Consider the following 121,896-nt stretch of genomic DNA (forward strand, 5'->3'; position numbering starts at 1 on the left):
AGTGACCCCAAACTTTTGAACAGTAGTGTATATATTCTTATTCCATTCCTTTACTTAGATTTGTATGTATTAGGTAGATGTTGTGGAATTGTTAGATTACATGTTAGATATTGCTGCACTAGAACCACTAGCATTTTGCTACACTCGCAATAACATCTGCTGACCATGTGTGTGATCAATAACATTTGATTTGAATGTGACTGAAGGTTATGACCTCCACGGCTATTCCCTCCCCTGACGTGCTAACCCTCCATCAGTTTTTCCGTGACGTTACAGTTACTCCTCTTCGTTATGTAAACTGGCACAAGTCATATAAGCTTTTTCTTGGCACGCAATGAACTACAGATCTAAAGGGTTAATGATATCAAAGTTATGTTTCATTATTTTTGCTGCAGCATCTAAAACATACTTTTTGCCTCTAGTCAAATTCAATCTCTGGCAGATTCCGGGTTCTGTGAAATGACAGGGAATCAACACATATACATGATAAGTCCTGCCCACCTGCTCCTCTCATAGGGTATCTGAGACATCTATCATGATGGCAATAGAACACAGACCAAACCTCCCTGTGTCTAGGGTTTGCTCTCACCACCATAGCCAGTCACAACTAAGCTGACAAGTGTATGCAGATAGGCAATCAGGGTGGCTTTAGCCTCGTGGTAAAGTGCACAAAGGGCATTCTATAGGCCAGTAAGCTGTGACAGGTCCACATAGCAACTGGACCACAAACAATTGGAGCATGATGGTTTCAGGGAGAAGGGGCGCTCCCACAGACAGACAGACAGACAGACAGACAGACAGACAGACAGACAGACAGACAGACAGACAGACAGACAGACAGACAGACAGACAGACAGACAGACAGACAGACAGACAGACAGACAGACAGACAGACAGAGATCTGTAGCTGCTCTGTCATGTAATGACCAAAACAGATACAGTCTCTTAGGCTTTGTGTTGAAATCAATGACATGCAATTTGCTATGGTGACACACACAATGCACAAGACACGGGGCAAATACCTAAAAGCACACAGACCTCCGTCTCAAAACCGGAATGGAACTAAACACTTTTCAGTGGTACTTAATTTTTCTGAAAAACATCTTTGTTTGTGGACTCCAGCTTTGAGCCAGAGATCATTTGTACGCACGAGAAATAACTATATATAAGAGTTAGGGACAACAAAATAATAGAGGCACAACAAAGGGAACTCGAATAAACACTTGCTGAAGATGGTAGACGGAACAGAAAGGAAAAACAGATCACATAAGATAAAATCAGTCAGCTCTTGAGTGGAAATACAATAGTTCTAGGGGTGGGGGTACAGTGTGCCTTCAATCATTTTTCAACTCGAACTAGCTAGCTAACATTAGCTAGCTAGCCAACTCATTTAAACTCAGACAATGATAGCTAACTAACCCAGATTTGCAAGATAGCTAGCTAGCTAGCTAGCTGGGATTAAGGGGCTTTGTTTTCTAACCCCAAACAACATACCAGTTCTCATAAGTTTATCATGTATTTCCTAGGGCAAAAACAATTGAAGGATGGTACTTGTCTACTACACATATAGCTATGGCAGCAAATAGCAAAACGTGTCCACAATATACAGCAGGCTGCATAGTAACGGTGTCAGAGTCACCGGCCTGAATCTATTAGTTACAGTCCCTTTATTACCATATAGAATTACTTCCAAACTAGAGAAAGTTATTTCTCTTGCTATTATGTTTGAGTAATTACATTTTATTTAATTCACAGCCTATGTGCAAAACCTGGTTTATTTGTTGTTCAGCAGCATCGTGGGAACCACCCTACCGTATCAGGAGCTGTTACAGAAGGCGGAGGCAGTGGCCAGACACCAGTCCCGCTTCAGAGTAAAGGAGGACACTTTGACAAGATCAGCTGTTGCCAACTTGATTAAAGGCAAAAATACTACCACTTTTCTATCCTGGAATTCACCTAACCATCATAGATAATGACATAATCAGTGCTATGTGTGTTTGTATGCATGTGTCTATGTTTTAAGGAGGTGCCCTTCCACAGTCCCTTGTAAATTAGGTGTGTATTGTATGTACTGATGTGTGTATGTGTGCGACTGGTGGATTCTGCTGGGTGAGAATGTGATATAGGGAAATGGAAATGTAAGACAAGTTGCTGACGGGGAAACCATTAAGTTGAAACTGTAGCAGAAGGAAACTCCACACGATTCAAGGCATGAATGTTGCATCTTACCTAAGGAAACCAATAGCGGGTGTTAATGTAACAAAAATGCCTAGAAGTTCAAGAGATTACATGTTACCCCAGGAAACCTATTGCGGGTGGTAACTGTAATAAAGTCTATATTTTACCCCAGGATACCCATTGTGGGCGGTAACTGTAGATGACAAGGTAGCTTTATTCACGTCAGGGGAATTTAGTGAAACAAGGTAGCTTTATTCACGTCAGGGGAATTTAGTGAAACAAGGGAGCTTTATTTACGTCAGGGGAATTTAGTGAAACAAGGTAGCTTTATTTACGTCAGGGGAATTTAGTGAAACAAGGTAGCTTTATTCACATCAGGTGAATTTAATGAAACAAGGTAGCTTCATTCACATCAGGGGAATTTAGTGAAACAAGGTAGCTTTATTCACGTCAGGGGTGTTTAACGAGCAAGGTTGCTGCATTCAAATCAGGGGAACATAGCAGGGGTGAAACTTAGGTTCAACTCCATATGATATGTGGCTCTGTTCACGCCAGGGGAACTGAGCAGGAGTTAACAACTTCGGTGAAACTCCACATGATTTCATGTGTTGCACTTGCATTTAGTAGAGTCTATGAATCACATAATTATGCATAGTATTGGCGTCAAACGGAAGAATCAAGGACACAGATGGTTCCTGATGGTGTGAGATTATCTCTGGTGCTTACAGAACTGGTGCTGTGAGATTAGGATATCAGGATTCAAGGTTGCAATGAGATTAGGATATCAGGATTCAAGGTTGCAATGAGATTAGGATATCAGGATTCAAGGTTGCTATGTGATTAGGATACCAGGACTTGCTTAGACAAAGCCATTGTAACAGTACAGCAAAGAATGCAATATACGGGAAGATTAATGGCTGCAGTATTGCCTTTATAATGAGTACATGATGCATGGAATTCTAAGGCATGAATGTATGAACGTGTGTCTTCTTATTTTAAAATGTGTACTTCTGGCTTTGTGCTGTAATTGTCTATTAATGTTATGTATTTTGCTTTGTGTGGTGCTTTAGCTAATGAGAATCCTAATAAAACTCAAAATCATGACCAATATCTGTGATGAGAGGGGCCTGGAGCTGATCTACGCTGCCATGCCCATCAGGCGCTGGTAAACACCTCAGAAAGGACTAAAGGTGATTAGTAATAAGACAGCACAAGTGTTTAGTAATATCAGAATCCCATTTATTCGCCAAATACATTTGCATGTACAGGAATTTGACTCTGAAATTGTGCTGCCACAATAAAACAATGTAAAGATTGACAAATAGAATATACAGACAAAATAATACCACCCTTTCAATACATGTGTCACTCATACACACTACCTTTTTTTGTACAGATGGAGGACAGGAGTGAGGCTTTGGTCATGGAGTCCTCTGACTGAAAGACAGGTTGATACTAATATCTGAATTGGGAGAGACATTGCACTCAGCATTGAAATTATACAAGACATATATTACTTTAATCGTCTTTTGTAAAAAAAAAATAATCAAATGGTGCTATCAATAGGGGGCAGGACCCTGTGTATTCTTCAAGCATGTCAGGGAACTCCTGTTTTATACGGGAAACCATACAGGAAGGAATGACGAGTGACATGTTTGGCAAGGTAGCCCCAGCATGCACCAGACAAATTGCTGATGGGGGACAGTATCTGTATCAGCTGTGAATGACAATCGAAGATGAAACACGTGTAATATTTACACATTGCTATATTAGCAGAACACTGCTTCTACAGTATAGTGTAAAGGATGGTTTATTCTACATGGAACTGTGGCACGTAGAACTGTTACACGTACAACTTATCAAAACACTTTCTGAATATCTACATACAGTAAGTTCAGCAATATCACTCTTCTCATATTACTCTGTAGGCTACTGACCTCCTGGAGGAAGCTTTGAATTGGTCAGTGGCCTACAGAGTGGCATGAGAAGAGTGCCATCCTCCTGCATCTAAGGATGGAGTGTAATGCTCTCCAGCCCTTCTGCACCTGTCCATAACTTGTAATACACTAGAAACGTGAAGACATAACCTCACCCAGAGAGATGTGCATGTCACTAGCTGTTTCCATTAACTTGTCCAGTAATTTTTTGTCAACATTTAGAAAGTTCTACACAACTGGATTAGCTGAGCATCTTGAGATGGCAAGTCAGTCAGGAGGGGGGAAAATCCAGCTTTGAAACATTGTGCTCTCCATAGCAAAGCTAGCTTAGCTTACCTCGCTATACTCACTACTGCCCTTGTTTGTTGTGATTGAGTGGCAAAGACACACCCACATCAAACCACACCCCCAAGACAACTGTTGTTTGGCTTCAGTCATGGCCTCTAGCAAAAAAAAACGAGGCCAAATCAGGAAGTTCAGACCCCACTTTAAATGGGCTGCTTTAGCTACCTAGCATTAAGACAAAAAAAACAAGTAGGCATTAGAAAAGTAATCCATGCTTTGGTAAGGTTATTGGAAGTCAACAAAGGAAACTTCTGATAAGCAATACAGCAATACAACTTTTTGAGAAAGTTCTCACTTGAATGGAGTGAGAACTAAGCTTTAAAAACTATAAACAGTTTCCTAGTTACCAAACATGTCTGTCATGCAGCAGAGAGGAAGATAGAGGTGAAGTGAGAGTTTACTCCGCTCAAAATCAGTTCACAAAAATAAGTCCACAAAGTGAGGAATTTTTATATGGAGATCAATGAGTGTTGAATTTGGTCAACAAAAAATAGAATTGCCAATTTTCAACCTGAGCCTTATTTGATCGAATATAAGTGTTTTAATGGTAAGGTTGTTACGAATGCACTGGCATACAGTGCATTCGGAAAGTATTCAGATCCCTTGACTTTTTCCACATTTTGTTGTTACAGCCTTACTCTAAAATTGATTATTTTGTTGTTTTTTCCTTCATCAATCTACACACAATACCCCATAATGCCAAATCAAAAACAGTGGAGGGTTTGGCCAGGGTAGGCTGTCATTGAAAATAAGCATTTGTTCTTAACTGACTTGCCTAGTTAAACCACCTAGACCTGGCCACCCAGCCAAACTTAGCAATCGGGGGAGAAGGGCCTTGGTCAGGGAGGTGACCAAGAACCCTATGGGGACTCTGACAGAGCTCCAGAGTTCCTCTGTGGAGACGGGAAAACCTTCTAGAAGGACAACCATCTCTGCAGCACTCCACCAATCAGGCCTTTACGGTAGAGTGGCCAGATGGAAGCCACTGCACAGAAAAAGGCACATGACAGTCTACTTGGAGTTTGCAAAAAGCCACCTAAGACTCTTCGACCATGAGAATCAACATTCTTTGGTCTGATGAAACCAAGATTGAACTCTTTGGCCAGAATGCCAAGCGTCACATCTGGAGGAAACCTTGCACCATCCCTACGGTGAAGCATGGTTGTGGCAGCATCATGCTGCGAGGATGTTTTTCAGCGGCAGGGACTGGGAGACTAGTCAGGATCGAGGATAAGATGTACAGAGCAATGTACAGAGTGATTCTTGATGAAAACCTGTTACAGTGCTCAGGGCCTCAGACTTGGGTGAAGGTTCACCTTCCAACAGGACAGCGACCCTAAGCACACAGCCAAGACAATGCAGGAGTGGCTTCGGGACAAGTCTCTGAATGTCCTTGAGTGGCCCAGCCAGAGCCCGGACTTGAACCCGATCGAACATCTCTAGAGACCTGAAAATAGCTGTGCAGCGACGCTCCATATCAAACCTAACAGAGGTTGAGAGGATCTGCAGAGAAGAATGGGAGAACCTCCCCAAATATAGTTGTGCCAAGCTTGTAGCTTCACACCCAAGAGGACTCAAGGCTGTAATCACTGCCAAAGGTGCTTCAAAGTACTGAGTATTTCCGGGGGGGGGGGGGGGGGGGGGGGGGTTAAACATTTGCTAAAATTTCTAAAAACCTGTTTTTGCTTTGTCTTTATGGGATATTGTGTGTAGATTGATGAGGGGGAAAAACAATTGCATCCATTTTAGAATGAGGATTAAAGGCAAGGGGTCAGAATACTTTCCGAATACACTGTGTGTATGGTATACTTGTCCTGTTGATTATGCTGCGAACATGGCCTTTGCTTTGGACTTAATAACATTTTGCGAAGTGGTACCATTTTCCATTTTTATTTGAATACTCAATATAATATAAACAATACATGAAATATAGCACAATTTTGCATACATTTCCAAACACTAATATAAAGAGTTAGACAACTGCAGGGAAATGCAGGACTGTAATGCCCCATTCTCCTCTTTTAAACATTGACATGATTTATAACTCTGGCAAAAGTTGAGTTTAAATTGTTTGTATAGAACTAGCAATATTTCAGTTTTTCAATGTTTCATAACTTGAAAATAATTAAGAGGGGTGAAAAATTTTCATCTTCAGACACATCTGAATCCTCCACAAAAGATTCCCTTTAGTTCCAAAATGCAGGTCCCTCATACATCATGAATAAAGTTGGATTGTCATAGTTAAAGTTTAGGAAACAAAATAAAACCCATTGTATAGACGAAATATCTAATTCAATGAAACATACACTGTGGAACAATATCAGGTGCTGCATCACACCAATGTGAAATAAAACAAAAGCTAATTTGGATTTTAATAAAAAGATGCATTTTCATAGTGTACAAACTAAGTGATTTTTTTTACCCTAATACTGTACACAAACTGGTAAAATGACTGGTGCTGAAAAAGTCTGAGCACACACAGGACATTGAGGACACACTGTAAAAACTCACATTCTGAGGTTACATTTTACCCACAAGTCCCTGATTTTAAGTACTTCTGTCAGTTCAGTTTAAGTGGTGGAGTGATGAGTGGGATAAGGAAGCCATTCTGGCTCTGGCTCTGTTCTGGGTTGAGGAGGTGCCACTGTCCACAGGGACAGCAGATGGTCTTGAGTCTGCTCCAGGCTCTTCCCTCCCATTGGTCCCTGGTCACTTCTTGTCTTGTCCAAAGCAAAAGCTCTATAATGGCAGAAAGCCCTGCACTGCAGCTAACTAGAAAGGATGGTCAACTCCATGATTTTTCTAGCGGTGTGTTGCACTATAAAAATATACTTGTTTGTTTAAACATTGTTATTCAATGGTTAGCTGTGTGTTAAGTGTTTCGGGAATGTTTAGCATGCTTACAGTCAATATCTTTTTTATGATATAGGACACAGTACAGCTGTGTGTTGTACTGTATCATTTAGTATACATCGCCATGCACTACAGTCTAGACCAGTGTTTCACAACTCCGGTTCTTGAGTACCACCCGACAGTACATATTTTTGTTGTGGCCCCGGCCATGTACACCTGATTCTACTTGTCAAATAATCAAGGCCCTGGCAAGTTGAATCATGCGTTTTTGTCCGGGGCTACAACACAAATGTGTGCCGTTGGGGGTAGCCTACTCGAGGACCGGAGTTGGGAAACACTGGTCTAGACAACAATCAGCCCAAACACGCCACAGTATTGGGTGATTTAGGTAAGTATATCTGGCAATAGAGAGTCCATTCTGTCCATCCCCATTACTATTCACTCCGATTCACTTCACTGTGGACGGCATAGTGAACAGGAATCATGTCATTATACCAATATAAGTGATTGTGTTAAAAAAAGCATCAGGAAGCATTTCCATTACAGCTACCAAAGTGTCTCTTCAATGACATCAGTAAGGCAAGTGTTTTTTCAAGGTGAGGGTCTGTGTTCTGTTCAAGTAATGAACTCTTCTGGAAGCACTGGAGATTGACTTGAGATGTAGTTTTGCAGCAAGGTTGGCAATTGGGGCAAAAAAGCCACGTGCTGTACTAGTGTACGAGTGAAACTCATGGAGGTGAACAGGTAATGCACGTGCTACACATCACAGCAGTATCTCAAAGCCACGTCTGACACCCTACCGGTTAAATACTCAGACATCAATTATAAATGAAAACCCAATATTTTGCTTTAACTGGTACAGTGACAAGCCATATTCAGCTTTTCAGTTGAAAATGGCATGTTGGCTACAGTGGGAAATGGGGGGGAGGGGGGGCAGTTTCTGTGAATGTGCATTACATTCCAATATTAAAATCTAATTAATTACAAAGTCATACATGAATGTGGGGAAATATAATGATCATCAATTGATAATAATGATACAAATTAGTTTTGACTCTTATCAGTCTCTTTTGTTATTGTAGTTAACACTTATAAATCACAAGATAAAATGTGTGTAAACAGGAGTTTTCATACAGGTGTATGAAACAAGAGCTCCAAGGATATTCTCTTGGTATCACATCTTCTCAGGTTTGAGCTTGTTAGTAGAAAATAGTATATTGAGGATGAAATGAATATTGAGGCCTGCTCTTCGTACAGTGCAGTGATATTGGGGTCTCAGTGAACGGCCTCTCTTTTTCACTATGGGAGGGTGAATGACATATCCTTCAGCATTGGAATGTGGTCCAGGTGACAATGCCATTTTGACCAGGATAAAATCCTCCATCACTTCCCCAACGGGCAGGGTCTTTGTGCTTGTTGACAAATGTTAACACTAGCGAACAATAAAGTGTGAATTCAGAACAAAAAGGCCAACAAAAAAGAATAGTTAGATAAATATGTGTCGAATGAATAATCAAACAGGGTGAATTTATCTAAACATCTACAAATAATGCATGTGAGAGAGTCTGTACAAAAGAATAGCCTTGTCAACGAAGAAATGGTGGAGGTCTCCCATGTTTCTGATATCAAAATGGCCATGTACATGAATAAACCTGCTCTTCCTCACCCTCCTGGGCCTAAAGATGGAAAGGATGGCGATATGGTCAGGCACTGCTTAGATTTTTGGGGGGGGCAAAGCTCAATAACACTGGTGGTCTTGACGGGCTTGGTCCTACTCCTTCTTGGTCCACCTCCATTTTCTCCCTGTCGTTGCATGCGTTCCCCTCTCCCTTAGTGACGTGTTAGCCTGGACCGTGGTCCAGTACTGGTTGGATCGTAGCGGTGGTAGTGGTCAGATGGTGGTGTATATGTAGACGAAGATGACCACCAGCAGGTTGAGCACGGTCCCGATGATCCCGAGCACGGCCAGGATGCGCTCCTCTCGGTCGTCCCCAGGGTCCTCGGCGTGGGCGTGGCAGACATGTCGGCCATGGGGGACCATGTTTACCATCAGTAAGCCCCACCCCCACAGGGTGCTATGCCTACAGATGGGAGGAGAGATATGAGTGGGATACTGCCATTTACCTGTTGTAAGTCATGTTTATGCTGTACCTTATGTAGAGGCCTCCAATTCTGATGTTAAAAGACAGACAGACACACAGACATGTACAGTTGTTGACTACGTTTCATTTTAGACAAGCTGGCATTTCATATTATTCAAGGGATGAAAGATTTAACGAAGAACAAAATCAAGCATGACTTTTTTCTTATGATGACCCATATTTGGGTAACCCTTTCTATGGTTCCAGCATAACAGTGAGGTTGAGCTGGGCAGCCCAGGGTCCCTGCTCCTGTCCATTTCCATGCAACAGCCCCATGTGGTCATTCAACATGATGCCCATGTCAAACAATGTTTTATCGTCCAATTCCAGCTTCATTATGGGATGACAGTACTGTGCTACTTTGTCATCGAGGGACCATTCAAGAGGACTGAAGTAGAGAGGACAGATTGTCGTGGGTGTCTATGGAGGTCTCCTACTGATACAACATACAATGTGGGCTCCCGAGTGGCGCAGCAGTCTAAGGCACTGAATCTCAGTGCTAGAGGCGTTACTACAGACCCTGGTTTGATTACAGGCTGTATCACAACCGGTCATGACTGGGAGTCCCATAGGGTGGCGCACAATTGTCCCAGAGTCATCCTGGTTAGGGTTGGGTCGGGGTAGGCCGTCATTGTAAATAAGAATTTGTTCTTAACTGACTTGCTTAGTTAAATAAAGGTTAAATAATAAAAATAAAAACAAGAAGGGAGTCCAGGTCAGTTTGTGACAAAACAGAAACAAACTCTCTCCTGTGCTGCACAATACAGGGCCGAACAGAATAAACAATAGAGGAGCCAACAGATGTTGTAGCAGCATTGGGGGCCCCAGTGAGGCCTGGGAGACAGTAATGTCTCCCTCCCTCTGCTCTGATGTGACTTAGCCATTCAGCGGTGAAACACGATTATTTCCAACCCAATTAGGGGGAAATACATGTGGCATCTCCTCGCTCCAGGCCCCAGCCAGGGAGTCACTCACTCACACATGGCCCCGGTGAGTCCTCTCCACGCTGGCCTCTCAGAGGGGGAGGAAAAAAAGACTGTGCCCTGCCGAATGATGAGAGAGAGAATTAATAAATTAGAGAGAATGTGCGGAGGGAGAGAGAAGGAGAGAAAGGGGAGAAGGAGAGAAAGACAGGGATGAAAAAACGAGAGAGTATGATGAAAATAGATACTAGATGTGGCAGTCTCAAGCAGCGTTCTTAATAGATGCCACACTACCTCATGATGCAACAGAAACAAACAGGCTACAATGGTTTTAAAGGGTCTCCAGTGGAACATAAACATTTAATGATGCTTTTCCTGCCTATATCCAGATTTTGATTCTCAGTTCTGCACTCCACTTTGACTTTTCCAGCTTTATTGGATCTCATCATAACCTAATTTCAATTTACGTGCAAAAAAAAAAGGCCTCTCCCAAAGCCCCATGTGTAACAGTGAGTCACTGGGTGTTGATTGTGGACAGGGATCTGATGTGATGGGTGGGGATGAGTCTCGGTATGTGTTCCCTAGCCCAGCTCCAGTGTCACTGAGAAAACCCATAGCAATATGATGCCTATTTACCTGCAGTCAAGGCATTACCAACCCAACAGATATTATCTTCTACAAGCATCAACCAGTATTGAAAATAATTTTGTGTAGATGGTATCAAAATATTTTATTTAGGTATATTGGTCCTCATACAGGTTGCCGGTATACAGGTTCTTCATTTACCCACCACAGCGCATGGATTACACTAACCTATTCTATAACAACCACATTGAGGTAGATGATAGGAAATTGATGCTCTAGGGGCGAACCCCTCAACGGCCAGACACAGGGATTGACATGGCAGTCAGCCTATCAGGCGCATATCCACAATCATCATCAGTAAAAGAGCACGTATAACCCAGTTATTTTGAGTCCGTAGCAATGCTCGATCTTAGCCAGTCTGTACACAATACAGGCCGGTTCAGGAAGCAAGTATTAGTGATGGTTCATAGGATCGCTGAGATTACAAGACTTCACGCTGCAACATTAATATCATAAAGGGATCGGAGCGAGACGCCATCCATGATTAATGCACGTACATTTGCTCCTTAAAGAGCGCTAGCACAGCGGAGTTAGAGACAGAGAGAACGCTACTGGAGCTACTTCAATGGAGTCCTCATTAGAGTCAACAGAAAACTATTACAGTTAAACAGCGTTCAAATGAGAACAAAATAGCAGCGTGTGCAGCTCAGTTCAGACACTTTCTCTGCAAGAGTCTAATGGAAACCTCTTGATCATTTATAGTTCCAAAACGTCTTTAAAGACGACCCCCCCCCCCCAAATTCTCCAAGCTCAGACTCCTCCATTTCTTTATGCTTTTCTGAAGACAGTCTACTAATGGACTGTGCATCTGAGCACTTTACATCTCAAGTGTAATGGGAAAGGTTGAGATATAAAGACAAATGTAATTGTGTGTACTCATCTACAGTACCAAGTACCTCACCCCCCACCCCCCCATTTTCGCACTGGCAGGTAGAGTTGTACAGTATCGCCCTCTGTACACTGGGCTCGATAGGGAGCTAGCCATCTTTAAGATCATAAACAACTGCTGCTGGCTTCCAGCCAAACACTTTAAGCACTAAAGAGAGATTAGAGATAGGTGTTGATGAAGTGTTGGCGACATCGGACCGTTCACCTTGGGGAACCATGCAAGCACGCACACTTACACGGCAGGGAGAGAACTCCGGGTCACCGCTGCTGAGAGAGAGAGAAGAGGTCGATAACGGAATGTTCCCAGTTTCACTCAACACTAATCGCCAGTTAAATCATTAATGCTAATCACTGTCGCATAGTAGAGATCCATTCTTATATAGTTTGTTACTACTATTGTAGTGTTACTGGCAAACAGGAGGAGAGAAGTGGTACTGCACACATGATCTAGAAAAACAGTAAAACAATGCTTTGTGCAGCTTCAAGTTCTAGCTCTTGGTACCACAACGTTATATATGTAGGAGTCAGTATCCACCCAGAGGTGTAAATATTAAGGAATAATGAAAGATAGAGCAGTGTAAAAAAAAAGAGACGTATATTTAGGAGATGTCTTCAAACTGTGGTGTTTGTCTTGGAGTGACCATATTTAGGTCTTGTATTAACCTGGTCTATGCCTTCTGACATCCATAGATGCTGGAACTTGCTGCCCCATAACAGGATTAAATTAGCTCTCTCTGTCTCGCTCTCTCCAATAGAGGGATGCACACACACACACACACACACACACACACACAGCTCGTGTGGAGCCAAGTCCTTCAGAAATGGGGCAAAAATAAACCAGAAGCACAACGTACTGCCGTTGGATCAGAGTTGTGTTGTCAGGGGAATGCTGCTGGCATGGAGGTATGGTTGGTGAGCATAAGCGTGAGTAATGAGATGCCTCTCTGTTGTTCTTTCGATTGGTGTGTCACTCACTGGCAACTATCTAGGCTGAGTCTCACTTGAAATGGATGAACACTCCCAAACCGCCTCCTACCATCATGTCTGCCATTACAGCCCGGATACCTGACTAATTCTGTATTCAACGCTGTTGTTGCTATGTTGTTTAGACGACAACATTGTCTTGGCACCAACATATTGTCTTCTGACATTTTTGCAATATTCAAAAGCAGATGTTCGTTTATGAATCGCTAAATATAGAAAAGTAGCCACAATTAGATGGCTGGAAACGCTTCTCTTGTGGGACGAAACACTAAACTTTGTCAAAGAAAATCATTGTTCGATACAGCATGGTTACAGCCTTGAACACAGAGATAAAAACTGTAGAGATATGCCTAACCTCAGATTTTCTCCCCGCTCTATCTTTCATTGGTCTGTCACACATTGTCTCTGGTCTTAAAATAATCATGAGATTTGCATGTTGCACAATGCATATTTTACAGAAGAACAACAACATATCATGGGCTCATCCTTCTGGCCTGAAATGCTGACCGACCACACAGTAACACACAGTAACTTAGAAACTCAATTTTAACTCAGCCCTGACACTTTAACTGAAGAATGCCGATGAGAATAGGTAATGTTTCAATAAATGCATATCAATACGTACTGTATATCTCTAACTAATGCTCAGGGAATGAGTTAGGACAATTCCAGGGGGGTGGAAAACAGGAAGCAAAACTCATATTTATAAAATGCAAATACAATTGAAAGAGCTGCAATTCAATATATTGCCTTATTGAACGCAAGAGTATTGGATTCTCAATTTAGATAACACTGTTATGCCACCCCATATGGAACGACAGATACTGTGGCCATAATGTAATTGTTCTAGGAAGAGTGGGAAGAGTCTGGATGTCTCAGGCAAGTGAAAAAAGTACATGTACCTCTTAAAGACATAGTGTTGACCTTTCCCCAAAACTAACACTATATTAGAACCCTTACTAAAACAGCACAGACACACTCACATACACACAACAAGATGAGTCACAGAGAGTGATGGCAGAGGAACCAGACCCTTATGACGGCCCAGACATCCACATGCCTCGTTATAAGCTCCGATGGACAGGCAGCGTGGGAGGAAAGAGTGGAGCCCGGGGCCAAAGGATGACTGTCAGATCGCTTCCCATTCTTTCGCTGATCTTTCGCTTTTTCCCGCTCGGATTAGTGACTAACTGTCCTTCCGACCAGAGCATGTGGACTGACACTGAATTCAATTCCTCGCTTCCCCTTTTTCCGGTGTTATTCCCACTCCCATTCCCATTAGCTTCTCCAGTGACCTCTTTTGGGATCTCTCGTTGATGTTCAAGAGGTGGCAGGTTAATTGTGCCCTTTCCCATTTCCCTCCCTTCCTCTGCAAATTAAATTGACATTTACTGGTAACACCTAGTGGCTGGAGGGAGGGGGGGGGGGGCCGCGCAATGCATCCTCTATCTCCACCTCTCCTCCAACCAATAAAACTGAGAGATGGTGGCTTAACTGACTTCATCTAATCAAATACAAGGTGATTGTTAGTAATTGAGTGGTGTTTCAGAGAGCGATTGGAGGACAATATGTGAAAAGCACGGGGATATGTAGAGGCTCTTGAAGGAGAAAACAGACCAGAGACTGCTTCCCTGTGGCATCCAGAGGGAAGCAGACATTCTGATTGATCAATCCCTCCTCCCCTGGCTTTTCTGTGAATGAATCTGACTCGTGGGAATGCCCTGTGTAGCCACACATGTTTGGGATGAAAGCCCGTGTTGATAGTGATATATGGACATGCTTCTGAAGAACACTCTCTCTGACATAGGGACATACATCCAGGGGGCCAATTCACACCTGTCAGCCATGCAAAAACGTTCAAATTGATGAGGGAATGCAGTACTGACACCAAACAGTTACATGGGAATTTTCAAAGTGGGAAAGTTACAGACCCCCTATTTTGTACATGAATATGTCAAACAAATGTGCAACATCACATTACGATCATAATTCTTTATTTGATATTTTTCAAATGTTTCAAAAGCAAGGATATGGTTTAACAAAACAAAAAAAATTATGTCAAAAAGGAGTCCGAAGGTACAGCACAAGTGCAAGCATATGAGCATTATCCTACAGGATACGTGTGCTTACAAAACTATAGTACATTCTCTGCTTTAAGTGGAGGGCTTTTCAGCATGAAGCCATCTGACCGTATGACCTATTGAAAACACTGCCAGGACTCGCTATTGCAGATGCTGGAAATAACGTAGTGGACATTCTGGTTTTTGCCCTAGTACTACACAGCTGAATCAAATAATGAAACCTTGATGATGAGTTGGTTATTTGAATCAGCTGTGTAGTCCTAGGGCAAAAACCAAAACGTGCACCAACGGGCGACCCCAGGACCGAGTTTGGGAAACCCTGCTTTAGAGCAGGGATGGGCAACTCTAGTCCTCGGGGGCCTGACTGATGTCACACTTTGCCCCAGCTAACACACCTGACTGCAATAATCACCTAATCATGATCTTCAGTTTAGAACACAATTTGTTTAAATCAGCTACTAGGGATGGGGAAAAAGTGGGACACCACTCCGCCCCCGAAGACCGGAGTTGCCCTAAACAACAGCCTGACCTCTGACCCAGCTCACCTTCTAAACAAACACCTGTGGGAAAATATAACACAATGAAGGTGAAAGGAAGTAACCGCCACAATAATGGAGTCCCATGGGAACAACATAGTACTCTTCAACAACATGTTCAGTGACTGTTTCTCTGTTCAATAAATATTAAGAAGTTGTAGCGGATAACATCTTGCTCTCTTTTTCCTCTCATACAGTAGCACGACACAATGACACTCGTCATGCACAGACAGGCAGACGCACACACACACACACACACACATCACTGACTGTAATGTACAGTACATCAACTAATGAGTTGCATACTCACCACACATTGCACCAGGGGGGTAGCCAATATGCCCCTTCTTTTTTGCTGTTCCAGTACCCTCTCCATGTCTCCACCTTCTTGCAAAGCTCCTTCTCCACCCCCTCCCTTTCCCCCGGCACACTTCTTTCTTCCTGGTCCAGGTCTCTCGCTGTTGGTAAATAGTTCAAAATGTCCTTCTGCAACACAGATTTGTTTGCAGTTAGTCTGTGTTTCACTGAAGCAGTCCCTCTGAAACTCTGATGCTTTGAAGTATTGCTTTGGCTTCTCAAGTAGAATAAAGTCCTTAACTTAGCTTTGTGTATGGTTCGACTGTTTTTAGTTCAATCTCCAAAATCTCCAGAAGGAAGAGTCCCACCTGGTCTGATCTGAGCCTTTTCTCAGGTGTCAAGAACCTCTTTCCTTTGTTTTGTTTCCACTGTGTCGGTAATGGAACATTGATGTATGCTTTTCCAACATGTCTGTCGCTATCAATATTTGATAGGAACTCTTGCTGTTAGAGCTTGATTCCCACAGTCTTTGTCGTGAGGCTGTGGACAACGTTTTCCCTCCTCTTCATATAGTCGAAGTCCCATCTTCTGTCCCAGAGGTCTGTCTGCTCAGTGTCAGTTTTGCATCAAAGTCTTCACAAAACATAATCTGATCCTTTGCACTTGTTGTGGACCTTTAGAGAGTCTTCCCAACCCCAAAATGATGTATTATTAAATTCTATCTTTCTATTTCTCCAAATAAGATCTGCTGCTGGTTGGAGCTGTATTCAAGTAGGAGGGGTTTTCCATAGTGACAAGAAGGGCTGGGAATGTAGCCATAACACAAATCAGGCCAATGAGAATGGGACTGGATGAGAGGCGGAGTGTGAGATAAATAAAAAGAGAGACTCCCTGAAGGAGCTGCTGAACTGACAGCAAAGGAGATAGTGAAGGAGCAGGTGAAGGAGGAGATGGAGGAGGGGGGAGGAGGTTGCAGAAAAACATATGTGGGGGTGGGATGGAGGGAGACAGGTGGGTCAGGTTCCGTGTCTAGCTGTACTCTGGTCCTCTAGCACAACCAAGAATTTCCTTTGAGGACACAAAGTTGTGAGTAACAGCCACAGAATCCCAGATAGGTCTTATATCGCTCTCTCTCTCTGAGGCTGTCAAACTTACTCCATATGCTCATCCATCCATCATTCTCCCTCTCTTACACTCCCTCTCTTCTTCGGTCCTTCTCTTGACTTTCCTCGGTGTCAGCTAGTTGGCTGTCAGATACCCTGCTTCTCCTCTCACAGGGGCGGATGATGGTTTAAAGCCTGGTGGTTAACCTGTAGTGGAATCCATTTTTTTATTGCTTGTCCACGTTTTCATGATCCTCTGAAGGAGGATACACAACTTTTCTGCCCATCACTTTCAGGTTTACAGGTTTGCACCTTTTCACAATTCCACCGTCTCTCTGTTTCTCTCACTCCACATGCGTCTGTGTATCGCTGAGCAGTTCTCTTCCCCCTCCCTCTCTCACTCTCTCCACTTCGAAGCTCCTAGAACAGCTACGAACTAGCAGCATCCAAAATCCATTCATAATCCTGCTTTATAAATTACCCATGTTCCTTGTTATGCACACACTAACACACAAAAAGATACCAGCACACACACTGGGGAGACATAAATAATGGAGTGTTAGGTTACAGTAGTATATAGTATGGTTATATATCAAATACAACAAATGACACTAAATATCTGACTCAAAACAACAATTTCAGCACTACTCACACAAGGCCCTTACTACAGAACTAGTCTACGTCTCAAGCAGCAGAATCAGTGCTGGCATAATAACAGGTCCCATTTCTGGTATAGCACCAGTATGATCTGCTGTATTCTCTACAGTCCTCCAGTAGCACCGGTGCCAATGTGCCTGGGACTGTGGCCCACTGGCCCACTGGCCTCCAGCTCCATACCCACTACCCAACGCCACCATCTGGGCACTGGCACTGACAGCCAGCACACAGGCTGACAGATGGGGAAACATGCTCGCTGGAACCAAGGAGGAGGCATTTACACTTCTGCCTGTCTCTGTTCATGTTTGGGTGGATTTGTGGAGTTGGTGCCATTAGGTTGTTGAAATACAATGAATGGAACAGAACTTATTCTGCAAAGTTACCTTACATTGTTCTATATAGGTACAGCAAGTACACATACAGGCACACATACACACACAGAAAGTGGAAACATACATTATTGCATTATCAGAGATTTAAATGACATGAATGAATGCTTTGTTGCAAGGTGTGACGAATGAAAATAATTTCCTGTAGCTTAAGCTTTATTGCCGAAAAACTTTTCAATCAACACCGTAGGTGGTGAAACTTCATTTATTTTATTTTTTAAATGTTCTCCGCCAACTGGAGCAAAGCCACCAAATAATTAACTGGAACCATGGTGATGGCGAGTAGGAGAATAACCCTTCCTGTAGGCTGAATGGGCACATTATCTTTCGATTAGCAGAACACAGGGCATAGACGACACTCACTGTGACATAGAAGGGCTAGTGTAATTGGAAAGTGTGTTGGCACTGGAAAGAAACTAAGGGAGTGGGAGGTGGTTGGGGGGGGGGGGGCAGTCAGAAGGGAGGCAGTCAGTCCTTTTATAATTGTTTCCTCCTTTATTTAGGGGAAACTCCTCCATCTTTTTTTTACCTTGATCAAAATACTGATAAGAACACACACAGATGTGACAGATGTGCACACACACTCTACTCACCTCTTTCTCCCATTGCTGGATATCCTTGGGTCTGACTTAACCCATAATCAAGCAGCAGGTAGTTGCTAAGCATCTGCCTCTGTGCAGACCCCTGCTGCATCACAGCCAGCCTGCTGAAGACAATTCAGATGAGTAAAAAGTAAGAGAAAGGAACGAGGGAGGACTGGTGAGGGATGGGCTGTTATTAAGCATTCAGCGTGTTATACTTTAGATGTTTAGGAACAGACCCCCGGAGAAGTTACATAATATATGCAGGCTGTCATGGCTGTAATGTCAAGTAATGTCATATTGACGCGCACCCTACGTATGTAGGCTATTATGATGGAACATTCAAATGAAGAGTTAATGAGATCGTTGTGTTGTCCCAGGTGTACTCTCGTTCGCATATCCCTCAGAAAACAACTTGACAACAAGAATCATTCTCCTAAAGCAACACGGTCTGAGTCATGCACTCTGGTGCCTCTGAAGGTAGAGAGACAGGCAGCAGCACCCCTCTCCATGAGTGACTCTGTGGGGATGTGACGGAAGAGGAAGTACAGCTACTAAAATGTTGACGCTGTAGGGTCCTCTCTTTACAAGCATTCTACAGTGAGCTTAGAGAACCTGCAGAGGGTGGAAATCGGGAGACAAACACCCCAAACAACATTAGGGAGCTACAGTATATCAGGTCATTCCACGAATAGAGTACATTTTTGGTAGTGTAACTTGGTACTCATTCTAGGGTTTTTCTGTATTTTTACTATTTTCTACATTGTAGAATAATGGTGAAGACATCAAAACTATGAAATGACACATGGAATCATGTAGTAAACAAAAAAGTGTTAAATCAAAATATGTTTCTTCAAATAGCCACCCTTTGCCTTGATGACAGCTTTGCACACTCTTGGCATTCTCACAACCAGCTTCATGAGGTAGTCACCTGAAATGCATTTCAATTAACAGGGGTGCCTTCTTAAAAGTTAATTTGTGGAATTTCTTTCCTTCTTAATGCGTTTGAGCCAAAATCAGCCATAATTCCCCTTGTGACTGGGGGAATGGAAGCTCTTTGTGTGCAACAGGGAGGGGCAATTGAATGCAAGCTTCACCAAAAAAAACATTGTAAAAATGATTGTAAGAAAAAAAATAGTCAACAGGGTTGACATGTTATGCCTGACACGCTCTGTTTTCAACCACAAAACACCAGAGAATGGACAAAAAGAGTAGGACCAGCTCATCTGCTTTTACGCTATGATTTGACTATTATAGGTTTAATGTTCCTTCTGAAAAAGGAATAGTTTCAACATAGTAAAACAAGAGTTCAGTTCACGTAACAGGGTTGACCTTAAAACGAGGGACAGTAAATGAATCACTAATCACATTAAATAAATAATCTTCAGAAATGACTTTGTCAAAGCAAAAACATGACTACCGACTGTGCACACACTTTGTTGAATAAACGTTGTCTCCATGTCATTCCAATGAAATTATATTGAACCAACGTAGAATAGACGTTGAATTGACGTCTGTGCCCAATGGGTAAGGTTTTACAATGATGGTGAAAACGCAAATTCCCAAGAGGCAGTTTTGTTCAATTTTGACCACTTCTATTCTAAGCTGTGCACGTAGATCAAGTTCCAGCATAAATTAAATCAATAAACTAATATTTATGAAAAGCCATAGAGTAGAAAAAAAAACTTCCTGGGGTTTGTGTAGCTCGAGGCTACCACCCACATCCCAACACACACCGTGACCTGTACACAAACCATGTGCTGTATGCAAACAGACACACACAAATGCACGCCGCATACACAATCTCAAACTCACTCATGCACAATTACCATCTGCATCATTAGCCCTATCAAGCCTGTTGCACATTGGACATCTCCTCGAGCAAAATTCTGCTCAGTTCTCCCAGTTTGCGACAATAAAAATCCCTGTTTCAACAGGAAGAGGAAGGAGGGATATGCTAAACTAATTAAAGCACTCACGTGGAACAGAAGACCGAGACCATGGGAATAAAGAATAAAGCGTCTGTGCATACCAATAGTGGAGTGGGTGTGTGTACACCGTAGAGACTCATGGATCTCCATGCTACATACATTTGCTCACAGTTCAACTCACTTCATCTTCACCATAGTTCATACAGCTAGCTGGATCTGGAGTCAGAGATCGCATTGGTCCGAGACGGCCAATAAAAGTTATCGTTGTTGCAGGGGCCTTTCTTAGTCATGGGGGAAGTGAAACGTAATGTGAATGTAATTGACTTAATGGTATCATTACACAAAGAAAATGTCAACGTGCCACTGCAATGCTAATACTGATGCCTATCTTATCATATGGCCCATTAGCCTCCATCTTATCAATCAGATCAAAGGCCTGCTTTGCTCCATTGATTGTTAGCCATTTAATGATGGAGCCTGCAGCGATATAAGCTATATACAGTAGGATATCACAGGGTAATTCACTATTTCCACCACTGTCTTCATTAGCACATTTCCACGGCCCCAGGGAATGCGGCGTCTTACAGGCAGAGTACTGGGCAGGCCGGGGAAGCTTCCAGGCGTGAAACAGCCAGCGACTAAGATAACCAAGCTAGCTTTGATTGCTCAGGTTAATATCGAGAGATGGGGGGAGGGGGTGTTTGGGTGACTATTATTATAGTTGGAGTCTAAGCTAATCAGAGTTACGTTAGAGGTTTGATAATAGCATCTCTCTAATTTCCCTGGCCAGTGGTTACAGCTCTCCGGTTCCCCTAGCTAACCCTAATCAACCCCCAGGGGAGCTATTCACACCATGCATGGGATTGTGGCAACCATGAGATTAGAGGTTCTTCCTCTCTAAATTCCAAATTTAGTCCAATGTCAGTCACATCAAAAGGGAACTGGGATGTCTCTAGGCTTATATTTAGGTTTGGCTGATAAGTTTTTAAAGCTACAAAACTTGATATCCATAGTGTGCCAGGCTGAGGCCCTCCCTATCTACACTGAGTGTACAAAACATTAGGAACACCTTACTAATATTGACACCCTTTTGCCCTCAGAACAGTCTCAATTTATCGGGGCATGGACTACAAGGTGTCAAAAGTATTCCACAGGGATGCTGGCCCATGTTGATGCCAATGCTTCCCACAGTTGTGTCAAGTTGGCCGGATGTCCTTTTGGTGTTAGAGCATTCTTAGTACACATGGGAAACTGTTGAGCTTGAAAAACCCAGCAGCGTTGCAGTTCTTGACACACTGAAACCAGTGCGCCTGGCACCTACTACCATACCCCGTTCAATGGCACTTAAATATTTTGTCTTGCCCATTCAACCTCTGAATGGCACACATACACAATCCATGTCTCAGTTGTCTCAAGGCTTTAAAATCCTTCTTTAACCAGTCTCCTCCCCTTCATCTACACTGATTGAAGTGGATTTAACATGTAACATCAATAAGGGATTGGAGTTTTCACCTGGATTCACCTGGTCAGTCTGTCATGGAAAGAGTTCCTAATGTTTTGTACACTCAGTGTATTTGGACACACTCAGTGTCTAAGCATCTGAACAAGACCTAGAAGGAAACTATGAGACGCCATGTGATTGTGGGCTTGGTTGAGACGGTATCTACCCGCTCCCCAACGCGGATTTCCCCATGCTGTATAGTTTCATGGGTATTTATCTTATATTAAATTATCTCCCTGCAATAGTTATTTATCATTGTCATTTCTCTGAAGCATGGGCATTCATTTACAGCCTAATTTCACATTAAAGGAAAAATCCACTCAAAAAGTCTTTATATTTTTATTTAATTAGGCCACTGTTGATACAGTCATAAAATGTTTTGCATGTCAGCAGTCAAGTTTTCAAGATATAGCATTTTCAAGAAGCAAAGTGTCACTTGCCACGTCATCATAACGATACGTTTTGCGTCATAACGATACGTTTTGCGTTATATGATGTATTTTGCTTCATTGTGCAAAATGCAATATGTCGACTCTGCCAAAAACATACAATAGGCTAAAACAAAAACAGTTGACTCATTCACTTTACACAAGTATTTCAGATTACGGTCTCACTTGTCATTACTGGTGAAACAGCTTCTTTATCAAGCATGAACAATTATACAATCAGAAAGAATACAATCAGAAACTTGTCCTTTGCCTCAATTAGTTTGTCTATCTGTACCATTGCTGCCATCTAGTGGCTTTTTGAATATCCTTCACCTCCGCACATTTGCAAATTGTTCTCCTATTTCAAATTCCTTAGCACCAAATCAATGGTGTACATGCTAGAGCTTCAGAGTTTTTCAATACATTATGGATATAGCCTGTCTGTCTCAGTCTGAGCAAAGCTTGAACTGTTATAATCATGAACTTTCATCGTTTACCTAAAACAACATTTGGTCTGCAAATAAATGTTTCCTCATCTTCTCATTAACGCTTCCTTTTCCACTCCTTATTTATTTCAGGTAACAGAGCCAGTGAATATGCAGTACTGCCTATAGCCCTCCCCAGCTGCACAGGTGTTGGGTCCAGGAGGGACATGGAGGCATGGAATCATTGGGACAATGCTCCACCTTTTGGTGGTGGTGTTTGTGTATGTTTACACTCCAGTGCCACCAAGCATCATGGCAGAAAGAACTGAAGCCCTTAATTGCATAGATTGATTACTTATCCACATGCAAAGCACACGCACAGGTAGAGGATAGCTCGCTTCAATAGCTTATCACTGACACAGATCACCCCACATGGTCCCGTGTGGCTCAGTTGGTAGAGCATGGTGTTTGCAACGCCAGGGTTGTGGGTTCGATTCCCACAGGGGACCAGTACAGGGAAAAAAATGTATGAAATGTATGTATTCACTACTGTAAGTTGCTCTGGATAAGAGCGTCTGCTAAAATGTAAATATAAAATATATATTAAGCAGGGGTTAAGCAATATAATATTTGTGAACAATGCAAGGCATGATAGTCTGTCTACATGATGCAAATCATGAAGGTCCACTGAGAAAGAAAACATATGATGGGGTGGCAGGTAGCATAGTGGTTAAGAGCATTGGGCCAGAAACCAAAAGGTTGCAGGTTTGAGTCCCTGACCTGACTAGGTGAAAGATCTGTTGATGTGCCCTTGAGCAAAGCACGTAATGATTACATACTGTTTTACCCACTTTACATTCATATACTGTATTCTAGTCAAGGCTCATCCTATGTATGCCTAACTACTGATGTACACACATTTTCTATTCATATACTGTCCATAATGTCTATACACACACTATCATATACATATATATTTATATTCCGGACTCTGACATTGCTTGTCCTGATATTTTTTGTGTGTATTGTTTTGTATTGTTAGTTATTACTGCACTTTTGGAGGTAGAAACACGAGCATTTCGCTGCACCTACGATAACATCTGCAAAATATGTGTATGTGACCAATAACATTTTATTTTATTTAATAGTAAATTCTCCTGTAAATCGCTCTGGATACGAGAGTCAGCTAAATGACTAAAATGAATAAATCAATTGCTTATTGAATCTTATTGTAATTATTTGAGTGTGCTGTTGCAAATTGCATTATTGTCAAACGTCCTGCCTCGAGGATGCTGGTAGCCTAGATACAAGCAGACTCTTCTGTAGGCTGTAGTGGTCACCCCTCTATTTCCGTTTCTATGCACGGGTCCTACACATATCTGATTGGCTGTGCTGTTCTTATAGTTTAGAACTCCTATCCAATTGGCTCGAAGTTTTTAAACCGAACTTTAAACCAGTTAATTTTCTATTTGAAAAGGAGATCATCTAGCCTATTAATTGCATTTGCAAAAACATGCAAAACTAAGACATATGTGCTCTAATTTTATATGATTTTGTTTTGGCTCAATTATTGCATAAAATGTGTTATATTTTTTAGTATCAACATTTTATTTTTGTTTTAAACATTTCCTGGCAATTTCGTTACTCTTGGATTATTTATAGGGTCGATGTGTAACGCAGAAGAGACCTCTAAAGATGTCAAGCAGGAGATGTGCTCACTTATTCCTTCTTGGGGTGGCATTAATTTTATTTCTTACATTTTCGAAATCATCTGGGACACTAGTGAGGAATTCAGCCCATAAAGGAGTACACGAGACGCAGCGGAGAACTGCGGGCGGGTACCACCATACGACCGTTAATTATCAGGTTTATCACACTCAGTGGAGGATGCCAACGACTTCAAAACCCACATTAAAACAGAAACAGTTCCATTTTAATGGAAAGAAACACTGGAAATACGCAACTAATGTGACACTACAGTTAAACGGGTGAGTAGCCTAGTGATAAATGTGTGATTTAAAAATGGTACTACAGCCTACAACTACGGACCCGACAGTCAAAAAACAGGTGTTTTACAATAGCTACATAACGTAGCCTATAGTATACATAATCAGTCCATGTGTCAGTGTCCTTTGTCATATGACTGCTTCATGAACATTTTGATTAATACAGTAAATATTTGGGAGTTTATTATTTTGTCTAATATCGTGTCAATTATTGTCCTATGGAAAATCATACTACAGAACAGAATGCTTTGAAGTACATTTTTTTTTCTCCTGATGGGTAGCCTACTTAAAGCTATCTGTTTAAATGATCCATCAAAAAGTGGTAGACCACAATCCAATGTCAATGTTTTTACATCCCAAAAATGTACACAATGTGTGAAATTCTTCTATTTGACGTAAGAGTTATCAATGTATACGGTGACTTAACTGCACCTTCGTATCAAGTGCATGACAACAAGTGATAAATGGACCCAAAGTCAAATCACACCCGACTGGGAAATGGCACTTCATGCACAACAAACAGTTAACGGAGTTTGCCACTTTCTGAATTTTGGCCAGATTAGAGACTCAACACATTTATCATCCGGTGAAGTATTCCCCTGACCTGCAGAGGAAATGTTGATCATTAAAGCTAGGGGAGGAATTTTGATTATCCCATTGCATTGGCACATTACAGTACTTCTGGTCATGTGCATAGAACCGTGTACAAGCTCTCTAAGCAATGAATAGGATGAATCATTACTTCCCTTTTTCCAGACCGCCTAATTTGGATTATTTGAATGCCTCAAACTCATGTTTTCATTCAGTGAAAAAACATTTCACTAATTGAGGTAAATTAGTTGTGTGTACTAGTATCACCAACAGGCCATTTCTCTTTGTGGGCCACGACAGTCCCACTCTGCTCTATTTAGCCCCAATGCACAGAAGGAGCCTGAATGAATGCCCAAAATAAACACTGTCGTCGTTCCGCTCAGGGGGCTCTGGGGTGAGGGTGCAGGCTGGGCCCGAGGGGGTAAATGGGAGAACTTTCACAGTCACTGGAGGGTGGACGAGGGGAGTTTGCGTTCAGGTTAGTCACGCTAGCCGGCCACAGAGTGGCGGTTCAGCAGTTCAACCCGGGCTTAGGGGATTGAACGGAGCGACAGACCTTCCCCAGAAACTGGCATCGCTTCAAAGCCTCTTTGATGAGGATCTTTAGCAGCCCACGTCATTTAAAAGAGGGTCAAATATATTATTGATCTGCTCTAAGGGGGTGAAGTGGAGGGAAGTGGGAAGAAATTCCTGAACTCTGCTAGAACAAGAGCATGAATTGACTTGGCGGAGCTGCAGCGAGCCCATAGTGTGTGACTGTAACTAAGGCTCTCTTTGTGTGAGCCTTTTTTATTCACAGCCACAGAGCTCCTCTGAAACATCTCAGTATTACGAGGTGCTAGTACGGTACGGCAGGCTATAGTCACTAACACAGCACATGCCGCAATACAGAGGCTTCGACTCTCTCGTGTTCCAGAACATTAGTCCCGCTCCAGAGCAGAGAGACCCTAGAACTAAGGAGTCAGCATTCAGTCTGAGCCTTTTAGAATAACTCCTCGAAGATGAGAGGATAGAAAGCCCAAGTCTAAGAGTCAGGCACCTCAGAATCGGTGCTTAGTCACCGGACGAAAACGGTCAAGATAGAAAGATGGATGGCCTGTGGCAGTGTACGGGAGCAGTGTGAGTGTGCAGGCTCTTAATGGGGGGTGGCTCCTCCACCCAGACGACAGGTCCCACTTAGTTCTGTAAGCACAGGGCCTGGGGATTCTTCTACTGTGTTAGAGCAGTGTCAGCACCGCGTTAAGAGCCGACTAGAGACAAAACAGGCAGTCGTTTTCCGTAATCACCACTGCTGACAACTCCCTATTTGTCTCAGTGGTTTCTGTATTCAGCTTGTCAGGACGAGGCACAGACCACACTGAATGAACAACCCTCACCCCATCGCCAGCTGACCCCTTCGTCATGTGACCCACGCCCTATCTGTTGAATGAGGCCATGTGCAAAAGTTGACGCATCCACTAGCTGGTATCTACATTTTTAGTCATTTAGCAGACACTCTTATCCAGAGCGACTTACAGTAATGAGTGCAGACATTTACATACTGGTCCCCCATGGGAATCGAACCCACAACCCTGGCATTGCAAGCAAACTGTCAGTCAGAGATGCTATGCCTATCACAGTCCTGTTTAGGTGTTTGGGTTTGGTTAGGAAGTTGGCACATATTTTGTTGAGATCGGATGTTGCTGGTCAATTAAAAAAATCCTTCATGATGGTGTCCAAACTGAAAGAGCAGCAATTTAGCGGTGATGTTGGAGTAATTCTGGTGCAACAACGGTCTGGTAAAGTCTGTTTTGGCAGTGAAAGCTGCTGAATTAGCCTCCAACTTGGCCTGGGGTTAAAGGTTATTCCCAGTCTCCCAGACAGGCTCACCTTCCTCTGGGTCAGTTCACTGCTGGGTTTGAATAGGGGCCCTACCTCTGCTCCTTTGCAGACCCCCACTCAGTCCCTGTTGGAAGACGCTCCTGGCCCACTATATGCAAACACACAATAAAGCCAGGAAACTGTAACTAATTAGCAAATCCCACAAAAGCGGTATAAGGGGAGCTCGGTGGCGCGGGTCACGCTGAGCTGTCACTTTGAAGTGGGAGTCGTCACCCTTGCTTGTGTTGGTGTGCTAATTGCCTCTTCTCCCAGAAGCCCCCTGGATAAACAGGCGGGTGCCCCAGAAACGAGACGCTGCGGAGGACACTTAATCCAGTTTTGTTTACCCAATCTGTGAAGGAGAGTGGCCAAGCGGCTGGCCCAGAGACAGACATATGGCCAGACCAGTGTGGGAACACAATATCTGTCATCCATTGTGCACGGGATGGACAGAGGCCCTTCTCACCCAGGGCAACCACACCATGGCCCCTCATTCATATTCATAGCTCCTGTTTTAAACACCCTGAATCTATTACATCCAAAGGCAAGTGTAAAGACGAGGTATTCATTGTTTCACACTGACGCAACAGTACATTTCTGGAGGCCCAAGTAGTTTTTTATGAATATACAGGGAGTTGTGAAAATAGGGCCGTGTTTAGATCCTTTTGTGATCAAATGAAGTGATTTATTTTGTATTCATGACCTTGAACTGTTATAAAGCAGTAGTGTCTGTGATTTGAGTGTGTGGGGTTCCTGTCTTTAAGCATAATCTTAATTTATGACAGCGTAACCTATGTACTGTGATAACTGCTGCCAAGGGCGGACTTGCCATTGGCATTTCGGCAAATGCCAGATGGGCTGATCCATTTTTAGCCGAGTAGGCCTGTCTAACTTGGATTTTTTGTGCAAAGTTATTGTTATCTGGCTAATAATGGTGGCCTCAAGGAACAACATGGGCTATTGTGGTGCCCTTGAGGGGAAAAAAGGGCCCGTGTGGGGGCCTTAAGGGAAAAATTGTCCAGTGTTAGAAATGCCAGGGGCAATTATTGGTCCCAGTCCACCCCTGACTGCTGCAGGGATCTCATCCTGCTCAGATTCCTGTAGACTCAGCTATCTTTAACATGCTGTATGTCTGTCTCCCATGCTCTCTGCAGGCCTAATGTATGTGGAAACAGGTGCTGCCACGGATGGACCCTTTCACCCAAGACTCAGAAATGCACCAAACGTAAGTTTTTCATCTTTACTGACCTTTCTCCAAGCATAGCAGGACTGTCAGCCCTTCCATTATGTGTAATGTTGTCCCACATTGTTGTGGAAATATGATATAAAGATCTTGTCATACCGTATCATAGACTTGGCTATTCATGATATACCATTTTATTTTGAATTTTTTACTTTAGTTTATTTAGTAAATATTCTCTTAACTCTATTTCTTAAACTGCATTGTTGGTCAAAGGCTTCTAAGTAAGCATTTCACGGTATATGCAGCGCATGTGACAAATAAAATTTTATGCATGAATAAGTTATTTTCTTGCAAGAATCCGCCGTATACAGTAGAGATGGCTGTCCTTATACCACCATGACAGCCAGAGGTGTCATGCCCATAGGGGGCACAGGGGCACGTGCCCCTGCAGATTTTTCCTGTTAAAAATAATATATAAAAACTCTGTAATATTACTAGCCACCTAGCAATTTTATGAAGTTGGCTTTAGCAAGCCAAGACTGGAATCCTATCTCCCAACCTCACAACTAGCTACCAAGAAGCCATTTCAGGCTGTCAATCAAGTTAGAGTAGCTAGCTTGTCTATCACCATCTTAGCTTGCATGCCTGCTGGCAAGGTTGGTAGACATTAGAAAAGCAAGCAATAACTAAATATACTGACTACCATTCATTATTTTACCCAGATTTTATCAGAGAAGAAGAGAAGCATATTTTTTGTTTCTTAAAAAAAAAGAGAAAAAAAAGACATATTTCAGGCCTAGCCCCCCTCCGAACCACCCCCCAGCCATCCTCATGTACTTTGTGCCCCCTTAGATTTTTGGCCTTTATGACGCCCGTGATGACAGTCCCGATCATGGTACTTGTGAATGGTCTATTCCCAGTACTGTATATAAACGGCAATCTGTTAATAGTTGGTTTAATAAGGAGCGAGAGAGCATCAATCATGCTCTATAGGACAATGGAATGTTCTCTCCACCCAGCTGGAAGTTGTAATCACATCCATCCAACATCAGCAGAACCCAGTCCAACCTGTGTTTTCTCCCATTTCACTCAGTCAGACATCTGGAGCATGAATGATTTCATTGTATCATCATTTTCTGATTATGGTGGGGGTGTGGATGGCAAATATGAATTCCGGTCAAGACCTACACAGTTTACATATATATCTTAATTTGACCGTTTTAAACCTCAAATACACTACAATTTTCATTTCCCACTGGAAAATTATCTGCAACAACAGATTGATCAAATTAAAATAGGACACCTGTAGGCTTGCAGGGTGTAGCAAAAAGTGTCCGGTTATCGATGTGTTTCAATAGGTTATAAAAGTGAATATGTCATGTGTTGATAGTGTTGAGCACCTCTGGTCTTAGAGAGCCTGTCTTAGGCTGCATCAACACAGGCAGCCCAATTCTGATATTTGACCAATCAGATCAGCTCTGAAAAAGATCTGATGTGATTGGTCAAAAGACCAATTAGTGGGGAAAAAATAACAGAATTGGGCTGCCTGTGTAAACACAGCCATAGTGGTCTGTGATGGGGGCCAAACCTGGATTTGACCCTGGACCAGCAAGCCTTTAGCTAAACCCCTGACAGGCCTGGGCCCATATTCTTCAAGTGTCTCAGAGTAGGAGTGCTGATCTAGGATGTAGATACCCCCCTGTCCATATAATTATATTAATTATGATCTAAAAGGCAGAACTGATTCTAGATCAGCAATGTAACTCTGAGACGCTTTATGAATACAGGCCCTGCTTTGTCTACACACCATGCTGTACACGGAGAAGAGGTCAGGACCTTTGAAGAAAGGAAGAGCTCCTATTCATGTCCGTCTCCAACACATCTCTGTGGTGTTATCATTATAATTCACACCTCCATAAGCCTTGTTTATATGGATTTGAACACCTTTACTTGATCCAACCACTTGACCCAGAGGATTTAAAGGGCCAGTGGCATGTCAAAACAACCTGGCTCAGCATTTCTGCATAGCACAGCTCTGCACTCTGTCAGGAAGCCCAAACTCACTATGAATGTCACACATTCATTCATGCACGCACACACACAGGCGCAAGCACACACACGCAGGCATGCACACACACAAATATACACCCATACTTCCTTTCCCCCTCTAAGGTTTAGTACAAGATAATAGCCACACTGAGAAGAAAACTCTGAATCTAGGCCTAAATCTGCTTCCACTTCAATCAGATCAAGCGTTAACCGGTGATAGCCGACACCCACATAGCTGATGTTTTGGCATTGTCGGAGGTGGAACTGCATTGGAGCTGTCAAATCAGTGAGCAGCTGCTCTTGTGATCATTGTCATGAAACAACACCTGTCTCACTCGCGTTAGAAGTTCAGGACGAGAAAGTGTAGGCCTAGGCTATATAGAAATATTACTCTCAAATTGAAAATCATGAAACTAAATAATGAAGGTTTCTATCATCCTAATGGAGGTGTAGATACACCTCACATTCCAGTGTTCCATCTTTTAAACAAGACTGCATGGGATTTCTCTTAATGCGACTCAGTGCAGCCAATAGCAATGTCCACATTAGGTATAATGCCAGGAGCTGCTTGTGCGTTTGACAGCCCTTGCGCAGTTCCACCTCCGGCACCGCCAAAACAACCGCTCTGCGGATGTCGGCTAAAGCCGGTCTGATTGAATAGAGCCCTTAGTTAAATTCAGTCCACTGTGCACTTTGAGTCTCAATTCTGTTTGAGCACATTGTGCCAGCCTTCATGCGAAAAAAATCCATGGAGAAAAAGTGTTTCCGTGCACAACTCCTGAAACAATGTCAGTAAGCGGTGCCCATCGCTGTTGATATTCATAGAGGCAGCCAGGAGATTTGTGGTAAGCTGCTGGGTTTGGGATATGCTGTTGTTGTCTGTGGCCAATGGGCCATTACTGGAGCCCTCCAGGGGGTTCGGCCCGGGCACAATGACGCCCAGCCAGGGATCATGGGAGAAATCAAGAGCTAGGGGCCAGGGGTGGGGGCCTGGAGAAGCACGGAGCCCATAAACTTTGCATTGTGTATGCATGAATGCCCCCTCCCTGTATCCAGGACTATGGCTCTCTCCCTCCTCTCCCCTTTTCATTCCTTAGTTTATTTCAGGGGAGTGAATTCTTGACAGTTTCACCATTGGCTGTTTTCCTTGTTAAGTTACAATGCACATTAAGCTGTTTGTTCTACTGAGTTTTTATTGAGATTGTGCTGGTCAAACCAGTTATCCTCTTACGCTTGAGTTTCTGCTCAGGTCTCTTAGCCCTCTCAACCACAGTCCACTGTTCTTGTTTAATTAACATTCTCCTCCTCTCTCTCCCCTCACTTGAAGCAAGGTGCCTTCCACGCTGCCACAACGGAGCCGTGTGCAGGCAGCCCAACACATGTGAATGCAGAACGGGCTTCTACGGGGCCCGCTGTGAGTTTGCAAGCGTGACCTACGGCCTCGTAGGCCTTCCCTGGGCCTTACTGCGCCCCACCAGCCCCATGGTCAGCACCACCACCACCTCAGCACCAAGCATCACCCTCCCACCTACCACCAGCCTCTCACCAACCATCACCCTCCCACCAACCACCATCATCCCCACCACCACCACCCCAGTGCCCGCTGAGACCACAGCTGCATGGAGGACAGAGGGGACACCAGCCAGCACCACCAACCCAGAGACCAAGAAATATTACACTGTGCGCTGGCAACCTCTTACGTGAGTTTCTGACTTCTCTTTACTGTGCACTGCCTTGATTTACTGCATCACCAGCTTGTGCCATTTAGTCCCTTCTCAACTCCTTCATTTCCTCCTCCTCTCAGTTTGCTGGCTTTGAAGTGCCAGTCTCCAGTCAGAGGCCTGGGTTAGCCCAGCATGTGGGCCACAGGTGCAGAGTGTCTGTGGCGCTTAGTTTGGTCCACCTGATGCAGCGCAGGTGTTAGAATCAGGGCACCTTTCCAAATGGCACCTTTCCAAATGATTGAGAGGGTTGGCTCAGTGCCAGCCCAGGGGTTTATATAGAGTGCAGTTAAGCAATAAGGCACGAGGGGGTGTGGTATATGGCCAATATACCACGGATAAGGGCTGTTCTTATGCACGACACATCGGAGTGCCTGGATACAGCATTAGCCGTCGTATATTGGCCATATACCACAAACCCCTGAGGTGCCTTATTGCTATTATAAACTGGTTACTAAAGTAATTAGAGCAGTAAAAATAAATGTTTTGTCATAGCCATGGTATACGGTCTCATATACCACGGCTGTTAGCCAATCAGCATTCAGGGTTGGAACCACACAGTTTATAATATGAAATAGAAGTTGACAAAAATATGAAGACTCGTTTTGTGCTGTAGACCAGATCGTATTTTATTCATCATCAATATTTCATTTGGCAGCTAATTGAACCTTTAGTAAACAAATAAAAAGCCCACACTTAATCCAGTGGTGACAATATGTTGTAGCCTCAACTGATAGAGGCAACCCTTAAGTTTGCAGAAGGTGAAAGCAGCCTTCTATTACAATTAACAGGTGGAGTTACCCATGATAGTCAGCAGGTGGAACTGTTCTCCAAATAAAATCTACTGTAAATCATAGTGGAACTAATACTGTACTGCAAATGGAGCGAGCAGCTGTGTGTGTGTGTGTGTGTGTGTGTGTGTGTGTGTGCATAGTAAAGAGATGTGGTTTCTACAAGTGGTCCTAGTATTTCATTTTCAAAATCGTTAATTATGCAGACAAAGGTCAAAATGATTAATGGAAAGAGACCAAACAGCCCTTGGAGGCATGCAGGAGGATTGCCTGTGAAAGAAATACATCTTTATGCTCTGAAATGAAAAATAAAGCTTTTAGTCTCCATAAGTCTTTTGCCAAAATTAGAAAGTCATTGGTGGATGACTGCTGTTGGAAACTTTAATGTTCATCATTCATATAATAGTTCAGGGGTTCTTCAACTTTTTCAGCCTAGGACCCAAATGAAAAAAATCTGTTTTCCTGGAACCCATGCTCGTGAAAACATACCACCTTTTTTTTTAGTGGCCCCCTCTCTCGCCAGCATTTTGCAATGGGACATAGAGACAATATTGCAGTTTAAAAGCAAGTTCCGTGAAATACTACAGATTTTTCCATGGGGCAGAAAGAAATCTTTGCAGATTTAAAGCTAATTTCCTGCAATTCAAATTGTACATGTTAATATGATATGAGTGAAAGTGACTAATAAAATCTATGGCTAGACTAACTTAACATTCTAAACATTGCTAGCTGACAATGCTAATTGGAGTGACAGTCAGTGACTGACACAACCAAACGTCAGAAATTACACCTTGTGTATTCTACTATTCTAACATTCTAACTCTCAAAAGTAATTTACTCTGACATCTCGCGACCCACTTTGGGTTCATGTGCCTCGTCAGAGTCGTCTTCTAGCATTGTTGAAGTTGGTTAAAAAGACATCAATTTCCATGTTATTTCATGTATACAATACTGCAATTTTAGTTATTTCATGTGTACACCATATTGCCTTGTGTAGTGATTCAATTACTGCACTGAGACCAGTCACTTAAAGTCAGGTTTTTATATATTTGAGGAGCATTGTCTAGCTGTGTACAGGCTACAGTACCAGTCAAAAGTTGACACACCTACTCATTCCAGGGTTTCTCTTAATTTTGACTATTTTCTACATTGTAGAATAATAGTGAAGACATCAAAACTATGAAATAACACATATGGAATCATGTAGTGTTTAACAAATCAAAATATATGTTATATTTGAGATTCTTCAAAAGGAGCCACCCTTTGCCTTGATGACAGCTTTGCACACTCTTGGCATTCTCTCAACCAGCTGTTTTCCAACAGTCTTGAAGGAGTTCCCATGAATGTAGAGCATTTGTTGGCTGCTTTTCCTTCACTCTGCGGTCCAATTCATCCCAAACCAATCTCAATTTGGTTGAGGTCAGGGGATTGTGGAGGCCAGGTCACCTGATGCAGCACTCCATCACTCTCCTTCTTGGTCAAATAGCCCTTACACACAACCTGGAGGTGTGTTTTGGGTCATTGTCCTGTTGAAAATAAATGATTGTCCCACTAAGCGCAAACCAGATTGCTTCCGTCTGTGTGGCGAATCGCTGCAGAATTCTGTGGTAGCCATGCTGTTTTAGTGCGCCTTGAATTCTAAATAAATCACTGACAGTGTCACCAGCAAAGCACCATCACACCACCTCCTCCATGCTTCACAGTGGGAACCACACATGCAGAGATCATCCGTTCACCTAATCTGCATCTTTCAAAGACACGGCGATTGGAACCAAAAATCTCAAATTTGGACTCAGACTAAGGACAGATTTCCACCAGTCTAATGTCCATTGATCGTGTTTCTTGGCCCAAGCAAGTCTCTTCTTATTATTGGTGTCCTTTAGTAGTGGTTTCTTTGCAGAAATTCAACCACGAAGGCCTGATTCACGCAGTCTCCTCTGAACAGTTGATGTTGAGATGTGTCTGTTACTTGAACTCTGTGAAGCATTTATTTGGGCTGCAATCTGAGGTGCAGTTAACTCTAATGAACTTATCCTCTGCAGCAGAGGTAACTCTGGGTCTTCCTTTCCTGTGGTGGTCCTCATGAGAGTCAGTTTCATCATAGCGCTTCATGGTTTTTGCGACTGCACTTGAAGAAACTTTCAAAGTTCTTGAAATGTTCCCGCATTGACTGACCTTCGTGTCCTAAAGCAATGATAGACTGTCGTTTCTCTTTGCTTATTCGAGCTGTTCTTGCCATAATATGGACTTGGTCTTTTACCACCCCTACCTTATCACAACACAACTGATTGCCTCAAATGCATTAAGAAGGAAAGAAATTCCACAAATTAACTTTTAACAAGGCACACTTGTTAATTGAAATGCATTCCAAGTGACTACCTCATGAAGCTGGTTGAGAGAATGCCAAGAGCGTGCAAAGTTGGCATCAAGTCAAAGGGTGGCTACTTTGAAGAATCTCAAATATAAAAAACAATTTGATTTGTTTCCAACTTTTTTGCTTACTACATGATTCCATATGTTATTTCATAGTTTTAATGTATTCACTATCATTATACAATGTAGAAAATAGTAAAAAATAAACTAAATCACTTGAATGAGTAGGTGTGTCCAAACTTTTGACTGGTACTGTATGTCTCCAATTTGGACTAATGAGGAAAACAGAGTTTCCCTTTACAACCCCCAGCATCCACTGCTACTCATTCACAAAAGCAGCAAAAACACTGTCTGCAAAATAGATATCCACTGGAGGCCTGAGGCCTCCAGCTCTGTGGGAATGTGGAACGAATCACCATAATCGTTTCTGATGATGTGTATAGTGAAATTGTATTGTTTCAGTGGCGACCTCGACATAGTTTTTCTTTATACCAAGGCTGTTGACATTTACAACATAACAAATGTCTTCTTGACTACTACTTGTTTTTGTGTCTTGTATTGTCATGGCAAACCAACTTGCTGTTCCAGCCAAAGGTAGAGCATCACCACCCTATGTCACATGCATCACTACAAACAAATCAATCTTTCAAAAGATCTAAGGGAGCTTTGTTTGATTTGAGCCTTGTGTTTGTGTCTGTGTACAATGAAATCATGTCTTCTTCAGATTAAAAAACACACAGTGGAGAAGTTAAACCCAGGAGTGATTTAATGCTACTTCTTGGAAAGGACGGAGCGTCTTCTCTCGTCTTTGGTTCTGCTTCTCGTCTCATTCCTGAGTTCACATTTCACTGACCCAGCTTCCTCATCCATGTAAACAGATTGATCTCTGCAGGCCTCAACACCGCAGTATGTTGGATTTAAACTAATCACACCTCTAGGGGTGTGTCCCAAATGGCACCCTATTCCACATGTAGTGCACTACTTTTGACGGCCCCTGGTAAAAAACAGTAGTACACTACATAGGGAATAGGGTGACGTTTGGGACACAACACATGTGGGGCGTTAGTCCACTGCTTTGACTCAAACCATGGAATGGGAGCATGTTTGTGTTTACTGTGAACCAAAGCCAAAGCTGTCTGATGTACAGTATGTATGCATTAATATGGCCATTCTATAGGATGACATGCAATCTGCTAGACTGTGCTGCTGTAGGTCAGATTGATGGAATAGGTACAACCACTGACCAACCATCTCTGCTCTGTTCTCTGTCCAGTCTAAGTCAAGTTAAATGCCTCAGACCACCAGGCCGGCTCCCTGCTCCCTGTCATCACACACATGTCTGGGTTTAGTCTGGTTCTGAGACAGTTAGACATAAGCTCTATTTGTTCTTCGTGTATGACCCCAGTGCCTCTTCATAGTTTGATTTCTCCTTATCTCTATTCTCTTGGCTTTTAATCATTCTGCCCAGCAACAACACCCAGGGATCAGGATATTAGATAGAATTTTAGCGACGTGTCCAAATAGTTTCATAATGTTTTTAGGTAAAACTAATTCCCTGTCCAAAGCTTTTAAACCTCTTACGGTGCCGCGTTGCTCCAACTTGGTTTCAAGTTACTCTGAGTTGATTTAGGCAACGTTTTTGGAACACTCTTAAAGGGGTCCTACTCCAACTATTCTCATTGTTTTGTGTTCAACGATGCTAATGCTAAACTGTAACTAAGTAAATATCTTGGGCCACTGATTCACTAGATCCATGGTACTCAACAGGTATCCATAAGAAGGTAAATGCAGTATGTAATGTCGGTAAATACTCATAACACGCCCATGCAGTTCTGTACTAGTGTCTTGGCCACAGGTAGACTCTGTAAGATCACTCTGTCTGCAGGCACAGTGCACTCAGAATTCCACAGAATGACATAGGCATCTGAAACGAGGCAGAACCGCTGTCTGTCTGAAAAAACAGTGCTGTAATCTGGGAACGGCATCGCGCGGACTGAAGTCTGCCCACACAGAGTAGGCCCTGACACGACGGAGCGTTTTCAACTAGGCAGAACGGAGCTGTGTGTGTGAAAGCAGGGCGGTAATCTAGGAGTGCCATCTCGCAGTGTTGACCTGGTTGCAGTGCACTGACTTCAGCCGGGGAAGGAAGAGGGTCGATCCTAGATAAACAGCATACACACAATAGACTATTGAAACGCCAGCACATTGCAGCAGGCACAGTAGGCTGACGTCCACCTCATGGACTAGTGACACACTAAACGTCAACATGCTTTTCATCCCGTTGTTGATCTATGTGTTGAGAGATTATACTTTTTAGTTTTTTTATCTTTCAACATAATTGAACCACATCCTGTCTAGATGTAAAGCTCATTCCTAGAGGTTTTCCACAGTGGTGTGTTGCTAAGTAAACAGTGATCGCATTCAAACATAGGGATTTTGGCAGATGTCCTTATTAAGGACTATGGGAGTATCATATACAGTACTATCTTGGAGCCTGTAACAGAGAGAGGTCTGTCACCTCAATGCTGATTTCTCAAACTTACATTTACATTTGACATTTTAGTCATTTAGCAGACGCTCTTATCCAGAGCGACTTACAGTAGTGAATGCATACATTTCATACATTTTTTTCTGTGCTGGCCCCCCGTGGGAATCGAACCCACAACCCTGGTGTTGCAAACACCATGCTCTACCAACTGAGCTACAGGGAAGCTTGAATGAACTGGCCTCCCATTTGTTTGATTTTGCAGTCACCACACTCCTCACTGTAATGAAGAACACTGGCTTTATCCCTACTCCCACTATGCACCTCCACTGAATCTGTTTGATGTTGGATGTTTGTTTCAAGTTCTGTTTCCCCCCCACACAAGTTATTGTCAGTCAAGTGCAGGTCAGGACTACATGTTCAGCTGGGGAATATCAAAATGATGCTATCACCAAAACATATCCAACTTCAAGGTTCAAGTGTCTCTAAACTACTGAGAGATTCATACATGGCTAACCAAACCAGCTCCGTGCTTGCGCCATCGTGCGCATGTTGATTTTGTTTATCTCTACCAGATGCGTTCATGACACGCAGTTTTAAATACAAAACCAACTCTCAACCAACTATATTCATTTGAGCACAGGTCAAAAAACACATGAAACATCCATGGACATTTAGCTAGCTTGCTGTTGCTAGCTAATTTGTCTTGGGAGATAAACATTGGGTTGTTATTTTACCTGAAATGCATATGGTCCTTTGTAGAATTCGAACCCATTTTTAGTCACACAAAATCATGTGTTCTCAACTCCGACAATTCATCTACAGATAAAAGGGGAAACATAGTTAGTTTTCAGGTAGTTTTCTTTGATTCATCTTTCCTCATGTATTCTTCTTGTGTGAATTTGATATGGTTTTTGGTAACCAACTTTAAGGTGCATTACCGCCACCCACTGGACTGGAGTGTGGACCTCGTTCATCTCACAATCACCCACGTGCAGTTTGGATGAAATGGTTGAATAACATGTATGTGTAAACTATTTCTTAGATGTTTTTCAATACATTTTAATATTTGTAGCTACTTTTTAAGTAAATACCTGCAGTCAACTTGTGCAATATGTTAGGAGATGAAGCAGATCGCATTCTTCATTTCACCTGTCACATTATTTTACATTGAGGCTTACCGTAGTTCCCCAGATCAGTTGAGATAGCTGTGTATTTGGTTTAACTTGCTAGTTAGCTAAGTAAGTTGCTAAATTAGTAAGGAGACAGGGGATGATATAGTGTTAGCTTTCTGCCGTGTTTGAGAAGTCAAAGCTCTTTGTAGGAGTTATCTGTACAGCTGCCACTGCTATATTGTTTTCCTTTAGTTTTTTTTCTCTCCTTCTTGGCCCCTCAGTCTGCTCCTCCCCCTATTCTCTGAGCAGAGCAGGCCGGTAGACCATTGCCCTAGCGACTCCAGACTCCACACAGACACAGCTTGTACACATGCTGCTCCAGAGCCAGTGTTGTTCCTTCAAACAAGCATGCGTCAAAACTTTGTTCATTTGCACAACGTCTCTCTTTCATATTTATAAATGTCCAAATTTAACAAAAAAAGATTTGGTAGCTACTACCCATATATGTATAACTTTATGAGCTGGATTTCCTGTCTTTGCAATTCGTTTATTTTCATTTGCACTCGTAAGCATATGTAGCTAGCAGCCTCTATGGAAATTCGCTATTACTTGTGCTAATTTTGTTAGCATTCTGGCAACAGACACATTTTGTGCTTTTAGTGCCCCCTTGTGTACTAAACCGCAAATACCGTAAATCCCGGGATGTGAGAAGGACGGTATGACGATATCAAAATCTAGATACAGCCCAACACTAGTAGAGAGTGAGCCAAATATATCATTTTTTGTAATGACTAATTTGATAAAGTGCCTCTCTCAAATAACACGATTGCCCTACTTTTACACAGGCTTTCCATTACCTAAAACTATCTTTCAAACATCCATCTCCTGCTTTTGTGCAGTAAAACACTATTTAAGGTGAATGTTTAAGGTGAATGTTTTTATGTTTTTGTTATAGTCTACAGTACGTCAGACACATTGCTCTCCTGGCTCACTTGAGACTCACTCACTCAAATATGAAGTCTGAGCAGACTTTTGGGGTGTGTTAGAAAAACAACTGTAGAGAAATACAAATAAAAACATCTAGGTTGCTGGCTTACAAGGCATACTAAAATGGTATTACTGTATGATTGAGTAGAAATAAGGTGGGTGAGGTTGTGTGTGTGTGTACTCTATTGAGAGTGCCACAGGTACACTCAAATGCACTGTAAATACATGCTAGGAGGTTTACTTGGGCAATATCAAAAAAGTCCTCCAGACCCTGCTAACAAAATTGGCTAAGCTCCTGCCCCTTTTTTTCCCATGTTTTATCCATTTGCCATGGAAACCGTGAATTTCAAAACAACCCTGGGCCATGAAGACCTTAGGGCTTGAGAAAGACATGGAGTCTGGCCGATAAGTCCCCGGCCTAGTCAGTGTGTCTGCCCCAACAAGCTGATAAACTGATAACTGTGTATAAAAAAAATGGATGAACATGTCATGGGGTTTCTTTCATTTCTTGGCAGATGCTTTAGGAGAGTTGATGCTGATCAAATAAGTCTCTAATTGAATTAACTAGCTATAGTTGCTTGCATAATACACTACAATAGTGTATCTGATGTACCCCCATGTAAACAATACAGTGAGTAAATCTTTAGGCCAGGGAGTTTATCTAGCTGCCAATCTTGTGTTCTAAATTGCTGTCAGTAGTAACAGACACTCTTAGTTACCGTACTTGTTGACATTCTGTCTGTTGTCTCTCCTGCCCAGTCTGAAGGAGGCCCAGTTTGTTGACTGTCTGTAGTCGCCTCTGTCCAAACTGAAGGAGGCGCAGTCTGTTGACTGTGTGTTGTGTCTCCTGTTCAGTCTGCAGGAGGCCCAGTTACTGCTACTAAAGAAGGCATTGGCCCGTGGGGGCCGAGGCGACAAGATGACCACCATCCTGATGAAACACATCGAGACAGAGCGCAAGAAGCTCCAATCAGCCTCACCGTCAGACCTACAGGACACCCGGACCACCAGTGTCAAGAGCTTCCACACCCAGAAGGGCCAGTACACTGTCCATGTGAGCCCATCTGCGGGTGAGTACAGACAGGCTTTTCACTTAGACACCCAGCCTCTCTTACTTTGACCACACTATGTGCTGAAAACGTAGGTTGTTGTGTTAGGTTCCTGCTTGTTGTGATTAACAGGGTGTTGATATTGAATGCTTTGCTCCCAGTGGACTGGTGGTGACAAAGTAATGCGTTTAGAATGGATATCGTGTGGGTACATCCATGAACATTGCATGGAATTTGCCACAAAAACTTTCCACATCAAAAATAAAACACCCTGACTTTATTTGAATGATTTAGCCCATGTGCTAGTTGTTTACACTTTAGGAATAAGATGAGGTTATCGGTCAGACCGGTACGTACCCTCAAAACCCATTGTGACCAATTCCTGACATTGTTTTTCTTGGCCAACTGGCATAGGTACAGTAATGGCCCAGATGATGGACAATGTTTAACTAATGGGAACCCCCAAATCTCCTGCCAATATGACCTCATGGCATGTGGGAACCAATCCAATCGAAAGGGTTAAACTGGTATATTTTTTATGAGGGTGGACATAATCTCCCACAATGAGATTCCAGTCCCTTTAGCTCAGATTTTAACTCCCTAGTAGTGGAATCTAATAGGAGAAAAGGACCTGTTTGCAACTGGCATTAGTTGGCCTGCCATAATATGAAGAACCATGTTTTAGTTTATGTACTGCATGTTCTCTGGTGTGGTATTCATTTTTAGCTGCGACACATAGCTCTGACAACTTTACACTACTGATTTGTAGGGTAGTGTAATGGTTAGGCCTATCACTCAGCACTATTCAAGACATGATCTCATAGCAAAATAGCACATTAGTTGCACTTACCCAACACCACAAGCAAGAGCACTATATTTTTCTCAGCAACCTGGTTTGCCTAACAGTGTAAGGCCCATTCTAAGTATTGTACAGCTGTATCTACATACCACTGCTGTGCCCCTCTCTTTTAATATCCAAATGGTGAAAGTCACTCGAACAGAGCATGTTATCTCGCATGGAAAGAGAGAGTATGACTCTATAATGCTTGATTTTCCCCTCAAAACCCAATTTAAATATCTGCTATAAAGCTTTAATCCAAGTTTCCAAATCAGAGGAGTATGGGTCAGGTTATTTATTTTTTCAGATTTTTTTTCCCAGAAGTGAGAAAGTGCTCAACATTTTCAAGGCAATCTGTCAACATTCCACAAGGGCTGATGGTCCTAGTTTTTTGTGTCCCCTGACCTCTTTAAGTAAGCAAGCACTTGGATGTTTTTTTTTTTCCTGCAAATGTTTGTGTAAGAGGTCCTTCTCTAAATTCCTCCATCAGTTTAATCATCCCGGGAGTCAGAGAGGGCTTCCCCTCTTTTGAGTGGCAAGCATGATCATTGTAGATGAACAGTTGCTGTGGATGAATAAAGTCTTTGTTAACACAAGATAAATACTTAATTCCCCCTCCCTTTGCAATCCCCTATGGGCTAAGATTTGACAGGGCCATTGACCACTGAAGTGATCATTATACTGTCATTTACATTTTCGCACCTGTCAATCACACTTGGTAATCTCACTAAAGAAATGTTATTTTAAAACCAACAACCGTTGGCACACCCCGTTTAAGGGTCATTAACCAAAGTCTGCTATGTAATGTGGGGAGTTATTTCCAATCGTTCAATCTCTTCATAATGTTGATCTGCTGATTCGACTTGAACAAGGCTGGAGAAAAACCCTGCAAACATAAAGGCCATCATGCAGACCTATACACACTCAACCTCCATGAAGATAAACAACACACACACACACACACACACACACACACACACACACACACACACACACACACACACACACACGCACGCACGCAAGCACACACACTCTTGGTCCTTTACAGAGCCACTAGACTGATTGATAGTATTTTGGTAGCTGTTGCTTCCATGTGTGGAGGGGCAATCTGTTGTACATGGAGCAGAGCTTCCTGTTTGTAATTGGAATAATACTCCTATCTGGGGAACATGTGGTTGGGTGTGTGTGAGGAGGACTGGTCTGGACAACTGGCAGAGGGATTGAGTGCACTGAGACAGAGACCCAGGCTGCACTAAATGTCCTGCACCTGCAGGACCTAAACATAAAGGACTTGCTTCCTCCAAGGTGAAACTTCACGTTCGGATTCATATGATTTACTGGCTAACTAACAGCAATTTACTATAGCTAATAATCCCCAACCTTGGAGCATTTTTATGGCACTATTTGAAAGGTTATAAGTGAATGTGAATTGGACTACAGTTTTTATATTGACTAATATCCCTAATAAAGCACTTAAAAAGGAGGCAAAACAACCTGAACTGTGACCTCATTGACCCATACAAGAAAACATTGTGAATAACACCTGTCCTGGGCAGACACCAATACCTCCTCCTCCCCCAGCAAGACAGGAACCCACAGTCCAGACCCAGACGGCTCGTCCCAGCGGTACCATGGTCATTTACTGTGTGTCCTAGCCTACGCCAAGGCCCTCCCCCCTCTCTCTCTTTCTGGCAGTGTATCCCAACTCCCAGCCTCCTGGCCCATAATGACTCACTTCTCTGGGCTGGGCCAGGTTGAGCTACAGGTGCGGGTCAGACCAGCGGTGCAGTGCCAAAGGGCTGTTACACAAACAGAGGGGGCAGGGAGACTGCCTCCTCAGGGGGTTCAGACACTCCATATAAGGGATGACCACTGAGCAAAGTACCGGTGTACCTGTAGTTCCTTTCAAAACCCAGGAGGAGCTGTTACAGAACACAGTTCTCTCTAAGTTCTAGCTTGGTCCATTCCCATGACCTATATTAGGTCATTCTCCCTAATTTGTTGATGACCCATAAGCTTCAAGTGTGGTCTGGGGCCTTGATGAAGTTGGCTAGCGTGTGCCTCGCTCGCTGTCCTCCCATTCCTGTCTTCCAGGTTTTATACCAGTGAAACTGGAGATATTGCTGTAATGGGGCACCTGTGTTTGAGCCCAGTCCAACGCAGCTGTTTGTCTTCCAAACTGGACAAGGCATTTCTGCTCAGCTTTGCTTAGGGATTCATTATTAGTGAATATAAAGAACAAGTCATGTTTGTAAATCTAACGACCATACAGTTTTAGCTCATAACTTTACCATTACAATGAATCTCTTTGTAAATTGGTTTCTATATTTTCCATTCTTTACCATTCCTTTCCTAGCAAAATATTTGAGGTGTTTCCATCAACCTCCTTTTTCGAATCGGGTTGGGATGTTTCTGGGTTTTTTTAATCCATGAAGGACCATAAAAGGATTATTTAACACTTGTCTCCTATAGTTTTCTCATGTGTTGTCTTAGTTTAGTGAAAGTGATGTGATTTCACCCTAGTGGGCCTACAGGTCCATGTGCTTACAGCGGTAAGACTGATGTGAGCCAGTGCAACGTGGATGAAGCCTGTTTCTTTCCCCTGTTGCTCAGGAATGAGCTGGCTCGGTAAGGCAACAGGTTTATTGCACATTGTGTATGTCACGGAAGAGCCTGTGGGGCTTGTGAAATGACATCTCTAAGAATGCGTAGTGAAAGGAAAATAACTCCCCCCCCCTTCCCCACTCCCTTATGAGCAGAACGAGATAGAGAACGATGACTTCACCACCACAGTTTACAACGCCAGCGAGGACCTGAAACTCAAACCTTGCATCACCCACCCAATTCCCTCCTTGTGGTCTCTTCCTCAGATGACAGAACGGTCCATGTTATGAAACTGGAAGGGGGAGTGGGGAGTACAAGGAAAAGGGGGGGAAACAAAACAGATTACCGTTACAGCATAACGGCAGGGTACAGCGAGAGGGTCAGGGGCCGCAGTGAAGAGTTCCCAGTACATGGGGATGGATTGGATCCCTTATAAACATTGTGTTTGGAGGCTCGCCCAGAGCATTCTCGCTATACTGCTTCCAATTAAGTTGACAGGCACTCTCTCTTAAGAAAGCTTTTTTTTAAATAGCACTCACACACACGGGTACTTCCCTCCTCAAAGTTCATAATTTCTTTGGTTGGTGTGTTTAGGGAAAAAAGAAGGGAAGCGTTGGGTCTGTTTTTCTTTTTTTTTTCCTCTCTTCCTTCCCCTCCTCGTCCTGCGCCAGTTGCGAGAGTGAGAGAGAGAGAGAGATTGTGATTGAAAGAAGCGTAAGAGTAAGCGTGGAATTCCCTGGTCTTCCCCTCACATCTCTTCCTGCCGTGCGCGGCAACTCTTCTCGTGGATCTCTGTGGTGTCTCTTCTCCGTGGGATGCATCGTCAGTAAACGGACGGCACCATGCTCCAGCTCAAACCCAGACTCAGGCTCCTACCGCTGCTCTACCTCTGCTTCGTCTTCTTCCCCCTTCCAGCCAGCAACCAGACCGCCGGCCACCGAGGAGGAACGGCAGCAGGGGCAGGAAGGAGAGGAGCTGAGCGCATCAAGGTGCTCTTCACCCCGACCATCTGCAAGGTGCGCTGCACCCAGGGACGCTGCACCAACTTCTGCGAGCAGGGCAATGTGACCACCCTCTACAACAGTGAACAGGGGGGCCGGGCTGCGCTGGGACCGGGCTTCAGAGTCTGTAAGTTATCTCACTTCTTATCTCTGTTTACCATCTGTCTCTGTAAGCATGTAGTATACTGTATTCTCTCCTAGCCATAAGTAGCCAGAGGACTCAACCTGGGCTTCCATTTGCCCCACTGAGACCTCCCACTCTGGGGTCCAGACAGAATGACATTAGGGGTAAGCCACTGGGACTGATAAGCTAGAGGTGTGGTTGTAGCATCACTGTGATTTTAGGTCAGTGGTAGAGACAGGTTTGGGAGAATGGTATGGGTTAGACCTTAAATGTGGACAGTTTGGTGGGATGAGAGAGTAGCCCCTTGGCTCCGCTGGCCTCCTTTTACAGGTATTCACACCGTCTTGAGAGGCGACCATCCAGACATGTGCACATATTTACCCAGGCTCAGAGCAACTGCGTTGGGACCATGCTTACATGAGATCCACTTCAAATAGTGTGTGTGTGTGCGTGTGCGTGTGTGTATGTGTATGTGTGTGTGTGTGTGTGTGTGTGTGTGTGTGTGTGTGTGTGTGTGTGTGTGTGTGTGTGTGTGTGTGTGTGTGTGTGTGTGTGTGTGAGAGAGAGAGAGAGAGAGAGAGGGATAGACAAAAACAGAAAGATTGTCTCCCTTCCAGCACCTTGAGGAATGTATGACCAAACATCAAGGTTAATGTACTCTTTGATGGATCCATTCTACATGCCAGGGAATCTCTATCTCCTCTCAGACTGTTTGTGTGTGTAATGTGTGATCTTATGACAATGAATCATTTGTTCTTTGGATGTTCTTTCTATCTGTTGCCATATTGATAGTGTTGCCATCTGTATGGGTGAGACCGACAGAGAGCTATCCGCTATCCGGTCTCAGACCATCCATGAAACATTATTATGTGTTTTCCTTGAATATAATGGTCCATATTTCCATACATATGACACTGAACAAAAATATAAATGCAACATGCAACAACTTCAGTTACAGTTCATATGGAAATCAGTCCATTTAAATTCAATAGCCCCTAATCTATAGGTTTCACATGATTGGGAATACAGATATGCATCTGTTGGTCACAGATACCTTAAAAAAAGAGTAGGGGTGTGGATCAGAAAACCAGTCAGTATCTGGTGTGACCACCATTTGCCTCATGCCACGTGACACATCTCCTTTGCATAGAGTTGATCAGGCTGTTGATGGTGGCCTGTGGAATGTTGTCCCACTCCTCTTCAATGGCTGTGCGAAGTAGCTGGATATTGGCGGCAACTGAAACACGCTGTCGTACATGTCGATCCAGAGCATCCCAAAAATGCTCAATGGGTGACATGTCTGGTGAGTATGCAGGCCATAGAAGAACTGGGACAGTTTCAGCTTCCAGGAATTGTGTACAGATCCTTGTGACATGGGGCCTTGCATTGTCATGATGCATGGCACGACAATGGGCCTCAGGATCTTGTCACGGTATCTCTGTGCATTCAAATTTCCATCAGTAAAATGCAGTTGTGTTCGTCGTCCGTAGCTTATTCCTGCCCATAGCTGTACGGGTGGCTCGTCTCAGATGATCCCGCAGGTGAAGAAGCTGGATGAAGAGGTCCTGGGCTAGCGTGGCTACACTTGGTCTGAGGTTGGAACATACAGCCAAATTCTCTAAAACAACGTTGGAGGCGGCTTATGGTAGAGAAATAAATATTCAATTATCTGGCAACAGCTCTGGTGGAAATTCCTGCAGTCAGCATTCCAATTGCATTCTCTATCAACATTTGAGACATCTGTGGCCTTGTGTTGTGTTACAAAACTGCACAGTTTAGAGTGGTCTTTTATTGTCCCCAGCACAAGGTGCACCCGTGTAATGATCATGCTGTTTAATCAGCTTCTTGATATGCCACACCTGTCAGGTGGATGGATTATCCTGGCAGAAGAAATGCTCACTGACAGGGATGTAAACCAATTTGTGCACCAAATTTGAGAGAAATAAGCATTTTTTGTGTATGGAAAAATTCTGAGATCTTATTTCAGCTCATGATACATGGGACCAACACTTTACATGTTGTGTTTATATTTTAGTTCATTCCATGTCTGACTTTCCCTTCAAGTCATTTTGACGGAAGTTATTCAAGTGTGGCTCTAGCGACCCACATTGAGACTCTAGGCATGCTAGAGAAGACATGAGGAGAAAAGTTTGAAATGTAGACCAGCTGGATTCAGCTGATTCTCTGTTTGTTATTGCTTAGTGTCAAGAAGATGCACAAGCCAAGTCTCCTACAGTATATCACTGGTCTCAACATGCAGGTGCACAGAGGAGATATATCATGATGTCTTAAACCACATTTAGGGTTATATTCAATACAGGGTAGTAAATAGTGGTATTTTACCACCCTCCCCCTTCTCTCTCTCTCTCTCTCTCTCTCTCTCTCACCCTTACGCCTGTTATTTCTTCACCCTTCCTCTTGATCTTGTTGCCCAGCTTGTTGTAATCTTGCGGTACTCGTTTCTGTAATGCAGTCATTCGGAGTGCGACTTCTTTACACACTCGCTGCCTCCTAGACTGAGACATTAATAAGGCAGACCGACACAAGACTCCAAATCCGTCCAGGGATTAAGTGGAGATTAGCTGCATTTGTTCAGTAATAAAACTAAACTTCAGGGACCAGACCACGCTGCCTCGTGTCTGGCTAATCAGAGAGATTGTGTGTTTTTGTCTGTGTTTTGATACACCGGGCCAGAATAATTGTACTTCCTCATAGTTTCTGAACAAGCCTTAGTTTTATGTTCTGAGCCAGAGTGCATTGACCCTAGACGGGGGCCTTTTTAGATGTTTGAGAGTTGAGATGAGAGGAGTTAGTTGCATCATGTTTGGAAATGATGGAAGGACGCGACTAGGGCCGTTGCATATGAAGCTAATCACAGCCACGTGTTTCCTGTACTACCATCATGTCCATAATTTATATCCAGGCTCCATAACAACCTCTCTGGTTTATAGGGGGTGTTAAATGAATGCACAAGATGTGTTGCAATGTTTAAGACGACTGCCTTGAAGTTGAATGACCTAGATTATATAATGCGATAAAACGCTACACCCTAATTATTGCCACTAAGAACCATCTGTTTAAATGTGTAACAAATCAAATTGTATTGGTGTAGACTTTACTGTGAAATGCTTACTTGATATTTATTGGAAAGGATCATTACCTTGCACTTTCCCCACCCTGTGAAGTTAATAATAATTTATTTAATCTGTAGCCTAATAAACTGTTAAAAAGTGTGCGCTTTTGTGTGTGTCTGTGTGTGTGTGTGTGTGTGTACGGTCAATATGCATGTGTGTGTGAGCGTATGTAGTGTGTGGGTAGAATCTAGTGAGTGTGCATAGTGCCAGCGCAAGAGAGTCAGTGCAAAAAATACAATAAATAATAAAGGGGGCAGTAACCAGGTTAACGTCCAACTTTTTTATGCTAGTAAAGTACAAAAAAAATGGCACGACAGGCCTGATGGAAACATAATTTTTTCGGTAAACTTTTCAAATGTCGACAAAACAAAATACGCTAGATGGGATATTTTTGTGTAGGTAAAATGTATTATGCGAGAAATGTTTGTGGAAATGCTTTTATGTGCATATATTGATATAACAACCATCATATCGATATAACAACCATCATATCGAAGTCAACTCGGGAGTCACGCGATGACATATTGTGTGGTCCTCCCACTATGTCGGGAAAGCATGCAGTTTATTAGGCTACAGATTTAATCAATTTAATATTAACTTCACAGTGTGGTGAAAGTGCAAGGTGGTGATCCATTCCAATAAATATCAAGGGTCTTATTCTGGTGACATGATAATAATGCTTGGCTGCCGTTTGACAAATAAAAATATCTCGCTCTTTTGTTCATCATAATCTCACCATGTAGGTTATATGTGCGCTCTTGCCAACAGTGCCCAGATAGCGCTGTTGGCTAGCGCACACGTGCCAATTCCAGACTGGGCACACTCGCAATATAACGCAACATTCTTTGTGAGAAAACCATCAGTAGACTTGAAAATGCGATGGAAACCCATTTAACTTGTATTTTTATTCGGTACATGGGAATTTAACCGCAAAATGTATTTTTATGTGGACTACTTCATCACGTACAGCCTTTGGTCTGCAAAAAGTACATTTTGATGGAAACATCTCTGGTGGGAATATGTGCATATTGTTTTTATGCAGATTTGAGAATATTAGCATTAAAATCTGTCGCCAATTGGATGGAAACCTAGATAATGTAAATATTCCCGGTAGGCATTTGATTAACTGTTCAGCAGTCTTATGGCTTGTGGGTAGAAACTGTTCAGGAGCGTTTAGGTCCCAGACTTGGTGTGCCTGTACCGCTTGCCGTAACAGTCTATGACTTGTTTGGCTGGAGTCTTTGACAATTTTTAGGGACCTCCTATGACACCACCTGGTATAGAGGTCCTGGATGGCAGGGAGTTCTGCCCCGGTGATGTACTGGGCCGTACACACTACCCTCTGTAGCGCCTTGTGGTCAGATGCCGAGCAGTTGCCATACCAAGCGGTGATGCAGCCAGTCAAGATGCTCTCAATGGTGCAGCTGTAGTTCTTTTTGAGGATCTGAGGGCCGATGCCAAACCTTTTCATCATCGTGAAGGGGAAGAGACATTGTCGTGCCCTCTTCACGACTGTGTTGGTGTGTTTGGATCATGATAGGTCCTTCGTGGACTTGAAGCTCTGGACCTGCTCTACTACAGCCATGTCGATGTGACTGGGGGAGCGCCCCCCCCCCCCCCCCCCCCCCCCCCCCCCCCCCCCCCCCATTTGCTGTAGTCCACGATAAACTCCTTTGTCTTGCTGATGTTGAGGGAGAGGTTGTTGTCCTAGCATCACCCTGCCAGGCCCTTGACCTCCTCCCTATAGGCTGACTCATCGTTGTTGGTGAACAGTCAGGCCTACCACCGTTGTGTTGTCGGCAAACTTAATGATGGTGTTGGGAGTCGTGTGTACTGTAGTCATGTTTCTCAATGTAGGCCTATGTCACAGTCAATTCTGAACATTTCATTAATTCATAATAACCCAGACTTGGTAAACTTTAAAAATCTGCTAAGCCAGTTGTTTGTTTTCCTACGACCTGAGTAATGCCCGATACAGTACCTTGTATAAACAGGCTCAGGGAAAGTCCCCTCACCTTTCGTCCGCTTAGCATACGTCTGATTTATAGGCTTGTTCCTAGACCCAGTCATTCAGATGATGTCAGCTCGAAGTCAGACTTATGTACAAACAAGCCCCCCTCCCAATGCACACAGACCATGTAACTGGCCAGTCACATGTCAGGTGGGGTAGCATGAAACAGACAGACCAGTAACAATGGCTCATTATCCCCTAGCACCATGCATGTTACATTAGACACTACAGAGTGCTCAACTGTGTACTAGTGTAAAATATACTTGTTTTGTCTTGCCATACTTACAGTATACAGTGCATTCGGAAGGTATTCAGACCCCTTGACTTTTTCATCAGTTTGTTACGTTACAGACTTATTCTAAAATGGATTAAATCGTTTTTTCCCCTCATCAATCTACACACAATACCCCATAATTACAAAGCAAAAACCCGTTTTTATAAATGTTTGCAAATGTATAAAAAGAAACCAACTGAAACATCACATTTCCATAAGTATTCAGACCCTTTACTCAGTATTTTGCTGAAGCACTTTTGGCAGCGATTACAGCCTTGAGTCTTCTTGGGTATGATGCTACAAGCTTGGCACACCTGTATTTGGGGAGTTTCTCCATTCTTCTCTGCAGATCCTCTCAAGCAATGTCAAGTTGGATGGGGAGCGTTGCTGCACAGCTATTTTCAGGTCTCCAGAGATGTTTGTTTGGGTTCAAGTCTGGGCTCTGTCTGGGCCACTGATGGACATTCAGAGACTTGTCCCGATGCCACTCCTGTGTTGTCTTGGCTGTGTACTTAGGGTCGTTGTCCTGTTCGAAGGTGAACCTTCGCCCCAGTCTGAGGTCCTGAGCGCTCTGGAGCAGGTTTTCATCAAGGATCTCTCTGTACTTTGCTCCGTTCATCTTTCCCTCGATCCTGACTGGTCTCCCAGTCCCTGTTGCTGAAAAACATCCCCACAGCTTGATGCTGCCACCACCATGCTTCACAGTAGGGATGGTGCCAGGTTTCCTCCAGACGTGACACTTGGCCAAAGAGTTCAATCTTGGTAACATCAGACCAGAGAATGTTGTTTCTCATGGTCTGAGAATCCTTGGCAAACTCCAAGCGGGCTGTCATGCATTTTACTGATGAGTGGCTTCCGTCTGGCCACTCTACCATAAAGGCCTGATTGGTGGAGTGCTACAGAGATGGTTGTCCTTCTGGAAGGTTCTCCCATCTCCACAGAGGAACTCTGGAGCTCTTTCAGAGTGATCATCAGGTTTTTGGTCATCTCCCTTCGCCAGATCTGCGGCTAATGCTGTCTCGGAGCTCTACAGACAATTCCTTCGACGTCATGGCTTGGTTTTTGCTCTGACATGCACTGTCAACTGTGGGACCTTATAGAGACAGGTGTGTGCCTTTCCAAATCATGTCCAATCAATTGAATTTACCACAGGTGGACTCCAATCAAGTTGTAGAAACATCTCAAGTGTCACGGCTGTTATAAGGAGCAGACCAAGATGCAGCGTTTGTGTTCCACATATTTATTATAACCGTGAAACTGAATGCAATACATAAATAAACGTAATATATCAAAACAACAAACCGTGATGCAGAGAGGACAACACACTACTCAAAAGATAATCACCCACAAGGACATGTGGGACAAACATCAACTTAAATATGGCCTCCAATTAGAGACAACGACAACCAGCTGCCTCTAATTGAAGGTCATGCCAAACAACGACCAACATAGAAATACAAAAACTAGAACTGAACATAGACATACAAAAACAGATAAACACCCCCTGTCACGCCCTGACCACTACACCATAGAAAATAACAACTTACTATGGTCAGGACGTGACATCAAGGATGATCAATGGAAACAGGATGCACCTGAGCTAAATTTCGCGACTCATAGCAAAGGGTCTGAATACTTATGTAAATAAAGTATTTCTGTTCTTCTAAAAAACTGTTTTTGCTTTGTCATTATGGGGTATTGTGTGTAGATTGATGATGGAAAAAAAGTAATTTAATACATTTTACAATAAGACTGTAATGTAACAAAATGTTGGAAAAGTCAAGGGGTCTGAATACTTTCCGAATGCACTGTAGTGTCACTCTCTGGTCCTATTTTCTACGACCCAGTCGATGCCCTCTAGCATGGACTTGTGAAAAATGTCTGTCAGGCAGATGTGGTCAACAGAGCCCAAAATATCTCTGTAAATATCCCAGTGCATATTTGACCGTTCAAAGAGAGACCTAACTTTCCAACTATTCAAAGCGAGGTGCTATGGCAAAGTTGATCTGGGATGGTTTGGATAACTGCCGTTATGATTAGTTTTATTGTGGCAGTTGAACCTCATGATCTCATGCTGATTGCTAGTGTAACAGTGTTGCTTTCGTCTCTTTCCTCGATCCTACCTGGGCTCGAACCAGGGACCCTCTGCACACATGAACAACTGCCTCCCACGAAGCAGCATTACCCATCGCTCCACAAAAGCCGCAAAATCAGCTACTTCAAGGTCTCAGAGCGAGTGACTTCACCGATTGAAACATTATTAGTGCGCACCCCGCTAGCAAGCTAGCCATTTCACACCAGTTACAGTCACCCCCCTTTTGACCTCCTCCTTTTCCGCAGCAACCAGTGATCCGGGTCAACAGCATCAATGTAACAGTGTTGCTTCCGTCCCTCTCCTCGCCCCTACCTGGGCTCACACCATGGACCCTCTGCACACATCAACACCCTCGAAGCATCGTTACCTATCGCTCCACAAAAGCCGTGGCCCTTGCAAAGTAAGGGGAACAACTACTTCAAGGTCTCAGAGCAAGTGACGTCGCCGATTGAAACGCTATTAGCGCGCACCCCGCTAACTAGCTAGCCATTTCACACCGGTTACACTAGCTGCACTGAGGCAAACTAGATGAAACACTACAGTGAGTCTATTTGCAAGTAAGCATTTCATTGTACCGTGTACACTATGCTGTATCCTGTGCATATGATAAATCAGCTTTGATTTAATTTGATTCCAAATGCCAGCTGCTTTGTTTGAATCAAGTTGCATTGCTGGTATTAATTCTGCATTCACCTGATAATTACTCTTCAGCTTTCTGCTGTATTAATATCCTCCTCACCCATATTGAGGAGTATTCAGGGTTGTCTTGCTAAAGGTACAGGCCGGGGGTGCATGAGGACATCATGGGTTAAGCATTTCTGTGCAAGCTGTGGAAACTATGGCCAGCTGAACCTTCCTTCTCCTGCATTCCGAGGGAGCCCAAATGGCATGTGTCTTTAATTTGCCTCAAAACATCTCCCTGTACACACACACACACACACACACACACACACACACACACACACACACACACACAAACACACACACTTTTTTATTATTTCCAGGGAGGGCTAATGCTGTCAACCTTGAAGTACATACACACACACACATGCCCAGAATGTTTGAGTGATGACACCCATTTTTAAACCACCCTTTGGAGTGAAATCCTCTAAGGCCTAGCTGCAAAGCCTGGGGACACAGGAAGTGATGTCATTTAACATTTAACATTTAAGTCATTTAGCAGACGCTCTTATCCAGAGCAACTTACAAATCGGTGCATTCAGCTTATGATATCCAGTGGAACAACCACTTTACAATAGTGCATCTAAATCTTTTGGGGGGGGGTTAGAAGGATTACTTTATCCTATCCCAGGTATTCCTTAAAGAGGTGGGGTTTCAGGTGTCTCCGGATGGTGGTGATTGACTCCGCTGTCCTGGCGTCGTGAGGGAGCTTGTTCCACCATTGGGGTGCCAGAGCAGCGAACAGTTTTGACTGGGCTGAGCGGGAACTGTGCTTCCTCAGAGGTAGGGAGGCGAGCAGGCCAGAGGTGGATGAACGCAGTGCCCTTGTTTGGGTGTAGGGACTGATCAGAGCCTGAAGGTACGGAGGTGCCGTTCCCCTCACAGCTCCGTAGGCAAGCACCATGGTCTTGTAGCGGATGCGAGCTTCAACTGGAAGCCAGTGGAGAGAGCGGAGGAGCGGGGTGACGTGAGAGAACTTGGGAAGGTTGAACACCAGACGGGCTGCGGCGTTCTGGATGAGTTGTAGGGGTTTAATGGCACAGGCAGGGAGCCCAGCCAACAGCGAGTTGCAGTAATCCAGACGGGAGATGACAAGTGCCTGGACTAGGACCTGCGCCGCTTCCTGTGTGAGGCAGGGTCTGACTGGTGTCCCTCCATCATTTAGACAGGTATTGTGCCTCTAAACACCAATAAAACAGCTTCTGGTGAAAACCAAAACTCTACACGGTATGATGACCTGTTGTTCCACACTGGCCTGAGAGATGTACTCCATTACATGGATATGAGTGCAGTGAAAGACATGGGGAACTTCTCTGAGAAGAGAGGGCTAATGTTGTATGTCTCATGGAGGACCTGATGAGAACTGGGCAGCTGCTCACTGCCTCTCAACAGCTCAGCTGACATCACTGTTTTTCATGGGAGGCACCTGCACCCTTGCCTGGCTACCCATCCACATCGCTCGGGCCAAACGCCACGCCCACTAACGTTTCTTCTCCACGATGAATCTGGTTTGCTTCCTCCCCGACGACTTCTCGAATGCGAACACATTCAAACCGTTCTGATTGGTCCCAGAAACCGATGGCTTGGACCAGAGCTGGTCTACATGAATCAGCACAAACGACTTCTGGGATGGTAGGTTCAGACTCATGTATGGAGCGATTGATAGAGTAGCCAAATTAAATTCAGGATGAGTCATCAGGCAACTTTCTCTCACTCTCTCCGTCTTTCTGCCTCTCTCTTGTCCCATTCTGTCCCTCTCTCTGTCTGTCTTTCCTTTTGTCTGTTTCCCTCTCTTTTAGTCTTTTCCTTTCTCTCTCTCTGTCTCTCTCTTTCTCTCTCTCTCTCTCTCTACCTAATTTCCCCTCTCCCTGTGTCAACCCGTGTGGATGGATCCGTTGCATCTGGAGGGACACACACGTCCGACTCGGAGCAAACAATTAGGTCACCTTCTCAGTTTGCACACTGTACATGACCTCATCACCACGGCTACACCACAGCGGGGAATACACACACTGATACACTGCGTATGTTCCACACATGATTTCTCCACCGGAAACCTACTCCACACAGCGGAACGCTGCTGCTCTAGCCCCGGGGGCCGGACACAGGTTCTCTGCGATAGGAACCTAGAGAACTCCTAAGCCACTGTACTGTAAATTCCTCTTGTGAAAGGCTTTTTCCTGACAAAACCACCAACCTTTTCCCTGTTCCTCACCGTGGCCTCTGGAACAATGGGCAAGAGCATGCCAGAAACTGAGAAAAGAGACCTGTACGGTAGTTACCCCGACGCTGACACGCTCACTGGAGCCCAGAGGACTTCGTATTCAGACGGAAAATCAATTCTGTGCCCCCCCTAGGGAAAGGAAGAACACTAAAAATGATGGATCAGTGTGTACTTTGGACAGCCTTCAGCTGCCGTCGTCTTTCCAAGTTCCGGGAAGGCTCGGGGGAAAGGTGAAGGCCTATAATCAGTGTGACTGTCGGGACCTCGTACAGTCCAATAGTTGTGTTTTACAGTATCCTCTCCAAACCACTCTGATGAAAGGAAACAGGTTCAGCTGAAACCTCTTGATTGCAGGATCATTTGAGTGGTAAAATACCACAGAACACATACGCAAAGAGTGTTTAAGAGAGAGCAAGTTTATATTCTACCTAATTAAAATATGGATAGAAAGTCACACAAGTCCATCGGTAAATCCATATTTTTATTTTTCTCTCTCTCTCTATCTCTCTCTCTCTCTCTCTCTCTCTCTCTCATACTGCGTCATATATTGTTTACTCACTGTGCTGAGTTGATCATTCTGGCCCAGTGTATGATGGACAGACAGTTGGCCAGGGAGCTGCACAATGGACAGATTATAGATGCTGGAAAGATAATTCTATTCAGCTGACCACCAGGCATATCTCTCTCTGTCTCTCTCTGCCTAGCTGCAGTGCTGTTGTAAAGTAATTTCCATGGACTTGGGCATGGGCCAGGGCCAGGGCCAAGCTTTAAAATGTTATTATTATTATGAGCATTAATACAACACAGCCATGTGATATGGAAAGCATGTGCTGGTGGGCATAATGAGCAGAGGCATGGTTTTCGTCAGAGTGCTGCTTGTTGTCCATTCATTGTGGTAAAAAAAGGACACAATGTAAAGATTGTATTTGTGTGCTCTGTAACCAATCGGTGTTGTTTTGAATGGCATTGTTTACAGTGTGCCCAAACAGTTTATCAATTATCTCTGTCACAAGGACATGTGTTGGAGGTTTTCCCTTGTTGTCTTGGTTGGCTAGGTAGGCATAAAATTGTTTGACTCTGCCCTTGGTTTTGTAGTCGGATTGTATCTGAATCGTGAGTTTGTGTTGTTACATTTCAACCGCAACAGAGAGGAACTCTTGGCCCTAATGGTAACTGAACCATAGAAATCACTACAGGACTACAGGACATAAAACGAGAGGGTTATAGTTTCTTTAAGCTCCAGAGTTCTGTTTCAGTTGTTGATGTCTTGGACTCCGTGTTTCTCCCTCAATCTGGTCACAGTTAACAGAGCATTCTGTTTGTCGCTCCCTCCCTCCCTCCCTCCCTCCCTCCCTCCCTCCCTCCCTCCCTCCCTCCCTCCCTCCTCTGTTTCTCCTCTAGTCCTGTGCCCCATGTTGTGTAAAAATGGAGGGGTCTGCATCCAGAAGGACCGCTGCCTCTGCCCGCCAACCTTCACCGGCAAGTTCTGCCACATCCCCGTGGCCACGCCCTCCACCAATGACATTGAGAAGCCTCCACGCATCCCCTCGGTGCTGGCCAGTCAGCAGCTGCTGACCCAGTCGGAGTACATTCTCCCCCTGCAGAGCCAGCAGCAGAGCCACAGTCAGCCCAGCGGTGGTAAGTGTGACAAGGCCGGCCTCATTTGTGGCAGCGGTGGGATCTGAATGGTGATGAATGAAACACAAGTTGCTCTTAAATTAATACATTAGACACAAATCTTTAAAGCAGAGTCCAATGTCTCTAGTGAAGGATCCTCTCCTTTACAGTAAGACTGGGATTCATATCAAATAGAAGAAAGAAGAGCTCTTGAATGAGCACAACAGCTAATTCTCTGCATATTGAGGTGTGAATCTGACATGTTGATAAATTACATTTGACAATCATAGATAACAGCATTTTTTCAAATTTTCAAATGAACCATCATTAATTGCCTAATAATGCATTAAAAAATGATGCTTACGTCTGACATTAGTCATCTGTGGTTTTGAATGCGCAAAAATGGTCAACTAAGGTTCACACGTCTTTCCTGTAGATTAATTACATTCAAACTGCACCGTGTGTGCTGAGCTAAAGATGACAGTTATACATTACTGTTTTCCCTTGGCCAGGACTCAACACTTAAATTGTACCTCTCGGTGCCAATAGGTAATAAGCCTTGAAACACGGACAGCAATTCCTCTAGGTCTCTGAGACAATCACAAATTTCCCATTGTTTTAACATCATTACAATGCATATGAGAACACTCCGATTCGGCTACTTACGAATACTCTTACTGTCTTGCCAAATGTGAATTTTGGATGTTATGACAGCCAGATGTTTCTGACCAAATTTTATCAGTTGACATACACTCTCAGATGGTGGTGAAGTATATTTGTACAACATGAAGAAAAGCCAAACACTGACGTTTCCCTGCATGGTGGTATTGAACCCTGGAAAATGCACGTCATCATATTCGCCAATCACAACTAACTACGCAGTTGGTGAAATCTGAAGCTTTAACAGTTACACTGCAGTTAGATGACACTTGTTTTAGGATACAATATGGTTGGTAATCTTCTGCTGCCTTTAAAGATGTTATCATTAGAATGCAACCCTGAGCGCATGTGTATTTGTCCATGCTCTATAAAGCCCAACAACATCAGTGTGGCTTGTGTTGGCTCCGGGGGGTGGGGGGGGGGGGGGGGGGGGGGGACTGTTGGGGGAGGGTGAAACACAACCAAAAGTTAATGACAGTGAAATCTAAACAATATGCTGAACTCATACTAACAAAAGAAATGTCGGGGTCAGTTATGTTGACGAGCTGCTTCCAAAAGTCCACGCTCTGTTCCAGGGCTGGGAGAGTGTTTGGGAGTGGAGATCTGAGGACTTACGCAACCTCACTGAGGAGGCCTACGTTGATAGAGGGGTCTTAGACTTAGCTGGCCTGCCAATAGAGTACCACAGTATGAGTCATAATACCCATAAAGCCTAGCGGTCAAACAAGGAAATGGGTCCAATCATTTTTCCACCATTCATTTTTCCCATAGGGGATTTTAGAAACACTTAAAATAAGGGCTCTGTTTTGTGTATGCTTACCCTGGCGTGACGTTTTGATAACAGTGTAAATCTCTCTAGGACAAGGTGACTTAAATCAATTTATTCGCCTGTATCTACTCCCCAAAAATGAAATGCTAATTAGCTGCTAATCTGTCTATCATAAAGAACTACAAATGCCATGATTATCTGGACAAGACTGCCGAATCGAGGCAAAGGTAAGAATCTCTGGATTAACTATCTAATGCTAGCTACATTTAGTAATGAATAAATTGGCAACATTTCTTTAAATTGACAATTCTGTGAACTGTCTTGTGCAAGTTTTAAATTGACACAATACCTGTCAGCTAGAGGATCAGGTTTGAAAGTAAGACCCAGGTGCAGACAGTGTCAAAGTAACAAAAGTTTATTGAATCAAACACGGGCAGGCAAAGGTACAGGACGGCAGGCAGGCTCAGGTCAGGCAGAGGTCAGTAATCCAGAGTAGTGGGGCAAAGGTACAGGACGGCAGACAGGGTCAGGGCAGGCAGAGGTTGGTGATCCAGAGCAGTGGGGCAAAGGTACAGGACGGCAGGCTCAGGGTCAAGGCAGGCAGAAAAGGTCAAAACCGGGAAAACTAGAAAAACCAGGAACTTTATACAAAGACAGGAGCAAGGGAGAAAACAGGAGACAAAGGGCTGTGAGACATGGTTTAACTCTGGACACAAGAAAGGTAGGATGTATACGAAGGGTACGGGGAACAGAAGATGAACAGCAGAGGGGCTAATGATTTTGGAGATGGGAAACGGGCCGATAAACTGGGGGGAGAGTTTGTGGGATCCTGGGTGGACAGCCATACCTTCTGCCCGAGACGATTCCGGGGTCCGATACCTGGAGGTGGTCTTGAGGAGAGGTACGACGACAGCGGCGGACAAACATCTGCTCAGGGAAGAACGGGGGCTGATACCCCAGGGAACACTCAAAAGGAAATAGGCCCATGGCAGAGCAGGGAAAGGTGTTGTGGGTGTATTCGACCCACACAAGCTGTTGGCTCCAGGTGGTGGGGTTGGCGGAGACCAGGCAGCTTAGAGTAGTCTCTAGGTCCTGGTTGGCTCGCTCCGACTGGCCGTTGGACTGGGGGTGGAACCCGGAAGACAGGCTGGCCGACAACCCAATGAGGGTGCAGAATGCCTTCCAGAATTGGGAGGAGAACTGAGGACCCCGGTCGGAGACCATGTCTACTGGTAGTCCGTGGATCCGTACCATGAGCTGTGCCGTCTCTTTGTTCGAGGGTAGTTTGGGGAGAGGAATGAAGATGGTGGCTTTGGTAAATCGATCCACCACAGTCAGGATGACAGTGTTGCCATCAGACGGGGGAAGACTCATGACAAAGTCCAGAGAGATGTGAGACCGGGCACGGTGAGGGACAGGCAGAGGTTGAAGGAGACCAGCCGGAGCTTGCCGAGGAGTCCTTGTTCTGTGCACAAACAGTGCAAGCGGCGACGAATGCGGACATGTTGGGGACCATGGTAGGCCACCATCAGACCATCGAATGCGGACATGTCGGAGACCATGGTAGGCCACCAAAGCGCTGTTGCACAAAGGCCAGGGTCTGATGGGAGCCCAGGTGGCAGGCAAGCCTGGATGAGTGGGCCCACTCCAGGACCACGGACCGGACTTTGTCAGGAATGAACATCTGGTATCAAGCCCCCCCCCAGGGTTCGGCTGGGAACGCTGCGTCTCATGGACCTGCTTCCCTATTCCCAAGCTGAGTGCCGTCGACAGGCACAAAGTGGGAAGGATGGTCTCAGGTTCCGGGGTCGTAGTCTTGGGGCTATAGCGGCGGGACAGTGCATCCGGCTTGACATTCTTGGATCCCGGCCGGTGCGAGAGGGAGAAGTTGAACTGTGTGAACAGCAGGGCCCATCTTGCTTGCCTGGAGTTGAGGCGCTTGGCAGTGCGGAGATACTCCAGGTTCTTGTGGTCGGTCCACACGATGAACGGATATTCCGACCCCTCCAGCCAGTGCCTCCATTGCCATCTTCACTGCGAGAAACTCATGGTTCCCCACATCATAGTTATTTTCAGTGTCGTTGAGGCGATGGGAGAAGAAGGCACACGGATGTAGCTTGAGGTCCAGGGCAGAACACTGGGAAAGGATAGCCCCCACTCCGACATCCGAAGCATCGTCCTCCACCACGAACTGACGGGATGGATCAGGATGAACCAAGATGGGAGCTGTGGTGAAGCAATGTTTGAGGTCCCGGAACGCCCGGTCAGCAGCTGGAGATCACGTGAACGGAACCTTGGGTGAGGTGAGTGCTGACAGGGGGGAAGCCAGGGTGCTGTAACCCCAGATAAAGCGGGGATAGAAGTTGGCAAACCCCAGGAAACGTTGCAGCTGCATCCTGGAAGAAGGCTGGTGCCAATCCACCACCTTCCCAGGATCCATTTGTACACTCCCTGCAGTGATGATGTAACCCAGAAAAGGGATGGTGGAGCGATGGGACTTGCACTTCTCTGCTTTTACAAACAGCTGGTTTTCCAGGAGGCATTGGAGAACCTGTCGGCCGTGGAGCGGGAAAAGATGAGGATGTCCCCGAGGTAGACAAAGACGAACTGGTTCAACATGTCACGGAGAACATCATTGACCAGAGCCTGGAACACAGCAGGGGCGTTCGTAAGGCCAAATGGCATGAACAAATACTCGTAGTGACCGCTGGCCGTGTTGAAGGCAGTCTTCCACTTGTCCCCTTCCCCTATCCGCACCAGGTGGTAGGCGTTATGTAGATCCAGCTTGGAAAACACGGTGGCCCCTGGAGTGGCTCAAATGCTGAGGAGATGAGGGGTAGCGGTTCTTCACCGTTATGTCATTGAGACCCCGGTAGTCGATGAACGGGCAGGGTCTTGTCCTTCTTCTCCACAAAGAAGAACCCTGCGCCGGCGGGAGAAGAAGAAGGTCGGATGAATCCTACAGCTAGGGAGTCCCCATTGTAGGTTTCCATCGCCTTGGTCTCTGGTCCCGACAGAGAGTACAGTCATCCCCGGGGCGGAGCCGTGCTAGGGAAAAGGTAAATCCCGCAGTCATAAGGTTGGTGCGGCGGAAACGAAGTGGCCCGGGCCTTGTTGAACACCTCCCGGAGGTCCTGGTACTCAGCGGGAATGGCGGAGAGGTCCATAGCGACTTCCGAGCCCCCAGGAAGACATCCCGGGGCAGGTTGTGCTGACTTCAGGCAATGGGCATGGCAGAATGGGCTCCAGGCCATGATGGCACCAGTAGACCAGTTAATGAGGGGATTGTGTCGCTGAAGCCAGGAAAATCCCAATAACACAGGAATCTGAGGAGACTTAATGAGCAGAAAGTGGATAGCCTCGCTGTGGTTCCCTGACATGGGAATGGAGAGGGGCTGAGTTGGGATGCCCAGCTCGAAAGCCAGGATAGAGTCCAAAAAGCTCTCATTGGCCCCAGAGTCGATGAGGACCCGGAGCGATCTCGACTGGTTCCCCCACAGCAAGATGGCATAAAAAGGGGTATGAATAAGGGAAGAAGAAAAGTTCCCCATATGTCCCACCAGAGTACTCGCTCTTGCCGGTGAGCCTGGTTTTAGTGGACAGGTGGACACAAAATGACCATGAGTCCCGCAATACAGGCAACTCTTGGTTTTGAGCCTGTATAGACGTCCAGCTGGAGACAACCCAGCTCTACCTTGTTGCATAGGCTTAGGAAGAGGTGGATCGGCAATCTTTGGCGACTCTCGGGGGAACTTGGGTAGCCTCGGGTTCTCTCGGCAAAGTTGGGGACTTCCGAGATGCCTCGTAGGTGAGGTGGAATCCTTGAACGGGCGAGTGCAAACGAATCTCCTCTCCCTACTTCGTTCCCATAGTCGCCCATCAAGCCTGATGGTCAAGGCGATGAGGGAATCACAATCCGTCTGTAGTTCCCAGACTGCAAGCTCGTCCTTTAATTCCTCCGATACTCTGTGCAGGAACATGTCGAACAGCGCTTCTGTGTTCCAGGCACTCTCCGCTGCCAATGTGCGGAAATCCATCGCATAATCTGCAACACCTCAGGATTCCTGCCAAAGCTGGAGTAGCTTCCGGGTAGCCTCTCTGCTGGACAATGGGGCATCAAAAACCTTCTTGACCTCCACCACAAACTCCTCCAGACTGAAGCATATGGCCGGCTGTTTTTCCCATACTGCCGTAGCCCAGGCAAGAGCCCTCCCGGACATCAGCGTGATGAGGTTCGCTATCTTAGAGCGGTCCGAGGGGAAGGAGGAGTGCTGAGGCTCAATGATGAGTGCACACTGAGCGAGAAACATCCGACAGGTGCCCGGCTCTCCATCTAATCGTTCTGGAGGAGGTAAGCGAGGTTGACGGGAAACTGGGATGACCGGTAAGGTGGCGCCGCTGACAGCTGGGCTACTGAGGAGCTGTGAGATTACCATCGTGGTAGGCTGCCTCCAAGACAGCCCGTGGAATTGCCCCAGCAATGATTTCAACGCTTGGTCATGGCGTGGCATTCGGCCAAGGTCTGGAGCCCTTCCACCAGGCCAAGAAGCAACTCCTCATGCCTACCATTGGTGGCTCCTTGGGAGGAGATGGCGTTGCGAAGCTGGTCCGAGTCTGCTGGGTCAGTCATGGCCAGTTCGTACTATCAGGTTTGAAGGTAAAATCCAGGTGCAGACAGTGTCGAAGTAACAAAAGTTTATTAAATCAAACACGGGCAGGCAAAGGTACAGGACAGCAGGCAGGCTCAGGGTCAGGTCAGGCAGAGGTCGGTAATCCAGAGTAGTGGGGCAAAGGTACAGGACGGCAGACAGGCTCATGGTCAGGGCAGGCGGAGGTCGGTAATACAGAGTAGTGGGGCAAAGGTACAGGACGGCCGGCTCATGGTCAGGGCAGGCAGAAAGGTCAAAACCGGGAAAACTAGAAAACCAGGAACTATAGACAAGACAGGAGCAAGGGGAAAACCGCTGGTAGGTTTGATGAACAAAACGAACTGGCAACAGACAAACAGAGAACACAGGTATAAATACACAGGGGGTAATGGGGAAGATGGGCGACACCTGGAGGGGGGTGGAGACAATCACAAAGACAGGTGAAACAGATCAGGGTGTGACATATGATGTGCAGGAGGTTGCAGGGATATGTAGTCTTGCATGATGTCTACTTTGATGCTAATTAGCAGTTTCGAATCTGAGAGTAAATAGAGATGAATATATTGATAAAAGTCACCTTGTCTGAGAGAGATTTACACAGTTATCAAAACGTCACACCAGGGTAAGCCTACACAAAAGACAGCCCTTATGTTTCTAAAATTACCTATGGGAAAAATGAATGGTGGAAAAACGATTGGAACCATTTCCCTGTTTTACCGCTAGCTTTTATGGGTATTACGACACCTCCACTGTGGTGCTCTATTCTGTAGTGTTTATCATAAAACATCGTTGTCCATGCACACAGTGGCGGTTCTAGACCATTTCATCTGGGGGGGCTAAGCTGGGGCCAGTTGTACTGTTAGAGGGGCCAGTTACATTAGATGTTATTGTTGTCATATCGTTTTCTTCACTGCATTGCAGGCATTAGCAGGCAAAAGACCATGTTCATAATCATCATCGTTGTCACTCTCTAATAACGGATGTAAAAAAAACAATGATAGCAAAAATTTGTTATGTAAAAATCGACGAACGTGACAGGGGTCCAAAATTGTTGTTACAGGGCACTGCTCCCCCCAGGACCGCTAGTGCATGCACATCTCATAAATCCACTTGTATCAGCAATATACTGTACCTCTTTCTAGTGGCAAGTTTGCTACACTGATATTTTTTCTAGCGCAGCCAGGACTCTTACACTCTATTTCCTTGGCAACTTGTGATGCAATTTAGCATCACAACCGCAGTTTGACAACCATCAATTGTACCACCCCTAAGGGCTATTCAGCCTGTGGTGAACGTTTCCTCTCTTCGCTTGAGGAGGAGTGTATTTAGGAGGGCTGATGCCTGCTCTGTTTTCATCTCCTTGTGACTAAACGGCAAACTTTTCATGCGTGTACCTTGTGAGGTCACCTTTATTTTTTAGCGTGCAAAACAGGCGGACAAAGGACACCTCTGTTATGCTGACAGGACAAGCTGTGAGGACGAGGTCGGACATTACTGCAATACTGGGCTGTATGTCACGGCCAGACAGTGTGAAATAGTGAATTGGCAATTAAAAACATCTTGTCACAACTCAAGTGGGGTGTAGACCATCAGCGAGTAAATTCCAAATGATCTCAGAGTTAGTCTATGAACAGTTATGGGAAATCCTACAGGGGTGAGACAATAGGATTGCTTGTTAACTACAGAGAGCAGACACCTGAGACATGTTTGGATCCAAAACACTGTCTCTGATATGGTTCAATTGTCTCCGCTTTTTATAATTGATGCAGCCGTGTTGTGGAGTTCAGCAAGTGAGCCTTGTAAAATCCATAGCACGATCATAGAACAAAAGACCCATTTGCACTCTCATTGTTTTGGGGCAAATGAAAAACACAATCCAAACTGCATCTGTAAATGAAACATTATGTTGGCTGCATATCTCCAGGGCCCTCGTGTAAACAGTTGCGTAAAGCCCTGAATAGTAAACCAGGTCCTATGGGTCTGATATTACGGATAGCTAAAAGGTGAAGAGTCCAAGGTCCCGGGTCTTGATTTTAATGAGCCTTGTTTTTTGCCTTGGTATTTTTTCAACCTAGAACAAACTGTGTGCAACTGTTCCATTAGTACAAACAGATCTGGGACATTCAGTCACCCAGAGTTAACTGATTATCTCCTTGCTTTTTAGTCTGTAAATAAAGCCCAAGAAAAGGTTGAGATATGAGTGAGGGTCTGGCCTTCCGCTCAGTCTGGGCCTCTTGGCAGTGTAGTGGCTTCACCGTGGGGGAAACGTTGTGCCAACGTTTCACTCCAGTCTTTAAACGATGAGGGGCTGCCATCATGACTCACAGCAATAGCATGTTTTAGGAGAACAACCACTCAATTATCAGAGGATACCCCACACACACTCTCTTTTGATTCTTAAGATCTGCTATAGTAACAGGGCTTCATACTCGCTTCCTAACAAATGGAATGACGAAAGACCGCCATTCAATATTAACTTTGAATTGAAACCACATCAAAGACTTTGTATCATGCACCAAAGGCACCTCACATCCATGGCAGCTCCCATTCATATCCACTTCCTTAGTTAGCCGTCAGCACAAAAATGCAAAGTCAACCATTCAGCTTTTGGTAAATGTGAACCACCAGGACAGAGTTCAAGTGAGAGGTCTGTCATAGGATGACCTCTGACCCCTGGAGGCACAACGGGTCAGGTCAGGGTCAGGCTCTGTGCAGAGACTGTATGGAGTCAGCAGTGTTTGCTAACGCTAACCCCCACTAGCTAACCCCTAAACCCCATTCTCGTCTCTCCCTCCCCTCAGCGTCTGGCTCATCCATGGTCAAGGTGCGGGTGCAGCACCCCCCAGAGGCCAGCGTGAAGATCCACCAGGTGCTGAAGGTGGGGTATGGGCCAGGCACGGTTAGGGAGCAGTCAGAGACGGTCACCTGGTCAGCAGGCCTCTCGGGGGCCAGGACCAGTGTTCTGCCAGGGGAGAGGGCCGAAGCCCCACCACCCAAACCCAGAGTCCAGGCCCAGACCATCCATGGTGACTCCACCTACACAGAATCCTCCGGGTTCAAGTACTGCTTCAGGGAGGTCCGCAACGGCCAGGTGAGACTTCTCAAAATTACTTCTACTATTGATTCCTACAGATAACTGCCAAAATAAATGAAACACTTGAGTAAATGAGGGATACAAAATATACTGGAAACAGGTGCTTCCACACAGGTGTGGAATTAACATCCCATCATGCTTAGGGTCATGTATAAAAATGCTGAGTAGGCCCAGTTGCCCATTATTTTGGCTACCATGGCTAGAAGGTACATTGAAGCTGTTCTGGTGCCTCGTGGTGGCCCAACACCCTATTAAGACACTTTATGTTTGTGTTTCCTTTATTTTGGTTGCCTGTATATATGTAATATGCATTAAATGATGTAGCTAAGTCTTAAGCAAGCCAATAGAAATAGGTGGCATCTCTCATTGTGGTTGTGCCAGTTTAAATCCAATGCTCTTCCTTCTCCTATACCCCTCAGTGCAGCTCACCTCTCCCAGGACTCAGGAGTCAGGACACCTGCTGCCGAGGGATTGGACTGGCCTGGGGCATCAACGAGTGTGTCCTCTGTCCCCCTAACAAAGGTAAAAGACCCCCCTCTGGTAGTCACCGGCCTGACTTCTACAGTGTGCCCTTTCCCAGTTCTCCTTTAAAGTGAAGCTTGGCCTTTCGTCCGTATCCCTCTTCTCTTTTTTTTTCTTCTTTTTTTTTATGTAACCTTTATTTAACTAGGCAAGTACACTTGTTCTCTCCTTTCAGTCTTTCTATCACAAATGGGTTAATCCTTTTTATCCCCCCCACCTTCTGTCCAATTTGTGTACCTACCCCTCCTCTCCTCTCATCTCAAAACCAATCATTATATACCAAAACAAACGGCGAGGTCACTGCTGATTAGTAATCTCAGGTGCAACATATGCACTTATGCACTCATATGCACTCATATGCACTCATATGCACTTTGTTTTTTGTTTATGTATACATGTGTAGATTAAGTAATGTATCATAGATGACAACAATGCTATGTTTGACTATGATTGTTTTTAGTGTCTCAAAACTCAATTTGAGTGGTCCATAATACATTTTTTGTATTATTGTGTGACACTTAAATACAATTTTTAAACGGTATGTCCCATGCTACAGTATAGTGGCTACCCTACCAGCTTGTTCTTGTTCATCTCCTCTTCACTACCTTATTGACATTGACTATGGTTTTTCGAATGACAGGAGTGCTTCAGATTGGAGTGGAATTCCTTTTAGAAACCTTAAACCAGATGGCCTTGCTCTGTTGTCTGAAATTAAATAAGAACATACGTAATACAGTATCAAATTATTAACTAGTTATAAACAGTACATAAAGTTGTTGACATGTTTTACTCCAGACCTGACTAACCTGAATGGAATGTACTTTTCCCTTGGCCATATTTGTCATTAAATTGGCTTTGCCCTCTCGCCTCCTAGACCATATCAACATCATGTCAAAATGATGACTTGTTTTAGATAGCAATGCCCAGAAATCAACATGGTCTTGTTTGTATCTGTTCCTGTTAACTAACAGGGAATTCATACTATTCCACATTATTATTGCTGTTATCAGTAATGGACATATTATGTAATAGAATGACTCCACGCTTAGCCAGAGCCCGTAAGAAATACAGAACAATATGTCACCTGCTCTGTAGGGTCATTGATAAATACAAACACATGGAAGTAAATCACCAAACAAGGCTGTTTTTCTTTCTGTTCAACAACCTGGAAGATATGCATGGTTTTCCTCATTTTGATTTAGACTACGATGAAAACCTCCTCAATTGCAATTTCTCCCTCCTTGCAAACAATTCTCCAAACATTACCATAAATAAATTGTTAATACCGAACAATAGAGGCCTTGTCCAAAACTCTGGCCTGGGATCACAGTCGTTTCAAACACTAAGTACTTTCTCCTTTCCATTTCCTTTGAGGAATGTCCTTTGAATCTTTACTCTGCAACCTCAAGTTACTTCACAACTTCCCACTTGTCTCCCAAGACTGCAAAAGTCCTCCAAATAGAGCTTTGTTTGATGTGAGAGGAGAGACAGCTGGGAGGGAGATTGTTAGCAGACAGGTGACCAATATTGTGTGATTTAGGCTGCCAACAGTCCAGCAAACAATTGGGAGTAACATAGCTAGCTAGCTCGCTGGGGATGGGGTTGTTAGCCAATGTTAGATGAGAGTGTGTTTTCCACTCTAGACTGACGGTGAGTCATCATGCTCGTATGGTAAAAAAAACATTATTTGCTTTGCCTGATTTAGTTGACCCAGAGCGCTCCGGTGTATCCCATGGCTCCTGCACGCTTGGCTCTCTCTCTGTGGTGCTACACGCTGCTGGTCTTCCATGGTGGGATCAGGGACTGTACAGTACACACAGATTGACCACTAAAAGTATCTGAAATCGCATCCAGGCTCTGCAGGAGAAAGACAGTCTAGAAAAGATTGACATAGTGAATTTTGAGCCATCACTCTGGTTGTACTGTAGACACAGCTATTGGCACTACATGACTAGGTATCCCCTTTCCCTTTACAACATTAGGGCTCACACAGGGTCTCTGGAGTATTTGCTATTTAAACATCATTATGTGAATTGCCTTTTCAGGAAATGGAGTCGATGGGAGCTGTCCGGCTGGATTTGAGAGGATCAACGGCACCCAGTGTGTTGGTGAGTTCCATCAGTCCCTCTGAGTACACCTGACTATACCACTTACTGTAGAATGATGGTGGTCTTCTACAATCTTAGAAAGAATGGTTCCAAAAGGGTTCTTCGGCTGTCCCCATACCTTTTTGGTTCCAGGTGGAACTCTTTTGGGTTCCATGTAGAACCCTCTGTGGAAAGGGTTCTAAATGGAACTCAGAAGAGTTCTACCTGGAAACAAAAAGGTTATACCTCGAACCAAAAAGGGTTCGACAAAGGGTTTTCCTGTGGAGACAGCCGAAGAACCCGTTTAGGTTCTAGATAACACCTTTTGGAACAGGAGAACTGACAGGAAGAGATGTGTTGAAATTATATTTGACAGTATTTATTTTTAAACAAATATCAGGTGAAATAGGGGTAGAAAAGAGAAGCATTGCAATGGTCTATCTTTATAATATGACCTCTCTCATTTTCATTTGATGTTTTGAGTGTAACAATGTATGATATCACTTCATCGAGTCAGCAGCTGTCTCCTTAGCTTGTCATACTGTATTCCATATAGGCTCAGCTCAACCACACACATAGAAAAGCTCTTTGAAGCAGCTCATTATTCAACCCAGTCTTGTCACTTGGCCCAGAGATCTACTGCCGAACGCTGAAGAGTCTGAGGTGATAAGCTCTGAAACCACGAGCCATGCCTTGATTATCTGCCACTATGGAATGGCTGCTTCATCTGTCTCTGTTGAGCCTAATAAGATATGAGAGGGAACGGAGAAAACAGAGCACAAGTCTCCGCTGATGGTAACATGCAAATGCTATCATGCTGGCTATGAATCACTCAGGCTCGTTCAAACACATGGGATAGCGCTCAGATGGGGACATACCAATGTGGTTGCACTCATTCAGGGTGAATCGCTATTGATCTGAGAGGGGCACATACCCAAAGGCAGGCCACAGTGACACCATGCCACTCATCTGTATGATGATATGCATGTAGTTTTAGTTGACCCAACTCTTCATAAATTACATATTGCAAAAACATCACCTGTGATTCTTCAGAATAGCATTGAGGCTCCTGGTATTATATTGTACATACACATTAGTTCGCAGCTGATATAAATGGAGAAAAAAAACGACATTGATCTAGTAAGTTAAATTCAAGAACTTAAAGGAGAATACTCTATTCACCTCACTGACATGCCTCAATGGATATATGTATTACTCTTATTTGGCAGGAGAAACTTTTTCAATCCTGCATCTATATAGAAAGATTTAACATAGTAACTCAAATGGATTAGGTTCTGACAGATGATAATACAAACCATATTTGGAACGCTGCCTTTAAATGTCTATTTGTAGCAAGAAGGTCTACAGTGAATTGGGGATGAGTTCAGTTCACTCCTACAACCCAACAGATGCAGCGTGTGTTAGGCCAGTTGGTTGTATAACCTGACTGCTGGAAAACCATTTCTCCAGGAAGAGCCAGATAGTATGAGAAGTAATGACTACACCAGGCCCTGTTGCATCACTCACTCAATCTCCCTAACTCCCTGAGAGTTACAGTACATCTCAAGTCGTAAGCTGCTACGATATTGATGAGGACAAGGTCGGATAAACACTGATATGTTTATGTTATGGTTTTCTTTTACACTCACATTGGATGTCGCCAGACTTTTTAGTTGAGTGTTTCCAAGATTATGAGTTCAGGTTGGGGCTAGTTCTTCCAAGGTCTCAGCTAAAACTACAGTTTATAAAATGTATTGTTTCACATAAAATTAACTCTAGCCCTATTATCTCCCCGGCCTTCAGGAAGAGGGTTCATGACTGTTTCCTGTCTGTGGATCCTATGGGTGGATGGGGTTAGGGAATAGGGATGTGACCGTAGTGTTTCCCTTCCTAGATGTTAATGAGTGTTTGCAGCCAGGCTTCTGTGAGAACGGCAACTGTGTGAACACTCGGGGGAGCTACAGTTGTGTCTGCAGGCAAGGATACATACTGGACGCCTCTCACGGGATCTGTATCTGTAAGTAGCCTACAGGGCACCCTGCTCAAAGGAGAGGAAAAGAATGCTGCGCTGCTATGCCACGGTGTCTGGAATGAGCAGGAATAACGCATGGCCGAGGTGCTATGGAGCTGAACTGTACAAAACATTACACACAACCTCCCATACAAAAACATGTTGAGTAAAGAGATAGAGGGAAATTGAATGTGTTTAGGATGTGTTGGATATTAGCCAACATACTGTAGCAGTGTTTCCCCAAAGATTTTCTTCCAGCAGCGGTGGCAATGGTGGGGGGGTGGGGGGTAGTGGGCATGGCCAATGGCGCAAACCGACCCCAAACATTTTGTTTTACAGGTAATTTCCTGTAATTCTACATATTTTGCCATTTGTGAAGATTTCTTTTTTTTTTTACAGTTTTATAACTAGTTTCTTGCAATTCTACATATTTTGTCATGGTGCTGAGAGAATAAATTGCAGTTTTAAAGCTAGTTTCCTGCAATTCTACAAATTTTGTCATGGCTTATGCCGTGTTCTTATGCTATCTGAGTGACTCAAACATTAGAACAAAATCAATGGGATACAAAAAGCAAAATCAATCATTATATTTTTAGTTATTTTTTGATTCTCTCTAATTGTCTAGTTTTTGTTTTGGTGATTCTTAGTTCTCAAAGGTGGTCTTATTTTCAAAAGATATAACTCCATTATCTTTTCCTCATACTTTATATCAGGTTTTCGTCATTTAACTTTACACTGAAAACGTTTTACCTACCAAAAAATGTTTCTATCTTTTGGAGTGGCGGCAACAGTTTAGCAGCGGCGGCTGGGGAAACACTGTGTAGGACAGGTAAACTACCTCATGTAATAAAAATGTCCATTATCTTTACTCACGCTGATCCCGAAAATGAGTTCAACTTTCACACACTTTTAGATTGAACATTATTCAGTAGTACTTTACATTACCTGTGCTGTATTATATCATACATAAAACGTACATTACACATCGATACGCACATCATAAACATCACATTACAGCGCCTGAAGTTCTGTGACACTCGGCCTGCTTATTCTAACCGGCATTTTACGATGGTCAGTGCTTCTGAAATGCTGGTTGGCCTGTGTGTTGCCTTTGGATCTGACGCAGTTTGCATCTGCTTGTCTGGGGCCACCCTCTCTATCCAGTCCGCCCCAGCTCTTGGCTCTAACTGTTGGAAGCTGTTTGTTTTGTGCATCGTTGACTCTGAGCGGTCATCTTTAAATAATGTGTTGCCACAAAGTTCATGGGAATGCTTTCAGCTTTTCTGTTTTCTTGCTCTCTGAAGCGAGGGTTTAACAGCGATAAATTCTGACGTTTCTTGTTTTTTCTTACGTGTGGTACTTCTGCAACTCATTGTCTGTCTTCAGTTGAATATTTCTGTTTCATAACCCGACTAAAGCAACAGAATGCCTACCAGAAGTGACACAAATTGTGATACAAAAAGCAAAGACGAAGAGTACACCAGCATTATATTTCAAGATAATGTGTGAATCAACAATCAGCATGTGTTGGGCCTGCATGTTGGGTTTGGTGTCTTCTTTTGCTTGAGGCCTTTTGGGACATGAAGCTGTTTCAGTATGGCTATAATACCGCTATCTTCTCTCCACCATTCTCCCATTGGCATGTCCTCACCCTGTCCTCCTCTTGCAGCTCGTAAGGTGATCTCGGAGGATAAGGGCCAGTGCTATCGTATCCTAAACTCTGGCTCTGGCCGTGGTAGCTGCTCCGTGCCCATCCTCAGGAACATCACCAAGCAGATCTGCTGCTGCAGCCGTGTGGGCAAGGCCTGGGGCAAGAACTGTGAGAGGTGTCCCTACTTTGGATCAGGTGAGCATCCCTATTCTGATTCAAACCTCCACATCATACTGGTCCGGCATTAGATAATCATAATGCAGCTAGTGCCCAGTGTTAACATCTGCCTAAGTCACAGTATGTACACTGAACAAAAATATAAACGCAACATGTAAAGTGTTGGTCCCATGTTTCATGAGCAGAAATAAAAGACCCCAGAACATTTCCATACGCACAAAAAGCTTATTTCTTTGAAATGTTGTGCACAAATTTGTTTAAATCCCTGTTAGAGAGCATTTCTCCTTTACCAAGATAATCCATCCACCTGACAGGTGTTACATATCAAGAAGCTTATTAAATAGCATGTGCATTACACAGGTGCACCTTGTGCTGGGGGAAACTGGCATGCTGACTGTAGGAATGTGCACCAGAGCTGTTGACAGAGAATTGAATGTTAATCTCTCTACCATAAGCCGCCTCCAACGTCATTGTAGAGAATTTGGCAGTACGTTCAACCTGCCTCACAACTGTGGACCGCGTGTATGGCGTTGTGTGGGCGAGCGGTTTGCTTATGTCAAGGTTGTGAACAGAGTGCCCCATGGTGGCGGTGGAGGTATGGTTAGGTATAAGCTATGGACAACGAACACAATTTCATTTTGTCGATGGCAATTTGAATACACAGAGATATCGGGACGAGATCCTGATGCCCATTGTCGTGCAATCATCTGCCGCCATCACCTCATGTTTCAGCATGATAATGCACAGCTCCATGTTGCAAGGATGTATTCAGACCCTTTGCTATGAGACTCAAAATTGAGATCAGGTGTATCCTGTTTCCATTGATCATCCTTGAGCTGTTTCTACAACTTGATTGGAGTCCACCTGGGATAAATTCAATTGATTGGACATGATTTGGAAAGGTACACACATGTCAGAGCAAAAAAACAAGCCATGAGGTTGAAGGAATTGTCTGTAGAGCCCTGAGACAGGATTGTGTCTAGGCGCAGCTCTGGGGGAGGGTACCAAAAAAATGTCTGCAGCATTGAAGGTACCCAAGAACCCAGTGGCCTCCAAATGGAATAAGTTTGGAACCAACAAGACTCTTCCTAGAGCTGGCCTCTCAGCCAAACTGAGCAATCGGGGGAAAAGGGCCTTGGTCAGTCTTACGTTCTCCCCTCGGGTGTAGCTCGTTTGAGGAGGAGACGTAAATGCCTGGGCCTAAACACACCAGGTAACACGGATGAAATGGGAAGAAATGTGGGGTGCAATGAGCGATAAATAAATCAGACCACAACCAGAACTCAATTTTAACCTTCAGGGGATGTTTAGTAAATTATTTAAATAAACAATATAACACACCCATAAATAATCAGTAAGAAACAAAACAACAACAAGGTAAGGTAAGAGAAGGGAATGTTTGTGATCGGGGTCCAAGTAATGAAAATAAACAAAAGGTCCCTCCTCTTCTACACACCTAAACCTTCCTAACACACTCTAAACCCTAACCCACTGTCCTACCTGGTTCCACGAAAATACAAGGGTGACACCCGCCCGGCTAACCTAGTGTATAAAACAATGGGTTATCTACATGAGAATGTACACCCATGGGCAGATCTACCTTTTCCCTTCTCCAGGACCTAGGTAGGGTGGAGCACCTCAGGAGGACAGGCTGAAACACAAACAAAGAAATTAACACCAATAGTCAAACAAAAAAACAAGTGCTCGCTCTCTCTCTCTCTCTCTCTCTCTCTCTCTCTCTCTCTCTCTCTCTCTCTCTCTCTCTCTCTCTCTCTCTCTCTCTCTCTCTCTCTCTCTCTCTCTCTCTCTCTCTCTCTCTCTCTCTCTCTCTCTCTCTCTCTCTCTCTCTCTCCTCTCTCCTCTCTCTCTCTCTCTCTCTCTCTCTCTCTCTCTCTCTCTCTCTCTCTCTCTCTCTCTCTCTCTCTCTCTCTCTCTCTCTCTCTCTCTCTCTCTCTCTCTCTCTCTCTCTCTCTCTCTCTCTCTCTCTCTCTCTCTCTCTCTCTCTCTCTCTCTCTCTCTCTCTCTCTCTCTCTCTCTCTCTCTCTCTTCTCACACGGCAAACAGATATCCTCTCTGTAATCAGCTACAGCCACGCCCACCATCGTTAGCCGCAACTCGGTACACCTGTAATGCTCAGGACACAAACACACTAACAGGGGAAAATGGGGAACAAGAAAAACATAACACGTAACAGTCAGGGAGGTGACCAAGAACCCGATGCTCATTCTGATAGTACTCCAGAGTTCCTCTGTGGAGGAGATGTGAAAACCTTCCAGAATATAAGTATTCAGACCCTTTACTCAGTACTTTCTTGAAGGACCTTTCGCAGCGATTACAGCCTCTAGTCTTCTTGGGTATGACGCTACAAGCTTGGCACACCTGTATTTGGGGAGCTTCTCCCATTCTTCTCTGCAGATCCTCTCAAGCTCTGTCAGGTTGGATGGGGAGCGTCACTGCACAGCTATTTTCAGGTCTCTCCAAAGATGTTCGAGTGGGTTCAAGTCCGAGCTCTGGCTGGGCCACTCAATGACATTCAGACACTTGTCCCGAAGCCACTCCTGCGTTGTCATGTGTAGATTTATAAGTGGAAAAATGTTTTAATACATTTTACAATAACGCTGTAATGTAACAAAATGTGGAAAAAGTCAATGGGTCTGAATACTTCTGTTGTTCTGCCCCTGAACAAGGCAGTGTTCCTAGGCCGTCATTGAAAATAAGAATTTGTTCTTAACTGACTTGTCTAGTTAAATAAAGGTAAAATAAAAAATAAAAATACTTTCCGAATGCACTATATATGGGTATGAAACACACTAACCAATTGAATCCTGCTTGTGGCGTTCTCTGTTTGCTCCTGACAGTTGCTTTCAAGGAGATCTGCCCAGCAGGGCCTGGCTACCACTACTCTGCCTCTGCCATCAAGTTCAACCAGAGGGTGGTGGAGCAGCACGGGACTGGAGGTCCCCCTGTCATATCCCAGAGCACCCCACAGACCAGGCCACAACAACCAGGTAGCACTACTCTGCTCACCACTCTGACGAGACCTCAGCAGCCATCAAGCTCAGGCCCTCACACCCCGCAAACTAGACCCCAACAGCCAGATGGTAGAGCTCTCACACCTCAGACCAGACCCCAGCAGCCATCGAGTGGAGGCTCCCTGTCCCCCCAGGGCAGACCACACATCCCAGCCATCTCTGTTACAGCAGGACCCACCCGGGTGGTGACAGGTGAGTAGAGAATAACTCATAGCAACCTTAAGGAGATTCCTCACCGTACAGTGAAGTGTTTCATTCCAAAACGCGATATAACCATTTTCAGAACTGTTTGTAAAATTGACATTAATTAAAAACACATCTTATGTAGGGCTGTTATGGTGACCGTATTACTGCCACACCGGCAGTCACGAGTCATGACCGCAGTCAAATTCCCCCTTCCCCTGTTTCGATACAGGTGCATGATAGTGGTCCATTTAAATCAAAAACAATTTCACACATATATTATTTAGTATATGTAAAGACAAGATTAAATCAAAAAAAGTCTGATGGGTGACAATATTAGCCTATCACTTGAATGATAAGTGATATATATATTGTGATATATTATCATTTGTAAATGATATACTATGATGCCCAGCTTGTGTAAGGCAAGAAAACCAAGAAAGCCTACAGTAGGCTATAAGCTCCAATGTTCCAAAATGCAATCAATTAGCGGGAAAACACCATTCTCAAAAGTGACCGCAAAAGTGATTACGCATGTAACGCTTTATTATAAAGGTGCATTTTTAAGGTGAAAATGATCTTCCCCAAACTCGAAACTCACTCGCCGCCTATGTATGCCAGTTCGGCTCTACCCCGGTTGTAAAGCGGATTAATGTGCTTAATTTTAAGTAGTTATTTGTCCACTGTGCGCATTGCTGCGTAATTGCTGCGTAATGTAAAGAAATAGCCTAATTGTTTATCAACATTTTAAGCTAAAAGTTCTGATCTGTTGCATCAGCCTCATTGCTTTTAAAAGGTTTTTTGATGCGAGTTGTTGTATTCATTTGGGATCTATCGCATCCCACAACTGCCCCAGACTATGTTTGGAATATTTATTTCTCGCACAGAAGGACAAGTTGACCAATAAAATAGATACACTTTTTTATTATGGGGGATAGTAGATTGACATAGGCTAGTGCTTTTGCTGTTCGTTAGGCCTGCTCATCTTGTTGGCTGACAAAGTAAATGTGGACAGTTCTTCAATATGTGCCTCGGAATTTGATAAGGACGTGCGCAGTTGCGTCCCTGATGTGTCTGTATTCACCTGTAGCCTACTTCAGAGCTGAGATAGATGCCTGTGAGAAGAACCCGACCACATGACTGGCATTGGCTAACAAGAATTGAGATATCTGAGAGAACCATGTGAGTGAGAGGTGCTTCGGAAACACGCAGCCAGGAGAAAGGAATTATAATTACTATATTCAGCCCAAGGGCAAAATGGACACTGGCCGCAAAAGGCATGGATTTTTTAGGGTGCATTACGGCCACCCTTGGGGGATGCCGCCGGGAAATACGAGGCATTATCAAGTGCTTGCCAAATTGTGAATGAGATACTGATGTAGTGTGTGCAGCCTGTGCAAGAAACAAAGCAGAGCTCATGCCTTTCATGTAACATTTTTCAAATCATCCTTATTTGCATCATCCAGCCTTAGAATGTATTCAAAATCAAAACATATAGCCCACGGTTGTATCACAACTAAAGTTGCATAAATAACTCTAAATTAAGCATACTGTAGGAGTACCTGTTAACCACTGTTTGTTAACCACTCAACACAGAATAGCACATTTGCGCACTTCCTCAGAAATCGTTTGGAGAAAACATCCTTTCTATTTTATTCAGCTACAGTTGAAGTCGGAAGTTTACATACACCTTAGCCAAATATATTTAAACTCAGTTTTTCACAATTCCTGACATTTAATCCTAGTAAAAAATTCCCTGTCTTAGGTCAGTTAGGATCAACACTTTATTTTAAGAATATGAAATGTCAGAATAATAGAGATAATGATTTATTTCCGCTTTTACTTCTTTCATCACATTCCCAGTGGGTCAGAAGTTTACATACACTCAATTAGTATTTGGTAGCATTGCCTTTAAATTGTTTAACTTGGGTCAAACGTTTCGGATAGCCTTCCACAAGCTTCCCACAATAAGTTGGGTGAATTTTGGCCCATTCCTCCTGACAGAGTTGGTGTAACTGAGTCAGGTTTGTAGGCCTCCTTGCTCACACACACTTTTTCAGTTCTGCCCACAAATATTCTATAGGATTGAGGTCAGGGCTTTGTGATGGCCACTCCAATACCTTGACTTTGTTGTCCTTAAGCCATTTTGCTACAACTTTGGAAGTATGCTTGGAGTCATTGTCCATTTGGAAGACGCATTTGCGACCAAGCTTTAACTTCCTGACTGATGTCTTGAGATGTTGCTTCAATATATCCACAGAATTTTCCTCGTCATGATGCCATCTATTTTGTGAAGTGCACCAGTCCCTCCTGCAGCAAAGCACCCCCACAACATGATGCTGACACCCCCGTGCTTCACGGTTGGGATAGTGTTCTTTGGCTTGCAAGCCTCCCCCTTTTCCCTCCAAACATATCGATGGTCATTATGGCCAAACAGTTCTATTTTTGTTTCATCAGACCAGAGGACATTTCTCCAAAAAGTATGATCTTTGTCCCCATGTGCAGTTGCAAACCGTAGTCTGGCTTTTTTATGGCAGTTTTGGAGCAGTGGCTTCTTCCTTGCTGAGTGGCCTTTCAGGTTATGTCGATATAGGACTCGTTTTACTGTGGATATAGATCCTGTTGTACCTATTTCCTACAGCATCTTCACAAGGTCCTTTGCTGTAGTTCTGGGATTGATTTGCACTTTTTGCACCAAAGTATGTTCATCTTTAGGAGACAGAACGCGTCTCCTTCCTGAGCGGTATGACGGCTGCGTGGTCCCATGGTGTTTATACTTGCGTACTATTGTTTGTACAGATGAACGTGGTACCTTCAGGCGTTTGGAAATTTCTCCCAAGGATGAACCAGACTTGATTTCTTTTGATTTTCCCATGATGTCAAGCAAAGAGGCACTGAGTTTGAAGGTAGGCCTTGAAATACATCCACAGGTACACTTCAAATTGACTCAAATTATGTCAATTAGCCTATCAGAAGCTTCTAAAGCCATGACATCATTTTCTGGAATTTTCCAAGCTGTTTATAGGCACATTCAACTTAGTGTATGTAAATTTCTGACCCACTGGAATTGTGATACAGTGAATTATAAGTGAAATTATCTGTCTGTAAACAATTGTTGGAAAAATGACTTGTGTCATGCACAAAGTCAACCGACTTGCCAAAACTATAGTTTGTTAACAAGGAATGTGTGAGGTGGTTGAAAAATGAGTTTTAATGACTCCAACCTAAGTGTATGTAAACTTCAACTGTATGTTCAATTGTATTCTTCATACTATAAAATAATAGAAAATATTTCCACAGAATTCTAAACAAATCTTGTCTGCTAAATTAACTAGTGTAGCCGATCAGGGCCTAACATAAGGACAACTCAGAGTATGCTATTCTGTTCTTCTGAATTATTCTACATTTTCTTCATATCATGTTTCTTTAGACCTGTCTGAAATAAATCATGGAGTTATTGTGATAGTGTAGGCTATATTAAATGGATTTATTAGACTTTTTCAAATGTAGATGTTCCAAAGGTCTGCATCAGTGGTGTAATAGCTGTTGACGGGAGTAGACCAAGGCGCAGCGTGGTTAGTGCTCATTATAATATTTTAATGGAACACTTTAAACAAAACAAGAAAGGAGCGACAGCCAAAACAGTTCTGTCAGGTAACATTAAACAGAAATTAACCATCCACAAAACCCAAATGAAAACAGGCTACCTAAGTATGGCTCCCAATCAGCGACAGCGAAGTACAGCTGTCCCTGATTGAGAGCCATACCAGGCCAAAACAAAGAAATACAAAACATAGAAAAAAGGACATAGAATATAACCCCAAAACCCCAAAACACACAGAAAAACACCCCCTGCCACGCCCTGACCAAACTACAATAACAAATAACTCCTTTTACTGGTCAGGACGTGACAAGTGGCTTGTGTGGAAGCCAGGAGATGCTAAATGTGTTTATGTTAATTAACAGTCAATTACCGTGAGAACAGAAGTTATTTGCTTGACAATAACCGGCTGACAAGATTTCATGACCGCCACAGCCCTAGTCTTATGAAAGAGATCTATTCTTTTTTTCATCTTACCATGACATGGGTTAGTGAAAAGACATGATTCTGTTTGAAATATGTTCCAAGGTAATTTTCTTTTAGAGAGACAAATAATCATGTTTTGTGGCAAAACGCTATATATCCGCCCCAAACAGAACTCCAATAGAAAAAGTTTCCCGATTGGGTTTTAAACAGTTACATGTAATTAAGTATAGATACATAAATAAATACATATTAAAATAATCTATTTGTTTCAACTAAATTGTGCAAATATCATATAGCTGATGTATTGTATCCAGAGGGTAAACAGTGTACTATAGTGTATGCAGTGTTTTCTTTTTGGACATTTAAGCAACTTTTGGAACAATTTTATTGGGATTTTAAAGTTTTTTTTCATTCATTAGGATAAATCTAGGCAAGCTTTATGAGTTTGATTATATAAACTGTTGGGAAGGATTTAAGGAATAATAAGGACATGAAAGTCTGTCGCAATTAATTTGCAAGAATGGGTTGACTGTTGTTGTCGGGGTGACACAGCACGCTGTTTACAGCCAGTAGCCTGTTTGCTGACAGTTTACCTTTGCTGCATCTTGGCTCTCTCCTTTTCATGAGCTTGTTTAGAAAGTTCCTCTTTCAGCCAACGGGAACAGATATAACAGGCTACAAACTGTAGAAGGGATCCACAATCAAAAGGTCCGTGACGCTCGGTAGCAACTAGCCAGCGCGCGAACAGCTGAGTGACAGCTGACTAAACCAGGGGTTAGCCTAAATGGATAAGATAAGGTTCTGATTATGTTCCTAGGTGTTGGAAAAATATTTAGCGAAACCTAACTTACGACTAAGCAGACAAATATCATGGAAATGACTCACTTTTGCACCAGTGGCAAAAAAAAGAGCATATGGATTGTTTCAGCCATCTGCACAGTGGATATAACCAGATCAATATATTTAAAGAGTTGGACCAACTTTTTGAATTTTGAATATTGTTCTAATTCTATACATTCAGTTACATATATATTTTTTTATATTCCACATGTAGCCTAATGTTAATCGGAGCTAACATGGCCGCCATAGAATGTTGTAGTGACATGTAAATGCGTCATACTGTAGAGATCTCATTGGCCCAACTCTCTAAACACATGGCTCTGGATATAGCACGTTTTGGTATGAAACAATATGGATATTGAGTTTTGCAACAAAAAAAACACATTCTGAAGCACATCTAAAGTAAATGTTTTAAAAGTATGAGAACAGCCATAATTCATACACAGAAAAAATGCAAATGTAAAAAATGAGCACTTATCACGTTTTGGAATCAAACCCTTCACATGCTCTTGTTATTTCCACATAGCAACATCAACTATTGAGCCAGAATTGCAATGTTTAGTATTTTGATGTTTGTGTCCAGAAGGCTGTGAGAAAGACAATTCACATCAAGCTGCCTCTTCTCAACAAGCGAAAGCTCTAATGCATCTAGACATTCTCAGTAAATGTTTATGTCCTGTTTTGGTTTCTCCAGCTCTACCCCCCACTCAGACCCAACGGCCTCCAGTTGACCGACGGCCAGTATCTCCAGTGAGACCCGCCCAGCCTCTCCCATCTCCGGTCACGCCCCGCCCACCCATCCCCAGGCCAGGTACCGTAAACCGTATACCACAGCCACAAAGTGTTTTATCTTGATACAGTAATGTCTCCAAGATTAGGTCAAATTCTGATAAACGCTGGTTCAACTTTCTGGCTTCTCACACTGCCAACTCCATGTCATTTCCTATTAGAACTCTTAACTATTGTACTCCACACCTGACTCAAGAACAAAGAAGCATATAGTTTGGAGTCTGTATTGTGGAGTGAGAAAAAGTTCAAAGTTCTCCATTGAAGTATGACAACTGGTCTTCCTGTGTCTGTTCTGCTCTCATTTGATGTGACAGCACTTGAAAGCATGAGTTCACATTTCAAATGGACCAGAATAATGAGTGCTTAAGAATCCCGGGTAGGTGGATTTGAATGCTCTGGTGGCGTTGATAATTACTGGCGGTTTTATCCACCTTCAAATACATGTTTTATTTAACCTGTATTTAACTTAGACATCAGTTGTGTTTCTAGCTCTGGCCTTTTCTGTCTCCACTAGAGTACTTAGTCAACCCTGTCCGTCACACACACACGCACACACACACACACACACACACACACACATGAACACACACACCTCAACTTCAAAGCCTCAGTCGATAAAAGGCGTTTTACATTCTTTAATGCACTTCTTTGCAATACAAAGAGAGATTCAAATAGGGAGTACCCTCCCACAGACCGAGCCAGGAACTCTGGCTCAAGATATAAGTAGTAACCAGATGGGTACAATGCTCTGTTTGTGCCGCAAAACTTTGCCTAATGTGAGCCAACTGTTCACCACCGGACTGTTCGTTTATCACGTTGTCAGGTTTGAATCTCAAGGCGGGGCCGTCAAAGAGCTGCTAACTTTTAGCTCGTGAGGGAAGTGTCAGGTTTGTGCTGTAACCTAGAATTGAACACTATTATGCCCACAGCCTTGAACCTGCCTCATAATAAATGAGTTCTGAGACTATAAATCCTAATAACGGTCCCTGAGAAATATGTGAGCCTCATAATAAGTGAGTTCTGAGACTATACATCCTAATAATGGTCCCTGAGAAATATGTGAGCTGCACACTTAGAAGAAAGAAAAAGTGATCCTGAAAGGGTTGTCCCCATTTTAGAACCCTTTAAAGAACCCATTTTGGTTCCGGGTAGAACCCTTTTGAGTTCCATTTTAGAACCCTTTCCACAGAGTTCTACATGAAACTCAAAAGAGATCTACCTGGAACCAAAAAGGCTTCTCCTATGGTGACAGCCGAACAACCCTTTTGGAACCCTTTTTTCAAAGTGTGAAATGGGATGAGTGTATGCCAGAGCTTCCTTGTTCAGCTCTCCAATGTAAGCAGAGATCAGGCACCCAGATGAGATCAGATCCTCCTCACACCATTCTCCGTGGCTGTGTTATCCCCTCTCATGTCCTCAGACGGCTGATATGGATGACATGACAACTAAGATCACACTTTGGAATCTTTTTTTGAAACGGTGACAGACAAGCTAACTAAATGTACATATCTGTCCACGTGTGCGTGCATGTGTGTGTACGTGCGTCTACGGCCATCTGATTGGGCGTCCAGTGCGGGGTGTGTGTGAGACCATGCCCCAGGTGTGTGGACAGGGCCGCTGTGTGGACCAGCCCGGAGGGAGACATACCTGCATCTGTAACGAGGGATACCAACACAATGCTCAGCACACTTATTGTCAAGGTGAATGTTGTTTTGTTAGGGCACTGTTGCTAGTTAAACAACTTAACTACTATTAGGAAGCATCAAACACACACATACACATTCACAGCCCAATGTTGGCTGTTCCTGATGCTATACTGGCCCTCAGCTGTATTTATAGTGTGCGGTCGTTGAACATGTGATTGTCTTTATGGATGAGTCAGTTTCAGACTGGTTAGGTAACGCAAGCATCTCACTACAATCCCATACCCTGAGAGGCAGCTTGATTACTGTAGGCTTGGTCAGGCTCCTCTTGACCTCTTTAACCCCACTCATCCCCCTTTCCTTTCAGACATAGACGAGTGCAGGAAGTCTCCCCCGCCCTGCGGCAGCGGCCGCTGCCAGAACACAGAAGGGGGCTACAGGTGCAGCTGCCCCTCTGGATACCAGCCGGGACCCCAGGGCACCAGCTGTATAGGTACAACCCTCCCCCCACTGTACACACCACTCACACACACATAGTTGCTAGCCACAGCAGCTGTGCACAGGACGTTTATTCAGACAACAGCTACTCTGTCTCGTTGGGTATAGAGAAAGACCTTCTGGCATCCCTCTGGAATGCTCTGTGTTCTACTTGGAAGTCAAGGATTAGGAAATAGTGTCTGGTACTCTGGTCACTGTTCTTTGAGAATCCCTCATGTTGTTTTTTTCTCATCTGTGTCTCTAGATGTCAATGAGTGCATCCAGGCTCTCAGTCCCTGTTCTGTTGGGGAGTGTGAGAATACACCAGGCCGCTACAGATGTGTGTGTCCTGCTGGCTTCAGAGCCAACTATCAACAGACGCAGTGTCAAGGTAAGAGGGGACGCGTACTCAACATAGTATTCCAACATCAGCAGTCATTAAGTACTATTGACATGATTGTGATTATTATAAGGAATGTTATGTCGATTATGATAGCTGTGCAGTAGTCCTTGTGATCATTCTATAAGAAAATAGATAACTGTTAACTGTCAAGTCTTTGAGTAAAGGACAAACTTTTTTGTGGCACAGATATTGACGAGTGTCGTCAGGTTCCAAACCCCTGTAACAACGGTCGCTGTGAGAATAGCCCTGGTAGCTTCAAGTGTGTCTGCCGCACTGGGTACAAGCTAGAGGGCAACACGTGTAAAGGTAAGGAAGCTATCTCTGCATCTAGTCAACATTATTTCACTACCGAAGCGACTGTACTGTATATATTGCTATCTTCACTCACCAAAGATTGTATGATATTTGTGAAATTATTCTATTAAACTTAATGTCTATCATTCTCCCTTTCCCCAGATGTGGATGAGTGTGAGGACCCCTTGAAGTGTCCTGGTCAGGCCTGTGTCAACTCTCCAGGATCATACAAGTGTGTATCTTGCCCACCAGGGTTTGGGCTGCTGAACGAACAATGCCGAGGTAACACTCCTTGTCCGGAAGCAGTTGTATACAAAACCAAATAATAACCTTTCTTCTGAAAATGGTGAGGTAATGACCAATGTTATAGGGAGTTTAAGTAGAATTCTCCACAGGCTGTTTGACAGAGGGCGCTAACGGTCTGTGTCGCCCCCCTGTTGTAGATGTTGACGAGTGCCGTCAGACCCCCAGCCTTTGCACCAATGGTCGTTGTGAGAACACTCCCGGGAGCTACAGGTGTGTTTGCCATACGGGATACAAACTACAAGGCAAGACCTGCACAGGTACGAGCGATGACTGTATTTACCTACATTCCCTCTTTTGAACCTGTCAGCGAAAATAACTTTCAATCTATGGAAAACAAATTCTGCCGGACTTTTAACGTTCTGGCTCTATTTCAGATGTGGATGAGTGTGAGGACCCTTTGAGGTGTCCTGGTCAGGCCTGTGTCAACTCTCAGGGTTCTTACAACTGTGTGTCTTGCAAGCCAGGCTTCAGCATGATTAATAGACAATGCTCAGGTAAAATTACATTGTCTCTGTGTGTTCTGAGGTATACCTGTGTGTCTGTGATTTTTTTTTTAATCATCCATCGATCCATTAATAAATACATTTATATTTCAAATTGGCATCTACCTTTCAGCAATCTCTTGTATCTCCTCTCCATTCCTACAGATATAGATGAGTGTCGTCAATTCCCCGGCCCATGTACCAACGGTCACTGCGAGAACACCCAGGGTAGCTACAGCTGTGCGTGTCTCACTGGCTACAGACTACACGGTGATACCTGTACAGACGTGGATGAATGTGCAGACCCGTCCCAGTGCCCTGGACAGGAGTGTGTCAACTCCCAGGGCTCATACAAGTGTGTGTCCTGCAAGCCAGGCTTTGGGCTGGTGAACAGACGCTGCACAGGTAGGACACAACATGGTCTTTATCAACACCAGTACATTAGAGCGATGGCGGACAGTTCTTCTCCTTCTTTTCTTTGCAGATGTTGACGAGTGCCTCCACAGCCCCACTCCCTGCGCTAACGGTCGTTGTGAGAATACGGCTGGAAGCTACAAGTGCGCGTCCTGTAAGACAGGCTTTCAGCTGGTCAACGGACAATGCTCAGGTAGGACTCGACATGGGCTGTATCAACACGGGTACATGTAGATCTGATCACTTCCACAGGAAGACATTTTATAAGCACAAGTGTTTCTCACTTTCTTTCTTTTCCTTTTCTTTGCAGATGTTGACGAGTGCCTCCACAGCCCCACTCCCTGCGCTAACAGTCGTTGTGAGAATACGGCTGGAAGCTACAAGTGTGCGTGCCGATCTGGCTTCAGGCTACAGGGCAACACCTGCACAGGTAAGACTGCGCCCCGAACGTACACATTACTTTTACACATTACACATTACCAGCCGATAAAGAGCAGTCAAACGCATTACTTTCTTTAGCACAGAATAGAGTAAAATACTACCAGAAATGGTCTTTATTTTGTCAACTTTATTATGGGATTGTAAAGAATAACCTCCGTTGGCTTCTCCAGATGTGGATGAGTGTGAGAACGCTCTGCAGTGTCCTGGTCAGAAGTGTATCAACTCTGAGGGCTCCTTCATATGTGTGGCCTGTAGCCCAGGCTTTGAGGCTGGAAACGGACAGTGTACAGGTGAACAACCTTCTCAACCACACACACACACACACACACACACACACACACACACACACACACACACACACACACACACACACACACACACACACACACACACACACAGAGAGAGACGCACACACACCCATTTCTATTCGATATTGATAATTGTATCAATACTGATATTGATACTTTCACACAGATGTTGATGAGTGTCGGCAGACCTCCAACCTATGTACCAACGGCCTCTGTGAAAACACTCTCGGTAGCTACCGGTGCGTTTGTCGCACCGGGTTCAAACTACAGGACAGCGTCTGTATTGGTAAGGCTGCATGTGTCTGACTTTTGCATGTCTTTACATGATGGTTCAAGGTTCCATATCACTGTTTGATGTGTAACCTCCACTTGCTTCATTTTAGACGTTGATGAATGTGAAGACCCCGTACAGTGTCCTGGGCAACGGTGTGTGAATTCTGAAGGCTCCTACAAGTGTATCGCCTGCAAAGCTGGCCACAGTATGCAAGATGGGTTATGTGCAGGTAAGAGTAGCTGTCTATTAGGCAGTATATCAAGTAAATTCAAGGCATTCTGTCCATATAGTCGACATGTTTTTCCAAGGTGTTTTATTGCTCTCTCACTTGCCTGCCGCATTTGTTTCTGGGAAGGAATGCCATGGCTCTTTTACGGCCAAGGAGAGGAGGGGATTTATGAACAACTGCACATTTCTGACTAATGAGGAAACACATTTTTAAAGAGTTGAATTGAGTCAATGTTGCGGAATGTGACACGAGACCGAAATTAGCACCAAATTCTTTTTCACACGCCTTCCACTTGAGATCGTATTTCGTTCATACTGCTTTATGGAATCAGACAATCACATCGCTAACACTGTTAGTGTTATTGGTGAGGCAGCTTGACTAAGACCGTCACCATGCTAAAGTTTGCTGAAGAATCAAGCTGTTCCAACAGCTGTTTAAATAAACTGCACAGAGCAGTGTGACCGGGCCATTTTTCATCATCTTACAGTCGGCGACGAGTGAGCGAAGGGGGTGGCCCTCTTGCCCCAGTTCCATACTGCAGTCAGAGCTCTCCTCTGCATTCCTCTCCTCTGCTCTCCTCACTTCACCTTTTCTGGCTTCTGTTACTTCTCTTACTCACTACCAAGCAGTTTTTTCTGTGTGGCGCACAAATGATCAGCCCGAGTATCATTAAAGGACACTGACACCTGGGTGCATTGCTTCTACCTTCAAAAAACAGAGACCACATAAAAAATTCATATGAATGTACTGTTTCTTTCGCAGTTCACTGTCAGTCAGCACTTTACCCATACTGTGATATAAGTTAGAAACCAATATACACAGGCAGTTAGAAAAGTCAAGGCTAGCTTTTTCAAGCAGAAATTTGCTTCCTGCAACACAAACTCAAAAACGTTCTGGGACACTGTAAAGTCCTTGGAGAATAAGAGCACCTCTTCCCAGCTGCCCACTGCACTGAGGATAGGAAACTCTGTCACCACCGATAAATCCACTATAATTGAGAATTTCAATAAGCATTTTTCTACGGCTGGCCATGCTTTCCACCTGGCTACCCCTACCCCGGTCAACAGCACTGCACCCCCCACAGCAACTCGCCCAAGCCTTCCCCATTTCTCCTTCTCCCAAATCCAGTCAGCTGATGTTCTGAAAGAGCTGCAAAATCTGGACCCCTACAAATCAGCCGGGCTAGACAATCTGGACCCTTTTTTTCTAAAATTATCTGCCGAAATTGTTGCAACCCCTATTACTAGCCTGTTCAACATCTCTTTCGTGTCGTCTGAGATTCCCAAAGATTGGAAAGCAGCTGCGGTCATCCCCCTCTTCAAAGGGGGGGACGACACTCTTGACCAAAACTGCTACAGACCTATATCTATCCTACCCTGCCTCTCTAAAGTCTTCGAAAGCCAAGTCAACAAACAGATTACCAACCATTTCGAATCCCACCGCACCTTCTCTGCTATGCAATCTGGTTTCAGAGCTGGTCATGGGTGCACCTCAGCCACGCTCAAGGTCCTAAACGACATCATAACCGCCATCGATAAGAGACATTACTGTACAGCCATATTCATTGACCTGGCCAAGGCTTTCAACTCTGTCAATCACCACATCCTCATCGGCAGACTCAACAGCCTTGGTTTCTCAAATGATTGCCTCGCCTGGTTCACCAACTACTTCTCTGATAGAGTTCAGTGTGTCAAATCGGAGGGCCTGTTGTCTGGGCCTCTGGCAGTCACTATGGGGGTGCCACAGGGTTCAATTCTTTGGCCGACTCTTTTCTCTGTATACATCAATGATGTCGCTCTTGCTGCTGGTGATTCTCTGATCCACCTCTACGCAGACGACACCATTCTGTATACTTCTGGCCCTTCTTTGGACACTGTGTTAACTACCCTCCAGACGAGCTTCAATGCCATACAACTCTCCTTCCGTGGCCTCCAACTGCTCTTAAATACAAGTAAAACTAAATACATGCTCTTCAACCGATCGCTGCCTGCACCTGCCCGCCCGTCCAGCATAACTACTCTGGACGGTTCTGACTTAGAATATGTGGACCACTACAAATACCTAGGTGTCTGGTTAGACTGTAAACTCTCCTTCCAGACTCACATCAAACATCTCCAATCCAAAGTTAAATCTACAATTGGCTTCCTATTTCGCAACAAAGCATCTTTCACTCATGCTGCCAAACATACCCTCGTAAAACTGACCATCCTACCGATCCTCGACTTCGGCGATGTCATTTACAAAATAGCCTCCAATACCCTACTCAATAAATTGGATGCAGTCTATCACAGTGTCATCCGTTTTGTCACCAAAGCCCCATATACTACCCACCACTGCGACCTGTATGCTCTCATTGGCTGGCCCTCGCTTCATACTCGTCGCCAAACCCACTGGCTCCAGGTCATCTACAAGACCCTGCTAGGTAAAGTCCCCCCTCATCTCAGCTCACTGGTCACCATAGCAGCACCCACCTGTAGCACGCACTCCAGCAGGTATATCTCTCTAGTCACCCCCAAAGCCAATTCCTCCTTCGGCTGCCTCTCCTTCCAGTTCTCTGCTGCCAATGACTGGAACGAACTACAAAAATCTCTAAAACTGGAAACACTTATCTCCCTCACTAGCTTTAAGCACCAGCTGTCAGAGCAGCTCACAGATTACTGCACCTGTACATAGACCATCTATAATTTAGCCCAAACAACTACCCTCTTCCCCTACTCTATTTATTTATTTATTTTGCTCCTTTGCACCCCATTATTTCTATTTCTAATTTGCACTATCTTCCACTGCAAATCTACCATTCCAGTGTTTTACTTGCTATATTGTATTTACTTCGCCACCATTACCTTTTTTGCCTTTACCTCCCTTATCTCACCTCATTTGCTCACGTTGTATATAGACTTATTTTTCTACTATATTATTAACTGTATGTTTGTTTTACTCCATGTGTAACTCTGTGTTGTTGTATGTGTCAAACTGCTTGCTTTATCTTGGCCAGGTCGCAATTGTAAATGAGAACTTGTTCTCAACTTGCCTACCTGGTTAAATAAAGGTGAAATAAAATAAATAAATACAAATATCCAGAGCGCATGAAAATCACTTCGAGTTATTCAGCAGATGTCTGGCTGTTAGACTGGTGCTGATGTGAACCAACAGAGTTTTCAACAGATGTTTAGACTTCAAAGGGGATAGCGTGTAAATCAGAGACACCTTAGAAATGGATGTAACACTTGAGAATGGATGGATGTCTCGTTGGAGTGGTTTCACTGTCAAAAAGTTATATCCATAAGGGACCGAGCCCATTGGTGCTGTGTTGATTTAAGAGAAACACTTGGAAGCTGTTTAAAACCTGTTGAGGCCACGGGTTAGCAATGAACCCTGAGACGGGATTGCTAGCAAGGCTGGAAATTCAAAACATCAAAAATCTAATAATTTCAATTTCTCAAACAATCAACTATTTTACACCATTTAAAAGATAAACATCTCCTTAATCTAACCACATTGTTCGATTTTCAAAGAGGCTTTACGGCAAAAGCATAAAGTTAGATTATGTTAGGACAGTACATAGCCACAAAAGTACAAACATCCATTTTCAATTCAAGGTCAGGCGTCACCAAAAGCAGAAACCAGCTAAAATTATGCACCAACCTTTGACAATCTCCATCAGATGACACTCCTAGGACATTATGTTATACAATACATGCATTTTTTGTTCCATCAAGTTCATATTTATATCCAAAAACCGCATTTTACAGTAGCGGTGAAATTCTGATTTTTTTCTTCTCTGAAATGCTTCCGGTGAACAACGTTAAAATTTTCTAAATTACTATTCGAAAACATTGGTAAATTATAATATTGTCATTCAAATAATTATAGTTTAACATTTCGTAAATGATACTGTCTTGCCAGATTTCAAAATAACTTTACTGGGAAATCACAAGTTGCAATAAACCGGGTGCTGTGCTAAGAACAATAAGCTAGCCTAATTAGCTTAGCATCATCTTGTAACCATGTAATATCAATAATACTATTGTCAATAATCCATTACCTTTGATTATCTTCATCCATTGGCAGTTCCAGGAATTCCAGGTCCACAACAAATGTGGTTTCTTTTGACAAAGTTCATAATTGATGTCCAAATAACTCCAAGTTGTTCCATGTTGTTAGCGCTTCGGTGGCTACTAAAAAGTAGCGCGGGGGGGGTGTGTGAAGTCACGGCGAAAAGTTTAAAAAGTTACAAAAATAATCTATTTACGTTTGTTCAAACATGTCAAACGTTGTTTAGCATCAATCTTTAGAGCCATTTTTAACGTGAAACATCAGTAATGTTTCAACCCGACCTCACCTGTGTCTAGAAAAACGTTTTTTAAAAATGTCTCGTGTCTCATGATTGCGCAGGTGCAGGCCATAATGGAAGTGACGACATCCCAGGGACGTCAACTTCAATGCATTCTAATTTGCTCCCTGTTAATCATAGAAGCTTCAAACAACTTTATAAAGATCGCTGACATCTAGTGGAAGCCGTAGGAGTTGCGAACTGAATCCTTTCTCACTATGGTATCTAATAAACAATGACACTAAATAGTACAGCCACAAAATTCTCATTTTTTTTCAGGTTTTTGCCTGCAATATGAGTTTTGTTATACTTACAGACACCATTCAAACTGTTTTAGAAAATTCAGAGTGTTTTCTATCCGAATGTGTTAATAATATGCATATCCTAGCTTCTGAGTTGGTGTAGGAGGCAGTTAAAAATGGGCACATATTTTTTTCAAAATTCTCAATACTGCCCCCGTGGCCCGTAGAGGTTAACCCATTTTAGCGGGAACAGAAAGCAAAAGTGTGTGTGTGTGTGTGTGTGTGTGTGTGTGTGTGTGTGTGTGTGTGTGTGTGTGTGTGTGTGTGTCTGTGCGACCAACCTGCAGTACCAATGAGCATTCCCCTCTCCCTTCCTCAGATGTGGATGAATGCCAGAGCCCTGACACCTGTGGTGCAGCGAGACTGTGTGTGAACACGGACGGCTCCTACCGCTGTGACTGTCACCCAGGCTACAGAAGCACTGGCCTTGGACGCCAATGTAGAGGTCAGTATCGATGACGGCGATAATGATGGTGACGAATGCCACAATGTTGGGGATATCCTTTGCTGACGTGTATATACATTGGGTGTTCTTTTCTGTCATATTTTAACATGGTTGTCTTGTCTTTTCACAGACGTCAACGAGTGTCTAGAGGGGGAGTACTGCTTCCCCAAGGGAGAGTGTGTGAACACAGAGGGCTCCTACCGCTGTGTGTGTTCCCAGGGTTACACCACCAGCAGCGACGGCAGCTCCTGCCTAGGTGAGGCCAAACGACCATATCACACACACACACACACACCTCATGCACACACCCAAGTCCCACTGGTTTTTCTGTAGGCTACTCTTAAACCTGCAGAATGGAGAAGTCTCTACTCATTACATATATTTGCTGTTTACTCTGTTTAAACTGCACAGCCCATTAACTTGGACAACTCTAATCCCTTATACAAATAATCCTTTATAGGCTACTTTACACAGATTATATTACTCATAGCCTCTCACACAGTGAGATTGCTTTGCTTGGCGGTAGGCACAGCAGGGTTGTCTGTGGTGATGTAATGGCGTGTTGTCATTGCGTGCCCAGATGTGGATGAGTGTGCCAGGTCAGGCCCGGGGGTGTGCCAGGATGGGCGCTGTGTCAACACAGAGGGCTCCTACCAGTGCCAGTGCCAAGTGGGATTCACCACCAACCCAGAGAAGACAGCCTGTCTGGGTAACTCAACACCTCAACTACTCTGCATTGTTCATCATCCACCGTAGACAGACCATTGAAAACGCGTGTCCATTTTATGTAATACGCACAGCTTTCGGGACTGAGCTATGGGGATGCTGAAGTTTTTTTTTGTGTGTGTGTGTGTGTGTGTGTGTGGTGTGTGTGTGTGTGTGTGTGTGTGTGTGTGTGTGTGTGTGTGTGTGTTTGTGTGTGTCTGTGTCTGTGTCTGTGTCTGTGTGTGTGTGTGTGTGTGTGATCCCCTCTCTCTCTCCCAGATGTAGATGAGTGCTCAGAGGGAGCAGTGTGTCGGTCACAACGTTGTGAGAACACCATTGGCTCCTACCGCTGTATCACCTCCTGTGAGCCGGGCTACCGGGTCACCCGCACCGGAGAGTGCGTCGGTCAGTTCCATCTCTTCATCATCCTCATCGACTTCATCCTTTACTAAATCTAGTTCACACATAAGAATCAACTTTTTATTATTCTTGTATTTTTTAATCCACTTGATTTATTTTTCAATGATCTTTCGAGATTGAATGCCGTTCTCATTATACTGTCATACAGTTTAGCCATGATAGTTTATGTAGGAATGTTTGGCATATTGGACACAGATGTGGGATCCAGGCTGAGGGCGGGGCATAAGGGTTTGCTCATCATGGCAGCTGTGTTTGATTGATGTGTCAGGTTGGAGGCTTTCACCTCGCAGATGCTCAGTCACAAGAATGCCATTCGCCTTTCCTTGCCAAGATATGCATCTGTAACACGCAGACACACAGACATTGTGAAAAAGAGCTAGGGATATATCTCACTGTATTGTCTTCACTGACTATTGCTTTATACCTTTAAATAATTTAATCAAGTTTATCCATCTACAGTGGGGGAAAAATGTATTTGATCCGCTGCTGATTTTGTACGTTTGCCCACTTACAAAGAAATGATCAGTCTATAATTTTAGTAGTAGGTTTATTTGAACAGTGAGAGACAGAATAACAACAACAACAAAAAATCCAGAAAAACGCATGTCAAAATGATTTGCATTTTAATGAGGGAAATAAGTATTTGACCCATCTGCAAAACATGACTTAGTACTTGGTGGCAAAACCCTTGTTGGCAATCACAGAGGTCAGACGTTTCTTGTAGTTGGCCACCATGTTTGCACACATCTCAGGAGGGATTTTGTCCCACTCCTCTTTGCAGATCTTCTCCAAGTCATTAAGGTTTCGAGGCTGACGTTTGGCAACTCGAACCTTCAGCTCCCTCCACAGATTTTCTATGGGATTAAGGTCTGGAGACTGGCTAGGCCACTCCAGGACCTTAATGTGCTTCTTCTTGAGCCACTCCTTTGTTGACTTGGCCGTGTGTTTTGGGTCATTGTCATGCTGGAATACCCATCCACGACCCATTTTCAATGCCCTGGCTGAGGGAAGGAGGTTCTCACCCAAGATTTGACGGTACATGGCCGGTCCATCGTCCCTTTGATGCGGTGAAGTTGTCCTGTCCCCTTAGCAGAAAAACACCCCCAAAGCATAATGTTTCCACCTCCATGTTTGACGGTGGAGATGGTGTTCTTGGGGTCATAGGCAGCATTCCTCCTCCTCCAAACACGGCGAGTTGAGTTGATGTCAAAGAGCTCCATTTTGGTCTCATCTGACCACAACACTTTCACCAGTTGTCCTCTGAGTCATTCAGATGTTCATTGGCAAACTTCAGACGGGCATGTATATGTATTCTTGAGCAGGGGGACCTTGCGGGCGCTGCAGGATTTCAGTCCTTCACGGCGTAGTGTGTTACCAATTGTTTTCTTGGTGACTATGGTCCCAGCTGCCTTGAGATCATTGACAAGATCCTCGAGTGTAGTTCTGGGCTGATTCCTCACCGTTCTCATGATCATTGCAACTCCACAAGGTGAGATCTTGCATGGAGCCCCAGGCCGAGGGATATTGACAGTTCTTTTGTGTGTCTTCCATTTGCGAATAATCGCACCAAATGTTGTCACCTTCTCACCAAGCTGCTTGGCGATGGTCTAGTAGCCCATTCCAGCCTTGTGTAGGTCTACAATCTTGTCCCTGACATCCTTGGAGAGCTCTTTGGTCTTGGCCATTATGGAGAGTTTGGAATCTGATTGATTGATTGCTTCTGTGGACAGGTGTCTTTTTTACAGGTAACAAGCTGCGGTTAGGAGCACTCCCTTTAAGAGTGTGCTCCTAATCTCAGCTCGTTACCTGTATAAAAGACACCTGGGAGCCAGAAATCTTTCTGATTGAGAGGGGGTCAAATACTTATTTCCCTCATTAAAATGCAAATCAATTTATATAATTTTTGACATGCGTTTTTTCTGGATATTTTTGTAGCTATTCTGTCTCTCACTGTTCAAATAAACCTACCATTAAAATTATAGACTGATCCTTTCTTTGTCAGTGGGCAAACGTACAAAATCAGCAGGGGATCAAATACTTTTTTCCCCCACTGTAAATATAATGATGACAGTGATCATACTTGAGACCATGCTTCAGATTCATTTAGGAGACATCTCTCTCTCCACTTCTGTTTCTTCTTATCTCACAGATATCAATGAGTGTGCCAATGAGACCGTATGCGGGGAGCATGCGTTCTGCCAGAACCTAATTGGAACATACCAGTGCATGTGTGACCAGGGCTACACAGCCACCAGCGATGGGAAGGGATGTGTGGGTATGTCTCAACACAGATGCACGAGTCTCTGATAAGTGTACAAACGCCACCATGCTGTACTGTCATTTGTCTTTGCTTGGTTTAGCCTACATCGTTATATCTTTTCGCCCCATATTTCTCTTTCTTTCGCTCTCGCGCTCACTCACTCTCTCACTCTCTTTCTCTCACTCTCTCGCTCACTCTCTTTCTCCATTTTGCTCTCCCTTTCTCTCTATCTATCTCTCTATCTCTAGATGAAAACGAGTGTGAGACTATGCAGGGCGTGTGTGGCGCGGCACGCTGTGAGAATGTGGATGGCTCCTTCATGTGTGAGTGTCCAGGACATGGGGAAGAGTTTGATACGCGCTCAGGACAGTGCCTCAGCACGCACCGACCAGGTACTGTACAGTGTCCAACACTATTGTGCTTTTCGAGGATTATCTAGATAAGCTTGTTTTTCCCCGTACGAAAATAAACATTTCTATTCCCTGATGGGAATAACACTTTCTCTGCTTCAAATGTTCATTCCTACACTGTTTTATTGGCATTTAACATCAGTTTGTGCATGGTGAGTTTGGTGAGACCTCTTCAACAGGTGCCCATTCAAACAGCTTGGTGTTGCTGCCCCCTGCTGTTCATCAGGTAACACTATGTTGTCTTGGTGGTCAGCGGCGCAGCCATAACCACACACACCTCAACCCTCAAACGTCACGTCCACGTGTCTCACAGGTCTTCCCGTGTTCCCTGGCGGCTCCTCCTCGTCTTCTTCTTCCTCCACCACCGGCCTTGGTCCCCAGCGTCGGCCCGATGCGTCCCAGCTGCCCCCTGCCCGGCCTGGCGAGTTGAGGGAGTGTTACTACAACACCGAGGAGCAGAGCTCGTGCAGCGTCCTGGCCCGCAACACCACTCAGCAGGAGTGCTGCTGCACCGTGGGCCAGGGCTGGGGCATGGGCTGCCAGTTCGACCCCTGTCCTCAACTAGGCACAGGTAGGGACCAGTGATCAACACTGATGTGAATAGTATGTATTTAGTATATAGTATAGTATAGTTTTGTATATAGTATGACTATGTTGAGTATGTATCTAGCACAGGAGGTTGGTGGCACCGAAAAGGAGAGAATGGGCTCGTGGTAATGGCTGGAGCGGAGTCGGTGGAATGCTATCAAATACATCAATCGCATTGTTCCCATGTGTTTGATGCCATTCCATTTGCTCCGTTTCTGCCATTATAATGAGCTGTTTTCCCGTCAGCAGCCTCCTGTGGTCTCCATGGGATATATGTATATGTATACGACTAAAGAGAGTATGTATGTCTATGGTGGACTCCTGGAGTCAGCTCCACCTGTCAACCCACTCGGAAAAAGTTATCCCTGATATCGTGAAGTGTTCCTCTCTGATGTGTCGTGTTGTTGTTTCCTGTGGACGCTGTTCAGCCGAGCACCAGGCGTTGTGCCCCAGCGGACGTGGATATGTGACTGGGCCAAGAGCGTTTAGCTACAAAGGTAACGGCGGTCTCACATACACACATGCGGCAGGTAGCCTAGCGGTTAGAGCGTTGGGCCTGTAACCGAAAAGTTGCTCGTTCAATATCCCTGAGCCGACTAAATGAGCAAAGCACTTAACCCTAATTGTTCCAGGGTTGCATTTTCATTTCACACTTGTACATGTGTGAAACAGGACAAATATAAGCACCCCTATTTGACCTAGTCATGCTTATTGCTGATACTGTACCGTACCTGTAATCCAGGCCTTCATCTCCTCTCACAGATGTGGATGAGTGTAAACTGTTCCACCCTGAGGTGTGTAAGAGCGGTGTATGTGTCAACAACATCCCTGGCTACTCCTGCTACTGCACCAGTGGCTACTACTACGACAACGTGTTTCTGGAGTGCATCGGTTAGTGGCATATCTTCATCAGTGATATTGGGCCGTTTTGACCCAGTCTTCATAATTGTGGTTGAATTAGATGGATGTATATAATGGGTAGGTTCCTAAAATCTCATCTCTCTCTCTGTCTCTGTCTCTGTCCTCTCCTGGTAGATGTTGATGAGTGTGAGGCAGGGGAGGACAGCTGTCCAGGGGGAATCTGCGTCAACACATTAGGCTCACACTTCTGTACCTGCGTGCCTCCTCTTGTGTTGGACGACACTCAGCGCAGCTGTGTCAATTCCACTGGCCTCGCCGTGGGTAAGACTACATACACTGGGAGACGGGAGTGCACAATAACTCACCTTATGAGTCCTCACTACTCATTTTTTACTTATTAGCTCAAACTGTGAGCTCTCTCTCTCACCGTCTGTTTTCAATCTATCTCTCGCTCCTGCTTTCCCCATCTATCTTTCCCTCGTTTTTCCCACCTCCCTTTCTCCATCTTTCTTTGCCTCTCTTTCCATCTCACCCTTCCCCTCCTCATTCCTGCCCTCTCCCTCCTGTCTCCAGATGAGAAACTGTCCTTCTGCTGGCAGTATGTCACACCAGACCTTGTGTGTCAGAGCCCCCTGCTGGGCAGACAGGTCACCTTCACTGAGTGCTGCTGTCTGTATGGAGAGGGCTGGGGACTGCAGTGTGCTCTGTGTCCTGCCAGAGACTCAGGTACTACTAGACTGACCGCACACTCACTGATGAGCTACTACGGCCACGCTGATTGTGGATGAGTATTTGCATTGAACACTCCGCTGTGTTAGCATTTTGTCACGAGATACAAGCAAAATGTAGCTCTGTTGCGGAAGAGTGTTGTGCTTATGGTGTCATTTTTGGTCTACGCCTCTTTTCCTTCTCTGCCTCTTTCAGAGGACTATGAGGCTCGGTGTAACGTCATCCTGAGGCCCCCAGAGTTTCCTCCCTCCTTCCCTGACCGCTACGGTCCGGACCCAGGGCCAGGACCCGGCAGAGGAGGAGGAGGGGGGTATCGCGTGCCCTATGGACCGGACTCCTTCCCAGACCCCATCCGCCGCAGGCCTGAGTACCCCCGGCCTGACTATGACGACTACACACCACCAGGGGGCAGCAGGTCTGGCTTCAGAGGCAGAACGCCCAGCACATTCAGCATCCCAGAGAGCCCATACAGACGGCCCTCAGGATACATGTAACACACTGCCCTATTCACCACACTCACTCATTCACATACATCATCACAAGACGCAACATATGTTCTCGACAAACATGTTGGATTTCTCCCTCCCAGTCCTGAGCGGTACTATGACGAGGACGACTACGGCCCGCCTGACGCGCCTCCGAGACTTCCCTTCCGGACCCTCCCAGACCCTCGTTCTGAGCTTGCCTTTGGGGCGCGGCCCCCTCTCCCCATCCCCGAGGGCCTCCCTCTGAGTCTGGCCCCCCTCCCGGACAGTGACCCCTACAGTGAGGAGGAAGAGGGGCTAGAACCCTGGCGTGTGGAACCCCCGTTCCCTGACAGACGGGGGCCAGTTGGTGGAGGCGGAGGCCCAAGGAGAGTCTATGAGAGTAAGCCCTCTCTTTCTGTGCATTACTGCATTTACTGCATTTACTGCATTGTCAATGCTGCTGCATTACCCAAAATATTTCACATTTATTTTAAGATGTAAACTTAGCCTAGGTCCTGTGAAAAAATGTGTTTTTATTAGCTATCTGTTCTTACTTCTGACCATCTCCTCCTCTCCCCGCTCCAGGACGATATGAGCCGTATGCAGGCCTGAGCACAGAGGACTGTGGGATACTGCACGGCTGTGAGAACGGCAGGTGTATCCGTGTGGCGGAGGGATACACGTGTGACTGCTACGAGGGATACGAGCTGGACATGACCTCCATGGCCTGCATAGGTAGGTATCCCTCCTCACACAATCCACAAACCCTTCAACTAATCGCAGTTGTCTATATGCAAAACTCCCTGTCTTTCACTAGTCCTTCGAACCTTATGCCTTTCAATCTATATACTGTATGCATCACATAGCAAGAGCCATTCTCTTATTCTCAGATTGACATTTATGTTACAGTAAAATCTGTAGATTTACCAGTGCAATGGAGAATCTAGAAATTTCCAGGGAAATGTATAGATTTACCATTTTACACATCTACCGGAACATACAGTACCAGTCAACAGTTTGGACACACCTACTCATTCAAGGGTTTTTCTTTATTTTTGACTATTTTCTACATTGTAGAATAATAGTGAAGACATCAGAACTATGACATAACTGTAGTATGTGGTAACCAAAAAAGAGTTAAACAAATCAAAATGTATTTTATATTTGAGATTCTTCAAAGTAGCCACCCTTTGCCTTGATGACAGCTTTGCACACTCTTGGCATTCTCTCAACCAGCTTCATGAGGTAGTCACCTGGAATGCATTTCAATTAACAGGTGTGCCTTGTTAAAATATATTTTGTGGAATTTCTTTCCTCAATGTATTTGAGCCAATCAGTTGTGTTGTGACAAGGTAGGGGTGGTATACAGAACATAACCCTATTTGGTAAAAGACCAAGTCGATATTATGGCAAGAACAGCACAAATAAGCAAAGAGAAACGACAGTCCATCATTACTTTAAGACATGAAGGTCAGTCAAGAACTTTGAAAGTTTCTTCAAGTTCTATCGCAAAAACCATCAAGCACTATGATGAAACTGGCTCTCGTCAGGACCGCCACAGGAAAGGAAGACCCAGAGTTACCTCTGCTGCAGAGGATAAGTTCATTAGAGTTAACTGCACCTCAGATTGCAGCCCAATAAATGCTTCACAGAGTTCAAGTAACAGACACATCTCAACATCAACTGTTCAGAGGAGACTGCGTGAATCAGGTCTTCATGGTTGAATTTTTGCAAAGGAACCACTACTAAAGGACACCAATAAGAAGAAGGGACTTGCTTGGGCCAAGAAACACGAGCAATGGACATTAGACCGGTGGAAATCTGTCCTTTGGTCTGATGAGTCCAAATTTGAGATTTTTGGTTCCAACAGCCGTGTCCTGGTGAGATGCAGAGTAGGTGAACGGATGATCTCTGCATGTGTGGTTCCCACCATGAAGCATGGAGGAGGTGTTATGATGGTGTTCAGGTGCTTTGCTGGTGACACTGCCTGTGATTTATTTAGAATTCAAGGCACACTTAACCAGATTGGCTACCACAGCATTCTGCAGCGTTACGCCATCCCATCTGGTTTACGCTTAGTGGGACTATCATTTGTTTTTCAACAGGACAATGACCCAAAACACACCTCCAGGTTGTGTAAGGGTTATTTGACCAAAGAGAGTGATGGAGTGCTGCATCAGATGACCTGGCCTCCACAATCACCCGACCTCAACCCAATTGAGATGGTTTGGGATGTTGGACCGCAGAGTGAAGGAAAAGCAGCCAACAAGTGCTCAGCATATGTGGGAACTCCAAGACTGTTGGAAAAGCATTCCTCATGAAACTGGTTGAGAGAATGCCAAGAGTGTGCAATGCTGTCATCAAGGCAAAGGGTCGCTACTTTGAAGAATCTCAAATATAAAATATACTTTGATTTGTTTTAACACTTGTTTGGTTACTACATAATTCAATATGTGTCATTTTATAGTTTTGATGTCTTCACTATTATTCTTTAATGTAGAAAATAGTAAAAAAAAATTGAAGAAAACCCTTGAATGAGTAGGTGTGTCCAAACTTTTGACTGGTACTGTATATACATTTGGACGTTCACTGATTCACATGTATGTGTTTTCACTTGTTTCCTTGTTCTGCTTCTATGCCCAGACATCAATGAATGTGAGGATCCTGACAACGTGTGTGCGAGCGGCCGATGCATCAACACAGACGGCTCCTATCGTTGTGTGTGTCACCGAGGCTATGTCATGTCCCATCGGTCCAACCGCTGTGTGGCGGCATAACACAGCTACTACTTTGAACATTGTCTTCCCCCACTCAACAGTCCTATCTGCTACTGGGGAAGCATCAGGGGCTCACTAAAATACCTGTCCAAAAAAGCTGAGAGGGCTGTTCTCTGAAGAAAACGTCAACGTACTGACGTATCGTGTCTGAGAGAGATTTGAGTTCATAGAACTCTGATATTAATACAGTTTGAGTCTTATACAGCACGCACAACTCATTATACATACACATGAGCTCAACTACACACACACACACTTGAGACTGCTATTTTAAAGCAGGTAAATAAGTATGTCCCTTAGCCAACCTTTCTTTTGAAGTTGAAATGCATAGTGGTGAAAAAGAGGTTAACGTACATTGTCCAGAATCCTAACTGTACGAACACGTATTTAAAGGTAGGATCCGGCCCATTGAGATTGCTCACTTTGAGCTCAGTCATGTTCAACACACCGTGTTCTGTGCCTAGACCTGAGGCAGACAGGAACCATTGAATTGGGCCAGTGTAGTCTCCAAGACAAAGATGGCACGCTACTGCTACAGACGAGCAGAGCCTTTGTCTAAGACAGAATCTCTGTCTGTGGATGTTTTGTTAACGAACGCTCTCTTCAGCTGGACTGTACAAAAAAAAAACAGCAACATCGCGACATCGCTGAACCAAATTTGTATTCCTCTAAAATGTCAGTGACTTGTATTCTCTCCATTTGTTGATTTTACAACCCCCCACTGATGTTTATGATTGCTTCTTGTATTAATTTATGCTGTTCAAAGTTAAATGACTCTTTATGTAATAATAACTTTTATTATTTTCTAGAAATGTATATGCGGAAGAGGAAGCTACACATCACTGACATGTTTGTACATTTATTTCTTTAGACTTTTTTTACATGAGAATCGAATGTACCTTAAAACTGATATAAGATAGTTGACTTTGTATTCACAATTTGAAATGTTGTTTGTGTGATCAATACACAATCAGTGATAAAATACCATGTACATATTTACAATTGAGAAATAACTTTTTTTTACCAAATGATATCTGTTTCAGTGAGTAGAACCATTTCTGTAAATGTTCCTTCCTGGTGTAGTTTACAAGCTGAAACAAACCCAAAAACATTTCCTCCTTTCAGCACCTAAAGATGTATAACACTATGCACTGTATTCGTGGACGATGTAGCCGTTGTGTACTTTTTAAACAATATTTTTTTGTTGTAATTTTTTGTATTTGTTTCTGGTTAATTGTTTTGTCAGTGATTTTTTTTTTTTTAAATCTTTATTGCTATGAAAACTATTTGAAAATATATTTGCACACTTTCCATTCCAAGGGACTTTTGGATCTCATTCTTTGTTACAGAATCACATGTATCGTATACACTTTTACTCTACAAGGTTGTTGTTATAAAGTAGTAACATATTGGAAGCTAGTTCAGTATACATTAGGAGTAAATCAGTGGTGTAGGTATTACACAGTATTTTGATTTAGCCTGACGGCTCAAACTAAATTCTTCCGCTGCACTGCCGTTCGCTACATACTTAGTGTTGACGAGGGGCACAAGGGGCGTTGTACAAAACAAAGTCATCAGCGATTGGATCATCTCTAACCAATCAGCGTATCAAAGCCAATCACGAATTTCCAAACCACTACATTACCCATGTGTGTTGTAGCTTTGGCTCAACCTATTGGTTTCTGGACCAATCAGACGGCCCCGGATGTGTTTGCATGCGGTGAAGGGTTGCAGAGGTACTCAGATCCAGACCCATGGCGGAGAAGAAACTAACGTATGTGGGCGTGGTGTAGCGTTTGGCTGGAGAAAGGAGTGTGGGTAGCCAGGCAAATTTTGATTAGTATCATCACTGTCCCTATCTTACACTGTCATAACAGCAGTTTCCACCTCTCTCACACATGCTCTATGTGGCCAGGCCTCTAATCCATTTACCTGCTATTCTAACCCTAGTTCCCAGTAGTGTTTATAAAGATCCCATGTCTAATCTCTTTTATAGGCCAATCCTTCACCACACACTACAAAGCTGATTAAAGAGGTTCACTTCATACTTAATTATCTCTTGCGGATTGCAAGGGCTAGCCAAATATTCACTTTTTCTGTTGGACTGTACACTCTCTGTTTTCGCTCCTCATGAACTATCCTGAATCTGGGCCAAATGACTGGAAGACCGGTGTTAACACTTACCACTTGCTGGCAAATACGATAAGTGGCAGCTTCAGAGTAATTGTAATGCCTCATTATTACTGTGTTCACCAATATCCAGCAACAACTACATTTGCTGTTCCTTTGTTTATCCTTTGTTTATTACAAATATAGCCCACTTGAGTGGGTCTACAATTACATTATACCAAACATTAGGAACACCTTCCTAATATTGAGCTGCACCCCCAAATCAGCCTCAATTCGTTGGGGCATGGACTCCACAAGGTGTCGAAAGCATTCCACAGGGATACTGGCCCATGTTGATTGCAATGCCCACAGTTGTGTCAAGTTGGCTGGATGTCCTTTGGGAGATGGACCATTCTTGATACACATGGGAAAACCCAACAGTGTAGCAGTTCTTGACACAAACCGGCATTTGTTTTTGTCTTGCCCATTCACCCTCTAAATGGCACACATACACAATCCATGTTTCAATTGTCTCAAGGCTTAAAAGTAATTAATTAACCTGTCTCCTCCCCTTAATCTACACTGATTTGAAGTGGATTTAACAAGTGACATCAATAGGGGATCATAGCTTTCACCTGGTCAGTCTATGTCATGGAAAGAGCGGGTGTTCTTAATGTTTTGTACTCTCTGTGTATATCACTCAGCCTTTAAACATGTAGTGACTATGGAGCCTTTATTAAATGATCATTGTAGCGGTAAGAGTACCTTAAAAACAGGCATTAGTATTATTATAGTTTTGTAAGTGGACTTTCAGCCTGTTACAATGTAATGATATGGGATCAGGACAAGGGACAAGATGGGCAACAGCAGGCTCCTGGTCCACTGGCTCCATCACAGAGAGGGAGAGAGTTCAGTCCTGTCTGTGCCATTGACCCGCACTGTAACAGAGCATGAAAACTGGACCCAGGCTGACCCGCGCCTCAGTACACACCCAGGGAGCTATAGAATCACTTGATTTCACCCATTAGCCCTGATGGTGCTGTTTGTGTTAACAAGGTCAACTGAGGCTCTCTCTCTGTGCGTGTGTGAGTGTCTGTGTGAGTGTGTGTGCGTTGAGTGTGTGTGTGTGGGGGGGGGGATATCTTGCTGATGTAGCCATTGTTGGATTAGGGTTGAGGAGGAATGAGAAGTGTCAGGTAGTGTCAGACTAGACAGTAATCCTATCTCCCTGTACTGGGGGCCTACCCGGGTCAGAACCGGGTCAGTGTGCTGCTGTGCTGTAATACATTTCACAGCAGGGGGATGACAAGGGCAGGGAATGTGTTTCAATAGAGAAGAGGCATCAGGGGTCCACTGTGGGAACCTTTCATCCCAAATCATTTTGAGATGGAGGAATACCATGTGTAAATGTATCAGGGAACTAGCCAAAATCATATTTGTTTGGAATATCCACAATTTAGAAGAAGAAAAAAGGAATCATAATGTATTGGTTATACAGAGCATTCGGGAAAGTATTCAGACCCCTGGACCTTTTCCACATCTTGTTACGTTACAGCCTTATTCTCAAATTAATTAAACAAAATGTTTTCCTCATCAATCAATCAACGAGTTCCAGCAGGTATATCTCACTTGTCACCCCCAAAGCCAATTCCTCCTTTGGCCGCCTCTCCTTCCAGTTCTCTGCTGCCAATGACTGGAACGAACTACAAAAATCTCTGAAACTGGAAACACTTATCTCCCTCACTAGCTTTAAGCACCAGCTGTCAGAGCAGCTCACAGATCACTGCACCTGTACATAGCCCATCTATAAATAGCCCAAACAACTACCCTCTTCCCCTACTGTATTTATTTATTTTGCTCCTTTGCACCCCAGTATTTCTACTTTGCACACTCATCTACTGTCAAATCTACCATTCCAGTGTTTTAATTGCTATATTGTATTTACTTCGCCACCATGGCCTATTTATTGCCTTTACCTCCCTTATCTCACCTCATTTGCTCACATTGTATATAGACTTATTTTTCTACTGTATTATTGACTGTATGTTTGATTTACTCCTTGTGTAACTCTGTGTTGTTATATGTGTCTGTCACGTTCTGACCAGTAAAGGGGTTATTTGTTATTGTAGTTTAGTCAGGACGTGGCAGGGGGGTATTTGTTTTATGTGGTTCGGGGTTTGTTAGTATATGTGTTTATGTAGAGGGGTGTTTGGTTAGAGTATTCCGGGGTTTTTGAGTTATTTTCTATATTTTGTATTTCTATGCTCTGTCTATGTTGTGTATTTCTTTGTTGGCCTGGTATGGCTCTCAATCAGGAACAGCTGTACATCGTTGTTGCTGATTGAGAGTCATACTTATGTAGCCTGTTTTCACCTGACCCTTTGTGGGAAGTTGTTGTTGCATAGCTGTGTGTTTAGCCTGCAATCCTGTTCATTCGATCGTTTTCTTGTTTTGTTTGTTCAGTGTTAAAATAAAGTCACTATGAGCACTCAACCCGCTGCGCCTTGGTCCACTACGTACAACGACCATTACAGAACTACCCACCACAAACGGACCAAGCAGCGGGGTAAGGAGCTGGAGAGGAATATGTGGACTACAGGGAATTGTGGACATGGGAGGAGATTCTGGACGGGGCTGGACCATGGCACCAGGCTGGTGAATACCGTCGCCCACCGGAGGAGATAGAGGCAGCCAAGGCGGAGCGGCGCCGGTATGAAGCTTTATACGGGCCAATTGGGAAGCACGAGAGGCACCCCCAATAATTTTTTTGGGGGGCACACGGGTAGTTTGACTGGGCCAAGGGTGAGCCCTAAGCCAACTCCCCGTGCTTATTATGGGGAGCGTATGGAGTGGAGAGCGCCGGAGTATGCGGAAGTGCGCACGATCTCGCCCATGCGCACGCACAACAGTCCGGTGCGAGTGATCCCAGCCCCTCGCAAGTGCCGTGCTAGAGTGGGCATCCAGCCTGGAAGGAGGATGCCTGCGCAGCACATCTGGCCACCAGTGCGCCTCCTAGGCCCAGGCTACCCTATGCCTGTTCTACGCACGGCAACCATCAGGCCTCTGCACAGCCCAGTTCGCCCTGTGCCAGCACTCCGCTCATGCAGGGCTGCTATTACCATCCAGCCAGGACGGGTTGTGCAGGAGGTGCGCTCCAGACCTCCAGTGTTTACCCATGGCCCTGTGTACCCAGTTCCTGCTCCTCGTACTAGCCCTGAGGTGCGTCTCTCCACTCTGGCGTGTCCAAAGCCAGCACCACGCACCATGCCTCCAGTGCGTCAGCCCAGTCTAGTACGTCCTGTTCCCGCTCCTCGCACTAGCCTTGGGGTGTGTGTCACCAGTCTGGTACCTCCACTACCAGCCCCACGCACCAGGCCTCCAGAGCGTCAGCCCAGTCCAGCTCGTCCTGCTCCTGCTCCTCGCACTAGCCCTGTGGTGCGTGTCCTTAGTCTGGCGCGTCCTAAGCCAGCTCCACGCATCAGGCCTTCAGTGCGCAGTCCCCGTCCAGAGCTTCCGGCAATAGTGCCTCGTCCAGAGCTTCCGGAAACAGTGCCCCGTCCAGAGTGTCCGACGACAGTGCCCAGTCTAGAGATGGCCCACAGTCCGAAACCAAGAGAGACGGCCTACAGTCCGGAACCGAGTGAGACGGCCTACAGTCCGGAACCGAGTGAGACGGCCTACAGTCCGGAACCGAGTGAGTCGCCCTACAGTCCGGAACCGAGTGAGTCGCCCTACAGTCCGGAATCGGCGCAGCCAGAGTCGCCCTACAGTCCAGAGCTCCCAGAGTCGCCCTACAGTCTGGAGCTCCCAGAATCGTCCGTCTGCCCGAGGTCTACAGCGAAGTGCTTCAGCCAGAGGTATTCAGCGGGGGTGGACAGGTTAGGTGGGGGACTAAGGACAGAGCCTGAGCCACCTCCACAGTAGGAGGATTGGGGAGGGGGGGGTGTAGCACGGGAACCGTCGGTGACGGCAGCCACCCTCCCTTCCCTCCCTTTAGTTTGGGGGGTTTATTTTTGTGTTTATTTTTTGTGTGAGGTGCATCCGGGGTCTGCACCTTTGGGGGGGGGGGGGTACTGTCACGTTCTGACCAGTAAAGGGGTTATTGTAGTTTGGTCAGGACGTGGCAGGGGGGTATTTGTTTTATGTGGTTCGGGGTTTGTTAGTATATGTGTTTATGTAGAGGGGTGTTTAGTTAGAGAATTCCGGGGTTTTGGGGTTATTTTCTATATTTCGTATTTCTATGTTGTGTATTTCTTTGTTGGCCTGGTATGGCTCTCAATCAGGAACAGCTGTACATCGTTGTTCGTTCGATCGTTTTCTTGTTTTGTTTATTCAGTGTTAAAATAAAGTCACTATGAGCACTCAACCCGCTGTGCCTTGGTCCACTACGTACGACGACCGTTACAGTGTCGAACTGCTTTGCTTTATCTTGGCCAGGTCGCAGTTGTAAATGAGAACTTGTTCTCAACTTGCCTACCTGGTTAAATAAAGGTGAAATAAAAAAAATGTAAACAAATAAATCTACACACAATACCCCATAATGACAAAGTGTAAACCGGTTTTTAGACATTTTTGCAAATGTATTAAAAATAAAAAAACAGAAATACCCTTTGCTATGAGACTCGAAATTGAGCTCAGGTGCATCCTGTGTGTCACGGGATACTAGGAGTGGTGGTTGGAGTCAGGCGCAGAGAGCAGAGGATCAGTACAACGTCTTTATTTCCTCCTGCACAAACCGGTCACGCCAAAACAGAAGGGCGCGTAAAATAAATGACCAACCCAAAACACAGGGCAAAAAGGTCTAGAGAGAGAAATAAGGCTTCAGCCAGCACGTCCAAAATAACACAACAGCGAAATAATCCCGCACAAACCTGGGCGGGCTAAACAGGCTTAAATAAACACAAATCAAGAAACACAACAGGGAACAGGTGCAAACAATAAGATCATACAAACCGAAAAGGAAAAAGGGATCAGCGGTGGCTAGTAGGCCGGCGACGACGACCGCCGAGCACCGCCTGAACAGGCAGGGGAGCCACCTTCGGTGGGATTCGTGACACTATGTCCATTGATCATCCTTGACAACTTCATTGGAGTCCATCTGTGGTAAATTCAATTGATTGTACATGATTTGCAAAGGCACACACACCTGTCCCACAGTTGACAGTGCAGTTCAGAGAAAAAAACAAGCCATGAGGTCGAAGGAATTGTCCGTAGAGCTCCGAGACAGGGTTGTGTCGAAGCATAGATCTGGGGAAGGGTACCAAAAACATTCTGCAGCATTAAATGTCCCCAAGAACACAGTGACCTCCATCATTCTTAAATGGAAGAAGTGTGGAACCACCAAGACTCTTCCTAGAGCTGGCCGCCTGGCCAAACTGAGCAATCAGGGGAGAAGGGCCTTGGTCAGGGAGGTGACCAAGAAGTTGATGGTCACTCTGACAGAGCTCCAGAGTTCCTCTGTGGAGATGGGAGAACCTTCCAGAAGGACAACCATCTCTGCAGCACTCCACCAATCAGGCCTTTATGGTAGAGTGGCCAGACAGAAGCCACCCCTCAGTAAAATGCACATGACAGCCCGCTTGGAGTTTGCCAAAAGGCACCTAAAGGACTCCCAGACTATGAGAAACAAGTTCCTCTGATCTGATGAAACCAAGATTGAACTCTTTGGCCTGAATGCCAAGCGTCACATCTGGAGGAAACCTGGCACCATCCCTACGGTGAAGCATGGTAGTGCCAGCATCATGCTGTGGGGATGTTTTTCAGCGTCAGGTACTGGGAGACCAGTCAGGATCAAGGGAAAGATGAACGGAGCAAAGTTCAGAGAGATCCTTGATGAAAACCTTCTCCAGAGCGCTCAGGACCTCAGACTGGGGCGAAGGTTTACCTTCCAACAGGACAACGATTCTAAGCACACAGCCAAGTGGCATGGGGAAAAGTCTCTGAATGTCATTGAGTGGCCCAGCCAGAGCTCGGACTTAAACCCGATCTAACATCTCTGGAGAGACCTGAAAATAGCTGTGCAGCGACGCTCCCCATCCAACCTGACAGAGCTTGACAGGATCTGCAGAAAAGAATGGGAGAAACTCCCCAAATACAGGTGTGCCAAGCTTGTAGCATCATACCCAAGAAGTCTCTAGGCTGTAATTGCTGCCAAAGGTGCTTCAACAAAGTACTGAGTAAAGTGTCTGAATACTTATGTAAATGTGATATTTCAGTTTTTATTTTTAATACATTTGCATAAATTTCTAATAAACGTTTTTTTGCTTTGTCATTATGGGGTATTGTGTGTAGATTGATGGGGGGGGGAAATAATTTAATCCATTTTAGAACAAGGCTGTAACATAACAAAATATGGAAAAAGTCAAGGGGTCTGAATACCTTCCAATTGCACTGTATAATATGCCAAATGGATTGATACATTTTTGTTGGATAATCTATTTTGAAACTTATTGGGATCCAGCTAATACCAGTAACTCAAGTGAAGCAGGTATCTAGAACAGCGTTTATACCTGTTTCTAACTTCCGTCTTTTGTCCTGATCTTGTCCGCATTCTGATTGTGCCGATATTTTTGGACAGGTGTAGACATCAAAAGATTGTGATCAGATCATCCTGCCCACCTCCGGAGGGAGTCAGACACGCCTTGTGTGTGGATATCTTACAAGTGTAGACAGATCTGGACAGAGAAACCATTTAAATCGTCATCATTCCGCCCTTTAAAATCATTGACAGCTGGCACCATTGAATGATTATATCAATATGTGTCTTACAAAAAATAAATACATATTATTTTTAAAGAATAGCTGTGAAATAATTTGTATAAAAGAAGGGACCAGGAAATGTGGTCACAATGCAAACACAGTAGATGGATAACCGACACATTTGAATACCGTGTGTGTAGACATATTTCTGGAAATGTGCGCACAGTCAGGATGCAGACAAGATCAGGACAAAGGACCCATGTTAGCGCCAGGTATAAACTTGGCTAAGGTGTCTGGTGGCTGGATTTGGATGTTCTCGCTCCTCACAGGGTTTTCACACATCAGGGTTGTCCAAAAGTGCTGCTTCAGCACCCCTGCCAACACACTGGCATCGGACGGCTCCTAATCCTCACCCTCCAGCCACCCTAACCCTCCTACCTCATCCCCACCTCCCCTTTCACCAGATGTAAGCCTTGTACTGTACACATGTACCTGACCTACTGACCAGTTCCAAGTAAGAATTCCCTCTCTCTTTCCACTACCTCCCTCCCCTCCCTTTCTCTAGTCTAATTCTATCCCTTGGTTTTCCGGCCTGTTCTAATTCCCCCTGCCTGCCTCTCACTTTCTCTCAAGCTCACCTTACCTGACTTTCAAAGATTAACCATGAAAACACACTTCAAAGAGAAAGACCTATGTGAGACTGGACAATCTTAATTCAAATACTTCAGGAATAGTGATGCATTTTGGTTCAGGAATTAGAATACTACTGTCACCGATATGCAATTTATAGCTTTTAAAAGTGAGACATTGTTATGAGGAACAAAGAGGATGCCGTGTCCGTGAGTCTGTACTGAGTGCTTTCTCTGTTTACACCAAACAGTATAAGAGGGAAATCCTGGTCCCAACGATTACAGAGATGAGGGAGGGCGGAGTCTGGGGAAAAAAAGAATAGTAAAATACATTTAATGACAACTGAGCAAAACCAACGGACATCGTGCATGGTGTTCCATCATAAGCAATAACGTTTCATGTTTTCACCTCGCTTTGATAACACTCTGTCAATAAGAGGTACCAGTGAAAATCCTCTTTAACTAATCCTGTTCATACTTTGACTCGTGTATCATGTATAAATGTTGCCTTCTGTGTAGTATGTAAACATGTAAATATGTATGTTGTACGCTCAACACAATGGAAGTGAGAAGAGAATGAAACCATCAACAGACGTTTAGTGCTTGTCAGGATTAGTCCCCCAGGCCCCGCCCCTTTGCAATGACACAGGGCTTCAGCTAAATAAATCTGCAACTATAACTGTGGCCCTTGTCTCAGTGTCCTCACTCTGTCACTATTTCTCTCCATTTAGCTCCCAAACCAGAATACCACAATACTACTCCTGCCTTGATAACTACATTTCTCATTTCGTCTCCTTTCTTCCTGGATATGGATCTAAAGGATTTTTGCCTGAGTGAAAATGTCCACTTCCTCAGCCAGCACAACCAGTAAGAATTATTGAGATTTATGTTGTTGTTGTTTTTTTTACATTCATATTTGGTATGAAAGTAATGAACAATTGAATGTGATCATAGATACATTTTATTGGTCGTTAATCTGATGGCCACCAATTATGTGCTGTTGATGTGTGTTTACTTTTAATTTAAGCATGAGATAAGGATTAATTTAGTTGAGAAAAAAAAGTTATTATTAATTGTATGTAGAATAAATGCAAAAGTTGGTTTCCTCCATAGGGAACATAAATAGAGTTGTTGGTCCTTGAGGTGGTCCATCCAATAGGAAGACTATATTGTGGTCTGCATGCCACACTGTTATCCTAGCAGTTCTATAAATAATAGGGTATTATTTCAGTGGGACTATATTGTTGTCATGATCATTTCAATTGTGCCATCAGCCTGTTGGACTCAAACACCGACGACGGTCCTTCACTAGATGATAGATGTATCAAGACGGATCCCCCCAGCCCTACCTTCGCCCTGGACCGAACCACAGCATTCAGTCCCAGCTCGGACAGCAGTGGATACAGTTTATTCTCACAGGGTCACTCGCTGGACCCGGAATCCCCGAGTTCGAGCAGCAGCGGCAGCGGTGTCAGCGCAGCACCGGACTCTAGCAGCGCAGCTCAGTTTCGCTCGGATCGCAGTTTGGCGCTCTCGGCGCACGTTGACTCCATCCTCAAATGTGACTACTTATCGTCGCTGGGCTCTGGACCTAAAAGGCTGTGCCTAGTTTGTGGCGACTTTGCATCGGGATATCACTACGGAGTAGCGTCGTGTGAGGCATGCAAGGCTTTCTTCAAGAGGACAATTCAAGGTAAACAGAAGTGTATAGGTTTTTGCAAAAACCTGATAGAACATCAAATCAAGCCGTCTGGGATGGTGTGTGTTGCGTGCACTGTGTGCGAGCGTGCACGTGTGATACATTTACGACAGGGCAAAGTTCTGGGCTAGATCTTAATTAATAATATAATCAATAATCTATTAGAGGGGGAAGCGCAAATGAGGGTGATTGCAGCATACACAGATTTCCAATAGTTCTGTCAGTCGCAGACTCAGCTATGGGATTGATTTTCGTGTGAAGACTCAATGTGGTTCATATTGGTTGATGGCCCCAGAAATGCTTTATTGTCCCCCAAGATGAAATCGGGAGGGGACTGTGGAGCTATCTCGGTCCGTTCGTACGTTCGTTACACGCGATAGGCCAATCTGCTATCTCAGACAGCACTGGGCCGATTTTGATGTGTCTTGCCTTAGAGATCCGTCATTGACAATGTTACATTGATTGGCTGCGAGAGCTATGGCCTAGTAGTTAACATAAGGGGGGCGACAACGACATGTTTATTGTTGCCTTGTTTCTAAATGGAGAAATTGCTTCAGTATATTCTTTGGTTTTGATTTCTTAATATAATCCTGAATATTGTATTTTTGCAGTCTGAAACTAGAGAGGATTATTCTCTGCTACAAATGTTTTAAAATAATTGACGCGTGATATTGATCCAGTGGCGCTTGATGCATTAACGACTGATTTTCAACATTATTTGACTATGCGCCTAATTTCAAGTATGCTTGAAGTTGAATGAAAATACTTATTTTATTCTCATTTATCAAAAGTGGCTTTTCATAATGCATTCTTTTAGCAACAGTGCCCATCTCAAAGTATGAAACTGCAGCTTAATAAAAATGTGTTATTGACACCGCACAACACCTTTTTAGTTTCTTGTGAATGGCACTCTGAAGAGGTGTCAATCTCCTGTTAAAAGCTTGGAGCTGTAACTTGGATGCCCTAATCTCAGAGCCTCTTGTCCAGGGGACGGGAGGTTTAGGGGTGAGCTCATTGATCGAGGGCCCTTGGCCCCTAGATCACCCCCAGATCCAGACCCGCTTGTCTGGGTATAGATGGGTGGGAGAAAGGAATCAATACTCTATTAAATCCCCTTTTTGTCTTGTGTGAGCCCAAACATTGTAACACTTGTTGTGGTCATTAGGCTCAGTGTGAAAAAGCCAATCAATATCTGTATTTTGTCTGGGCTTCTATTGATTGCTGTGTGAAAGCTCAGGGTGCCGGCGAACACAGAGGCAAATTACTTCTGTCATAGTGCCACAGACAGTGAAACTCAGTAAACCACCAGATGGCAAGGGTTAGCTATGGTGGCACACCCCCTAAAAACACACATTCTTTTACAGCATGGCAATTTGACCTTAAGGCTTTCTGAAAAGTTAAGCATCAAGAATGCACTGTGAGAAAGATACTGTAAAATACAGTGTCACCGTTTGGATTGCATTTTTGCGACATTGGCTTTTCTGACTGGTAACCTCAAGTATAGAGGGTGGGGTGTAAACAGAGCTGCGCTTTCTGTGTTTCCAGGTAACATTGAGTACAGCTGCCCTTTGATGAACGATTGTGAGATCACCAAGCGTCGTAGGAAGTCGTGCCAAGCGTGCCGCTTCCAGAAGTGCCTGCGTGCCGGCATGATGAAGGAAGGTGAGACTTGATGACCAACTCAACAACTCATCTCAGTGGAATCAACGGGCTCAATAAACAGACATGCTTAAGTGTACCAGCCTGCAGAACACATACAGCCTGACTTAGAGTTTTTAATTACTCAACCTCTATTTTCAATCCCCATTAGCTGTTGCCAAGGCAGCTGCTACTCTTCCTAAGGTCCTGCAACATTAAAGCAGTTATATACAATTTTAAATATTACACGACATTAGGCCACTACTCTTCTACCACATACACTACCGTTCAAAAGTTTGGGGTCACTTAGAAATGTATTTTCATCTCTTTTTTTAAATTGATTCTACTGCTTACATCAGTTACCTGATGTGGAATAGAGTTCAATGGCGCCATGACTCTATGTAGTACTGTGCACCTCCCATAGTCTGTTCTTGACTTGGGGATTGGGGATCAATCAATGAGCAAAGAAGATGATCACTGATAATCATGTTTGTGTCACCACAGGTGTTCGCATGGACCGAGTAAGAGGAGGACGTCAGAAGTACAAGAGAAGGGGGGACTCTGGCCTCTCTCTTTATATGAAGGCCCCAGACACACACCCCGTCAAGGCCAACGGTGAGTACCCTCCAATAAGAGCCTCGTCAGTCACAAACGGGGAGTACACTAGAGTACATTACTAATATATCTGTTTGACCTCTTTCAGGAAACAAAGTGATCTCCCAGCTCCTCTTGACAGAGTCAGCCCCCCTGTGTGCCACGCCAGACAATTCAACCAATGATGACAACCTTAAAGCCCTGCTGACGCTTTGTGACCTCCTTAACAGGGAACTCCTGGTCATGATTGGCTGGGCAAAGCATATCCCAGGTACCCACTCCTGTTGCTCTTGTAGGTCATGTTAAATAAGCGTGACTCCCTGCTTAAAAAAAAAAAGTACTATGCCATTTTACACTGGTACAAAGGGACAAAGTTTACTTTTTATACTGTGAGAACTTATGGAGTATTACATTTCCATATTTGGCCTTCCAGGCTTCTCTGCCCTTTCATTGGTGGACCAGATGGCCCTGCTGCAGAGTGGTTGGATGGAGACGCTGGTCCTGTCAGTGGTGTCTCAGTCTCTGGGCTATGGGGAGGAGCTGGTGTTTGCTGGGAACCTGCATCTGGACCAGGCCCAGTGCAGAGCGGCTGGACTCTCTGACCTCTACACTGCCCTGAGACAGCTGACCACCAAGTACAGGCAGATTAACCTGAGCCGAGAGGAAGTGGTTACTCTCAAGGCTATGGCCCTCGCCAACTCAGGTACTAACTACATGGCCTGCACTGGATATCTGTTATTCAGTGTTGTCAGCTGTTTATTTATTGTTTTATTTAACCTTTATTTAACTAGGCAAGTCAGTTAATAACAAATTCTTATTTACAATGACGGCCTACCCCGGCCAAACCCTCCCCTAACCCGTACGATGCTGGGCCAATTGTGCGCAGCCCCATGGGACTCCTGATCACAGCTGGTTATGATACAACCCGGGATCGAACCCGGGTCTGTAGTGACGCCTCTAGCACTGCAGTGTCTTAGACCGCTGCGCCACTCAGGATCCTGTAACTGTGACAGAGCAAACTCAAGAGACCTAGCTGTACCCTTGTACAATCCCTCTTAGAAAGCATATTAAGAATGACAGAACTACCAGAAACATATACTACTATCTAATCTGCCTGGCTACTGCTTACAATAAATAATTGTGTTAAATTCAGCTTTACAATACACTGGCTTGGTACAAAATCTACTGCACCGTCTTCAGGCAGCCCTACATACAGCCACTCCTTCAGGACTGCTCTATTCAATCCGTATTGTGGAAGTTCAGCGTTGCAGCGTGATTGAAATTTAAAGGCAATGTTACCGCGTTAGCGGAGACTGTAGTTACGTAAACGCTACAGATGTTGGCTCGATCGGAAATTACCTTTACTTGTCTATCTTGCAATCTGTAACGCTTTAGTAATACAGATTGATTCAAGACCCTAAGTGTGATCCACAGTGCCTTTCCCTCAGGGTGTGTCCTTGAATACACTTTTGCTCCAGGGTCAGGTTCCCAAGCAGGGCAAGGCTGTTAAATGATGGTCAATACCTTGAAAAGCTACTAGCTGTCAGGGACTGACTGAGTGCCTAGACCCCTCATATTGGCAAACGTCCCTCACAGGTCTCGTATTTTAGTAATGGGATTCTCTCAGCATTACCCATGTCACCATCAGCCCTCCACTTTTTTTTAACTACCATTAATAATTTGATATAATGACTAACATGTTGTATTTAGTTTATTGGAGTCATAAATAAAGGGGTCATTATGTGAACGGTATTACCAATGCTATACTACATACTTGTGTGCTCCAATTTTTTTTGTTGATGAATCATTTTTCAATCACCTCTGTACAAACTGCCAGTCTTCAGACCACCATGACAGAGACTGGGGAGGTCTAGACGTCTGCCAAATCTGTTCTCCAACACCCACTTCTCTCACCCCTCCCTCCCCTCCCTTCCGGCTCCCGTTGTTATTCCCCAGGCCACAGCAAGTGGAAACTGATCAATATCCTAGCAGTGAGAAGGCTGCTTCTGCCCTCAGCCCTGATCAATAAATCCATCTGCCTCCCAGCGCCCTGCAAATGATCACAGGAATTCAGAAATCCATTAGGCGAGTCTGGCTGTGTTAGCCTGACACTCCGGGGCAGTCACACCGCCTGAGGTGGCTAGAAAGATCAGAGGAGGGAGCCTTTGTTTTTACATTTACAGTCCTTTCAGGAAAAATGAGGGTCGGCTGCATGCAACTTAACCTTGGCCCGTCCATTAGCCCTCAATGGCGAAACAAATGAGGTGGACAATGGGATCTGACACGCTGTCATGCCGAAACAAGGGGAGGTTTATCACACAATTCCACCCACACCCAAACACCCACAGGCCTCCCTTGACCTTGTCTCTCCCCACTCAGACGCAGAGAACCTGGAGTGTGTGGAGGCAGTGCAGCGGTTCCAGGACGGACTCCATGAGGCCCTGCAGGAGTACGAGAGCGCCCAGCACCCAGCAGAGCTTCACCGGGCAGGCAAACTGCTCATGACCCTGCCCCTGCTCCGGCAGACTGCCAACCGTGCCGTGGACACCTTCTGCCGGCTCCACCTGGAGGGCCACGTGCCCATGCACAAACTCTTCCTGGAGATGCTGGATGCCAAAATATGACTGTTCTACATCTAACTTTCCATTGGCCCCTCACAAACCGTAACCAGGTGCCCCATTGTTGTTGGGTCAGAAGTTCAGGGTTTGGTGGGTCACAGTTTTATGACAAGTCACGGTGTCATGGAACGAGCCTGATAACTGCATACTGTAGAACAACATATACAAGTGATAGATCTTGTTTCTCATTAGGGCAAAAGCCAAGGACTCTATTCAATCCGTATCGCGGAAGTTCAGTGTTACAGTGTGATTGAAATTCAAAGGCAATGTTCTTGCGTTAGCGGAGACTGCATTCATGGTAAATACTAGCCTATGTCGGCTCAATCGGAAATGACCTTTACATTGCTATCGCGCAATCTGGAATGCTTCAGTGATACAGTTTGAGTAGAGTTCCAAGTCTGGTAGATTCATATATTTTGGTACTTTTTCCAGAGGAGAGTATGTACATTGTTTTTTTTTTTGTATCGTGGGGATTTTCCAGCCATGATATTCAGTCAATATGAAAGGATGTCACTCATGTGAAAACATAACAGCACTTACTGACGATGCATTCTGTTAGCTAGATATCACATAGCCAATGGCCTCTGCAAGCTGTTAGCCAGGCTGAACCAAACTATTAGTACTGCTATCATTACAAACAGCACATTCTTTTGGACTTACCTGCCTTATAATGTACTAAGAAGTTGCGATGCCATGACATTTGTATTTTATTTATTTATTTATTACACGATCGCTGTACAAAGACATGAACTGCTTTCCTACTAGTTTGTATGCCTTTGAATAAAATGCTTTTGGAATTAAATGCGTTTCGAGTGTGACAGACATTGGGGCGTGAACATTGTGTTTCATGTTGAACCACAAAGTAGGCTCTCTGTAATTAGTTAATAGTTTTATTCGATTTATGAAGATCAGATTAGAAAAGTACAGTCATAAAAGCGAGAAACTTGAGGGTACTGTATATGAAATGCACTCACAACATCCTCGGCTAACATTCTGCTACTGACAAAGCAATCCCACTGTTGCCAAAATAATTATTATTAGTTCATGGACAGACAGATGTACTTTGTACGGACAAACACAGAACATTCAATGTTACATTTCCATTTAAGATATTTGTTACATAGATGTATATATACAGTGTATATATATATATATATATATATATATATATATACACAGTGCCTTGCGAAAGTATTCGGCCTCCTTGAACTTTTCGACCTTTTGCCACATTTCAGGCTTCAAACATAAAGATATAAAACTGTAATTTTTTGTGAAGAATCAACAACAAGTGCGAGACAATCATGAAGTGGAACGAAATTTATTGGATATTTCAAACTTTTTTAACAAATAAAAAACTGAAAAATTGGGCATGCAAAATTATTCAGCCCCTTTACTTTCAGTGCAGCAAACTCTCTCCAGAAGTTCAGTGAGGATCTCTGAATGATCCAATGTTGACCTAAATGACTAATGATGATAAATAGAATCCACCTGTGTGTAATCAAGTCTCCGTATAAATGCACCTGCTCTGTGATAGTCTCAGAGGTCCGTTTAAAGCGCAGAGAGCATCATGAAGAACAAGGAACACACCAGGCAGGTCCGAGATACTGTTGTGGAGAAGTTTAAAGCCGGATTTGGATACAAAAAGATTTCACAAGCTTTAAACATCCCAAGGAGCACTGTGCAAGCGATAATATTGAAATGGAAGGAGTATCAGACCACTGCAAATCTACGAAGACCCGGCCGTCCCTCTAAACTTTCAGCTCATACAAGGAGAAGACTGATCAGAGATGCAGCCAAGAGGCCCATGATCACTCTGGATGAACTGCAGAGATCTACAGCTGAGGTGGGAGACTCTGTCCATAGGACAACAATCAGTCGTATACTGCACAAATCTGGCCTTTATGGAAGAGTGGCAAGAAGAAAGCCATTTCTTAAAGATATCCATAAAAAGTGTCGTTTAAAGTTTGCCACTAGCCACCTGGGAGACACACCAAACATGTGGAAGAAGGTGCTCTGGTCAGATGAAACCAAAATCGAACTTTTTGACAACAATGCAAAACGTTATGTTTGGCGTAAAAGCAACACAGCTCATCACCCTGAACACACCATCCCCACTGTCAAACATGGTGGTGGCAGCATCATGGTTTGGGCCTGCTTTTCTTCAGCAGGGGCAGGGAAGATGGTTAAAATTGATGGGAAGATGGATGGAGCCAAATACAGGACCATTCTGGAAGAAAACCTGATGGAGTCTGCAAAAGACCTGAGACTGGGACGGAGATTTGTCTTCCAACAAGACAATGATCCAAAACATAAAGCAAAATCTACAATGGAATGGTTCACAAATAAACATATCCAGGTGTTAGAATGGCCAAGTCAAAGTCCAGACCTGAATCCAATCGAGAATCTGTGGAAAGAACTGAAAACTGCTGTTCACAAACGCTCTCCATCCAACCTCACTGAGCTCGAGATGTTTTGCAAGGAGGAATGGGCAAAAACTTCAGTCTCTCGATGTGCAAAACTGATAGAGACATACCCCAAGCGACTTACAGCTGTAATCGCAGCAAAAGGTGGCGCTACAAAGTATTAACTTAAGGGGGCTGAATAATTTTGCACGGCCAATTTTTCAGTTTTTTATTTGTTAAAAAAGTTTGAAATATCCAATAAATTTCGTTCCACTTCATAATTGTGTCCCACTTGTTGTTGATTCTTCACAAAAAATGACAGTTTTATATCTTTATGTTTGAAGCCTGAAATGTGGCAAAAGGTCGAAAAGTTCAAGGGGGCCGAATACTTTCGCAAGGCACTGTATATATATATATATATATACAGTTGAAGTCAGAAGTTTACATACACCTTAGCCAAATACATTTAAACTCAGTTTTTCACAATTCCTGACATTTAATCCTAGTAAAAATCCCCTGTCTTTGGTCAGTTAGGATCACCACTTTATTTTAAGAATGTGAAATGTCAGAATAATAGTAGAGAAGGATTTATTTCAGCATTTATTCATTTCATCACATTCCCAGTGGGTCAGAAGTTTACATACACTTAATTAGTATTTGGTAGCATTGCTTTAAATTGTTTAACTTAAGTCAAACGTTTCAGGTAGCCTTCCACAAGCTTTCCACAATAAGTTGGGAGAATTTTGGCCCATTCCTCCTGACAGAGCTGGTGTAACTGAGTCAGGTTTGTAGGCCTCCTTGCTCGCACACGCTTTTTCAGTTCTGCCCACAAATTTTCTATGGGATTGAGGTCAGGGCTTTGTGATGGCCACTCCAATACCTTGACTTTGTTGTCCTTAAGTCATTTTGCCACAACTTTGGAAGTATGCTTGGGGTTATTGTCCATTTGGAAGACCCATTTGCGACCAAGCTTTAACTTCCTGACTGATGTCTTGAGATGTTGCTTCAATATATCCACATAATTTTCCTCCTCATGTTGCTATCTAGTTTGTGAAGTACACCAGTCCCTCCTTCAGAAAAGCACCCTCACAACATGATGCTGTCACCCCCGTGCTTCACGGTTGGGATGGTGTTCTTCGGCTTGCAAGCCTCCCCCTTTTTCCTCCAAACAGAACGATGGTCATTATGGCCAAACAGTTCTATTTTTGTTTCATCAGACCAGAGGACATTTCTCCAAAAAGTACGATCTTTGTCCTCATGTGCAGTTGCAACCGTAGTCTGGCTTTTTTATGGCTCTTTTGGAGCAGTGGCTTCTTCCTTGCTGAGCGGCCTTTCAGGTTATTTCGATATAGGACTCGTTTTACTGTGGATTTAGATACCTTTGTACCTGTTTCCTCCAGCATCTTCTCAAGGTCCTTTGTTTTTGTTCTGGGAATGATTTGCACTTTTTGCACCAAAGTACGTTCATCTCTAGGAGACAGAAAACGTCTCCTTCCTGAGCGGTATGACGGCTGCGTGGTCCCATGGTGTTTATACTTGCGTGCTATTGTTTGTACAGATGAACGTGGTACCTTCAGGCATTTGGAAATTGCTCCCAAGGATGAACCAGACTTGTGGTCTAAAAAAAAATTTCTGACGTCTTGGCTGATTTCCTTTGATATTCCCATGATGTCAAAGAGGCACTGAAGTTGAACGGAAGGCCCTGAAATGCATCCACAGGTACACCTCCAATTGACTGAAATGATGTCACTTAGCCTATCAGAAGCTTCTAAAGCCATGACATCATTTTCTGAAATTTTCCAAGCTGTTAAAG

The 121,896-nt window shown here is 44.2% G+C and overlaps 2 protein-coding genes across 5 annotated transcripts; both read left to right on the forward strand.

Annotated features, from left to right (window-relative positions):
- The first annotated feature begins 24,433 nt into the window (after positions 1-24,433).
- On the forward strand, positions 24,434-103,014 carry LOC115205990 (latent-transforming growth factor beta-binding protein 4). Of its 4 annotated transcripts, none has more exons than XM_029772475.1 (41): positions 24,434-24,811; positions 28,435-28,505; positions 31,840-32,212; positions 40,840-41,054; positions 45,391-45,603; positions 57,421-57,657; positions 66,516-66,805; positions 67,228-67,330; positions 69,376-69,438; positions 71,312-71,434; positions 73,098-73,274; positions 76,115-76,480; positions 82,033-82,149; positions 83,699-83,827; positions 84,138-84,263; positions 84,513-84,638; positions 84,837-84,956; positions 85,107-85,226; positions 85,388-85,507; positions 85,625-85,744; positions 85,898-86,137; positions 86,217-86,339; positions 86,457-86,576; positions 86,758-86,877; positions 87,062-87,181; positions 87,279-87,398; positions 92,353-92,478; positions 92,609-92,734; positions 93,059-93,187; positions 93,463-93,588; positions 95,753-95,878; positions 96,112-96,255; positions 96,587-96,844; positions 97,290-97,358; positions 97,624-97,752; positions 97,897-98,043; positions 98,296-98,448; positions 98,647-98,866; positions 99,041-99,318; positions 99,504-99,653; positions 101,562-103,014. In XM_029772475.1, exons 1-41 carry the CDS (start codon positions 24,519-24,521, stop codon positions 101,693-101,695), a joined length of 6,660 nt encoding a protein of 2,219 aa, XP_029628335.1. In that variant the 5' UTR covers positions 24,434-24,518; the 3' UTR covers positions 101,696-103,014. The 4 variants fall into 4 exon arrangements, with proteins under 4 accessions (XP_029628335.1, XP_029628337.1, XP_029628334.1 ...); XM_029772477.1 differs by having other exon boundaries at positions 24,435-24,811; positions 86,217-86,289; positions 86,530-86,576; positions 98,647-98,941; XM_029772474.1 differs by having other exon boundaries at positions 24,436-24,811; positions 98,647-98,941.
- Positions 103,015-111,734: 8,720 nt separating this feature from the next.
- LOC115205991 (estrogen-related receptor gamma) lies at positions 111,735-118,517 on the forward strand. The gene is made up of 7 exons (XM_029772478.1): positions 111,735-111,999; positions 112,407-112,825; positions 114,377-114,493; positions 114,974-115,084; positions 115,173-115,334; positions 115,497-115,766; positions 117,443-118,517. The coding sequence occupies exons 1-7, from the start codon at positions 111,941-111,943 to the stop codon at positions 117,685-117,687; spliced, it is 1,383 nt and encodes a 460-aa protein (XP_029628338.1). The 5' UTR covers positions 111,735-111,940; the 3' UTR covers positions 117,688-118,517.
- The last annotated feature ends 3,379 nt before the right edge of the window (positions 118,518-121,896 follow it).

Source organism: Salmo trutta, chromosome 13 (genome assembly GCF_901001165.1).
Source record: "Salmo trutta chromosome 13, fSalTru1.1, whole genome shotgun sequence".
Taxonomy (NCBI): domain Eukaryota; kingdom Metazoa; phylum Chordata; class Actinopteri; order Salmoniformes; family Salmonidae; genus Salmo; species Salmo trutta.

Bases quoted from the DNA above. Each gene is read 5' to 3' on its own strand.
- LOC115205990 (XM_029772474.1), top strand. From the start codon at position 24,519: ATGTCAAGCAGGAGATGTGCTCACTTATTCCTTCTTGGGGTGGCATTA. The intron at 73,275-76,114 runs GTGAGCATCCCT...TGCTCCTGACAG, and splicing joins GTGTCCCTACTTTGGATCAG to TTGCTTTCAAGGAGATCTGC. The intron at 83,828-84,137 runs GTGAATGTTGTT...CTTTCCTTTCAG, and splicing joins TCAGCACACTTATTGTCAAG to ACATAGACGAGTGCAGGAAG.
- LOC115205991 (XM_029772478.1), top strand. From the start codon at position 111,941: ATGGATCTAAAGGATTTTTGCCTGAGTGAAAATGTCCACTTCCTCAGC. The intron at 112,000-112,406 runs GTAAGAATTATT...TTGTGCCATCAG, and splicing joins TTCCTCAGCCAGCACAACCA to CCTGTTGGACTCAAACACCG. The intron at 115,767-117,442 runs GTACTAACTACA...CTCCCCACTCAG, and splicing joins TATGGCCCTCGCCAACTCAG to ACGCAGAGAACCTGGAGTGT.